Below are 121,089 nucleotides of genomic sequence, written 5' to 3'. Positions count from 1 at the left end.
TATCCAGTGAACGTTACTCTTGATATTCGTAAGCCACTGGTAATTTGTTACCCTCCACCATTCTATGGAGGGTATATAGCTTTATAATTCCGTTTGTAATTGCTCGAAATACTAATATAGGCTCTACAAAGTATAAATATTCTGGACCAGCCTAATCTTTGGAACGAATTGAAATAGAGGGCTAACATTTTGCTCACATTTGCATTTTTATAGTAGGAAGTTAAGTAAATTGGCCATGTCGATCCATGTTTTCGTACAGACCCCATGTAACGGTACCTCTAAGTATTCGGTATTTTGATGATCTTAATGATATTATATCGGAATTGTTTCAAATTTTGTATTCACTGGATAAGATAGTCTACAGTTTATGAAAAAAATTACTTATGCAGTTCCTCGTTTGTGTATAACAGTATTTAATTAAACGGTATTTTTCGACGGATTTTGTTTAATTTTCAAGTCTATTCAAATGGTGGAAGGTATTAAAAGTTCGTTTTTTTACTTGTTGATCATTGGTAGCAGGTGAACCAGTAAACTGGTGACAGGATATATATCAGTGCCGTTATTTTGAAACTCATCTTCTATCTTACGTTTTCATATAAGGAACAGACTTTTTCCCCTCCGATTACGATGTGCTTCCTCAGAGAGAACTGTAAGAATATGTATCCTCATATCTTGCAGAGTGAAGAAGGTACCTACCTATGAGGAAGTCCATCTCATTTTGGAGATATAAAAATCCCCGCTAGTCAAATTAACTTTCGACGAATACTTATCCTTAATGTCCATCCGCCTTTCTATTTGCCTGTTTCCTTCCTTTGAGTTTTTAATTATTTAATATTTTTTTTTTTTTTTTTTGAAGCGTCAAATTCGCCGAAACCCTCTCTTTTGGAGTTTGGCAATATGTCCCTATATTTTCTCCAAATCCTCAATTTTTGTGGTTGCTCTCACAGAATTGGCTTCGGTCGTAGCGTATTTCCAACTTCGACAATGGTGTATAGGTGGAATAGAAGCAGATTCACAATCTGTATCTTGGGGATCAATATAGTTCCTCAGAGGACATGCGTACCGACTTGAGATATACATCAGCACTGCCCACCTTTTTAATAAATGTCGATACTATCTCATACTGTTTGCTAATCTGACTTTATACCTCGTTGTCAAATCCCTTTTTCACTTTTTATACCCTACATGGAGGGTATATTAGCTTTGTCATTCTGTTTGTAACTCCTCGAAATATTCATAAAAGACCCTACAAAATATATATATTCTGAATCAGCGTAATATTCTAAGACGATCTATTGATGTCCGTCTGTCTGTTGGAATCAGGCTATCTTTCGAACTAATTGAGAAAGAAGGCTAAAATTTTGAATAAATGCATAGTTAAGTTTGTAAATGGGCCATGTCGGTTCACGTTTTCGTATAGCCCCCATATAACGGTACCTCCGGATATTCGGTATTTTCATGATTTTAGCGACATTATTCATCGGAATTGTTTCACATTTGGTATTTGAAGTTCGTAATGGATACTACAGCCTAAGACAGAAAATTGTCTGTGCGGGTCCATGCCTTCGTATAGCCCCCATATAACGGTACCTCCCGATATTCGGTATTTTGATGGTTTTTTGCTACATTAGTCACTGGAATTGTTTCAAGTTTTGCATTTGAAGTTCATCGTGGATACTACAGTCTATTACAGAAAATTGTCAGTTCAGGTCCACGTATTGGTATATCCCACATATATAGTACCTATCTGTATTCAGTATTTTGATGATTTTAGCGACATTGTTCACCGGAATTGTTTCAAATTTTGTATTTGGAGTTCGTAATGGATACTACAGCCTACTCAAACAATTGCCTGCGCAGGTCTGCGTTTTGGTATAGACCTTGTAATAGTACCTCTCTATATCGGTATTTTTATATTTTAGCTACATTATTCACCGATTTTTTTCAAATTTCGCATTTGAATATTTTATGGCTTATGACAAAATTGCCTATGCCAGGTCCACGTCGTATAGACCCTAATGTAACGGCTACACCCTGTATTTTAATTTTTTTTATTTTATTTTTGAAATTTCCAAATTCGTTCTAAATGGGTATTTAAATTTCGGCCGGCCGAACTTAAAGCATTTTTACTTGTTCAATGCAATGTGCAATTTGCTGCAGTCTGCTCAACAAATATTCTCAACCAGGTTTGCCAATCCACCTTCCTACTAAATGGCTCCCGCTGTTAATCATTTTGAATAATTTTATGTTATAGGTATTGGTGGTGATATCTGGACTCCTTCACGCTATTGCCGGACGTTCCCCGTAATAGTGTGTTGAACAGAAATCTTCATCAGATAGGAGCGCTTAGACATCTTTTTAAATGCATCCGATCAGGACAAATCAAACACGGACGATCACTGTTTCGTATAACAGCCCAGTTTCTAGGTTTGAGGTTAAAGTCCAATACCGCAGCAATAGGTTATTTCCTGTTTTAGACTGTTTTATTATTTCCTGTTTTTCGACAACCTTCATAACAATTGTTATAAACGGTCCATAATTATATATACATGATCTCTCACAGCACATTAATTTTCAAATTTCTGACCGGAGTTTCTTATTCTCTGACCAGAGTTTCTTGTGCTGTGTGGAATCACATAAAAGGCGGTACAATAAAATAAAATCTTTCAAATATATACCATTAAATAATTTCATTATTAAGGAAACAGGTTAAATGTGATCACATGATAAAAATAATATGAAAATTCTCATTTTACCACCATTCATTATCACCGGTTTTGTCGTTTTCATAAAAAATAAGGAAATGCATGAAAATCCATTTCCACATACATGTCAGTTTCGGTTTAAAGCTTGGAAATAAAGCTGTTTTTATCGACATTGAATCATTTCGAATTTCACATCATGTTTTTTTTGGGTATTACTAATTCACAAATGGCATTTTTCCATCACCTTCGTTTTTTACAAATATGTTATGCATCGAATGACAACTCAATAAAACAAACAATCGATAAATCCCCGTTTTGAAATTGAAAAATCATTACCCTCAAAATAATCCACCAATTTACCACCAAAACGCTTAAATTTGTTCGAATTTAGAAAAAAATCCTTGAAATTTTAAACTAAAACGGACCTTCGTTTATGGGTCCAAGCAGTAATGTTATTTATTTATTTTTTAATCAAGAAATGGAAAACCAACAGAAACCAACACTATTTTTCTTTCTTTCTCTCCTCTTTTTTCATATTTTTTTCTTATGTGTGTTTGTGTGCGTGTGTGTATGTGTGTAAATGTTGATGATAATCCCAAAATGAATAAATAATTAAATAAAATACCAACTTCAAATACAACCAACAATACTCAATATAAAATGTTGCAAAAAAAAAAAAAAATGAACAATTCAAACTTTTCGAATATATCCCTATTTGGCCAAACAAAAAAATGCAAACACTCAAAATTCCAAAATTACAAAACATACACACAAATTCCATCTGTAATTTTACGATATCTAGAAAAAGACTGCCGTCAATTTTCAGAAAACGTTCCGATAAACTGAAACGTGAACTCGAAGACGCTGTCCGTGAACCCAATTCATCATTTACCCATCATCGTAACTCATCGGGCTCCTCAATACACGGCGGTGCGGGTGGAGACGCATACGACGATAGTGATCGTGACACGCTTAGTGGTGATCATAACATTGAGACCGGCTGTGATGCTGAGATGTATGGTTCACCGCAAGATCCCTTCCATACTGGCGGCATGGGTAGCTATATGAAGAGTGCGAATCCTACCAATATCTATATGAAGTTTGAGGCCACGAAACTGAATCGCATGCGGTACGTTGGAGTCCGATTGAACGTGTCATTGCAACCGGTGGGGCCGATCGTAAAGTCAAGCTGTGGGACGTGGGGAAAGGTAAGTTCTACAGATAAAGTAAACAAATTAGCCCTCGGCCTATGACCATTCATTTGTGGGTATATCTTATGTAGGTTCACTTAATTGATATTAGATCTAATTAGAGTTAGTAGATATACATGGCAAGATAAAAAACCTGCAACAAAGTCAAACGCCATAATTTTTACATTTTTTGTTTTAAATTTTATTGAATAAAATCAAAAAATGTAGGAAATAGTATCACATTTTTGAATAAGTTTAGATTTGTTCGAATTGGTCACCTTTGACACGAATTATGGCCTTCAAACGGCCAATGAAACCGTCACACGCTGCCCGAATGTTGCTCTGCAGTATTTTGGCCCATTACGGGCGAAGGTGATCGACACTTTGGTATTTTTTAGTGCCAACCTTGCTTTCCAAAATACTCCAGACGCAATAGTCCAACGGATTGGTATTCGGAGATTGTGGTGGCCATTATGCGCTGGAAATGAAGCGAGGAACCTTATTTTGAACGCATTCTTGGTTGGCGCGTGCTGCGTGCGATGGTGCTGAGCCCTGTTGGAATGTCCAAGGTCTGCGGCCAAAATGTTTGTGTGGCCAAGGCTTTAATACACCCTACAGAATATTTTCGCGATAATATTCGGCATTTATTCTGATGACACGGTCGATTAATACGAGCGGAGAACGACCATCGGCTGTTATGACGGCCCACAACATCACAATGGCCGAACCTTGGGTTCGGGTGGCCAACCGAAGGTGCACATTTTCAGCTGACCTCTTTAGCAAGTAAACACGATCACTTTGATTTTTTTACAAACTGATGGACAAGGAATGTTTTCTCATCGGAGAAAACCAAATTCGGTAGTTCACCACTTTCGGCCAAGGGAAGTTCTTTTGAGACTATTTTCTTTCTGTTGCGGTGTAAGCTCTTGCACTCTTTGGAATTTCAATAGCTTTACCCCGAGCTAATTTTTCAATATTTGCCGAATGGAGCCATTTTTCGGCCACTGCGACGCGGGTTTTGATCAAGTAGCATCTTCTTTTCTTTTCGAACCATTTCTGCTGATGTTGCTGTTTTCTTCCGTCCACTTCCTTGACGTCGGGCTACGCTACCAGTATCACGGTAACGAGCGATGGTACGAGACACAGAATATGTATTCACATTTAAATGCTGAAGTGCTATAACGATAGCCATGCTTGAATTCCATCATGAACAATTTTTTTTTTCGGAAAATTCTCACCAAAATGCTTTTGTACGCTTGTAAACAATATACTGAGCTATCACTGGAATAATTTTAACAGCTGTCGGACGAGTGGCTTTGAAATGACAGTCTTATGTTGCAGTTTTTTCATCTCACCCTGTATATATATCTGCAAGTAGAGTTTCTCATAATAAGAATTCAAAATACAAATATTTGACGAAATTAAATGGAAAATATTGTTAGAACGTAAAAAATGCTTAAAATCGTTACCCTTATGTACCAAGAAGAGATCGACATGATTTTTTTAATTAATGATTTTTTAAATAATCTATACCCAAACGTGGTGCATATGCAAGTAGAGTTTAAACATATTCAGGTAATAACTAAAACATAAACATATTTGAAATCGGGGTTCGCCCTTCTATGAGGTTTATAGCGAATAGTGGAACGATAAAACCAATGTTTCTAGACAAAGAAAACCAAAGCTCTTAAGCAAATTTGAAAAAATCTACCTTAAATTTTCAAAGTATTGCTCAAAGGTTATACATCAAAAACCTTTTTGTGGGTTTGATCTACTTACTGACCGGTTTGTGCTTTAGATCTACTAACTGAATTAGAATTACCGTATTAATTATTCGCTGACAGGCTGGATTTCAAAATAGTATAATTTGGTACAAAAAGGACAGATTTCTAATACGTACTATTTTCACCAAAAAAAAAAAAAAAAAAAAAAAAAATAGTATTACAAATTTTTTCGAAATTGTTTTAAATAGCACCTTCCAAATTCCTCTGTTTACGGAAATGCTATTGAATGTGAACACATATTTTTATAATTAATTCAATACTAAATCATATTCTATATTTAATTCTCAGGCTCATCGGAACCACGTTCCGTTCTGGGTGGCAGCAGTGCTGGTATTAATTCCGTCGATTTTGATTCCACCGGCACCTACATTATAGGCACATCAAATGATTACGGAGCACGAGTGTGGACAGTTGGTGATAATAGATTAAGGGTAAGTGATGAGTTTACGAACAATAAATAGTAATTTTTTAAATTAATATTAGAAATATTATATAATTTTAATATAATATATAATAATATAATAATTTACTAAAAACTAGGTTGAAAAATGCATTATTATGTATCGAAACGAAATAAGTACTTCAAAATAAAATGTAAAACGAAACATTTACCCTGATATGAGATTATGTTACCTAACATTTTCATGTACTCGAGTCGTTTTTTTTGGATTTATGAATAAGCAAAAAAAAAAAAAAACAATAATTTTTAAATCAGAAATGTTCTGGAAATACAAAACTATGATTATCTTTTAGATATTCTGGTACGAATTAAAACTTTTCCATATAACGAAGAATTTAGTACTGCAAAATTTTGGTAAATTGAAAGATTAGAAAATATTAGACGGTGTGCCAACATATATAAAACATTAGCCTATCTTCATTTATTTGAATGTTTGATAATTCGATGCTTACGAGGGCGGCTCGGAAACTTCTTAGCCTATCAATGAAAGATAATATAATAATAATATAAATAATATAAACTCCTGAAACTTTAATTATATCCCTTTATTAAAATAGTTTTCCTCAAGGTCTTCAAAATTGTGGATTACAACTGTAATTGAATTTTCATTTGAGGTAAAACGCTTGCCAGCAAGGATTTTTTTAGATTTGGGAACAAGTAAAAGTCGCTGGGAGCTAAATCAGGAGAATAAGGTGGGTGATCAAGCAACTCGTACTTTAATTCGTTGATTTTAGCCATTATAAAAACAATCTTGCGCTGATGCGTTGTCGTCATGAAAAATTATTTTTTTTTGTTTTGTAATCCAGGACGTTTTTTTCGAAATTGTACATTTAATTAATCCAAAAGATTGTAATTGTACTCTGAATTTCTTGTTTTACTCTTTTGCTGATATTCAATCAACAAAAATACCTTTGAAGTCCCAAAATACCGTTGCCATAACCCTACCAGCCGATGGAATTGTTTTTGCCTTCTTTGGGGCACTTCCTCCTGCTTCAGTCCCATGTTTGGATTGTTCTTTTTTTGTCTCTGGAGTATAGTGGTGGATCTATGTCTCATCAACAGTTATGAGACGTCGCCTATAATCCATTTTATTTCGCTGAAAGCGATCCAAACAAGCTTGAGAAATGTTCATTCTTATGCGTTTTTGATGGACTGTTAACAATCGTGGCACCCATCTTGCCGATTATTTTATACCATATCATGCACTTTGGCTACAATTTCTGTCGTTGTTTTTGGACGTCCACTACGTGGTCCATCTTCAATGCTTGTACGACCACGTTTAAATTCAGCAAACCAATTTTCTACTATTGCACATTCACCATATTATGAATTTCTTGTCCCGACAAACCTTTTTTACACCCTCCGCCATATGGCTAGTTATACCCAGAGAGGTTATATATCATTTGATACGTTCAAAACGTGCCTATTCAAAATAAGGGTTTTAGACCCTAGGTGTCTTTGGACCAAATCCGTTTCAGGACATTTGAAGTCGATCTATCTACGTCCTATTTGGTCCAAACTTGGCACATCGTAATATTTTTGTCAAACTTGATCGAGTTCGGAGATGGGCGATATCGGTCCACTCCTTCTGCACAGAAAGAGTAACGATAATCCGATTTTGCTTCAACTTTGCAAATCCTAATATTTGCGTCAGTTCTATGTCAGGTGCGAAAATGGACAATATCGGTCCACTCCATCAAGCACCTCCTCCAAAAAAGGGTCACAATTATGAATAATTACAACTCTTATAACATGTAATGCAAGAGTCAGATTGTCTTCAAAATTCACACACCACAATATTTTTATTAAGACGGAATATATTGGTCCACTCCTTCTGGTACCTCCCACACAAAAGGTCGAAATATAGGACATGTTATAAAAACAGTAGAGATCGGACCATTCCTTCTGGTACCTCCCGAACAAAGGTTCAACATTTTGAATATCCATGAAGGTCATAAACTGCGAAAAGCATCGGGTTATCTATATTTCACACATACCGTTATTTCTACTTACACAAGGTCTGTTGCCCACAAACAACCGATTCCATTCCAGTCTTGGTACATCTCAATATTTCCATCAAGATAAGATAGTAGAGATCGGACCATTTCTTTTGCTACCTGCCCCACATAGGGTTCAAGATTTTGAAAAACAAAACTCTCAAGGAAAGCGAAATACTCTCAAACTCAACTCAAACTCTCATCAAATATCACACACACAAATTTTTTACTAATACAAGATCTGTTGTGAAGATGATATATATCTGCGAATCCCTTTTGGTACCTTACCCACAAAGGATCACAATTTTCAATAGTTTGATCTGTCATAAATTGCGAAACAAGTCAGCGATTCTTTACAACTTTCTATATCTAAATGTGTCCCTCAACCCGAAACTTGAGATGCAAATGGATTTTATGATTTCTCATAAAATTTAATATAAATGTTCTATTTTTGTAGTATTGACTTAATATTTTTATTAGTATGAAAATGGAAAACTTCAGTCGACTATATTTGATACCTCACGCACATTTAACACCATCTGAAAATTATCACATATTTCATACAAACTGAAGGAAGTAACCAATAGAGTCGAAACCTGACACGTCGCAATATTTATATCATATTTTTTTAGGACCGATATAAAATGGACAATATTGATTCATTCCTTCGAAACCTTCCCAATATAGGGTCAACAATTTGAATAATCATAACACAAGTCAAATATATTTAAATAATCAAACATTGCCTGAGGGTATACATCTGTCGGCTAAACTTACTGATACTTTTTTACTTGTTATTTAAATATTTAATGACAGCACGTATTTCAAAATTTTCCAATGTAGAAAAATATGGCGATGCGTCCTTTTCGAACACCTGTTCTATATAAAGGAGTTGCCAGATCGAACCAAAATTTAACATCTGTTCATAACAGAGGTAAAAGTTTCCTAAACACTTATCTTTTTTCTGTTTATACCGCGTTTTTTTGTGCTAGGTTAAGAAGTTTCTGAAATGCCATCGTATATAGGTCCAACATTTGGGGAAAGTATATATGGATCTTCCTATCTCACCGAACTGAGTCGATCTAGCTATATATGTCCGTCCGTCCGTCCGTCTGTCCATGTTAATTTGTAATCACTCTACAGGTCACAATTATGGCCCGAAATTTAGAATGGAGGTGGGGCTAGGGTCAGAATAGAACCCTATTTCTTTTGGAGATGATCGCATAATATTTAGGGGTTGAAATGGACCAAAAACTGAAAAAATTCCTGATTTTGCAGTTGCTCTACAGGTCACAATCATAGACTAATAGAAACATACGTTAGCATGGGGCTAGAGCTTAGGGTTGGCAGAAGCCTTCCAATTTTGATGGTCATCGGTTATTATTTAGTGGGTGAAATAGGCCACAACATTTGTGCTAAATAAAAGTCAAATTTTCCATTAAACCGCTAATATTTTAATCTCGGCGAAATCACAAATAGACGAACAGGTCAATTCTGACCGTTACGTAGATGTCGATAGTAAATATATCGGTTATATATAGCGAAATATATACAATGTGTAAATATAAAAGAAGGGGATGTTAGTTAAAATGATTATATCTCAAGAATGGCTGGACCGATTTTGACAAATTTTGTCGATTCAGAATGCCCTTTTGACATAAAAGTATAAAATCTAAAAATAAAAATCGCAGAAAAATATGCCAATAATGATGTTAATATAGATTTTGTAGTATTTTGTGACATATTTTTATTTTTTCATATTTTTTATCGCATGCGATTTTTTCAAATTGACTTATAATATTTTTTCACCTTACAACACGGGTTGGGGATTTTATATAGGTATTGCAAATATCGTCCGATCCTCACTAAAATTTTTCACAAGAGTAGGGTTGGGCTCAGAAGGGCTAGGCCTACTGTTTTCAAAGATGTCCGCAATATATTAGGAGTTGAAATTGACCAACAACTAAAAATGTTCCTGATTTTGCAGCCGTTACAAAGGTCACAAATAGAAACCAAAGGACACGAAATCTCGCATAAAGTTAGAGTTTAGGACAGCGGGTACAATTTACCACTAATTTTGTGTGAAAAAATACCACATTATTTACAGGCGATATCTGAAATACACAAAAGCGAACTTCTGGCTTTTTATGCTGATTTCGTTGACGATCATAGCCAAATATCGTAGACAAGCAAATCATATAGATGAGTTAAAGTTTGGAGATACAGAGGGGCTTCTTGCTTTTAGAGATGATCGCAATATATTTAGGGGTTCAAATTAACCAAAAACAGAAATGTCCCTAGTCAAAATCCTTATTTCAGAAGAGAAATCTTCCAATATGGATTTGGACATAAGGGGACTTTTAACATATGTAGTGTTGTAGGGCATAACATAGTCAGCCCCGCACGACTATAGCCTTTGCTTACTTGTTTAAGTTGCAACAGCGCTTCCATCGCAGGTCCTAATAACAGATTTAACAATTTGGTTAACATTTGCTGTAAATCTAATTTAGCTGTAATTCGATATTGGTTTAATCTCTCTATCAAAAAAAAAAAAAAAAAAATTCCAGTGAATTCCAACTTTTCCAAGACTATACCACTAAATAGTCCGCATTTTTTATAAGTTTTTGGGACTTTCAAAGTGACCCTATTTCAAGTTTCCTCCTCATTGTCAAAGGTGTAAAAATTACCGGCTAAAACTCACGCTGCCTTTGCTAGTTTTATGTCATAGAAATGAAACAACTTATTTTTATATTTATTATAATATTTATTAAATAAGTAAAAATTATTAGAGTATAAAACATGGTTTCCGCTAGTTATGGTTGTTTCTGTTCTTTTTTTTTTCATAATTATACGGATGGATTTCTTTATTACTTAATAAGACTAAAATTTCATTATGCTATGAAAAGAAAATTACAGAATTAAGAAGGGAACTTATATAAATACAATTTTTTGTTTTTAATAAAGAATTTCATTCCAAAATATTTTTTTTTTAATTTTCCATATAAAGTACACAATGAAAACTTAGAAAAAAGGACAAGCGAAGGACGTTTGGTGGCTAATAAGGCAAGAATACTATTATCATATAATATTATTTTTTTTTTTTAATATTATTGGTTTACTATATCATAAGCAAAACTAATAATTATATTGCAAATGTTATGGATGTCTTTAAATATTTTAAATTAATTACAAACCTACTATATTTAAGTGAAAAATTGCAAAATAAAATCAAATGGAAGCAAATGGAAGCTAGTCGGATTCTTTTTCAAAATAGGAAAAAATTGCAACCGGTCCAAAACAATGAGATTGCTAAAACTTTTAAATACGATTTTTTGACTTTTTGTTTAATTTTAATTTTAAAATTTTCAAGGGACGAAAACTTAAAACCTAACTACGTTTTATCTAGACTATTGTTGTTCTTCTTCACTATAATTATCCTTTCTTAATCAGTCGTCCTTTTTTCCACAAAAAAAAAAAAAATTATTATTGTTATTATTATTGTCTCATTACGAAGTCTTCTCTTTTAAATAATTCCGCAAAATCTGTTCTTATACTTCTATAAAGTTTCTTTTTAAAGCAATTTTCTAAATATGCTCTCTTGCGTTTATAAACTAAAAACTTACATATAAATAATATTTGATTTTAGTTAATTATTTTTCTTTCTGCAAATAAAAGGTGTTGCATTAAAAGGGAATGACAACCGTTTGTCCGTGTCCCTTGGGATTTTCCCTAACAATGCTACTCCCTTTATTAGGTCCATAATACGTGTTAAATATAGTTATTCCTAGCAATTACTCATAGATGTCTATAAAAATAAATATTGCCCTCGAGTTTTTACTTTATCCGGCACCATTAAGTATGTTTTCTTTTTCATTTTTTTTGTTCGCTTGCGTTTTGAATTTTTCTAAAAAAAATATATATTTTTTTAAATTGCTTTGTTCTTTTTTCTCTCTTAAATGGCATTATCTTTTTATAGCATTTTTTTTTCTTGTATTTTTTCAATTAAATTAACTCGATTTTTTCTCATGTTTCGAAATACTTTAACCTCTTGTTTTTGAGTCAATTGAAAATTGTCTTTTTATCTACGAATTGCCTCAAAATTGACGTCCATGCCTTGATCCAAAGCCACCTTCATATAGTTTACACAACGACTCTGATCTCGCATTGGGTACATTACCCACAATAGTTGAGGCACTGGAACCAGCACTGTGTGATCCATAACTGGAGGCATTGCTCATGCCCTCATTGCTGTAGGGTTGCAATTTCCGACGTCTTTGATACAAGTAGGTCCAAATAGCTATAACGGCCAGCTGGGCCAACAGGAAAACAGTGGCAGCCACAATGAGTCCTATAAGAAAGGGAAGCATAAATAAATATTTAAATAATTGCATAAATACTTGAGAAAATAAATATACAGGGTGAGATGAAAAAACTGCAACCAACTTCAGATTGCTGTCATTTGTAAGCCACTCGTCCGACTGCTGTTAAAATTATTCCAGTGACAGCTCATTATATTGTTTACAAGCGTACAAAAGTTTTTTGGTGAGAATTTTCCAGAAAAAAAGTTATTCGTGATGGAATTCAAGCGTGATAGTGTGATTTCTTTACATCTGGTTGGAAAACCACAATTGGCTATCGCTAGAACACTACAGCATTTAAATGTGAATAAATCTTTTGTGTCTCGTACCATCGTTCGTTACCGTGATACTGGTAGCGTAGCCCCACATCAAGGAAGTGGACGGAAGAAAACTGCAACATCAGCAGAAATGGTTCGAAAATAAAGAAGCGACTTGATCGAGCTGAACATATCGCAATATTCCATTCGGCAAAAATTGAAAAATGAGATCGGGGTAAAGCCATTGAAATTCCAAAAAGTGCAAGAACTTACACCGCAACAGAAAGAAAATAGACTCAAAAGAGCTAAAGAATTGCTTGCGAAAGTGGTGAACTGGCGAATTTGATTTTCTCCGATGATTCGACATTCGTTGTCTAGCAGTTTGTAAACAAACGAAGTGATCGTGTTTACTTGCCAAAGAGGTCAGCTGAAAATGTGCCCCTTCGGTTGTCCACCAAAACTCAAGCGCCAGCCATGGTGATGGTGTGGATCACCATAACAGCCGATGGTCGCTCTCCGCTCGTATTAATCGACCGTGGCATCAGAATAAATGTCGAATATTATCGCGAAAATATTCTGGAGGGTGTTTTAAAGTCTTGATGAATGATTACAAAATGAGGTTCCTCGTTTCATTTCCAGCGCACAATGGCTACTAAAATCTCCGGATACCAATCAGTTGGACTATTGTGTTTGGAGTGTTTTGGAAAGCAAGGTTGGCACTAAAAAATACCAAAGTGTAGATCATTTCTAGCTTTGCCGGGAATTGGCTAAAATACCGCAGAGCAACATTCGGGCAGCGTGTGACGGTTTCATTGGCCGTGTGAAGGTCATAATTCGTGCCAAAGGTGACCAATTCGAACAAATATAAACTTATTCTAAAATTTGATGCTATTTCCGACACTTTTTGCTTTCATTCAATAAAATTTAAAAAAATGTAAAAATTATGGCATTTGACTTTGTTGCAGTTTTTTTTATCTCACCCTTCAGCCCGTCTGTAAAGACTTTCTTCATTTCTGCAATTAAAGGCATTCTATTTGATTTAATTGAAAAGAAATCCCGTTATGAAAAAATTACAAAAAGTCGCCCCGGGGGCGCAGCAACATAATTCAATACCAATAGAGCTCCATTAGGCGCTGCCGTTTTTCCACTTTGTCTTTCCACCCACCCAGCAAAATCAATGGCAAATTAAATCAATCTTAGATATTCTCACATAAATTTTCATGGGTGTTAAGACCCCACAACCTTCCAGCATTTTGAGGAAGTTTCACTCGAAGAGCAAAGCAAATGGAAACAGAACAACACTTGTCCTTCATGACAACGATGATGATGATGATTGCAATCGCAGTTGGAAAATCAACCTGTGTTCTTGTTTTGCCTGTTTTCCTGGATGACTACACTGTTTCATTGCTCAAAGTTTTTTTTTCAAAGAAATAGATTTCCTTGCAATTGTACTCCTTAGTCTACAAGTACGAGTATTTCCCGTTTTGCCGTCCTCCCGGTAATGGTGGCTCCTTTGAAGTCATTAAATCTTGCAACAATCATAGATCAAATGTACACTTAAATTATAACAAAAACAATTACGTCAAAGCTTAACGCCTGATTGCACACCTTTCTCTCTGTCTCTCCGGTGTGTGTGTTATGTAATAGCAAAGTTGCAACAACAGCAATGATCTGTATGTGATCGAGACCACAACAGACATAGAAAATCTAATAGGGCTAATCCCAAGATTTCCCATATCTTACCGTCAGCAATTGGATTCCTACGCTTGCCTTACTTCTTCGATAGAGCTGCAATAGCCTTTGGCATGTACAATTTCACCATTTACTTTGTTTGGCTTTGTCCCAAAACTCCACTAAACAACAGCAGCCTTAATCGTCTGGCCACGTTTAATCAAAAACAAAGTATAAAGACCAAGAGCAGAACCACAACATTGTTTGAACATGCTGATCATCGTCACCAGTTTTATCATCATTCTCAGTGTCCATGATGAGGATGATGATGAATCTGACGATGATCGTTGCTTTTTTTTCTAATTTCATTTCAGGTGATTCGTTGATGAGAAAGACGATTCCATCTTGGGGTTGGCTGAAGTTAACCTTTCTGACGTAGTTCGAGTTTCATTGAATTTTGTATTGAGTCCTTTTCTTCTTCAGTTTTTCACCTGGCATTTGTATTTGATTTTAGCCATTATTTAGCCGATTTATTGACACAAGGTTGTTGCCAAAACAGTACATGGCACTAGAATTAGAACGCAAGTAGCTCCTTTTTTCGACAATAAAAAAGAGCTCTTGTTACTTTAAACCCCTTAAACCCCCTACTTGTTTAAAAAGTCTCTTCTCAGCACCATAAGTTCATTTAGATAGACTGCACTTAGCTCGTTTGTAGATACCACACCTAGCTTGTGTTCCCTTACGCTCGTCTTTAAAGATTATCTTCATCACGTCTATTGAGACTTTCTCAAGCTCGTTTATGGAGGAGACTCCATTCGGCGCGTCTATGGAAACTTCCTTCAGTTCGTATATGGAGATTTCCTTCCGCTCATGTGTGAGGACTCCCTTCCGTCTTGTCTATTGAGATTTCCTTCCTAGGGAAAAACTCTTATGCTCCGCCATGGAGTAACCCTTAAGCTCTTGGCACTATCTTCTACTGGTCTATGGAGACTCCCTTCAGCTCTTCCATATAGACTTCCTTCAGCTCGTTCATAAGGACTCCCTTCAGCTCGTCCATAAAGACTCCCTTCAGCTTGTCCATAAAGACTCCCTTTAGCTCGTCCATAAAGACTGTACACAGCTCTTCCATAAAGACTCGCTTTAGGAAGAGGAATCCCTTAGGTTTATCTATAACGATTTCCTTGAGCAGAGTTATTTCCTTATCTCGTTTATATGGAATCCCCTCAGCTCGTCTGTATAAAATCCATTCAGGTCGTCTATGGAGTATATATTCATCTAGTCGTATGAAGACTCTCTCCAGTTCGCCGATGGAAACTACTTAAGCGGGTTTATGAAGACTCCTTTCAGCTCGTTTATAGAAACTCCTTTCAGCTCGTCGATAGAAACTTTGTTCAGCTCGTAGATAGAAACTCCCTTGACCAAGTTTAGAGAGACTACCTTCAGCTCGTCTATATAGAGTCTCCTTAGCTGATCCAAGGATACCCCCTTCTTCAAAGAATCGCTTGGGTTCGTCTATAAATAATCTTAACTTCGTCTTTGGGTGGTCTCTCCAGCTCGTCTATGGGGACTCCTTTCAGGGCGTCTATGGGGTTACCTTCCGAAGACTTGCGACCTGTCTATAAATACTCCATGGAGGTCTTTTATAAGCAATCCTTTGAAATCCTCCCTCTCGCTCGCCTTCTCTTTCTCTCTCGCTAACTTTCACTATCTTTCTCTTTCGCTCAATTTCACTCTCTCGAGAGTGATAGCGACTCTCTCTTTCGTTCGTTTTCTCTCTCACATAGCTTGTAAAAATGGTATATCTTTTCTATGGCTTCTCTGTTAAAATTCTGACTTGCATGATATATTATGGTAGCTGTGTTCCATAATATCATATCCGGTCACTGTATTTATCATTATCTAAGTAAGAAAAACACTCACCAATGGCATTAACACAGAATCCTTGAGATGCTGCTTCGCTGGAAATGAAGACAGTCTCATTGGCATCGTAGCCCATGTGGTTGCTGTTAGATTTCGATTGTTGTTGTTTATCGAAGCCAAATTTGTCAGTGATCTGAATTGATTGCACCAAAAGCAAATCTTCTTGACTAGGTTTCTTGGTAGTTTCACGACGTTGTCTAAGATGATTACCACCAAAGGAAGCTGGAAGGGAAGAAAAAGGCAAAAAATATATATAAATTAACAAACAAAAAGTATGGGGCTAAACAAAAAGTAAAGGCTAAGTGAAGAAGCTCCAAATGAAGCGATAAAATGTTATCATTAGGCAGTTGATGAGGCAAGAAAGATACTATTGATAAAGTCATGTTGCTATGTGATAAGCAAAATGGTGACAATTTGGACAAGGGGAATCACAAGGAAATTGATAGGGAAATATGTGAATATTGATCACCCTCCTGATACTCACCTGTGACATTAACTGAACGACGTCTCCGACCATAGGACAGCAGGGATTTAAATTCACCACTAATATCTTCCTGGTCACACTGGACAGGTTCACATGTGGGCATACAGGGTGTTACCAAGGCGCGGAACTGCACCACCTCCGATGATGGGAATTTGAAAGCATCGAAATGTGACAACAAAATCTTGCCCGACAAACTGCTCTTGTAAATGGGTCCCATAATGAAATGATCTGTGGGGCAACCATTCGAATCGATCAAGGTAATCTCAGCATTATCACCACCATCCATGGCAACCAATTCACGAACAAAGATTTCATAAGGACTCGATTCATCCAAAATTTCGAATTTCAGTGCCAAAGGATCACCCACTTCGGCGGAACGCATAACATCCGAACCATCACGGGCGGTAATCTTCATAATTACATTAGGTGAATCAACAATAACCTCTTCGGACAGGGCCGGTTCAATGTCACCCTTAACACCCAAATCAACTTCATTTGACACCGATTTATTGGTCAAATCATACTGACATGTCACGGCCAATCCCAAATCTGAAGATGTAACAATTGTGTCATGATGTTGAATGACCACATCATTCATATACCGGCCGGATCCTTGTTGACGCACGTTGCATTCCAAATCTTGATAACCCATTTTCAATTCAAATTCCAAAGAGTTTTTAACATCGACCGAGCAGGATTTGGGCGATCCCTTGGCATACACCTTGCCATCGAATAATTTTGAAGTGCGTATACGGGCAACCATATCACCAGCTCCACATTCAATCGTTACATTGTAGCAAGACGACAATTCATAGGTGGCAGCTTCGGGTACTTCCAAATAGGGATCTTGTACATCGGATAATGTGGCACGGCTGTGATGGGACAAACGGCAGACCATATCACCGGTATCACCAAAATCATAGGAGTGGCATCTGACGGGAGAGAGAAATTAAAGTAAATGTTCGGGCAATGCAAAATTAGTCAGCGTTATAAAAAAGTCGAGAAACTGTCAGACGCCTGTAAATATCTCTAGTCATTTATGACGATTTTTGATATATAATAAGCTGATTTTCATGTGCCTGGAAAGACTCGTCCCTTCTAGTTTACCAACAACTTCGTCTATAAAGACTCCCTTCAACTCGTCTATATTGGCTCCCTTCAACTCGTCTACGTCGACTCCCTTCAACTCGTCTATATCGATTCCCTTCAACACGTCTATATCGATTCCCTTCAATTCGTCTATATCGACACCCTTCAACTCGTCTATAGAGATTCCCTTTAACTCGTCTATATCGACTCCCTTTAACTCGTCTATATCGACTCCCTTTAACTCGTCTATATCGATTCTCTTCAAATCGTCTATATCGACTCCCTTCAACTCGTCTATACCGACTCCTTTCAACTCGTCTATATCGACTCCCTTCAACTAGCCCCCCTTCAACTCGCCTCCCTTCAACTCGTCTCGCTTTAACTCGCTTCCCTTTGTCGACTCCCTTCAACTCGTCTATATCGATTCCCTTCAACTCGTCTATAGAGATTCCCTTTAACTCGTCTATATTGGCTCCCTTCAACTCGTCTATATCGATTCCCTTCAACACGTCTATATCGATTCCCTTCAACTCGTCTATAGAAATTCCCTTTAACTCGTCTATATCGACCCCCTTTAACTCGTCTATATCGACTCCCTTTTACTCGTCTATATCGACCCCCTTCAACTCGTCTATACCGACTCCTTTCAACTCGTCTATATCGACTCCCTTCAACTAGCCCCCCTTCAACTCGCCTCCCTTCAACTCGTCTCGCTTTAACTCGCTTCCCTTTAACTCGCTTCCCTTTGTCGACTCCCTTCAACTCGTCTATATCGATTCCCTTTAACTCGTCTATATTGGCTCCCTTCAACTCGTCTATATCGATTCCCTTCAACACGTCTATATCGATTCCCTTCAACTCGTCTATAGAGATTCCCTTTAACTCGTCTATATCGACCCCCTTTAACTCGTCTATATCGACTCCCTTTTATTCGTCTATATCGACTCCCTTAAACTCTATATCGACTTTCTTCAAATCGTCTATATCGACTCCCTTCAACTCGTCTATACCGACACCTTCAACTCAGCCCGCCTTCAACTCGCCTCCCTTCAACTCGTCTCGCTTTAACTAGCTTCCCTTTATCGACTCCCTTCAACTCGTCTATATCGACTCGAGTCTAGGCTTAAAATCGTCTATAAAGAATCAGTTCAAATCGTCTACAAAGATTCACTTCAACTCGTCTTCATTTAGCTCATCTACAGAGACTTTTCTTTGCTTGTCCTTAGTAATCCTTTGCATACTTTTATTCTTCACTGAATTTTTACAACTCATATTATCGCAATTTATGAATCACTCAAGCCTTTGCTAAATTTTGCCAAAACATGAAAGCTCACATTACAACTCAAACCCCTAGGTCGTCTCTCCATTTCTTCTTCGGTTGTTTCCTTATAGCATATCATGTATATCCCGTCAATTCCGTTAAGCCATAAAACAAGTTCGCATTAATCTTTGATCGAATGAAAGAATTTAGCGTTTTTCAATGTTTGTATCATAAATTTAGATTTTCCGAAAATCATCGCCGTTTTTAGCTCATAAAAAATGAGAACACCTTAGAGCATAATAAATTTTATGAGCATCACGAGTCTCCCAAAACATTAAACGTAGATGGTGGAGAGTGGTTTCGTTTTTTTTTTTTGTGCAACTGCAGCCTGTTTGTGCGTGGTGGGCCGGTTGGCCATAGAAAAGATGATCATAAATAACCTTGCAACAATTTGGTCATAATATATTTGTGGCTAAGAAACTAATAGAGCTGGGTCATAACTTAGACCTGTAACTAACTTACTGCTGAATCAACCTGTTCTCAAAAAGCTGTTCGAACCAAGTGCTGCAACTAGGCACTTGTTGCATTAAAGTTTTTCACTGCTACTTGACTTGGCTTATTCTACTCTTAGCCATTGAAAATCACCGAGCACCATATTAACGATATCGCCTAATATTGCTTCTAATCACATTAAATGCGTTCTGTTTTGCGATGGTTTTTACTATGTTACAACCTCCACATCACTGTCGTCGATGAGCACATCAAACATTGGCAATGTCATGAAAATACTTTGACCATGATCAGCCTGCTTGCCAGTGTCATCATTATCTTTGCCGTTTAAAGTTCGTCCTCCATTGCATCACTTTTGTGTTGGCGTTTTTCGCTTCTACTGTTCTCTTCTCTTTTGTCTTGTCTTACACACAACACCACTTACCTGTATGGCGAATTTATACATAAATCACGGCACTCATCAATGCTGCCAACATCCTGATATACGGAATCGACCGTTTTCAATATTCTGCCCGATAAACGCTTGAATTCGCATAATTTATTTGGTTCTTCGGCACAATTGTTCTCCAGATAATCGATGCCATCTTGACTTTGGAATGCACTGGTGCCAGCCAATGTAATACGATCCATTTCAGATAATTCACAAATATTTGTGGCACGATAATAGTTGGCCGATCTGTAATGAGGTAGAAGATGGGAGAAGAAGAAACATTAAATTGGTGTTAGAGAACATGTTTGAATGTTGTGTTACTATAATTATTGTCATTTAAAGGGATAACTATGTATTGATTTGGCCTGTTTTAATAGTCGATATGATCAGGGAACAAATAGTTCAGCACAAGTAAATGTAATGGATTCGAGATGTACAATTAATGACAGGGTGAAAAAACTGCAACCAACTTCACTCTGCTGTCATTTCTAAGACACTAAGACAGCTGTCAAAATTATTCTAGTAACAGCTCATTATATTGTTTACAAGGGAACAAAAGCATTTCGGTGAGAATTTTAAAGAAAAAAAGTTATTCGTGATGGAATTCAAGCGTGATAGTGTGATTTCTTTATATTTGGCTGGAAAACCACAAGTGGCTATCGTTAGAGCACTCCAGCATTTAAATGTGAATACATATTTTGTGTCTCGTACCATCGCTCGTTACCGCGATATGGGTAGCGTAGCCCGGCGTCAAGAAAGTGGAGGGAAGAAAACAGCAATATCAACAGGAATGGTTCGAAAAGTAAAGAAGCGACTAGATCGAAACCCCCGTCGCAGTGGCCGAAAAATGGCTCGTGAGCTGAACATATCACAATATTCCATTCGGCAAATATTGAAAAATTAGCTCGGGGTAAAGCCATTGAAATTCCAAAAAGTGCAAAAACTTACACCACAACAGAAAGAAAATAGACTCAAAGGAGCTAAAGAGTTGCTTCGCTTGGCCGAAAATGGTGAACTACCGAATTTGGTTTGCTCCGATGAGAAAACATTCGTTGTCCAGCAGTTTGTAAACAAACAAAATTATCGTGTTCACTTGCCAAAGAGGTCAGTTGAAAATGTGCACCTTCGGTTGGCCACTAGAACTCAAGCGCCGGCCATGGTGAGGGTGTGGGCCACCATAACTGCCGATGGTCGCTCTCCGCCCGTATTTATCGACCGTGGCATCAGAATAAATGCCGAATATTATCGAACTCAGCACGCGACACCCAAGAAAGTTACAAAATGAGGTTCCTCGCTTCATTTCCAGCTCACAATGGCCACCAAAATCTCCGTATACCAATCCGTTGAACTATTGTGGCTGGAGTATTTTAGAAAGCAAGGTTGCGCTAAAAAATACCAAATGTCGATCACCTAAAGCAAGCGCTTCGCCTGGAATGGGCCAAAATACCGTAGGGCAACATTCGGGCAGCATGTGACGGTTTCATTGGCCGTTTGAAGGTCATAATTCGTGCCAAAGGTGACCCATTCGAACAAATATAAATTTATTCTAAAATTTGATGCTATTTCCGACATTTTTTGCCTTCATTCAATAAAATTAATAATTATGGAGTTTGACTTTGCTGAAGTTTTTTATTTCACCCTGTATTCATAATTTAGCTACAAACAAATTGACGAAATGCAGTCCCCCTTCTGATTCATTTTGATTATATTACGTTACCCTCCTTTAAATAAACCATTCATCTACAGCTTCATAAATTATGAATATCACTGATCATAGTTTGACTTATGACACACCTACAAATTATAGCCAAATATACTGACTGTAATAACCCTGACTTTCTCGCCAGACAGTAATTGTAGGACTTTTGCAACATTGTTGCAAGAAAATAATAAAACATCTTGGTTTTCGAAACCAAGAGCGCACCCATTTAACTAGGACCAAACGGATGGCCTATTTATTGCCAGCAGACATTTATATCTGTACTGTAGTCAATAAAATCAACCCCTCAAGACATGAAATGAAATAATAAAATACATTTTTAAAAGCTGTTTATTATTTAACCTCTGTGTGTGTGCAATGGCAGTTATAACAGACTCCAGCAGCAACAACAATAATATACATAAAAACAGCTTATTAACAAATGTAAGCTCTAGTTCCCATTGCAATAAAGAACAGAAATAACAAACAAGTTGCAAAAAAAAAAAAATCCCAGTTGCACATAAGCATATGCCATATGGTGGAAATATGTTGACTCCATGTGCAGGGGACGGGAAAAGGTTCTCTGGATAAGATCTCCAAAGATTTCAACAATTTTTTTTGCAAAATGTGCACCGACACGTTTTCAGCTAGGGTAATTTAGCAAACGCATTTTTCTTAGCCGTAATGAACAGTGGGATAGAGTTGGCAAAAAAAGAAATATTTTTGAATAAATAAATTTCCATTTCTTAACAAATACAGGGTGAGATAAAAAAAAACTGCAACAAAGTCAAAAGCCATAATTTTTACTTTTTTTTAATTTTATTGAATGAAAGCAAAAATGTCGGAAATAGCATCAAATTTTAGTATAAGTTTAGATTTGTTCGAATTGGTCACATTTGACACGAATTATGGCCTTCAAACTGCCAATGACACGCTGTCCGAATGTTGCTCTGCGGTATTTTGTCCCATTCCCGGCGAAGCGCTTGCTTGAGGTGATCGACACTTTGGTATTTTTTAGTGCCAACCTTGCTTTCCAAAATACTCCAGACACAATAGTCCAACGGTATGGTATCCGGAGATTTTGGTGGCCATTGTGCGCTGGAAATAAAATAAGGAACCTCATTTTGTAACCATTCTTGGATGGCTCGTGCTGTGTGACATGGTGCTGAGTCCTGTTGGAATGTCCAAGACCTGCGGCCAAAAAGTTTGCGTGCCTAAGGCTTTAATAATATTTCGCGATAATATTCGGCATTTATTTTGATGCCACGATCGATTAATTCGAGCGGAGAGCGACCATCGTCTGTTATGGCGGCCAACATTATCACCATGACCGGCGCTTGAGTTCTGGTGGCCTTCAGTTGGCCTCTGTGGCAAGTAAACACTATAATTTTGTTTGCGTACAAACTGCTGGACAACGAATGTTTTCTGATCGGAGAAAACCAAATTCGGCAGTTCACCACTTTTGGCCAAGCGAAGCAACTCTTTAGCTCGTTTTCTTTCAGTTGCGGTGTAAGTCTTGGCACTTTTTGGAATTTTAATGTCTTTACCCCGAGCTCATTTTTCAATATTTGCCGAATGGTATATTGCGATATGTTTAGCTCATGAGCAATTTTCGGCCACTGCGAGGGTTTCGATCAAGTCGCTTCTTCACTTTTCGAACCATTTCTGCTGATGTTGCTGTTTTCTTCCGTCCGCTTCCTTAATGTCGCTGTTTCCAGTATCACGGTAACGAGCGATGGTACGAGACACAAACGATTTGTTCACATTTAAATGATGGAGTTCTCTAACGATAGCCACTTGTGGTTTTCCAGCCAAATATAAAGAAAGCACACTATCACGCTTGAATTCCATCACGAATAACTTTTTTCTGGAAAATTCTCACCAAAATGCTTTTGTACGCTTGTAAACAATATAATGGGCTGTCACTGGAATAATTTTAACAGCAATCGGACTAGTGGCTTAGAAATCACAGCAGTCTGAAGTTGGTTGTAGTTTCTCATCTCACCCTGTATTTAAACAGATCTCTACGAAATTTGAATAACTGAATTGCTTTCTCCTTTAAAACGAAAAATTTTAGGAACTAAAGATGTTGCTTTCCTTGGATGGAAGCCCTTCACAGTTGATTGATGTCCAGCATAACTGAAAAGAAATTTTAGACTCCGAAGCCAGACAATCGATCAATTCGAATTCATTAAAGAATGTTTCTAAAAATTACCCAATAATTTCTGTGATCTTTGCTATATTTTATTCCTTACTAAAATTTAAAAAAAAAAAACTTCCACTGTGCCAAAAAATTCCTGCCACACGCTCTCCAGCAGATACATCCCTTGAAACATTTCAACTTAAATTGGCCAATTGCAAGTGGCAACTTCAATGAATCAATTCAACAAATGCCGCCAACTTGCAACTGTTTCTTAACTTAGGCATTCGTGAAGAAAAAATAAGCATCTGGTGTTGAAATGATTTATTTAATAAATAAAAAGAAAACTCACACACCAGTACCACCGAGAGATCTTCCACAACAAGATGAAGAAGGTCCCTAAGGTACTTATTATATGTCTGAATGCATGTATGTGGAGTAGAGTAGTACGACATGCCGTTGCAGCAACAGCGTCAGTTGAAAAGAAAATTACAGGTTAAATGTGGCACGAATATTTATGTGAATCGAACTTTAATGAATTTAATTAATTTTCATTATAAGTCACGGTGATTTATAATATTTATGTGCGTGTGTGAGCTATTTAAAATTGTGTTATTGCGAAAAAAATGGGACGACGATGTGCCCGATAATAATGGTAAAAAATCTGCAGATGAACGTGACCTGTATAGGAATTGTTTTTTCGTTATTAGCTATATTTAATATTACATTAAAAGATAATTTTAAAATTGCTATAAATAGCGTGTGTGTATGTGATTTGATATTGGCTGGCACAATCTTTAATTAGGGTCGTCTATGCAATGAATATCTACAGGGTGAGATGAAAAAACTGCAACCAATTTTAGACTGCTGTCATTTCTAAGCTACTCGTCCGACAGCTGTTAAAATTATTCCAGTGACAGCCCATTATATTGTTTAAAAGCGTACCAAGGCATTTTGGTGAGAATTTTCTAGAAAAAAAGTTATTCGTGATGGAATTCAAGCGTGATAGTGTGCTTTCTTTATATTTGGCTGGAAACCACAAGTGGCTATCGTTAGAGCTCTCCACCATTTAAATATAAATCTTTCGTGTCTCGTACCATTGCTCGTTACCGTGATACTGGTAGCGTAGCCCGACGTCAAGGAAGTGGACGGAAGAAAACAGCAACATCAGCAGAAATGGTTCGAAAAGTAAAGAAGCGACTTGATCGAAACTCGCGTTGCAGTGGCCGAAAAATGGCTCGTGAGCTGAACATATCGCAATATTCAATTTGGCAAATATTGACAAATGAGATCGGTGTAAATCCATTGAAATTCCAAAAAGTACAAGAACTTACACCGGAACAGAAAGAAAATTGACTCAAAAGAGCTGAAGAGATGCTTCGCTGGGCCAAAGTGGTGAACTGGTTTTATCGGATGAGAAAACATTCGTTGTCCAGCAGTTTGTAAACAAACAAAATGATCGTGTTTACTTGCCAAAGAGGTCAGCTGAAAATGTGCACCTTCGGTTGGCCACCAGAGCTCATGCGCCGGCCACGGTGATGGTGTGGGCCGCCATAACAGCCGATGGTCACTCTCCACCCGTGGCACTAGAATAAATGCCGAATATTATCGCGAAAATATTCTGGAGGGTGTATTAAAGTCTTGGCCGCAGACCTTGGACATTCTAACAGGACTCAGCACCATCGCATTCAGCACGCGCCACCCAAGAATGGTTACAAAATGAGGTTCCTCGCTTCATTACCAGCGCACAATGGCCACCAAAATCTCCGTATACCAATCCGTTGGACTATTGTGTCTGGAGTATTTTGGAAAGCAAAGTTGGCACCAAAAATACCAAAGTGTCGATCACCTCAAGCAAGCGCTTCGCGAAAATATTCTGGAGGGTGTATTAAAGTCTTGGCCGCAGACTTTGGACATTCTAACAGGACTCAGCACCATCGCATTCAGCACGCGCCACCCAAGAATGGTTACAAAATGAGGTTCCTCTCTTCATTACCAGCGTACAATGGACACCAAAATCTCCGGATACCAATCCGTTGGACTATTGTGTCTGGAGTATTTTGGAAAGCAAAGTTGGCACCAAAAAATACCAAAGTGTCGATCACCTCAAGCAAGCGCTTCGCCGGGAATGGGCCAAAATACCACAGAGCAACATTCGGGCAGTTTGTGATGGTTTCATTGGTCGTTTAAAGGCCATAATTCGTTCTAAAAGTGACCAATTCGAACAAATCTAAACTTATTCTAAAATTTGATGCTATTTCCGATTTTTTTGCTTTCATTCAATTAAATAAAAAAAAATTTAAAAATTATGGCTTTTGACTTTGTTTCAGTTTAATATATATTTTATTTATAAGGATATACGAAAATGTCATAGGATGGAGTAGCCATGTCGAACTCCAAACTAAATATATCCACCAAAGTATAGTTGAGGTTTAATAATTAATTAAACAAATATTTTATAGTTTGTGAAACAAAAAATTGTAAAAGTTTGCGAAAGTTGAGATATTTATTGGATCTAGCTGACGCAGATTTTCAAATCAGGGCAAAATATATATATTTGTAATATATAGTAATTATAATAATTATTTTCATTTTTCTCTTTTCAGGTATGTTGACATTTCTTTTTTACATTTTAAGTAAGTTGAAAGTAATTAATTTTTTCTTAATCCCAAAATTATATTTTCTATTTATTCATTGTAATATACCGCCACACATCGTGAAAAAATGATTATGAATAGCCTTAGGCTATAACCATGCATACTATATAGGAGGGTGTGGTTCTCAAGGAATTTTACCTTTTTTACTGTATTTTAATTTTTTAAGGTGTTCTTCACCAACCCTAAAAGTTCCTTGCATACTTTTAGGCTACACAAAATAAATTCTTTGAAGAATACATACACCTAACCTACCCAAACGTTAATTCCCCACACCATCTAACTTCCAAAACAAACATTAATTGAATTTAGTAGCTCTCCAGTGAAAAACTGTAACACCAGAGATGATTATCAAAACAACTTCCTGGATTACATGTGGGCGTTGTGGTGCATAAGCATATCATCATTGTCGTTGCTTTGTTGTATATATTTCCATCTCCCAGTCTTTTTTTAATGTTGGATGTTGTTTGCTCGTTACCTCCGAAAAAATACATTTCTTTGGCTGCTACACAATAGCAAAATGTCCCGTAAGACTCTAAATAAAAATTGAACATTTGTTGTTTGCCATGCTAAAAGAAAAACACAGCAACAACAACAATCTGTGATAATATCACAAATTTCTTTAAATATAAATTGTGGAAAAATATTTTCCATGTGCAATGGTTGGAGGAGACGAATAACTGGACAAATAAGACCACACAGAAAGTTTTATATGGGGAGCTAATAAAATATGCCGAGGTGATTTGACAATTTTGGGAAAAGGTATTGGAAATTTAGGCAAGGATCATATAATTCCTTCAGTATTTGAAAGGCTACTAAAGAGGATTATGTGGCTACTACTACTACTAAAGAGGGCATGTTACGTATCGAGTCAATTCTCTCATACGTTCGGTTTTATGGCATATTAATATACAGGAAAGTTGACGTATTTTTAAAATTAATTTTTAAATACTTGTAGATTTTCCGTTGAAAGCAGAGGCTGGTGAAGGCTAGGGTACTTGAAGTCATAAGTATTTCAGTTGCTAAAGTAATTTTCTACGCTAGTTTTAAGTAGAAGGGCAAGTCTCTTATACGCTACATGTATTCTTGTGAACAAACGCATTTATTATCCGATTGAGATTCACATTTATTATTCGATTGAGATGAAATTTTGCAAACAATATTTATTTGGCCCAAGGACGAACCCTATTGAAATTGATGACAGTCGTCTCAGATTTAGATATAGCTCTCATATATCTTCAACCTATTTCGGGTTAATTGTGCATCAAATGGTTAATAAAAGTCCAAATGACCTGTATTTTGGTTCACACCGAATTCAGTCTAGAAGCAAGTAATAGATATAGTTATAGCTCTCATATATATGTTTTATTCGATTTGGGGTTATAAGTCCCTCACATACGTAATATGCACTCCACAACAATGATATTTGGTACCGGACATCAGATAGTTCTCGAAATTACCTCTGTCAAATTTTATGGAAATCGGTTCCGATTATGATGTAACTCCCATATATATCTTTATCCGATGGACTGAATTTTGGCAATTACGACTGAATTCATCCTATGAACCAGTACTTCAAATTTGGTGTAAATCGGTCCATATATAGCTATGGCTCCCATATATGTTTCATCCGATTTGAGGTTTAAAGTCCTTCACAAGCGTAATATGCATTTCACAACAATGATCTTCGGTTTCAGATAGCAGATACAGCTCTGAAATAAGTATATTAGATCGGTTCAGATTTGGATATAGCTCCCATATATATCCTCAACCGATTTTGGGTCAATTGTGCACCAAATAGCCAATATCAGTATATATGACCTGAATTTTGGCATATCCGATCAAATGCAATCTAGAAGAAAGTACATTAAGTTTGGTGAAAATCGATTCAGATACAGATATAGCCCCCAAATATATTTTCCATCCGATTTGGTGTTTAAATGTCTCGAATTCGTAATATGCATTTGACAACAATGTTATTTGCTACCAGTTATCAGATACAGGCTAGAAATACCTGCCAAATTATATCAAGATCGGTTCAGATTTGGATAAGGCCCCATAAATATCTTCAACCGATTTCGGGTTAATTGTGCACCAAATGACCAATATACCAATTTTGGTATATCCGACCGAATTTAGTCTAGAAGCAAGTACATCGCATTCGGAGAAAATCTGTTCAGATATAGCTATAGCTCCTATATATATTTCATCCGATTTGGTGTTTAAGACCCTCAAATTCGGACTCCAAATGGAGTGAATATCGAGATGTACATTTCCATTTTGTGCAACTCGGCTCCGATATGCATTTGTTTAATATAATCCTTCTCGAAGTGATATCATGTACTCTATCGCAAGCTATAACTGCTTTAAAGCCAGATTTTGATAAATTTTTTTTGTTGTGGGAGCTCTACTAAATATGCATAGTGGTGTAGGGTATCATATAGTCGGTCCCGTCCGACTTTTTACTTTTCCTTACTGGTCTAGTGGATAGAATAGTAGACTGGTCGCCATATTTTACTGAAGATGTGTCTGACCCACGTTTCGTTTCGATGACTATTTCTAAATTTTAGCTGTCATATTGGTACACATAGTTGTGTGGGTCGTTGCTTGGAACATTTTACCACGAGTCAAGACCATCGTGAGTGAAATCACATAATTCCTATTTCCTATGAATTACATACCAACCGCCACTATCCAATAGTTTGCTCCAGTTCTAACAACAAAATCATTCAATCGATTTTTATTTGTTCAACAGACAGTTAGCTAGTTATATTTCGTTCAAATTGAAAAGATAGCTTCGAAAAAAAGGTACACAAAAGTAATAAAAATGAGAATTGGAATCCCGCTTTGCCATTTGATTAGCTAACAAACGCAAAGGAGATATGGCGGTGATGTTATAACACTCTAGGCCAAAAATATTATTTTACAACCCCATTGAAGCCAAACGATGATCGGCTTCGTCATTGATGCTGGTGACCGAAATTGCCAAAAGACACCTTCTGTCTTTGGAAAATGTAAAATAAGTCGAACAACAAAAATCAATGGCCATGCAAAATGATCGAACAACAACCATTTGATATTGATACGCTTTAGTTTCGTTGCGTTTTTAGCTGTTATACTTTTTTCAGCTTTTAATTGACAGAAATAAATGTTATTGACAATCGTTCATTGGCATAAGAATGCTATTTAAGGCGTTCTTTTTGGTCGTTCTCTCGCTCCTTACTCGCTGTGTGCGTGTGTCTGTACTGTGGCTGTTTACAGTTGTCATGATATTGCAACATTGATAGGCATATTTTGTTCTTTCACTGTTGTTTCCTTGGCTTTTGAACATTTCCTTATCGCCATCTACGACCATTCTTCAATGGATGGTAGGAAGAAAGGTAAGCAGGCAAACCTGGCCTGCTTGACCATCATCATCAATGCCGCAAACTGTAGCAAGGTCTTCGGCCAGCCATGCCATGAAGTTGCTTTGGAGCACCGAATAAAATTGTTACAATTTTATGTACAAGGACGTTAAGAACCGTTTTATGGCCATATCGCTCGAAATGTGTTTTGTGCTTGTTTTTTTTTTTTTTTGTCGAAGAGAAATGCATTCAATGCGAAAAAGAAGAAATTTCATTGAACGTTATATTGACTTGTGCTCTTCTTTGCAAGATACATTCAATCGATTATGTTTATGGTTTATGTTTTTGGTGTATTGGAAAACGTAACGATTTGAGGTGATGTTCTTTGTTAGGTTTAATAAAAAGCATTGGTTTATGCATTACTTATATGGGGGTCTAACATTGGTTTTCTACCCCACAATCAAATATATAGAATATTGATTACATAAGACCCATTCCATCACATTCATGATTCCATATTAATTTTGTCATCAGAACTGTTGGCGTTCAAAGTACAGTCACTGGCACTTTGTCCATATGCGTTGTGTCAGACTGTCACTACTTGGTACTGCTTCAGTATTAACCCAATCGCCGCGGTAGGATCTCAAGACGTTTAAGGAATCAGCAGGCCAAAATTGATGAGCGTAAAATGTTTAATAAAATATCGAAACTGCCTTTGCAACGAATTGCTTAGTAATTTCCAGTTTTAATTACTCAGCATATCAGCAATTCAAACTGTCTGAGTTCAGAAAGAAATCAGTGTTTTTTGGAGGTGAGTTCTTGTAGAGTGCCCGACATATTTTCTAAACGAAATTTCCAATGCAATATACTTATTCTTTGTTCCAACGAAATAAAAAAGAAATCAACAACATGAACCATAAAGTATTTTTACTTGACTATACTCCTAGTGACCTAGAACATCGGATGTATTATCATAATAGAATTATGCATATATTCCATATTTCCAAGGAAAAAATCGTTATTCCAAATAGGTCAGATATTTCTAGGTGTCGCGGATTTTAAGATCATATTTCCAAAGATTCTAAAAATTATTTTTCAAGGAAATTGTAGATTGGAATAAAAAAAATATTTTGGTCCTTGTGGCCCGGTTGGCTTGTAATATTAACACCTTCCAAGGATATTGTGCTTCGCAGATTTTTTCCCAGTTCCCCAGTATTTTTGCTTTTTTGTCGATTTTTTATATATATATACAGGGTGAGATGAAAAAACTGCAGCCAACTTCAGACTGCTGTCATTTCTAAGCCACTTGTCCGACAGCTGTTAAAATTATTCCAGTGACAGCTGATTATATTGTTTACAAGCGTACAAAAGCATTTTGGTGAGAATTTTTCAGAAAAAAAGTTATTCGTGATGGAATTCAAGTGTGACAGTGTGATTTCTTTATATTTGGCTGAAAAAACCACAAGAGGCTATCGTTAGAGCACTCCAGCATTTAAATGTGAATGAATCTTTTGTGTCTCGTACCATAGCCCGATATCAAGGAAGTGGACGGAAGAAAACAGCAACATCAGCAGAAATAGTTCGAAAAGTAAAGAAGGGACTTGATCGAAACCCGCGTCGCAGTGGCCGAAAAATGGCTCGTAAGCTGAACATATCGCAATATTCCATTCGGCAAATATTGAAAAATGGGCTCGGGGTAAAGCCATTGAAATTCCAAAAAGTGGAAGAACTTACACCGCAACAGAAAGAAAAAAGACTCAAAAGAGTGCTTGGCTGAAGGTGGTGAAATGCTGAATTTGGTTTTCTCCGATGAGAAATCATTCGTTGTTTACTTTCGAAAGAGGAAAATGTGCACCTTTGGTTGACCACCAGAACTCAAGCGCCGGCCATTGTGATGGTGTGGGCCGCCATAACAGCCGATGGTCGCTCTCTGCTCGTATTAATCGACTATGGCATCAGAATAAATGCAGAATATTATCGCGTGTGACGGTTTCATTGGCCGTTTGAAGGTCATAATGTGCGCCAAAGGTGGCCAATTTGCACAAATCTAAATTTATTCTAAAAAAATTGATGCTATATCCGACATTTTTTGCTTTCATTCAATAACATTTAAAAAAAATGTTAACATTATGGCGTTTGACTTTGTTGTACTTTATTTTCTCATTCCGTATTTTTATAGGGCTTTTAGACTTACGGATTTTCTAAGATACATTTTCAATTGTCTAAAGGCCTTTCGCATTTTTGAAAATGTCGTTTCAAAGGTCTTTTGGACTTCGCGTATTTTTAAATATTTTTTTAAAGACTTATCTATTACTTTTGGATCTCATGATTTTCTTTCAGAAATATTTCTTCGCCAAAGTGGTTATGAGTCTTCTGGATTTTTAAAAATATTATTTTCAAAAACTTCTACATTTCGTGCGTTTTTATAAATATTTATTTCAAATACTTTTAGATACGGTGGTTACTTGAAATCATTTTTCGAAAAACTTAAAAATCATGGATTTTGTAAATATTTATTTCAAATAACTTTCAAAAAATTTTGATTTTTTTTTTTTTTCAAAAAATGTACAACTCGTGGATTTAAAAAATCAAATACTTGTAGGTACCGTGGATTTTTAGAGCATATTTCCAAAGATTCTAAAAATTGTTTACGTTTTAAAAATATTTTTGCAGAAACTTGTAGACCGGAATAAAAAAATATTTTGGTCCTCGTGGATATTTTTAGCCCTGGTGGCTTTTAATATTAAAACTTTCCAAAGATTTTATGCTTCGCAGATTATTTTCCCAGTTCCCCAGTAAAAATATAAAGACATTCTGTGTTAGAATTTTTAAAATATAATAATAACACCTGTGAAATATGTTTTTTTTTGTATTTAACACGCAGAGATTAACTTACCGAAATACATTATTTTATTTCCATTTTTTGTTTAATTCCAAATGTGTTCTTATTTCCTACACAACTGCTTTCATTATTAATTTATTCCACAAAGTACGTGTAAAACAACGCCCTCAACAGCTGCAATAGATGAAAACAAGATAACCTGTATATTTCGTGATTTCCCTCTTTACATCTCATTCGTTTTAAGTAGGTTCTTCTAATTGGCATTGCATGGAATATATTTACAAAAATTAATCCACACAACACAGAACACGGACCTGTTTTTAGATTAATTTGATTATAAATTATAACAGTTCTTCAGCGAGAGATGTTCGCTTCTCAGCATTTCGCATTCAAACGCATGAGAACGTAGTAGATAAATAAATGGTCTTCTAACATAAATCACGACCCAAAAAATTCAGCAGCAGTAACAACAACAACAATGTAAACATCACAACTCAAGAACCTGTTAAAACATTAGCATTGCCGTGATCTATCTTCCTCCATACGTTTAGATCACTCCTCTTCCCTCAACTCGGTTCTACCCATACCCGCAATGCAAAGAAGTGTTAAAGCTAAGAAATGCTAATGCCCATTGAATGCGGTCAATTACAATGCGTTAAGATTGCAATGTTGTTATTGTTGCTGTTTTTTCTAAGGATATTTGCAACAAATGTTTGTTCGTGCAACAAACGCTACAACAGGTAGTTATAAAAACGCCTTCTCTTCGTCATCTTCAGCAGCCTCATCATTTTCTTCAAATGCGTGAATAGATCCAAACCAACGGTGTGTAGTGTTGAAATTCTGTTCTTGTTGCGTTTCGACTCTTTGATTATAGAGTGATTTAATGCATCAATTTGGCTATGGAGAAAGAGAGGCACAGGTGTTGGCCAAATAGACAGCTAAAAACAACTACACACACAACCAACCGACAACAAGAACAACACCAGCAACAAAAAATTAAGTAACATCATGCAACATGCATTGCTAATTCTAACGGATGTAGTTTGTAGGACGGCGAGAAATATTATAACGCATTGCATTTTTAAGCGGACCAGCATGAGGGACAGTGGTTCTAGTATAGAAAATTGAGAATTTCTCATCGCTCCAATTTAAATCTTTGAAATTCAAATTTGTTAAAAGATTTTTAAAAATACTTAAAAAGACCACCGACTTTTAATATAGCACAATTATTATTGACATTTTTACTATTTTAATTTTTTTCAACGATTTTCGGTGTTTCTTTTGTGAATTCCTCAGAATAGAACAGTGTGGCTTGTTTGTTCGGGATACCGTAGTATTTTGTTGTTGCAAAATGGTCAGGCTTTATCCCTTAATGTTGTTTTTATAAAAACAACATTTGTTTATTAGTGGAGAACGATGGTAATGTTTACCAGGGGGTAAGGCAGGGAATACCTAGGTTTCGGTTCCCTTGTTTTGTCTGGGATATTCTCCCCAGAAGTTATTTTAAAAATAACTTCTATGGCAAAAAACATTTTTTTTACCCAAGTGACGAGATCGTAAGCTCAATAGAAGAGGAACGAAAGAATTAAATAAAACTAAAATTCTTTTGGAAAATCTTCTAAATCTTACAACCGCACTTATAAACATTTACATCTTTCTCCACTTGTTATGCTTTCGTTCAAGCTGAACGAAGTAGCATAACCATGTAAGTTGGTTTTGTCTGTTACAACAAAAACACATTCGTCGACAAAAACCCCTTTCTCAAGAGGCTTGGGAATTTTTTTAAAATATACAGGTTGAGATAAAACAAAAAGCAGTAAGCTCGGCCGGGCCCAATTTTGAATACCCTCCACCATTTGGAACTAATTTGAAAATTTTCAAAAAATAAAATCCGTTAAAAATCTGTTAAAATCTTAAAAATACCGAATCTAGCCGTTATATTGGCGTTTGTTATAAGCCATTACCATATTATAAACGGTGAATAATGTAGCATCATCAAAATACCGTATATATAGGGTGGTACCGTTATATCGGAGCTATACGAAGACCGTTATATCGAATCTATACGAAGACCTGCATAGACAATTTTCTGTCACAGGCTGTAGCATCCATTACGAATTTCAAATACCAACTTTGTAACAATTCCGGAGAATAATGTCGCTAAAATCATAAAAATACCGAATATCGGGAGGTGCCGTTATATGCGGGCTTTACGAAGGCGTGAACCTGCACGAACAATTTTCTGTCATAGGCTGTAGCATCCATTAAAAACTTTAAATACCAAATTAAAAGCATTTCCGGTGAATAATGTCGCTAAAATAATCAAAATACCGAATATCGGGAGGTACCATTATATGGGGGCTATATGAAAGCGTATGAGTGGAAAGCGACCATCGGCTGTTACGGCGGCCCACACCATCACCATGGCTGGCGCTAGAGTTCTGGTGGCCATCTGAAGGTGCACATTTTCAGCCGACCTCTTTGGCAAGTAAACACGATAATTTTGTTTGTTTGCAAACTGCTGGACAACGAATGTTTTCCCATCCGGGAAAACCAAATTCGGTTTAGGTCAATTTTCTTTCTGTTTCGGTGTAAATTCTTGCACTTTTTGTAATTTCAATGACTTTACCCCGAGGTCATTTTTCAATATTTGCCGAATGGAATATTGCGATATATTGAGCTCAGTAGCTATTTTTCGGCCATTGCGACGCGGGTTTCGATTAATACGCCTCTTTTCTTTTCGAACCATTTCTGCTGATGTTGCTGTTTTCTTCCAACCACTTCCTTGACATCGGGCTACGCTATCAGTATCACGGTAACGAGCGATGGTACGAGACACAAAATATGTATTCACATTTAAATGCTGGAGTGCTCTAACGATAGCCACTTGTGGTTTTCCAGCCAAATATAAAGAAATCACACTATCACGCTTGAATTCTATCACGAATAATTTTTTTTCTTGAAAATTCTCACCAAATTGCTTTTGTACGCTTATAAAAAATATAATGAGCTGTCACTGGAATAATATTAACAGCTGTCGGACGAGGGACTTCGAAATGAAAGCAGTCTGAAGTTGGTTGCAGTTTTTTCATCTCACCCTGTATATGAGAGCTATATCTAAGTTTGGATCGATTCTCATCCATTTCAATAGGGTTCGTTCTTGGGCCAAACAAAAATTTTTTATTAATGGTTTTGTGATGTTTCTAAGTATTTTTACATATATTGCTCGACTGTCTCTTTTTTAAGATATTTTCATCGGACCTTTCTACTATGGACTTCTTCTTTTTTTAACAAATACTGCATTTTTACAACATTTTTGGTACGGATTGCTTATGTCGGGCTTTTTCCCCCATTGGCTTAACTTCATATTACTCTCTATTAAAGAGAGCAATAGTTTTCAAAACGAAACTGACAGCTTTGAATATTTCAAGTATTTTATGGCGATGACTTAAGGACCTCGTGGGTGTGAAGCAAACTTTTTATAGGACTATTAGACATAATGATGACTATTACAGAATGATGATGATTTCTGGATCTCTAGACCCAGGATTAAAAAAATCATTTTACAAATTTTTAAGCAATTGTAAATTTTTACATAAACTTTCCATGACTGAAACCTCGTGTATGTTGACATATATTTTTATAATGGAATTATAGAATATTTAAAATATAGTTTCAATATATTTTTTAGAACTCCTAGTTTTTTCAAATATTGGCCTCATGAATCGAAAAATTCTCTTAAATTACTGTTTAAAACGTAGAGCTTAAAAATATTTTTCTAAATTTTATTTTTTTTTATTTCTGGGTTGGGGCATAAAATTTTCACGATTTTTTTAAAAATATTCTTTCAAGTTCTTCAGAACAATATACGGGTTTTAACAATTCAAATACTATCGAAATAGCAGACTAAAAGAAATCTGTTTATTCTAAGAGGAAGCAGTTTGAATTTAAGAGGCTCGCTGAAGGAAACACCAACAATCTACTCATGAACGATGAAGGATAAAGCAAATTGCTTTAAATATATAGCAGCATCATAGAATGAATATTACACACAGTTTGTACATATTTACAGAAATTAAGTTTTCTTTGCTTTATTCGTTTTTACAAACAAACCAAAAAATAAAAACAGCGAACAGTGGCTAAAATCTTTCAGTTATGGTGAATATTACTTATAGGTCCCATTGCCTTTTCTGTTCTTTGCCAAACCAAATCTGCAGCTGATACAGATGCAGTTGTTGCTGCTGTTATGCATTTATTTCTTGTTTTTGTTGCTGTTATTTATGTGTCAACTTGTTGTGGCTGGATATTATCTACAGTTCGTTTTAATGTTGCTACTCGTCGGCAGCTGATTTTGAATCCACAAATTCTAGTTATCGCTTAAATAAAAATAAATATTAAACACTGCTGCGGTGCTTGATGTTGCTTCTGTTGTGCCGTCATTTTCAACTTTATTGTTGGCTTAGCTATGGCTGTTGTGTACCATCAATAAATATGTAAGTGGCGTTTTGTACATTTGCGTGATGCTTTCATACTTCGTAGCCAATCTGGAGATTAGATAGAAGAAGCGCACACGCATTTGATATCACAAATGTACAGTGAAATTCCTTTGAAAATACTCTTGAAAAATTACCGGTTCTTTGGTCTATCATCCCTTAGAAAAATCACATGTTCCTTAAAAAATATTTTAGAAAATCTGTTAGAATGATTATTTTGAAATTGAGATTATTCTCAAATTGTGATTGGTCTTAAATTGAGATTATTCTCATAAGCCCATAAAATATTCAATTACACCTTGAAAATATTACAACTGATCAGATGGCCTCCTGAAAATATTCTTGGCCAGTAGAGCCCTTGAAAATATTTAGAAAGGTCCATTGGTCCATTTGTATTCAAGCAAATCGATTGGCAAATACGACCAAAACCCTCGTAATAATTAAAATCAGGAGTTATAGAACTGTACTAATGGTTTAATTATAAGAACTAGGAATACGAAATTCAATGAAAAGTATGACTAAAACTTGTTGTGAAATTTGATGAAGAATAATTTTGTCTTTCACATCATCCTTCGAATTTATGCTTTGTAAAAGAATTTCGCATAAACTTACATGTAGTACGACTTTAACCCCAAAAATGTGTTTTTAATATTTATAAAATCCATGCGTTTTATGATAAGATTTTAGATTTTCGCCTATGGCCGAATTTTATGACACATAATTTTGTGGAATATTTTGTATGGGTAAAATCCCGTTTAAAGAATGTGCTAGATGGCGGATTTTATGCCTCTGTTTAGGTTACTTTGCGTTGTAAATTTTCAAACTATCGGTATACCTGACTTCTATTTTTAGCTCTTCTTTCATAACCTGCTGTAAGGGCCAAAACGTACCTCTTCGAAATAATGGTTTTAGACACTAGGTCTATTTGAACCAAATACGTTTCAGGACATTTGGAGTCGATCTAGCGATGTTCGTCCGCCCGTCTGTCCGTCTGTCTGTCTGGCTGGTGTGCACGATAACTCCGATTTGATCCAAACTTGGGTATATCGTAATATTATTGTCGAGTTCGGAGATGGGTAATATCGGTCCACTCCTTCTGGTACTTCCCTCATAAAACTTCATAATTTTCCAAGAAAAATTTTTAGTGCACAGAAAGAAAAAGAATAATCCGATTTTGCTCCAAATTTGCAAATCTCAATATTTGCATCAGTTCTAGGTCAGGTGCGAAAATGGACAATATTGGTCCACTCTATCCAGTACCTCCCCCACAAAGGGTCAACATTTCGAATAATTATAATTCTTATAAAATGTGATGTAAGAGACCGATTGTCTTCAAATTATACACATATCAATTTTTTTTATTAACCCAAGGTCTGGTGTGAATATGGAGTATATGGTTTCACTCCTTCTGGTACCTCCGCCAAAAATTGTCAAAATTTTGAATATTCATGAAGCTCATAAAACACGGAATTAACATCCGATTATATTCAGACTTGGCACATCTCAATATATCCATCAACACAAGATCTGTTATAAAGATGATAGAGATCGGACCATTTCTACTGGTGCCACACCCACAAAGGGTCAAAGTTTTGAATATGAAAACCGATCATAAAATTCAATTGTCTTCATATTACACACATCACAATAATTGTAATAATTGTAATTGGTGTGAAAATAGGATATATCGGTGCACCACTTCTGGTACCTTATCCACGAAGGGCCACAATTTCCAATACTTATATCTGTCGTAACTTGCGGAACAATTCGGCTATTCTTTACATTTTGCTATACCTAAATATTTCTCTTAACCAGAAATCTGATTGAATATGTAATTTATCGGAATTTATGATTTCGCATAAAATTGGATATAAACGTTCGATTTCCTTCAAATACCAATATTTATATCTGTATTAGATGGAGTATGGAAAAATGGAATACTTCGGTCCGCTATATCTGCCACCTCACGCATATTTCCACATTTCCAATAATTGGCACATATCTTATATAAAGTATGAAAAGTAGTCGATATATTCCAAATCTGGTCAATATTGGCCAACTATTTCGGAACCTCCCCCATAAAGTGTCAACAATTTGAATAATATAAGTCAAGGCTGGGGGTATACCGACTGATACTATTGTACTTGTTTGCTGTCATTTTAACCAAACGCCGTCTTGCATCAAAAATTGTTGATCTACTTTAAATCTACCCAACATTCCGAGATGAAGAAAATGCGTAAAACAGACTACAAATGAATTTTGTAATTCATGGAAAATGCTCACCTTTTAATTGGAGTTTAAAATATACTTGTAAATAAAGCAACTTACCTAAAAAGAAAGAAGAAATAATATTATATTAGCTATCATCAATTTAATTGCAATAATTTACTTATTATAATGATTAAGTTCCTTATAAAGATTTATAGGGGTGTCAGAGTCAACGTCGGGTCCACAAAATCAAAACCTATTATTTTGGTTATATATTTTCTAATGTTGAGTAACAAAATAATTTACTCATGTTTTCTCATAAGTGAATTCTCCTCCAAATTGGATGTGGCCAGAAATACATTTCGAAACATTTCGGAGGGTACCCACAGTCAAAAAATACTATTTTTCAAGCAAATTGTTCTGAAAATATCTTACAAAATACCATTTAGAAGGGGGTCCCCACCTCTACGACGAAGATTTTTTCGCAACACATTAATACACTCTGACCATCTCCCCTTTTGATTGCCCTGAATTTAAATGTCATTGCATATCTTTACAAGTTTGTGTTCAGCTACTGTTTTTCGTAGTTCAAATTTCCTGTACCTTTCCTCATGCGCTTAGCTTCCATTCTGAGTTGCCCTTTTTTGCTTTTCATGTCCTCAATATGGCTCATATACAACTTACTCATGTATGAATATGTTTTGATTTCATTTGCTCCGAACATTGCTACCAAATTGTTAACATGCTGTTGTTCATGGTAGTTGGAGAAATATGATTGCCCGCTCGTATGCCCTCTCGTATTTCTAATTAATAAACAACCAGATTGTCGGCATGTTGTATTTGTGTTGGGATTATTGCGACTAAGAGGAATGGATAGCGTTGAAATGACAACAGTGTTCGGTGGTATAGTACATTCATAAAGCTCGTTACATGTTGCAACAACAGGAGCAGATGTGTCAGATTACATTTTGTTTTACATGCTACAAATTTAATATGTGTTGTACCCCAGAGGGGAAGGGATGTACAAAGAAAAATGTTGGTGAACTAATTGCGAAGACGTAGTGTTCAGAAGGGATTAGATCAATAATAAAAATTAGAGCGTATAGGAATACACTGATTATGCTACATAGGTAGTTTTGTCATTTTAGAAAAATAATTGAGCGATTTTTATAAAATAAATGTTGCACATAAATTAACTCAATGTAGTATTTATAATTTTGGAATTTTAAAGAGCAATAATTTATAAAAAATTGGTACATGTTTTGTAATGGTATACAGGGTGAGATTCAAAAACTGCAACAAAGTCAACCGCCATAATTTTTAAATGTCCGAAATAGCACCAACTTTTAGACTAAGTTTAGATTTGTTCGAAATGGTCACCTTTGGTACGAATTATGGTCTTCAAACGGACAATGAAACCGTCACACGCTGCCCGAATGTTGATCTGCGGTATTTTGGCCCATTTCCCGGCCAAGCGCTTGTTTGAAGTGATCGGCACTTTGGTATTTTTTAGTGCCAACCTTGCTTTCCAAAATACTCCAGACACAATAGTCTGGAGATTTTGGTGGCCATTTTGTGCTGGAAATGAAGCGAGGAACCTCATTTTGTAACCATTCTTTGGAGGCGCGTGCTGAGTGCGATAGTGCTGTGTCCTGTTGGAATGTCCAAGGTCTGCGGCCAAAATGTTTGCGTGGCCTAGGCTTTAATACACCCTCCAGAATATTTTCGCGATACTATTCGGCACTTATTCTAATGCCACGGTCCATTAATACGAACGGAGAGCGACCATCGGCAGTTATGGCGGCCCACACCATCAACATGGCCGGAGCTTTAGTTCTGGCGGCCAAACGAAGGTGCACATTTTCAGTTGGCCTCTGTGGCAAGTAAACACGATCATTTTGTTTGTTTACAAGCTAATGGACAACGAATGTTTTCTCATCGGAGAAAACCAAATTCGGCAGTTCACCACTTTCGGCCAAGCGAAGCAACTCTTTAGCTCTTTTGAGTCTATTTTCTTCCTGTCGCTGTTTAAGTTCTTGTACTTTTTGGAATTTCAATGACCTTACCCCGAGCGCATTTTTCAATATTTGCCGGATGGAATATTGCGATATGTTCAGCCCACGATCCATTTTTCGGCCACTGCGACGCGGGTTTCGATCAAGTCGCTTCTTTACTTTTCGAACCATTTCTGCCTTGTCGTCGGACTACGCTACCAGTATCACGGTAACGAGCCATGGTACGAGACACAGAAGATTTATTCTTTGACTTCTTTTTATATAGCAACGCTAGTAGCAAAAAAAAAAAAAACATATTCGACGGACCCATCTGGCAACGCCATAACTTTTGACAGAGATGTCACATCGCTTAATGACATACCACGTTTGAAACGTCAGTCCAAGCAGATTTTTACCATGAACCAATACACCCCACACGAGCCCTCTGAAATAGTTGAAATTTACATTCAACAGAAGAAGTCAATTGTGAAAACTCAACGTGCTTTTAAAACATTAAAAAATATGAGAAGTGCGCCTTCTAAGAACACCATTAAGCGTTTATACGAAAAATATTCGTCTGGTAAGGCTCTTTCTAATCCGAAGAGGCCATATAAAAGTCGACCAAGGCGATCAGCCGAGAGGTCCCCAAGAACATCCCAAAAACGCCGTTCTCAGCAGTTGGGCATGGCTCGGTCCACTTTACAACGGATTATTCGCATTGATTTGCATTTGTTCCCGTACAAAATTCAATTGACGCAAAGAATGTTGCCTGCGGACAAGCCTCGTCGATTGGAATGGGCCCAAAGAGTCATAGAAATGGCCGAAGATGACGAGCAATTTTGGACTGTAAATAAGCAAAATTGCCGTTTTTACGCCACTGAAAATCCTCAGGAGATTCAAGAAGTGCCTCTTCATGACGAAAAAGTCACAGTTTGGTGCGGCGTTAGTGCGAAAACGGTCATTGGGCCGTTTTTCTTCCAAAATGAAAATGGCCATACTGTTACCATCAGGAGGTTTATCGCGACATGACCAATTTTGTGATGCCAATTATTCCTCGAAAGCGTATGAGGCAGTTCTGGTTTAAACCAGACGATTTTCTGAAGAATTTGTTTCCGGGCCGTTTGATGTCGAAAAGTGGCGCGTTCGCCCGATTTGACGCCGCCTGACTTCTTCTTGTGGGGATATTTGAAGTCAAAGGTTTACGTTAACAAGCCAAGGCCGTAGAAGAGCTCAAGAACAACATTCGTGAAGAAATAGCCGCTATTCCGGCCGAAATGTTGGCAAAAACGATGGAAAATGTAGCAAAAAGGGTACAATACGTCATCAACGCCAGAGGCGGCCATTTGAGAGATATAATATTCAAAAATTGATGTAAACAAGCCTACTTGGAACAAATTAAATGATTAACATTGCCAACCGCCAAATTTTAATTTTTTTCTTTTATTTTTTTAAAAAAAACATGGGTCCGTCGAATATGAGCAACCCTGTACAACCCGTGTGTAAAAATATCCCCTTGTTTTTAGTTATTTCGAGGTCATGGCCATTGAGCAGTTAATTTCTTCGTGGATAGAAAAACTTCCTTCGATATTTCTTTGATTCCTTTGAAACGAGGTTTAAGCTTGACATATTTAGATCTAAATTTGTTAAAATTCTTTTCAACGTATCCTTAGTCATCATCCTCATTCTACTCTGGCAATGGGATACATTCGCTTTTTGTGTGAAGTCCTTTGGCCAAAATCAATAACATATTTATTTATTATTCTCCGAACTTTCTAAATAATTCAATTCCCCCATTTGAGAATTCCACCAAGAAAAAAAAAAAATAATTTAAATCAAATCATCTTTATTACTCTTACATAACCTTAACCTGTTGTTGCTGTTGTTACCCATTAAGAGTTCCACCTTCTCACCTGCTGTTGCCTCTGCTGGTTAAAGAAATACAATTTCAAATAACATTTCTTTTTTTTAAGGAAAGGACAGATCGCTATGAGATATACCAAAACCAACAACAAGCCAGCCATCAATTCTATTCGTGCGAAAAAACGTGACTTTTGAGAAATTGACAGACAAGACAAGAAACAAACAAACGGACGGACGGGCAGACAGACAGACAAACAAACGAAGAACAACAAAATCATCTCATACAGCAGTCAAAGCTTATAAAATAAGCCATATCTTCATTACTTCATCTACTGATCAGGAAGTGTTTTTTGGTGGCAAAATGTTGCTGGTTGTTGATGTTGTTGCTATAGTTGTTGTTTCTAAAGGTGGTGGTATTGTTTGTGATTGTTTCGAGAGTTAGTTCTCAGGAGTGGCATGGCCAAAAATACAGGGCGTTGTATTAGTACCAGACAAACAACCAAACTGCTTACGTTAAAAACCATTTCAAATTTTCAATTGATTTCTTGTTAGTTCTGCCACTGCCACCATTCGTTTCAATCTTCTGTTGTTGCTTATTTTTTTCTGTAGCTGTTGTTGTTGCTGTTGCTGTAGGTTAGTTTAGCGGGAATTAAAGCAATACCATGTTGTTGTTGATTTAACTCGAACATAGGACTTGTACTTAATGGTGTTTTTTATTGGTCTTAAAATGTCTTGGGGTTTAGCAACTGTTGTCTGTTTGCCTCTCAAAAGGGGAGTGGTTAATAAGAGCCAACATTTTTAATATTTTATTTTGCTATGCCTATAACAAAAAATTTTGTAAACTAACCTCCTATTTTAAATTTCCGAAAAAAGGTTTGTAGTAAATAGAGTTGCTTCTGCTTAATGATTGTTTAGGTTTTCATGTTTATGGTGGTGGGTGGGGAAGCTACAACACAAAAACAACAACCCCAGCACAATGTTACATCAAAAAATACGTGCAACAAACATTCTTTAATTTTTGTTGTGGGTGGCTTAATGATGTCTTATAAAATTTTGATTGTTTTCTCTTTACTTTGTTGGCTGGTATCTTGTTTTTTTTTTGTCGGGCAGAATTTTCGTTGGTTCATTGTTCTTCATACTTTGTATTTTGTGATGCGTTTTATATTTTTTGGGGGGCCTTTCGCAAATTACCTAGATCAATGTCGTCATAAAGCATTTTTTGGTAAGACTTTAATTAAAAAGCCTAAGTAAGTAAGTTGGAAGATTACATAAACGTTTACGATAATCGTGAAGAATGAACCGTTGGTTTTTATTTGAGGATGGAAAATAAGTTGTTAAGCCATATGACCGTTATGTAATTATTTGATAATATTGGGTTAAAGAATCTGAAAGGGAAGGGAAATAACGAAGAACAAGAAGTGAGAAAACTTATGGAAGGACATTTCTGAAAAGGGTAATGATTATGGGATTTAAATATTTATCAGCAGCAAATTCTCTAAGTTATTGACCTTTAACGATAAAATCTGGAAAATGATTGACCAAAAAATGTAAGTGTTTATTTTTTCTGCTAATTTTCTCGACAATTTCGCCACTTACCGAATTATAAGTAGATTAAATATTAAAGTAATTATTTTTTAGCTTCTTTAAATATCGATTTCATTCATATACCAGCCTAAAAGTATGCCCATCAATTGCTTTTTCTCACACAACTAGATGTCACTGTCAAGATGGCGCTTGTCATAATATATTGTTCAACACATCGGAAATATTTGGAATATTCACACATCTTCATGAACGAAGTAAAAATTCCACCAAGTTTATTGTCTTCCCTAGAAGTTAGTGATTATATTGTCCGAACAGGCATCTCCTTATCGCTAAAGCATTATTGAATCACCAGTAAAGAATAGATGGCGTACATACAGGGTGAGATAAAAATTAAACTGCAATCAACTTCAGACTGCTGTCATTGTATCATAAGGATGATGGCCAAGGATACGTTGGAAAGAATTTTAACAAATTTAGATCTAAATATGTCAAGTTTAAACCTCGAAGGATGTTTTTCTATCCACGAAGAAATTAACTGCCTAATGGCCATGACCCTCGAAATAAATAAAAACAAGGGGATATTTTTACACAGGGCTTTACTGATATTTTTTATGCTACTAGCGTTGCTATATAGGAAGATCTCAAAGTACTAAATTTTTGCGAGAATATGAATTAAATGTAAAAATACTTGAACTTCTTGAAGTCCTTATATAGTGACTCTTTCAAAAAGTTCACCTACATGACAGATTTTTTAAAAACAATAATTTTTGCACTAATACAAACTCTTTTAATTTAAAATATTGGGGACCCTTGGTATATCAGGGTGAGATGAAAAAACTGCAATCAACTTCAGACTGCTGTCATTTCTAATCCATTCATCCGTGGCAGGTCATCATATTGTTTACAAGCGTACAAAAGCATTTTGTCAAAAATTTTCCAGAAAAAAAGTTATTCGTAATGGAATTTAACGGTAATAGTGTGATTTCTATTTGGCTAAAAAACGACAAGTGGCTATCGTTAGAGCATTCCAGCATTTAAATGTGAATAAATCTTTTGTGTCTCGTAACATCGCTCGTTAGTGTGATACTGGTAGCGTAGCCCGACGTCAGGGAAGTAGACGGATGAAAACAGCAACATCAGCAGAAATGTTTCGAAAAATAAAGAAGCGACTTGATCGAAACCTGCGTCGCAGTGGCCGAAAAATAGCTCGTGAGCTGAACATATCGAAATATTCCATTCGGCAAATATTAAAAAATGAGCTCGGGGTAAAGCCATTGAAATTCCAAAAAGTGCAAGAACTTACACCGCAACAGAAGGAAAATAGACTCAAAAAAAGGTAAAGAGTTGCTTCGCTTGGCCGTAAGTGGTGAACTGCCGAATTTGATTTTCTCCTATGAGAAAACATTCGTTATCCAGCAGTTTGTAAATAAACAAAATGATCGTGTTTACTTGCCAAAGAGGTCAGCTGAAAATGTGCACCTTCGGTTGGCCACCAGAACTCAAGCGCCGGCCATGGTTAGGTCGCTCTCCGCTCGTATTAATCGACCGTGGCATTAGAATAAATGCCGAATATTATCGCGAAAATATTTTGGAGGGTGTAATGAAGGCTTGGCACACAAACAATTTGGCCGCAGACCTTGGACATTCCAACAGGACTCAGCACCATCGCACTCAGCACGCGCCACCCAAGAATGGTTACAAAATGAGGTTCCTCGCTTCATTTCCAGCGCACAATGGTCACTAAAATCTCCGGATATCAATCCGTTGAACTGTTGTGTCTGGAGTATTTTGGAAAGCAAGGTTGGCACTATGAAATTCCAGAGTATCGATCACCTCAAGCAAGCGCTTGGCTTTATTCAATACAATTAAAAAAGTAAAATAGTTCAGTTTTTTTGTCTCATCCTGTACATATTTTGAGGATCCCATACCTATATTTTTCATTTTTTCCCGGTGATCCAAATATGAAATGATTTAAATTAGCAGTTTTCGCGAAGACCGAGGAAATACTTCACAGAAAGCTAGCTGCGATTGTCAATGTTATCAAATATGTACCGCCATTTTTTTTTTCTTTTTTTAATTTAATGAAACTACTCTTATTTCAACTTTTACTTACCAAACTATATTCAATTTTATATTAAGAATACATGCAGTTTGAACGAACTCCTTGATTAACATTAGGTACCCTTATCGACTGAGAACCATTTTTTTGAAACTTTTTATATAAATGTTTTATGTAGCACCATATATTAACACAACCAAAACTACAACCAAAAGAGTTCGGAAAACCTTTGATGCATTCCGGAACCCACTGGGTATCGAATCAATATACGAATAATCGTTTTTCGATATTTTCCAATTTCTTACCTTAGAGGAAGGAATTTTAACGACAACCCATACAAAATCTAATTATAAAAGATTATCTTAAATAAATAAACAAAAGACAACCAAAAATAACTAATTGTTCGTTAGATGGCTACCCCCAAAATGCTCCAGCCTTCAGTCAATTTACCGTGGTAGCCCACTGCCTGCTACACAAATAAATGATCTTAATTTGTGGCAAAGGCAAACAATAACTTTTAAAACAGATTCTTTCACTGGATAAAATGATGGGGGGTAATCAAGTGTAGCCGAACCCTGAAATCAAAATTAACCGAAACTAAACCTCAAACGTGAGCAAATTACCGACTGATGGTTGGCTACCAGCTACCTAACAAAATGTGGCAGCAACACCTATACTTGATAGAATAGAATTGATTGAACTTGTACAACAAAAACAGGTACCCAATATATTTTTATTACACATAATTATATGTGGCAGGCAAAAGTTTGAACATTTTTTTTTTTTTTGATATTTGTTTTCTTATTTCTTCCGTCCTTCTGATTCCAAAAGTTTTTTGTTCGAAAATTAATTTCATAGCACTTTGTTTGTTTAAAATGTGGTTTTTTGTAACATTTATTTTCTCCACCAAAATTAAGACATCGCCTTTGCCAAATCATGCCGTTTTCTGTATTTTGTGGGTATATTTTAAAGTAGGAGGTGATTCTCGAAACTTGTTGCCCAAATCTTTCAGAAGAATAATTTAATCAGCAGCTTTCATTTCTCTCTGTCTCTGAATTGCCAGTTAACAAATTTTAACTCGCAACTTAAGGCAAACCATCAATTATTTTTTTTTGTATGCCTGCGTTTTCGTTATTTGCCCCAACGATTTTTGAGAATCCGCAAAAGAAGTTTCGGAAAGAAATTATGCTCATTAATTTCTTTTTGTATTCCTTCTGCCTTACTTTCCAATCATTCAACATTACAACTTCTTCTTTTAGTTTTTGAAATGAATGCCTTTGTATCAGAATTTTTGCGTTTTTCGTTGATGTTATGTCATTGATGGTGCGCATAATGTTTGCCTCATTTTTTATTGCCGATTGGAAGGGGTGGAGAAAGCATTTATCTGCTGATTTCTTTTTAAGTATGTGATATAAGCTTCTGCGAAAAAAGAAACCTGACATACCATCCCACCGTATAACGGATGTTGTAATTGTTGTGTGATGTTTTATTGAAATTCTTCTTCTTCTTCTTCTGCGAATTCGTGTCTGCTTTTATTGGCAAAGGATGCTGCTGTCGGCACTTTATCACTTTACGTTAATGGTGCTTGTGTCTTAAGTCTTTCGTTTTTTGGTGGAATGTTTTTTTTTTCCACAACAGAGAAAGGGAAATGATTACAATGTATTTTTTCGTGTGGCAAAGGAGCAGTTATCCAAAATAAAGGTTCTAAAATAATTGGTGATTTATTTGCCAGTGGGGAAAGAAATGACCATGCCAGAACTTGTTAATGGAACAAAGTTTAATTTTGAAAATTTTCTCAAGAAAAATTTTAATTGGTGGTCTTTACCGGTTCGTTGGAATTACTGGGATTTTTTTCTATACTCTCAATTTTTTAGGGTTACAGATGCTATGTCTGTGCGTATCCCGATATGACTAATGAACGCAATAACTATCGAGAGGAATATCCAATTAGGTCCATGCTTGGCAATAAAATAAAGATAATAAAGGTTCGAAGATGAAAAATTCTTACAAAATCCTGGTATAATAATTTTTATGGCAGACTTGGGTTTATTTTCCTTATTCATAAGGGTCAAATACCCAGAGCAAAATACAGGGTGAGATGAAAAAACTGCAACCAACTTCAGACTGCATTTTGGTTAAAATTTTCCAGACAAATGTTGGAATTCAAGCGTGGTAGTATAATTTCTTTATATTTGGCTGGAAAAGCACAAGTGGTTATCGTTAGAGCACTCGAATCGAAATATACTAGAAAATATACTCAGAAGAGCTAAAAAGTTACTTTGCTTGGCCGAAAGTGGTGAACTACCGAATTCGGTTTTCTCCGATGAGAAAACATACGTTGTCCAGCAGTTTGTAAACAAACAAAATCATCGTGTTTACTTGCCAAAGAGGTCAGCTGAAAATGTGCACCTTCGGTTGGCCACCAGGACTCAAGCGCCCGCCATGGTGATGGTGTGGGCCGCCTTAACAGCCGATGGTCGCTCTCCGCTCGTATTAATCGATCGTGGCATGAGAATAAGTGAAAAATTTTATCGCGAAAATATTCTGGAGGATGTATTAAAGCCTTGGGCAAATATTTTGGCCGCAGACCTTGGACATTCCTACAGGACTCAGCACCATCGCACTCAGCACGCGCCACCCTATAATGGTTACGAAATGAGGTTAATCGCTTCATTTCCAGCGCAAAATGGCCACCACAATCTCCGGATTCCAATCCGTTGGGCTATTGTGTCTGGAGTATTTTGGAAAGCAAGGTTGGCACTAAAAAATACCAAAGTGTCGATCACCAAGCGCTTCTTGTGAACAAACGGGAATGGGGCAAAATTCCGCAGAGCAACATTCGGTCAGCGTGTGACGTTTTCATTAGCCGTTTGAAGGGCATAATTCGTGGCAAAGGTGACAAATTCGTACAAACCAAACTTATTTTATAATTTGACGCTACTTCCGACATTTGTTGCTTTCATTAAAAAAAATTATTTCTATCTCACCCTGAATGTCTATGCGTAAGTCCCAGTATCGCAATTTTCATGGCAGATTTCCGTTCATTTTCTCTATTCGTAAGTGTGAAAATTGAAAAAAAAATATATAATATATTCTGCAAATATAATGAAATCTCCCTAACTCCCAATATCATATTTCTGTTTACCTCGATAACACATCAAACGGAATTTTACACACATCCTCTTCGGGGGACAAGATGCCTTTAAGCAAATAGCTCAAAATGTCCATGGCAGCCGACATAACAAGAAAAGCTTGTTAGGCAGGCAACATAAACAACAACAACGCCGGCATCAAAATTGACAAATGACTTTAAAAACGTATGCATCACGCTGCGTCAGCTGTCATTTGTAAATGGCATTAGCATCAGAAATGCAAATTATTACAATGATGGAATAAATGGGCAACCACAACAACAACAGCATATCATCCAAAAGGAAACAATCAACGAGCAGAGGGAGAGAGATAGAGAAAAAAAAAGAATCCTTCAAAATATCTTTGGGTTAGTTATAACATTAAATCACAAGCTAGGTATGTGAAAATGGCCATTCCTGTTGTGGTTGATGATGATAAAATAATGACATTGAAGAGGTATGGTATGGTGGTGATGATGGGGCGCTTTGTTGCTGTTGTTGGTGCAGGTGGGTTTCCTCCAACAAATGGGGAGATCACCATCCCAGGCACTATTAATTCCAACTTCAATTAGAATTCAAGCACATTGTGCCCAGCATGTTGTGGCATGTTTATGAAATTTTTCTGTTATGCATCATCACCAGTATTTCCCCTCAAATGATGTTAACAAGGGGGAAGGGAGGGTCATCCTTTCTATATGCCTCAATCCCCAGCAAGTGCTTCATGAATGTAATAAACTTAATTAAATTTCCATATGTGATGCATGACATCAACCGTAGACGTAATGTTCAAACAACCGCAGATTAGTAATGTGATGAAAGGAGAAGAATGGGTTCAGCTTTTTGTTTTTTTTTTTTTTTTGTATTCTGACATAAATCGTGTGCCTTGTTTCCAATGCTGCCAATTTTCATGCTTTTATTTTTCTAATAAAACTAAATATGGCCTCTAGAGGTCATCTGAAGACCTAAAGATGTTCTACCATCCGTAGAAGACCTTAATAATGTGTTTTGTTATAGAAGGGTAGGAGCAGGTACTATGCACAGAAGACCTCTAGACCTCTGTCTACAGAAGGGTCGTGGAAGGTATTCTGTCTACAGATGAGCTGTAAAAGTTTTTCTGTCTACAGAAGAGCTGTGAAAGGTCAGCTGTCTACAGAAGAGCTTTAGAAGGTCTTCTGTCTACAGAAGGGCTGTAGAAGGTCTTCTGGCTGCAGAAGGCCTGTAGAAGGTATTCTGTCTCGCGAAGAGCTCTAGGAAGTCTTCTGTCTCCCGAAGAGCTGTAGGAGGTCTTATGTCTCCCGAAGAGCTGTAGGAGGTCTTCTGTTTCCAGAAGAGCTGAAGAAGGTTTCCTGCCCACAGAAGAGCTATAACAGGACTTCTTTCTCCAGAAGAGCTGTAGAAGGTTTTTGTCTACAGAAGTGCTGTAGAAGGTCTTCTGTCTACAGAAGAGCTAGAAAAGGTCTTATGTCTACAGAAGATGTATAGAAATTCTTCTGTCTATGGAAGAGGTATAGAAGCTCTTCTGTCTCCAGAACATGTATGAGGTTTCATGTCAACAGAAGAGCTGCAGAAGATTTCCTGTCTCCTCTACAAGATCTTTTGACTATATATGACCGCTGGAAAGTCTTATTTTATATAGAAGAGCTCTTTAATGTCTTCGCCTTATTTTTAACCTCCACACTACTGTCTATAGATGACCCCTACGATATATTCTCTAGTAGATCTACAAAGTCTTCTGCCCATAGACTACCTCCACAGGGTCTTCTCTAAAAGATCTACAATGACTTCTAGATATAGATGACATGCACAAGATCTTCTGTTTTTTCTTGTCTTTGTATGTCCTCTACAAGGACTTCACAAAATTAAATGGTTTTCTCAAAATTTTAGGTGAATATACCCGAACTTAAAATCATCTCCTACATTCCTTGACCAAAGCCTCAAATCAAAAAAAGGAGAAATCTACATCGCAAAAAAACTCCTCCATCTTCAGGTGGGCTCGTTAGTTTTCTCCCCTTTCGATTTTCTTATGACAACAACCAATTACGCCGAGTTTTTTCTTTGGTTATATTGTCATTATATCCGTTGTTTGGTGTAGTGTTTTTTGTTTTTTTATACAACGTATTACGATGACATGTAGCTGGATGATGTTCGTTTCAGGGTTTTTGTTTCTTGCTTGTCCTCCTCTCCTAATGGCAAAGCAATGTAATCGATCTTAAAAGAGATAGTGTTTGCAAAAAAAAGGATTGCTGCTGATGTCATGTTTGTCGTCTACCACCACCAGATGTTTGTTGTGTTCTATTAGACAAGCGGCTGCAACTGCAAGTGATTGCGGCTGCAGCCACCACCAACACCACAACAACATTCCAGCTATCTTGAGTAGACCATCATTGCTCTTGGCAAATAGGGTCTGAGTGGCTAGTTTCTGGTGTATGTCAGCTTTATTATTTATGTTTTAATTATTTTTTTATTTCCATATATACAAAGACACACATACACATACTTGTGAGGTATATATATAGTGAAGGTTAAACAGTAATAAGAAAAAGACCTATTGACTAGAAAGTGAATGAGTGAGTGAATAAGTGGCCACAATGGACATCGCTCGATTCTGGTTAAAATGCAATTTTTTGCGCAATTTTCATTCCAGCTTAAATTCTTATTCGTGTTTTTTGCTTTGCTTTCATTTTTATTCTGCCTCGGCGTGGCCAAGCACATAATTGCTTATCATGATTAGAAATTCCACTGAAGTTTTCCAATAGAGTAGCCAAAAGGACTAGCTGCAGCATCAAAAACTTGATGTGGTGTCATGTAATGTCACCCTATTTACAACTTGTAATTATGGATATGAATTTTGTCCGAAGGGATTTGTGAGGCCTATGGGTAGATATATATTTTTTTTTTGAATTCTAAGCAAAAACTATGAATTTTAAAAACAATTTAATGATATTTTTTGACAAAAATTACTTAAGTAATAATGACATTGCTTTTAAATAGCAGATGATTTCCTCTTTAATTTTTGGGAAACATTCAACTTCGAGTAATACTTAAATGCTGTTATAATGTGCTTTTACCGAGGATTATCTGAATCGTCTTATAATGGCAACTTGAATGAAGGATTCCATCCGATTTCTTTCACATTATCCCGACAGGGTGTACATACTAAATGTTCTTTTTTTGATTGTTGCTCTTTTTGTTGGATCAAATTCTTTTATAAATCTTACTTTATTTATGTTTGAGCTGACTTTTCTTTCCGTCTAATGACATATTCGCAGTATGAACTAGAAGTTTTTTGAAAAGAAAAAAATATAACAACAGTATTGGCTTGTTTTTTACCCAAGTGACGAAATCGTAAGCTCAATAGAAGAGGAACCTTCTTTGGGTGTAAGAATGGAAACTCGTCTTAAAACATCTGGGAGTAATCCACGGAGCCACTAATGATAGCGACACTATACCTTGTGCCTTGTGCCAGAGCACCAGATAATAAGGACTACAACATACCTTTGTCATTACCAGTAATCAAAAAATAAAATAACAAGCTAAAAGTATTAATCAGTTCTGCCGACAGACCTATACCCTTAGCCAATGTTCGATTATTTATATATATTTTGACTTCTGTTATGACTATTCAAACTGTTGACCCTCTATGGAGTGTGTTCTGAAGGAATATTGTCCATTTCGTTTCGGACTTAAATAAATACGATATAAATATGGTGACGTGCCAGTTTTGGACTATATTGGTAACTTCCCTCAATTTGCATGACGCATGTGATACTTTTTGGAAAATTTTAAAATGTGCGTGAGGGACCAGATAGAGTCGATCGAAGTATTCCATATTCGTGCTACGTCTAATACAGATAAAAAATTTGGTATGAGCAAAATTACAAGAAATATTTTGTTATAGCAAGTTGTAAAGAATCGCTGAATTGACTGAATATGACCCTTTGTAGGTGAGGTAGAAATAATGGGATGAGTGAAATATAAAGGGGACCTGATTAATGCATCTTCAAAATATCTACATTTTGTGGGGGAGGAGTGGACCGATGTATTCCACCTTAACACTAGACCTTGGGTTAATAAAATTATTGGGATGTGTGAAATGTGAAGAGGATCGGACTTTTACATCACAGTATATAAGATTGGTAATTAATAAAAATTTTGATACCTTGTGGGGAAGGTACTTGATGGAGTTGACCTATATTTTCCATTTTCGCGCCTGACCTAGCTCAGACGCAAGTATTAGGATTTGCAAAGTTGGAGCAAAGTCGGATTATGGTTTCTCTGTTTGTACAGAAAATATATTTTTTGAAAATTTCGACCTTTTGTGGGGAAGGTACCAGAAGGAGTGGACCGATGTATTCCACCTTAACACCAGACCTTGGGTTAATAAAAATATTGGGATGTGTGAAATTTGTAGACAATCAGACTCTTAGATGACATTTTATAAAAGTAGTAATTATTCAAAATTTTGAAACTTTGTGGTGGAGGTACTTGATGGAGTGGACCGATATTGTCCATTTTCGCACCTGACCTAATACTGCCGCAATTATTAGGATTTGCAAAATTGGAGGAAAATCGGATTATCTTTTCTCTTTCTGTGCAGAAAATATAATTTTTTTTGATACTCCCTTCGAAAGTTATCGTGCGCACCAGACAGACGGACGGACGGACATCGCTAGATCGACTCCAAATGTCCTTAAACGGATTTGGTCCAAAGAGACCTAGGGTCTAAAAACTTTATTTCGACTAGGCACCTTTTGACGGTATCAAATGATATATACCCTCTGTAGCCATATGGCTGAGGGTATAAAAAATGTGATAATATTAAAGTATAGATGGCGCTTTTAAAATTGTTAATATCAATTATCACAAATATTTTTTTTTTACCTCTTATATTTTGCTCTTTTACAACCAAACGGCACAGTTTCCTCATCCCATTTTACAGAAAGCAGTTTTTTAGGCCCTTGAAAAAGGTTTCCAACATGGAAACTTCAAATTTTTAATTCTCAGGCCTGTTGACACATTACCATTTTCTTAAGGTCTATGGAAATACATTTATTTTCTCTGAACCCACGATTTTTTACCATAAAAAATAATAGTTATCACAACTTCATTGCATGTCTAAACGCAATGACATGCCAAGCATGTATTATACGTACCGATTGATTGAATAACGTCACATTGTTATATAATAGACATTTTAACATAATAGTTTTATCTTCGTCATGATTTTGATCATCATTGCCCACAATACAGTAGATGTTCATTATTGTGCTGCAGAGAGAACAGAAATTCCCCCTACCGACTAAATACACAGTAAATAATGTTCCAACAGAATTATCAGCTCCCCATCAATCACCACGACCGGCATTCATAAATCAATTTTACAATATGCCGTTAAATTGATTGATGTTGAAGAGTTGGAAGAGAACAAACCAACAGAAAATAGCTGAAATGAAAAATTTGCATGAATCTGTATATGGCCGACCGCACGCATTACGGAATGGTGTGCCAGTTTTTTTATTTGCCAGACACTCGAATTAAGCCAGACATTGAAATATAAGCACCAGTCTCTGAACATCCATCCAACCAGCTGGTCGGTCATACATTCTGCATTCAACCATTCCAGTCATTCCATTCTACCCCATCCTATCTCATCCACCGACGACCATCTGCCCAGTCATTTCTCTGTATCTCTCTCTCTCTCCATTCTCAACGATCTGACCTATTATTTTCCGATGCCCATCACATAAAACGCATTTGTATTTCGCAGAGTTTTGGTCATTCATTTATTAAAATTATCCATACACAATAACATAGATCAATGTGTCTATTAAATTATGATGAAATGTTCCTCCATCCCCATTCAGTGTCCTCCTTATGCAATGTTCTTGGGGATACTTGTCAGACAATTTATGTTCAATCAATTGTTCAGGTGAGCGAGTCATTGATACATAATGTTGACTTGGCGGCTTATTGCAGAATCGTGTTCTGTTATAGCCGATATTCGTAGTAGTTGTTGTTATTCTTCTTCTTGATGATGTTGGTCTATAATTGACTAACTTTAGCCGATTGACTAGCGGTCATTTTTTAGCAGAACGCAAAGTTTACTGGCTATGCAGTTGTGTGGAATGATGGTAGCCATCAAACTGTTTATGCGCCACTGAGGTTGTTGTTGCTTTATCCTAGTTGCTGTTACAACTTCTTTATGATTATATGTCATTGGTTTAGTTGTTACTTTTAATAACATTAACCGTATTTTTGTGTGTGGCGACCCTGTTGCTCTCTTCTTGTTATGCACGACAAGTGATCTCTTATAACATTGGCAGGGGCGTTCAAATGTTTTTATACCCTCCACCATAGTATGTGGAAATTAGTCTGGGGCTAAAAAATCTAAACTTACTAATTCCTGTATTGAAGAGGAAACGTTTATGTTAAGAGTTTATGTCTAGAAAGATCTTACAATTCCAGTAAGCCGTTGTAAAATATTTTAATGAAGATTCGTGATTCTTTACCCAGAGGTTTTTTTAATCCCACAATTTTGAAAGTCAGAAGTTAGGCGTAATCTGGGACACATATTATAGGGTGAAAAACCTGCAACCAACTTCAGACTGATGTCATTTCTAAGAAACTCGGCCGACAGCTATTAAAATTATTCCAGTGACAGCTCATTATGAGAAGAGTGATAGTGTGATTTCTTTATACTTGGCTGGAAAACCACAAGTTACTATCGTTAGAGCACTCCAGCATTTAAATGTGAATAAATCTCGTACCATCGCTCGTTACCGTGATAGTGGTAACGTAGCCTGACGTCAAGGAAGTGGATGGAAGAAAACAGTAACATCAGCAGAAATGATTCGAAAAGTAAAGAAGTGACTTGATCGAAACCCGCGTCGCAGTGACCTAAAAATGGGTCGTATGCTGAACATATCGCAATATTCCGTTCTGAAAATATTAAAAAATGACTTCGGGGTAAAGCCATTCAAATTCCAAAAAGTTCACGAACTTACACCGCAACACAAAAAATAGCCTTAAAAGATCTAAAGAGTTGCTTTGCTTAGTGAAAATGGTGAACTGCCGAATTTGGTTTTCTCCAATGAGAAAACATTCATTGTCGAGCTGTTTGTAAACAAACAAAATGATTGTGTTTTCTTGCCAATGAGGTCAGCTGAAAATGGTCACCCTCGGTTGGCCACCAGAACTCAAGCGCCGGCCATGAAATGGTGTAGGCCGCCATAAGAGCCGATGATCGCTCTCCGCTCGTATTAATCGACCGTGGCATCAGAATAAATGCCGACTATTATCGCAAAAATATTCTGGAGGGTGTATTATAGCCTTGGTTGCGCAAACATTTTGGCCGAAGACCTTGAACATTCCAACAGGACTCAGCGCAACCCAAGAACGGTTACAGAAGGAGATTCCTCGCTTCATATCCAGCGCACAATGGCCACCAAAATCTCCGGATGCCAATCCGTTGGACTATTGTGTCTGGAGTATTTTGGAGAGCGAGGTTGGCACTAAAAAATACCAAAGTGACGATTACCTCAAGCAAGCGCTTCGGCGGGAATGAGCCAAAAAACCGCAAAACAACATTCGGGCAGCGTGTGACGGTTTCACTGGCATAATTGAAGGCCATAATTCGTGCCAAAGATGACCAGTTCGCACAAATCTAAACTTATTATAAAATTTGATGCTATTTCCGACATTTTTTGCTTTCATTCAATAAATTTAAAAAGAAAAAAATGTAAAAGTTATGGCGTTTAACTTTATTGCAGTTTTTTTATCTCAGCCTGTATAGTGTTTTCCTGCACCCAAAGAAAAGTTATTCTAAATAGCAACATAAAGATTTAATTCTCAAGTCAAACCAAATACTAAAATGTTTCGAGTAGCTTTGGAATTTTTAGCGCCATCTGCAGCTACCAACCAAAAATGTGAAATGTAGGTGGTGCAAAGCTGTGTTGAAACACACATCCTATATTTCAATTTCATTCACAAACTTAATCGGATATTATTTTCTCTTGCTAGCTCTTGTACATTTATCAGGATCAAAGCTAGAATCTGATTGATATTGCAGTATAGGTGGCGCTCAGCTGTACAAAAACAGAAGTTCTTCCTACAGCCCAATAAAGGTCTCCCAATTCCTACACCACGATTTCGATCGATATTATACAATCATTTTAGATCTGAATACTTAACACCCCTTTGTTTAAAACATCAACTTGCAAGAATTTCATCGAAAATGCAGTGTAGGTGGCGCTCATGTATACTGAAATAAAAGTTCTTCCTCTTTCTATGTTCCTAAAGTACAATTCGAATTACTAACCAAATACTAAAATTTTGGAAAAACATTTAACTCAACTCGTCTGTACAAGAATTTAAAGAATTTCAGACAGAAGTATATAAATGTGTGGTGTTCAAATTTTAGTTTCACACTGCTAGTCGCTCCTTGGTTTGTAGGACATGAGAATTTGGAACTAATTTCACTTTCTTAAATTGTCCAAATTAAAAATTTAAATGTTTATGCTTTTTCTAATATTATCTGTGAACAGTTGTGTAGAGGCTTTCTGGGAAACAATCTTAGATTTTTTGATATTTCTGGAACGTCTAGATCGAAAGTCTGATTTTTAAATAATACTTTACCATTGTATGTTTTATACAAACAATTTTCAAGAACATTCTGACCGGAATTTGTTTTCTAAAAATATTTTTTAACTTAACTGGAAATAATGATTTTTAAAAAGAGTTTTCAGTATTTTTTCTCAAGGCCACGACCCTTTACAAAAAACCAAATCTTCTAGGCCACGAGTCATAGGTTTCTTCAAGGACATCCCGACAGAAATCGTGGACAAAAAACGTTAATTTTTAAGAATGCTAACAAGGCCCTCCTGCCCAAAAATTGTGAATTTTCAAGGAAAACCTAGATGTTTTGCAGACTAAGGGGAATATCGTTTGAAAACTTTGCTCGCCAGAAATTTTCCGTATATGCTTAGTTTTTAAGCGATACCGTCCAATTGTTAGTATGTTACTCTTTTATAATATTTCCTTACTCCATGATATCGCCTATGTGTCATGATGATGATTCCTAATATGCGGAAAAGGAGGGAATATGTGTTAAAAAAGGGCTCCACTGAGTTAGAAACTAATATCTGGTGGCAATGAAATAGAAATGGGAAAATTAATGAACTTATTAAAATTCTTTGCTCAGCAGGTGTTATTGAAGGCTGCAAGGAAGTTTTTCTTGGAGAAAGCGTTTTAAGAATCTCAAGTTTTTCCCCATTAGATATATGGCTATAGAAGGTATATATCATTTGATATATCACAAGATCGGATTATGCTTTCTCTTTCTGTGCAGTAAACTATGTTTTTAAAAATTTCGACCTTCTGGTGTGGGAGATACCAGAAGGATTGGACCGATTTTGTCCATCTTCGAACTCAATCTAAGATTGACAATAATATTACGATGTTTCAAGTTTGGACCACATCCAACCAGCCAGACCGACAGACGGACAGACAACGCTGAATCGACTCCAAATGTCCTAAATATTTGCATCAGTGCTAGGTCAGATGAGAAAATGGACAATATCGGTCCACTCCTTCAAGTACCTCCTCCAAAAAGGATCAATGGTATGAGACCAATTGTCTTCTATATGAAGACCTCATGTCTTCTGTATGAAGAGCTCAGGTCACAATTTTCAATGCTTCAATAACATCTATCATAACTTGTGGAACAATTCAGAGATTCTCTACAACAAAATATTTCTATCAACCGGAAACCTGGGATGAATATGGAATTTTCGATTTCGCATAATATTGGATATAAATATTCGACTTTCTTGTAATTTTGCCCATACCAATATTTTTTTCTGTATTAGATGAAGTATGAAAATGTAATAATACCGTCCATATCTGGTACCTCAGCCACATTTTAACATCATCTAAAAATTTTCATATATTTGATACAAAGTTAAGGAAGTAACCAAATAGTCCAAAACTGGCACGTCGCAGTATTTATATATTTATTTAGGAGAGATACGAAATTGACAATATTGGCCCATTCCTTCGGAACCTACTCCATAGAGGGAAAACAATTTAAATAATCATAACACAATTCAAAATATATTTAAATAATCGAACATTGGGTGAGGTATACATCAGTCAGCTAAACAGACTCATAGTTTTTATTAAAGTTTTTTTTTTCGAACAATATTTTCATTTATTTTTTATTGACATCCGACGCCATCAATTTGCATTTTTCTGAAATTAATTTGTTCTTCAATCCATGCGGTCTTCCCTCTTTCCATTGATAGTAATATCATCAAACGAACACTAATTTGAAATAAATGTTTCAAATATTTATGACCCATAAAATTCAATTTCAATATTTAATGACTTAATTTTATGCTGCATTTTTCTAATGTTGGCTATGGCGGAGAAAAACGAAAGATTTAAGACACAAACTTGATTCTTTTAATAAAGCCATTTTTAAAAACTCCCTTTGGAACATGTTTCCCAACAAGTTTCCTAGTAGTACTTTTCCTCGTATCTCTTTCACATATGTCCAAATGAATTATGTAACATAATTTAAGGAAATTTTTACTGTCTAATACGCCATAAAACATGTGCGCTACGAACATTTTCATGGGACACAGCCATTACTTTTTATTTATGACCCTCACAGTAGGCTATTATGTCTTGGGGAAATATGTCGTCTTTAATAAAAAAATTAAGAATATTTTTACCAACTTTCTGCCTTTTTTCTGGAAGCTTGGAAGAAGAGAAGAAGGCGATACCCGCAATAGAAAATATGATTAGAAAATTTCTCCAAGCTTAAACTGCAAAATCAAAATTCAGCTCAAATCTTCTTATTTGAAATTTTCTACATCATCGACATCTATGTATGTGATGTTTGTCATGATGATGATCCACATCATTATCACAGTCGTAGAAGACAACGGCATATTTCTTGTTGTTGTTCGACCTCCCCTGTCATGGATGCTGTCTGACTGACTGCCTTCTCATTCCATTTGAATTGCAAACGCATTGCAGTTATTGCGGCCTACCGTTACCAAGGAAGGTCATATGGAATATTAAAAACAGACAGACAGACGGACGGACACACAGACAGATTGCCAAGATGTTTAAAACATCAATGTCAGTCAGTCAATCAGTTGGTTAGACGGCCAAGCATGGCCATTGTCCAAAGATCGTTTACAGTTTTATTGTTGCTGTTTCGTTTTTCATTTCTTCTTTGCTAATATGGCAGCTTCATGGTCGGCATACTTTGGCATTCAAATTAACTGTCGAACATTATTGGTATTAATTGTTAGGTGTCACTTCAATATGAGCGGGGAAATTTTTGATGAAAATTATATTTGGAATATCTTCTAGGCCCACGAAGCTGTTTATTTTATCAAAAAATTATCTGCCAATAAAGGACAAATAGGTGTCGCTCTATGAGTACATGACCCAAAAAAGGAAAAAGTGACAGGAAATCTACAGGGTGAGATGAGGATATCTACAGGGTGAGATGGAAAAACTGCAACCAAGTTCAGACTGCTGTCATTTCTAAGCTCATTATATTGTTTACAAGCGGACAAAAGCATTTTAGTAAGAATTTCCAGAAAAAAATCATTCGTGATGGAGTTCAAGCGTAATTTTTTTATATTTGGCAGGATTGATTTTTTTTATTAGAGCACTCCAGCATTAAAATGTGAATAAATGTTTTGTTTCTCTTACCATCGCTCGTCACCGTGATACTAGTGGCGTAGCCCGACGTCAAGGAATAGAACGGAAGAAAAAAAAAGGTTCGAAAAGTAAAGAAGCGACTTGATCGAAACCCGCGTTGCAGTGGCCGAAAAAAGGCTCGTGAGCTGAACATATCGCAATGTTCCATTCTGCAATAATTGAAAAATCAGCTCGGGGTAAAGCAATTGAAATTCCAAAATGTCCAACAACTTACACCGCAACAGAAAGACTCAAAGGAGCTAAAGAGTAGATTCGCTTGGCCGAAAGTGGTGAACTGCCGAATTTATCTCCGGTGAGATAACATTCGTTGTCTGTAAAGAAATAAAATGATAGTGTTTACTTGCCAAAGAGGTCAGCTGAAAATGTGCATCTTCGGTTGGCCACCAGAGCTCAAGTGCTGGCCATGGTGATGGTGTGGGCCGCCATAACAGCCGGTGGTCGCTCTCCGCTCGTATCAATAGACCCTGTCGTTAATATTATTACGAAAATATTCTGGAGGGTGTATTAAAGTCTTGGGCAGACAAAGATTTTGGCCGCAGATCTTGGACATTCCAACAGCACTCAGCACGCGCCACAAATAATGAGGAAATGAGGTTCCTCGCTTCATTTCAAGCGCACAATGGCCACCAAAATCTCCGGTTTCCAATCCGTTGGACTATTGTGTCTGGAGTATTTTGGAAAACAAGTTTGGAACTAAAAAATACCAAAATGTCGATTATCTCAACCAAGCGTTTCGCCGGGAATAGGCCAAAATACCGCGGAGCAGCGTGTGACGGTTTCATTGGCCGTTTTAAGGCCATAATTCGTGCCAAAGTTGACCAATTCGAACAAATCTAAACTTATTCTGAAAGTTGGTGCTATTTCTGACATTTTGTGCTTTAACTTAATAAAATTAAAAAGAATGTAAAAATTATGGCATTTGACTTTGTAGCAGTATTTTTTATCTCACCCTGTACAGTATTTTCAGTGTCCATTTTTACCATGGAAAATTGATAGAATACCCTCACCCATAGAATATCTATAAACGTTTTTTCTTGCTGACCTCTAGAAAGATTTCTGCTCTAAAAGTTGCTTAACACCTTATTTCCTACCAAAAAAAAAAAAAAAAAAAAAAAAAAAAAAAAAAAAAAAACACTCCAAAAGTTTTGCCTTTCATAAAAATCTATCTATCAATGGAAGACAGACACTTCCTCTAGAATATCCCTTTGGAAAGACCCAGTTACAATGCTTAATTTGTTTTGCAATCAAGCATTAAATTTTAATTGTATCAAATAATCAAGAACCTATTTACCAATCCTACTCTTATCATTTCACATGTCCACCCATTTATGTCAGTTTTTTTGTCCCTCCTCGTCGATTACATTCACAAAAAAAAGAAGACAGGTTAATTATTTTCTCATAAAACTGTTGCTTCCCTCCGCAATCAAATTTAGTATTTAGAGTATAGTTAGTTATTTATAGTTCATATCTTCCCAAAAGTATCTCCCTGCTATGCTATTTATAGTCTCACATAGCACAACAAAAAGCAAAAATATCGTTTCGGTATTTAATTCTTACTCTTAATGAATTTCTTGTTTTTGTTGTGGAGTGAAGTTTCTTTTACTCACTCCTTACTTGTGTAGTTAAGCAGAAATAAGTTTTTGTTTCAATTTTCCTATCTCTGATAACTTCCTGTCTTGTCGCACGCAGTCACAGTGGTCATCAGCCCAGATTCCATAGCAAGAAAGAGCTGGAGAATAGAGGGAAAAATTACTACGGCTGTGTCCTCTTCCATTAGCCATGGCTGATGGAAGCAATGAAAAAGCACCTGTTGCCTGCCATTGCTTCGCAGATAATGTCAAAACATTCGATAATCAATTACAAAGTAGAAATAATAAATGGTTTTTCCCATACAAAGTCTGACACTCAAGAGAGCCTCGAAAATTACAACAGAGAATGGCCAGGAGAGCATTAATTAAAAATGAGAGGTGTTAGATTTGGCTACTTCTTGAAAGCATTTCAATTTGCTCTTTTAATAATCTGTCAAAATTTTGTTCACCTGCTACAGTAATTTGGCGTCTTAGAAAAGAGTGTGGAAGCCGTGAGGTTTATCAATAGAAAAACAAATTTCCGTTCGTAATAAATCATAAAAAATAATTTCCAAGCGGACTTACTGCTGCTTCCTGCTAGTTCATTATGAGATTTGTAAAAGGAAAAGATTTACATTTCGATGCGAGGTAATAATTAATCAGAATTTTCTGATTTTAACAAAATGATGTAGTTGGGAAAATGTAATTTGGAGGAAGGTGGAGGAAGGAAGACATTTTTTTATTGTTTCACTGGAGATAAGACCTTTGGCTTGTATGGAGAGAAGACCTAGCACCGGCGTCCTCTTTTACAAGCATTCTATTGGAAGAATACCCTTTAAAGGTCTGTAATGGAGATGAGACGTTTAATATATCATCTTAGAGAGAAGACATTCTAAAGAGAGCACAAGACTTCTATGAAAAAAAGAGAGAGGAATTTAGTATTCTGAGGCTAAGAGATTTTTCCCAAGGAAAATTGCGTTCTTTGAATTTCTTTTTTGGAAAGAAAAATTTAAATATGAAATGGACCAAAGGGTATATTGTCCTTAGGTGCAGAATAAATTTTTCTAAATGAAAATTTCGTTCTTTTAGACCGTGATTTTTTTCTTTCTAAGGAAGAAACTCCATTCCAAACGGCTTGAGAGTTTCTCTTTAACAGATGAGTTATATTCCTAAAACAGAAATATGCATGCCGAAGAAGACACTATATTATAAAAAAACTGTGTCCTAAAGAACGGCTAGTTTTCTTTTGTGCATCCCAAAGTGTTGGATAAAAGAATGTTCGGATGTTTTCTATAAAAAAACTGGTGACTGGTAATCATACTCAGAGGACAAGAAAAATGCTCCAGAAAAAAACTAAACTTTGGTAGTTTTTTTTATTTAAAATAACTTTATTCACGGAATAACAAATTGTTTCCATCTCAAAGACTAAGGATATTTGTTCATAAGAATCCCTCGAAGCTGAGATGGCATTTTTTTAAACCTCCAACTTTATTTCTGACATATTTTATTTGAAATGAACTTCCTTCCAGAGGGTAAGGATTTTTTCTCTTTTTCTTTCACTTTTTCAAAGGATGAAGGACTTGTTCTACTAAAAGACGACTTCATATAGCCCCCATATAACGGAACCTCCCGATAGTCGGTATTTTGATTATGTCAGCAACATTATTCACCGGAATCGTTTCAAATTTCGTATTGGAAGATCTTAATGTGTACTACAACCTATGGCAAAAAATTTCGTATGCAGGTCCACGACTTCGTATAGCCCTTTTGATGGTAAATCCTGATACTAGGTATTTTCATCATATTTGCGACATTATTCACCGGAATTGTAACAAATTTCGTATTTAAAGTTCGTAATGGATACTACAGCCTATGACAAAAATGTTCGTAAGCAGGTTCACGTTTTCGTATATCCCCCATATAACGATTTTCAATTAATTCAACTCCAAATGGTGGAGGATATTAAAAGTTCGGCCCGGCCGAACTTAGCTTCTCTTTTACTTTTTTTAATTCCCTTCGCAGGGGTTAAGGCCTTTTTAATTAAACAAATTAATAGAGTTTTTCTAAAACACCTCTGATGCTGAGGTCTTTATTCTTGGTTCTCAGGGACTGAGGATTAATTTTTATAATAGTCTTTCTTCTCTTATGCTGAAATTCACATCCATCATCATAAAGTTGTATTTTTCATCAAAAAATTGGTCCAAAGATTTCTGAAAAGTATATTCTATGCAAATATTCTGTCGATAGTGATTTTGGGAGCTGAAAATTATGGAAATCTAGGGCTAAAACGTAGCTGCTCTGGAGCGGAGATATTCCTTTTATAGAATACATTTCGTTGCAAGAACTTGAGGAATTCTTTTTGTGCAAAATAAATTCGGCAATGGTTAATTTGTGGACATTTTTATCGGGCAATAACGGTTGAAGAATATGAGCTTTTTATTATACCCTCAATCATATATTCTATGCAAATATTCTGTCGATAGTGATAATTTTTTTGGGAGCTGAAAATTATGGAAATCTAGGGCTAAAACCGTAGCTGCTCTGGAACGGAGATATTAATTTTATAGAATATATTTCGTTGCAAGAACTTGAGGAATTCTTTTTGTGCAAAATAAATTCGGCAATGGTTAATTTGTGGACATTTTTATCGGGCAATCACGGTTGAAGAAAATCAGTTTTTTATTATACCCTCAACCATATGGCTAGAGAGGGTATATATCATTTGATACGGTTAAAACGTGCCTAGTCGAAATATCGGTTTTAGACCCTAGGTCTCTTTGGACCAAATTCGTTTCAGAAAATTTGGAGACGATCTAGCGATGTTCGTCCGTCTGTCTGGATGTCTGGCGCGCACCATAACTCTCGAAGGAGTATCAAATTTGCTTCAAACTTGATACATCGTAATATTTTTGTTAATATTACATAGAGTCCGGGGATGGGCAATATCGGTCCACTCCTTCTGGTACTTCCCCCACAAAAGGTCGAAATTTAAAAAAAAAATATATTTTTTCTGCGCAGAAAGGGAAACGATAATCCGAATTTGCTTCAACTTTGAAATTCGTAATATTTGCGTCAGTGGTAGGTCAGGACAGGACGAAAATGGACAATATATGTCCACTCCACAAAGTACCTTACCCACAAAGGGTCAAAATGTTGAATATTTACTACTCCTATAAAATATAATGTAAGTGGCTGATTATCTTATAATTACACTCATCATAATCTTTTTTTTTAACCCAAGATCCTGTGTGAAGATAGAATATATCGGTCCACTCCTTCTTGTACTTGCCCCACAAAGGGTCAAAATTTTGAATATTCATTTAGCTCATACAACGAAATTCCATCCGATTTCATTCATTGGCACATCTCAATATTTCCATTAACAAAAGATCTGTTATAAAGATGGTAGAGATCCGACTATTCCTTCTTGTACCTCCCACACAAAGTGTCAAAGTTTTGAATAACCAAAACGGCTATAATAACCAAAATAAGCATCCGTTTCTTTTTAAATTGTACAAACCACAATGTTTTTTACTAACCAAAGGTCTGATGTGAAGATGGGATATATCGGTCCACTCCTTCTGATTCTCTGGTCTTAGGTCAGATGCGAATGCATCTGTTGGCAAAACCGACTGATACTATTTTACTCCTTAGAATGTGTGGAAGATGAGTGACGATCGAACACCTATAAGACTTTTTTCTAATATTAATTCTATAGAATAATGTTTCCTCTATTTCCAATCTAAAAACTTTTTAAAATCTATTTTAATTGCCTTCAATTGAAAATGTGGCAGACCCAATTAAAAAAAGTTCATAAATACCATAAAATCAACACAAGAAATACCTAAGGCTCCACGTTCCAGCAATGTCAGATTTACTTTAATTAGCTAAAAAAATGGCTGCATTGATTTCTAACTTGTTGTCTTTTTCCCCAAATGATATTTGTAACAATTTTAATCCGTTTCAATGCCAAAGTATTTTGCTAATTGTTGTCCACTCTCTGGTCGCCAGTGGAATTTTAAAGTAACAAAAAATGGCAAATATGGGAAGAAACTGATTTTAAAATTGTATCCCCCTCCACAACAATAAGGAAGCTGTTTGGCATTCTAATTTCTTTTTTTAGCTAATGGTGGTGGTCGTGGTTGTGGCAATATTCTGCTATTGATCGCTGCTGGTGCATTAGAGATGATAAGAAAACTTGGCTGTTTGCTAACCGCCATCATCATCTAATTTTCCATTTTTTTTGTTTGTTTGTTGTTTTCGTTATTCTCCTCAAGTGTGCCCTCCATGAAAACCCACATAATGTCCAAGTTGTGAATAAAATAAAAATGAAGCAGCCATCCAACCAACCATTGCCAGAGATAGTTGGCATTCTACACATGGGCCATGTTGTACATACTCCACATACATACATTTATAACAACTATTAGCCAACTATGTTGGGCGAATGATGTTGCTTGTCGAGAGGTTTCGACTTTTTTTTTTGCTCTGTTTCTTGTAAGTTTGTTGCCAGGCTGTAGTTGTTGTTGTTGCAGTGGCTGCCGCAGCGGCAGTTACTAATTACATGAAATTTAAAGAGTGCAAGATGTAGTAAAATGTAGGCGCTGTAGCAAATGAGCCAGAAAACGCGTTTGCTAAGACACCACCACCACACCAGAGCCATCATCATAGTCAGCAACAGCATGGCAACGTCACTTGCCAATATTGGCAAACATCAAATGATGGTGTTGGCACCACCACCACCATCCCTAGCCGCCAAGTCTAATGGTATATATAGAACCTGGAAGATCATTTTCTATTCTGCACTATGAATAAGCAACTAGATCACACACACACGGGGAGGTTTTAATGCAGAATGCATAGCATGAACTTTGTGTGATAATACTGAAGAAACAAAAACAAAAAAAAAACAACTATTGATGTAGAATGAAATTAGCAAACAACGTAAATAGTCAGGCCCATCCAAGCATACACCACTAGTGGAGCTACTAAAAAGTTTTTGTTATTGTTGTTGGAACAATTGTTGCATTCTTACATAATATCACACGTTCTACTGAAAAAAAAAGAAGCTATGAAGAGATGCCCTCCATTGCTCCACACATTTTGTGGCAAACTCCAAACATTAGCCTTTGAAAAACTGTTACCGCCTCTGTTGCCGCTGCTGGTGGTGGTGTTGGTACTGGCCACCATTAGCTGGAAAACATTTTAATTTAATAGATATCGCCACATAAGGAGGTACACTAAGCATTAAATTTACTTAACTTCGTCTATTTTGGTTCGAAGGAATGTGGCCTCTTCAGTGGTGTCGGGTGGAGAATAAAAATGAGGGAAGTTGGTAAAAGGGCAAAAAAAAAAAAAAAAAAACAATTATCTCAGTTTACAGGAAAAGTCGGCGTTCAAGGAAACCAAGGATATTTTCTTCATAATTTTTGTTTCATGTCTTCAAATCTTTGACTGAAGACAAGGACCCCAGAACGTGGCAAGCGAGGGTATGTATCATATAATACGGCCAAAACGTGCCTCATCGAAATAACGGTTTTAGATCTAAGGTCTCTTTGGACCAAATCCGTTTTAGGACATTTGGAGTCGATCTAGCGATGTCCGTCTGGCTGGTTGCGCACGATAGCTTTCGAAGGGAGTATCCGGAAAACTTGGCACATCGTAACATTATTATCAAACTTAGATCGAGTTTGGAGGTTGACAATATCGGTCCATTCCTTTTGGTACCTCCCCAATGAAAGGTGGAAATTTCCAAAAATAAATAAATAAATAAATAAAATAAACACATTTTACTGCACAGAAAGAGAAAGGATGATTCGATTTTTCTCCGACTTTGCATTGCCTAATATATGCGTCAGTGCTAGTTCACGTACGAAAATGGGCAATATCGGTCCCCTCCATCAAGTACCTCCCCCACAAATGGTCAAAATTTTGAATAATTATGGCTCTTATAAAATGTGATTTAAGTGTCCGATTGTCTTCAAATTACACACATTGTAATATTTTTATAAACTCAAGGTCTGGTGTGAAGAAGGAATATATCGGTCTACTCCTTCTGGTACCTCCCACACAAAGGGTCAAAATTTTGAATATCCACGAAGCTCATAAAACGCAAAATTAACATCCGATTCCATTCCGACCTGGCACATCTCAATATTTCTATCAACACGAAATCTGTTATAAAGATGGTAGAGATCGGACCATTCCTTCTGGAACCTGCCCCACAAAGGGTCAACGTTTTGAATAACAAAAACGATCATAAAATCCTAAATAAGTATCCGGTTCTCTTCATATTTCACACCACATTATTTGCACAAAAACAAGAATTATTGTGAATATGTGACATATTGGTACCCTCCCAGTGCTGAGATTTTATTATACAAAACATTCTCTAGATAATTTTCTATATAAAATTAACAATTTCCGGGGAATTTACAAGTTTTTCAATTTTCAAAACTCGCTTCACACTAGTGCATCAGGAATTTTTTTATACAGAAAATTGAGAATTTATGATATTAGAAATATTGGTTCTCAAGGATTGTGCAAGGAATTTTTTCTATGGTGATAATGTGGCCCTGGAAATTCCTTAGGAAAATGTTCAGTATGGAAAGGCATAGACAATTTTTATATGCAAACCTGGCCTGAGTAGGATTTCTGCTGTAGCAAAACTTCGTCCTTTGTCCTGTGAGGATGTAAGGATATTTTATAAGAAAAAAAGTCGTTTTCTGATTGCAAGTTGTTTTTTTTTTTTTTTTCTAAAAGCAACTGACCTTAAAAACACTTTGAAATTTTCCAAATGATAGAAGTCCCTCTTTAGACAAAAAAGTCTTCTTGGAAAATAGTTTTAAAAAATTAAACTGTAACTCTTTTTAGAGCAAATCAACGTCCTTAAAGGCTGGGTTATTTTTGATTCATTTCCTCATATTCTTTTCCTTCTGCAACATACCTCGTCGTTTTACTTAATGTTCAGTGCAATTTTCCATGCCATATTCTGGGCTACTTTAAACAAAACAGAAAAGCGCCGAGATTTCATAGAGATCAGTATTCTAATCTCAGTACAAAAAACTAAAGCATCTAATTAGAATTTCTTCTTCATCTTCTTATTTGTTCGCAACTTCCTACGAAGCATAACTAACACGCATTGATGCTACCGGGGTTAAACCAAAATCCAAACAACAACAAAAACCAACAGCAACAGCATAGATGAGAAAACGTAAAAAGTGAAAAACACTGGACAACAACATTGAAGTGAAGAAACAGAACAAAAAAAAAAAAAAAACGTTTCAGAAGCTCACATTTTGTACAACCGATAGTTGTTTGCCGCCGCTCTTCTAATTAGTGCCATGTTTTCTTTTCAAAGCAGGGGAAATGAATGAAAGAAAAAAAAAAAACAACAACACGGAAAATAACATATCCAACATCAAAGAAGATGAAACCCATTTTTAAGCAATTTCATTTTAGGCGTATTTGAAACGTTTTTCGCTCAAATCACTGGCCGTCCCCTCCCCTAAGGTTAAGATTTTTCTTTGGTTTGTAATTTAAGGTTTCATGTTGCTGTTGTTTCACTTTTTGTTTTGTTCTTAGGTTAGGTTTGTTCTTTTCCGTTTGGCAAACATGTCCTGTAACCATATTTGGGGGAAAAGTGTGTTGTTCCATGATGTGCTGCTGATCATTGAGTATTGAGAGATCTTGAGCCACATTCTTTGATTGATTTTGCGAAATTTAAAGGATTTTAATTAATTAACACTTATTCGGAGTTTTGAAAGGCTCTACTTTATGAATTGAATTATTAAAATTAGAAAAAAATGAAGTCTGTTTTTTTTTTTTTTTTTTTTTTATTTGCCGACAGTTGTATCCTTCAGCCAATGTTCGATTATTTAAATATATATTGACTTCTGTTATAAGATTAAGAAATGGGAGTTTTGTTTATCAAAATCTTGAACCCTATGTGGGAGAGGTACCAGAAGAAATGGTCCGATCTCTACCATCTCTATAAAAGATTTTGTGTTGATGAAAATATTGAGATATGCCAAGTCTGATTGGAATCGGATGTTAGTTTCGCGTTTAATGAGCTTCATGGGTATTCAAAATTTTAACCTCTGGGGGTAGGTAGACCGATATATCCCATCTTCACAACAGATCTTGTGTTAGTAGAAATAATGGGATGTGTGATGCTTATTTCGAATTTTATAAACGTTTTGTTTAGCTTTGACTCTTTGGAGGTACCATAAGGAATGGTCCAGTATCTACCGTTTTTATAACAGATCCTACGTTGATAGAAATATTCAGATGTGCAAAGTCTAAATGGAGTCGAATTTTAATTTATGACCTTAATGGATATTCAAAATTTCGACCTTTTGTGGGGGAGGTCCCAGAATGAGTGGACCGATATATTCCATCTTAACACCAGACCTTGGGTTAATAAAGTAATTGGGATGTGTGAAATTTGAAGACAATCGGACTATTAGATCACAGTTTATAAGAGTTGTAATTATTCAAAATTTTGACCTTTTGTGGGGGAGGTACCAGAAAGAATCGAGCGATATTGCCCATGTCCGAACTCGATCTAAGTACTGAAGTACGAAAAGTGCAAAGTCAGCCAGACAGACCGACGGACGGACATCGCTAGATCGACCCCAAATTTCCTGAAACGGATTTGGTCCAAAGAGACCTAAGGTCTAAAACCGTTATTTCGACTAGGCACGTTTTGACCGTATCAAATGATATATATAGCCTCTCTAGCTATGTGGCTGAGGGTATAATGAGTTAAGAATATTTGGGGTTCCTAGACACAAAGAATTGCTTTATAGAGGGACAAGTTTTCCCGGTAAAGAGTTTATATTTCTATAGTCAAACGGTCAAATGTTATATAAAGCCCTCAAATAACAGTTCCGCCAAAGGAAGCGTATAGGTTTCGCCCCGAGAAAAATCGTTGATATATATCCTTTAGTTTGTATGTTTTCCTATATAATCAAACCTCCCGATTTTTTGATGATGGAAACCTTTCGCCCGATATTTTCCATTAAAGGTTCACTGGCTGGTGTAGCCATCCTTCAACCGTACTTTTTGAGTTCCATCATTTCGTCATAAGTCATAATATTCCATAAAATTGGCTTTTACTTGGGATTCTTTATGGATTTATACCCTCCCAACTATCTCAATTCGTTCGTGATTACAACAGACAGACAGACGGACATCGTCTAGATCTAGAATTTTACGCTGATTCAGAATATATATATACTGTATATATGAATATTTCGAGGAATTACAAACGGAATGACAAAGCTAATATACCCTCCATAAAATGGCTAAATGGAGCTAAAGACCAATTAAATATTTTTGTTAAAATTCTGCTATTATCGACGAGCTTTCGGTAAGATATAAACGAGCTCGCTGAGTTTTAGGTGAGATATCGAGGAACTAACAAAGTCCAATCCATGAGCTTTCAGAGCAATCAACTTGCTATCGATAGGGTATCGAACTATCGATGAGTTATAAACCAGCTATCGTTTATATATCATCGAACCAACGATGGTCTATCGACGAGCTTTGAATGAACCAGCTATGTGCTCTCGAAGCTATCAATGAGTTATTGACTATCTATGTATAAGTTTTCCCCATGCTTTCGACGAGCTATCAACGAGGTATCAGTGAACTATCACCTAGCTCTGGATGTGTGGACAGTAAGCTTTTAACGAGATATCGATTATCTATAGACAAGCTATTTAAAAACAATCGACGAGCTTTCAACGATTTGTGAACGAGCCATTGACACGTTATCAAAATTAGTCGATGAACTCTCATGGGCATGAAGACCAGCCATCAACGAGTTATCGATGGCCTATCGACAATATATGTATGAGCTATGAATAAACTATCAACGCGGTATCGGTGGGCTGTGCATGAGCTATTATCGGGCCATCGATGAGCAGTCGACGAAATATCTGCTAGTTATCGGGAAACTTTCAAACATGCTATCGACAAATTACTATCGAATAACAATCGATGACATATCGATAAGTTATTTACACGTTATAAGTTGTCGGTGAGCTAGCGATATAATATAAATTGTAAAGTCATGTTCAATGGCCTGTTGAAGGCCTCTTGACATTCTATCCATAATATTCTATCGTAATGCATATATGATTTTATTGTTCGTAAACAAAGTCCATTGAGATCTACACCCGTTACATTAAAACAAGACTAGGCAAAGAGTATCCCTTGGAATATCTGTGTGTTCACCAACACAATTGTAAAAAATAAATTGTTTTGAATTTTCTGTCAAAATGGTTTTGGGAGAATATTTAGTTTTGTTCGAGCAGTCGTTGAGGAAGGTGCTGCCGGATATTGTTATGAATACAATATTGGAGCACAGATATATCTTACTAAATATTCGGAACTAATATTTCCGAATTTGTAAAAATTATAAATTTTAAGATTTATCTTTTTTGATTGAATTCCATTTGACAAAATTTGCATACGAATTCACATGTTAGGAATAGAAATTTATTTCAAATTGTTAGACAAATTTATTGTCCTTCCAAATTAATGGACATTTTCATATCCCTTGATTTTTCTGAAATTATATGTACGTTCTTAGTCAATATTAGGGAAAATAACAGGATGTGATGTTTGTCATTCATAGACATAATATTTTAGGCCCAACGCAGGATATGCGTTTCTGATCAGCATAAAATTCTACAACTATTTGCGTATGTCAGCCTGTGGTAATCGGTATTAATTTTTAAAGGATCAACTTAGATGGTTAGGATGTTAAGTCCGAAATTATTATTTGTGTTTAATAATTTTTTTTAATAAAAATTATATACAATTTTTGAAAATGTCAACTTATATATTTTTTTTAAATTCAAAATGAAACATAATTGAAATAACTGTGCAAATATATCTCCGAATTGTCTGATCAAAATATTAATTTTTAACAACGAAGCTGTTTTTAAAACAGAAAATTTTAAATTGAAAATTTAAAGAGAACCAATTATTTCTCACTCTGTAAAGAGAGGCAAAAGAACACTTGCAATATTTTGTTACTTCAAAACACATACAATCACAAAAAATTTTTAAGGCTCTCTGCCTTGCCCTGCATTAAAACATTATCCATATTAATCCCAAAAGCATATGAGTTTAGCATATGCAAGAAATATTGATTGCATATGCAACATTTATGCATTTTGCATATGTTTACAAGTACCCTTTTGCATTTGCATTTTGATTAGTGTAATAAATACAGCTTATCTTGAAATGTAAACTCATTCGGCTCAAAAATAAGTTGTTCATAAAATTCCGCAGTCAATGAGTACATATATATATATACTCTATTCACAACTAGAGTTATTTCTTTTGCCTAAAACATGTATTTCTATATACAGACTCCGTCAAAAAATATAGAGAACATTTTTCTTGGTAAATTAATTACCGTTTAATATTTTTTTAAGAAAACTGTCAATTCCTCTGGAATCTTCGCAAAGTGCAATGACACCAAGAGAGTGGCGACAATTCTTGTCCAGTTTTTAAATTATGAAACATTTCATAGAAAGCAAACTATCAAAGAAGAATTTATTATTGGTATTGATTTTTAATACCTTTTTATTTTTCACAGAAGTGGAAAATATCATAAATCTATCAATTGCAGTTCAATGAGAAAAAATCGATCGATGATTATCATCTTCATCGCTGCTGTGATACCAGCTATTCCCTCAAACCGAAGAGCGAGAAAAGAACCATAATCTTTGGAATAGCAACCACGTTACAAGCAACGCAAAAAGAAAAAAATACGAAAGCCCAGAAGATGCGTTAAAACCTTCCTAACCGGTAATGCTGATGCTGTGAGATTTTGTCGATTTATAATCTCGTGTGTGCAACACATGTATTTTATTGTGTTGAAGCATCCTCACTCACTTACCACTTGCAACTACTGTCTTCGTCAAATCATTCAACGCCTTGGTGGCGACTTTGTCGGTAGGCCAGAGCTGCAGCAACTGGTTTGCAATGGCTTCTTAAATACAATCACACTTGATGTTTTTGTTCTTTTTGTCACGCAATAAATTGCCGCACGTTCGTTCGTTCGTTCCAAGGGAGAGAGAGATGGAACTTAACTCAATTTTTGCACACACAGAGACCTTTTGGGCTTTCTGTCAAACGGAATTCTAAGGATTTTCTGGGCTACTGACTTGACTTTGAAACTATTTAATGATTACTATAATTGCTGTGCGAATGGTGGCATGCACCACTATGACTCTCGGTGATTAGTGGTGGGGTATCAAAACAAAAGACTTAAGACACATGCGTGATTTGTGGAAAAATCCAATAAAAGAAAGGCTGACAGGCTACACGCCATGCAGCTTTAGACGCCAGTGACGAGGTGGGGTCTTAAATGGGGTTTTTGTTAAGGGGAAGTTTTGGAAGGTTCTATAGGGTTTGGAGGTCCTCATATAGAAATCTGTTTATACCCTCCACCATACTAGGTATATTAAGTTTGTAATCCAGTTTGTAACACCTCGAATTATACACTTTAGATCCCACAAAGTATTTACATTCCTGATCAGCATAAAAATCTATGTTGATTTAGTAATGCCCGTCCTTCTGTCCGTATGGGAAATCACTCTAGCTTCCGAACGATAAAATTTTACTCAAATTATGTCTGCAGGACTTTTGGTATAGAAAATGTAGGTTCACGTTTTTGTATAGCTCCCATATAATGGTACCTCCCTATTTTCGGTATTTTGGTAATTTAAGCGGCATTATTCACCGAAAATGTTTCAAATTTTGTCTTTGAAGTTCGTAGTAGATACTACAGCCTATGACAGAAAATCGTCTGTGCAAGTCCACGACTTCATATAGCCCCCATATAACGGTACCTCCCGATATTCGGTATTTTGATGATTTTAGCGACATTATTCACCGGAATTGCTTCAAATTTGGTATTTGAAGTTCGTAATGAATACTACAGAATAAGACAGAAAATTGTCTATGCAGATCCACGTCTTCATGTAGCCCCCATAAAATGGTACCTTCCGATTTTCGGTACTTTGATGATTTTAGCGACATTATTCGCGGAAATTATTTCAAATTTGGTATTTTAAGTTCGTAATGGATACAAGAGCCTATGACGGAAAATTATCAGTGCACGTCCACGTCTTCTTATAGCTACCATGTGAGGGCACTTTCCGATTTTCGGTACTTTGATGATTTGAGCGACATTATTCGCGGAAATTGTTTCAAATTTGGTATTTTAAGTTCGTAATGGATACTACAGCTTATGAGAGAAAATTGTCTGTGCAGGTCTTCGTTTAGTCCTCATATAACGGTACCTCCCTATATTTGGTATTTTGATGGTTTTACCGATATTGGTATTTTGATTGTTTTAGCGACATTAATCACCGGAATTGCTTGGCATATCGTATTTGAAGTTCGTAATGGATACTACAACCGGAGACAGAAAAATGCAGGTCCACGTCTTCGTATAGCCCTCACATATATTCCCTATTTTCGGTATTTTCAGGATTTTAGCTACATTATTCACCAATTTTTTTTCAAGTTTCGCATTTGAATATTGAAATAGTTTATGGGAAAAGTTGCCTTTGCTGGTCCACGTCGTCATAGGGACGCTAACATAACGGCTACATTCAGTGTTTTTATCATTTTAACGGATTTTATTTTTCAGAATATGGCCAGCTTTTCTACTTTTTTGCATATGCAAAGTGTATGCATATATCATATTTTCTGCAAGTGTCATATATTTGCACTTTATTTTAATTGGAGTCAAAGAATGTATCTAAAATGATATTTTACGTACATATGCCAGATTTTTCAATGAATGTATAAAATTATAAATTAAAATTAAATTATAAAGTATACCTAAAATTCAAATATTACCCCACTTGAATCAAAAATAGGACGTTCCAAATATTTCACGGTCTACTTATTACACCAATCCTCGCTTCCATGCCATAAATAGTCTCAAACGTTTAAACGCAATATTAGAAAATGAAATTCTCAGAAAATTGATCATGTATTGAGCGGCTGTCTATGGCAATGACGTTTTAAGGATCACTTTCCATCCTTAGGCTTTTCTAAACATTATTGGATGTCTTAATCACAGGGGCCAGGCTGGTCGTATGGGCGAAAGTCATGTACTATCTGAATACTGTCATCGCTTGCCGCCACAGAGTTATGTTAATTTCCTTTTTAGCTGCAGGATATTAAAATCATATTTTATAAGCAGTCATCTGGTCGCGGTGCTGATGATGATGACGACAACAACAACAGCATCCTCTTCAAATGCCTAACGAATGCAGGCATGGCTAACAGCTTACTAACGCTTTGCAAAGTTTTTGTTCATTTTTCTCTCTCTCCCTCTCTCTCTTATGGAGATGACACCAAATTTATGTTACTTCTGCCTCGGCTGGCTTCTTTTCCTCCGGATGATATTCATAAGCATCATCAGCAGCCAGGAAGTTTTGTGAAAAATACTCAAGAAGGTGTCATGCTTTAAAAGCCATCAACACGATTTTTCTAAGAATTTTTCCTAAACTTTTTCCTGCTTTTGAGATTTTTATTTTCTATTTTCCATTCTTGTTTTTTTTTTTTGTATTTTGGCATAAAGCCGCCTGATGCCTGCTTCTAACTTCTACTTGCACTTTTTTCACTTTTTATTTATATACGTATATATTTCGTTTCGTTTCGGCTCATTCACTTACCGGCATGTAAATTCAGCTTCACCCAAACATAATTCGAAACAATCACGTCTCGATGTCACTGACACCGAACGTTTGGCATGGCCATTCAGTTTGTAGTTTTGCACACGATCAACACACCAGGCACGTGCACATGGCCGTACACCCAGACATGACTTTTGGGCATAAATGGTAAAGACAGGGAACTGTGATTTGGTTAAGGCACCTAGAAGAAAGAGAGAAAAAAGAGATAGAGGCGTAAAAAATGGATGCATAACAAATGAAATGAAATCAATATTAGTGTAAAGGAAAATGTTGAAAATGTGTTTAGAAATGAAAAGTTCTTGTAGAAAACAAATCTGGTCATACACTTTCACACAGACACACAATGCTTCGCGAAAACGACGACAGTCTGACAGTTTCAGTAAGTGAAATGTCTATAGCTGATTTGTCACACCTTTTTTATGGAAAGTTTGTTTATGTAAAAAACAAAGCTAATTTATTACATAAGCTCGGTCTTATAAAAATACTCAATTGCAAATGCCATTTTTTTGCAAAACCAACACAAAATTTGCACACACTACTACCTAAATAAATACCGTTCCATATATAAAATATATGCATTGCATAAGCTTTGGCTTGCATATAAAATTAAAGTTTATCCCAAAATGTAAACCACTTATGAACATATACCGGACCAAATTTGGAGGTGTCTTATTGTTACCTTTTTGAAAATGTCAAACTTTTCTGTGTAGAAGTTACCAAAAGAGGTCGAATGATATGATCTAAATTCGAATGTGTTCTACGTTGCTTTGAAATATGTGGAGTTTTATTCAAATCGCATGAAATTTTGTCATAGAGGCTTTTCTATTGACGAGCTGAAGCAAAAAGTTTTTTTTTTCTATAAACGAGTCTTTTTCTATAGACGAGCTGAAGCGCCGAGTCTTCTTGGTAGACTAGTTGAAACAGCAAATTTGCATAGACGTGCTGAAATGGCGAGTCTTTTTCCATACACGAGCTGAGGCTGGAAGTGTTTCTATAAACGAGCCGAAGGACGGAGACTTTTTCTCGAGTCGAGCTGAAGCGGCGAGTAGACTAGCTGAAACAGGATATTTTTTCTATAGCTGCGCTGAAGCTGAGTTTCTTTTCTATAAAGGAACACTGAAGCAGGGAGTCGTTTTTATAGACAAGCTAAAGAAGGGAGTTTCTTCTAAAGACGAGCTCTGAAGCAAGGAGTCGTTTTCTATATACGAGCTCTGAAGCAGGTAGTCTTTTTCTAAAGACGTGCTCTGAACAGGAAGTCTCTTCTAAAGACAACTGAAGCAGGTAATCTCTTCTAAAGACGAGCTCTGAAACAGGAAATCTCTTATTTTCTGAATGCGAACTCTAAAGCAAGGAGGCTTCTTTTTTGAAGACGGGTTCTAAAGTAGTTAGTCTTTTTTATAAAGCCGAGCTCTGAAGCTAACAGTCTTATCGATATATGAGCTTTGAAGACGGAAGTCTACTTTTCAACAGATGAGCACTGAAACAGAGAGTCTTCTTTTCTACAGATGAGCACTGAAACAGAGAGTCTTCTTTCTATAGGCGTGATCTGGGTCTGGAAGTATTTTCTGAAGGCGAGCTCTTAAGCAAGGAGTCTTTTTCTAAATACGAGCTCTGAAGCAGGGAATATTTTTCTAAAGACGTGCTCTGAACAGGAAGTCTCTTCTAAAAAAAACTGAAACAGGTAATTTCTTCTAAAGACGAGTTCTTCTTTTCTGAAAGCGAACTCTAAAGCAAGGTGGCTTCTTTTTTGAAGACGGGTTCTAAAGTAGTTAGTCTTTTTTATAAAGCCGAGCTCTGAAGCTGACAGTCTTATCGATATATGAACTCTGAAGACGGGAGTCTACTTTTCTTCAATTCTGAAGGCAAGCTCTAAAGTTAGGAGTCCTCATTTCTATAGGTAAACTCTTGAGATGAACGTTTTCGAAATAGTCCTTCTGGTTACTCCCACCATAAACGGCCAAAACTTCTAAAAGAGAATAGTTATGAAACTACCCCACTTCGACAGGGACATACAAAGAAATAAATTTCAAAATCATATCAGGAAATCTGAAAAATAACTTTTTCCAGTAAAATATACAAAAAATTGTAAAGGCAGCAAGTGTCCCTTCAGCAGCAGGTCTATGAAAATACGCCGAATTTTATATTCACTTTTTCTAACTGATTCATCTAAATATCTATGATGATCGAATACTGACTTCAACTGTTTTAATATCCAAATTTTGAACATAAAGTTGATCTTAATACACATTCTTGGCTGACATTAGATAGAAAACTTATCCTCAAAAAGTTTATTTCAATAGCCTCTAGTAACTCAATGAGATATTTTATCGTCCTAGGATTTTTACACAGTAAAATTGGCTATTTGGCACTTCAGTAACATCTCCAGTGGATGGAAATATCCAGCTTCATTATTGATATTTTGATGACCCTAAATATATATTTTTCTGTGGAATGGACTGAAGTTTTCAACAATGGATAGAATGGCCTTTGGGATATTACCCAAAAAAAAAAAAAAAAATAAAAAATTGGCTCCTTTGCTATTTCAGAAGGGAGGAAATATATATCTCAACTATTGGTTTTTAAAGACCTAAAAATATATATCTTTTTCGGAAGAATGGACTAAAGCTTGATGACTGAGTCTATTAAAGAGAAGACCTAAATACTAAATTTTTCATTTACTTGTTTCTATCGAATTGAAAAAGCTTGTCCTTACTGGCTACAATAGCAATATATTTTTTAATAGAATGGACCATAATATATTTTTTCGGGTTCAAACGAAAAAGTATGCTGATATTTTGGAGGTCCTAGCTGTGATTTGACATTTCGGATTAGTGGGCCAAATATGCTCCTAGCCACATTTTCCATGGCCTGTAATTCGGTATTGCAATGAACCAGGAAATGAAAATCTTGCTAAAATACAATATATGTATATGTTCCATTCGGTTTGGTGTTTAAGTCCCTCACATATATATCCTTAATCCGATTACAAGTTTATTGTGCAAATAATGGTTAATATCAGCCCCAATGAAGTGAATTTCGGGACGTAGGTTTCTATTTTGTGCAACTCGGCTCCGATATATATTTTTTTTTAATATTATTCTTCTCCAAGTAATATCATGCACTCTATAGCTAACTATAACTGATCTAAAGCCAAATGTTGATAGGTGGTATAATCTACTTGAAATAAAGTATTTTATTACTAAATATGTATAGTGGTGTAGGGGATCATATAGACGGCACTGCCCGAATTTTGACTTTTCCTTACTGGTTTTACAATTTATGTGAGGAAATTTATTATTCCGAGTCCACAGCAGGGTCTAATATCCATTCTCGAAAAAATAGGAGTCAGTTTCAGCATAACAACAGAAAATAACAAAAAATACACCACTTTTATTACTCATACCCTCTATTTCTCTCTACATTCAAATCCCAAGTGAAATGAATAAAAATGAACTCTGCTATCAAAATCTGATTATCCCATAAATATAAGTTAGCATTAATCGTGATGGGAAACTAATTCGCCAATTACATTAACGCACATATCAGCACTTTAACAGCATATGTAACAATTATATTCAATTATTGTTAAATGCGCAAGACCTCTTATTTTATGAGAACGCACAATCACTCACTCCTCACGATATGCTTGGCGCAATAAAAAAGCGTTTATTAATTGCAAACATCATAAAATATGAGCCCTCTAATGGGAGTATAGGATTTCAAGCCGTTAATCTTTGAATTGATTCATGTTCACACATAGAAGATAGGGATAGTATCTGCTACATCGTCTTAACTTAATTTTCAATTTTTTTTTCTATTTTTTTCTAATTATGCAAATCTTACCTGGTAATTGATCGGCATTAGCTGAAAATAGTACACAGAGACCAGTTTCATAATTAACGGCATGACAAGTTTCGTTTCCTTGACAGGCTTCCAAACAATCGGTTAACATTAATGTGCCCGGCAGCGAGTCCAGAAGTTTGCCAGGTGCCGAAAAGACATAACTGCAACAAATAGAGAGAAAGAAATGAATAAATGAATTTAACGATAAGCATTGATAAGTATTTTTTTTACTGCTGCTTGGAGATTTCCGGGATATTGTCGATGAGATAGCATTGATAAATTGTGTTGCGTAACTTGTTACTAAACTCCTATACGTGTTGATAATCTATAATCAATGAGGAATATTGTTTTCATTGACTTGGAGTTGGAGACAGAGGCAATAAGAAAGGCTATAAATAAATAATTTTATGATAAATATGGGGAGAGGACTGTTTATACTTTATAACACTATGTGTTGGGGTATAATAAGTTTGGACTAACATTTATTGACACCTCGAAATATTGATCCCTGACATAGGAAACTATACAGAATGAGATAAAAAACTGCAGCAAAGTCAAACGCCATAATTTTTACATTTTTTTCTCTAAATTTAATTGAGTGAAAGCAAAAAATGTCGGAAATAGCATCAAATTTTAGAATAGGTTTAAATTTGTCCGCACATATTTTTTCTTATTTTTTTAATTTTAGTTATATTTTTTATCGCTTGCGATTTTTTCAATTCGGAATTTTAATTTTTTTAAAGTTTTTCTACACCTTTGACACAAATTATGGCTTTCAAACGGCTAATGAAACCGTCTCACGCTGCCCTAATGTTGCTCTGCAGTGTTTTGGCCCATTCCCGGCGAAGCGTTTGCTTGAGGTGATCGACATTTTGGTATTTTTAAAGTGGTGCGTGCTAAGTCCGAGCGATAATATTCGGCATTTATTCTGATGTCACGGTCGATTAATACGAGCGGAGAGCGACCATCGAATGTTATGGCGGCCCACACCATCACCATGGCCGGCGCTTGAGTTCTGGTGGCCAACCGAAGGTGCACAGTTTCAGCTGACCTCTTTGGCAAGTAAACATGGGTCCATTTTCTTGCTGATCTTACACTTTTTGGAATTTCAATGGCTTTACCCCGAGTCCATTTTTCAAAATTTGCCGAACGGAATATTGTTCGGCCATTGAAACGCGGATTTCGATCATGTCGCTTTTTTACTTGTCGAACGATTTCTGCTGATATTGCTGTTTTCTTCCGTCCACTTCCTTGACGTCGCACTGTACGAGACACAAAATATTTATTCACATTTAAATGCTGGAGTGCTTTAACGATATCCACTTGTTGTTTTCCAGCCAAATATAAAGAAATCACACTATCACGCTTGTATTCCATCACGAATAACTTTTTTCGGGAAAATTCTCACCAAAATGCTTTTGTACGCTTGTAAACAATATAATGAGCTGTCACTGGAATAATTTTAACAGCTGTTGGACGAGTGGCTTAGAAATGACAGCAGTCTAAAGTTGACTGCAGTTTTTTCATCTCACCCTGTGTAGATCTTGGCTATTTTGCTCAAGATCCGCTGGTCAAATTTTCACAATTCTCAACAATTCGGAATGGTTTCTTGCCAGAAAAGGATAAAATTTAAGAAAATCGCTTGAAAATATGACGGCAAAAAAAGTAAATATTTTTTCTGCATTTTTTATTTTTTTTTTCATATTTTTTATCGCATGCGATTTTATCAATTTGACTTACTATTTTGAATTTAAAATTTTTAACGTTTTTCTACACCCCCAACACTATTATATGCAGGTCGTAATTATTGTCCGATCCTCATGAAATTTAGCATGGGGGTCAGAATTAAAGACCACTGCTTTTAAAGATGTAAATTTAGGGGTTTAAATGGATCAAAAAAAATTTTTTTTGATTTTGCAATCGCTCTACAGGTCGTAATTGAAAACCAATCGACGCGGAATTTTGTATGAGAACAGAGTTAAGGACAGAGAAGAACTCTAGCATTTTGGTTGACCATTAGATTATATTTAGCTGTAAAATAGACCACAACTTTCGTGTGAAATTGTTTTGAATATTCAAAAAGTTAAGTTAACGGTAATATCTGGGCAGGGCTCTATGACATAATTTCAAAAGCTTCCAAAAACGATTTTGAAATATGTGGGCTTTCAACATAGTTTAGTGTTGTATGATATCACATAGTCGGCCCCGCGCACTGCTATAGCATTTGCTTACTTGTTTTAGACTAAAGAATGTCTCGATTGTTGTCCGTGTTTTACTCTTATTTTGAAGACTTCAATGTTCCCCGATTTCATTAACGGAATCTTTCAATTTAAACAAACAGCACAACCTATGTATCTATTCTCCTAACATTTTCCACTGAAAATGTTTACCTCTTTTTGATTTGACCAAAATATAATTTCAATTTATTATTGCAAATCCGCTTAATATTATTGGGCCATAATTTCAAAGCAATGCAGTTACTTGTTGTATCCCATCTACTTGTTGCCAACGCTTTAAGATCGTATCCTTAAGCCAATAAATAGCTGTACTCTTGAAATCGCTTTCTGTCTAATTTGGCCAATAACAAAATAACAGTTACAACTTATTTTTGTACATTTGTTGTGGCCAAATGCGATGACTGAATGCCTTGCCGCCTGCCTGCCTGCCTATCTGCTTGCCTAAAACTATAACAAATTTTGTGTTAAAATGTCTGCAAGATAGAACGAAATGGCAAATTTGTGTTCTTTTGCGATACAATTTTGTGAAGAAACTGTAATTTCAAAGAGGGGTGGATGGTAGAGGAGGGCCCAAGCCAATTGAAGACCACCAATATTTATTTGATTGCAATTGCTGTTCTTGTTGTGGCTGATGATTGTTAAAACCCCTCAAACAAAGAAATATTATAGAACTGTTACATAAACTCAGCCAAAAATGCCCAATTGAGGTAAAAACAAAACAACGAAAAAATTCCAAAAACGAAAGACTTAGGCAACAAACTTGATTTTTTGGGGCACGCGTTTACCTTGCCACATTGTAAGGCTTCTCACAGCACTCAGTCATTCTTTTCCAAAGGAAATGCAATGTAATAATACCATAACAACAAACAATAATAAAAATCAATGCAATTTGAAGATTTGAACTACATATACACAACTGTTGCCAGATCCTTCCTCCTCTTCTCTCTCTCTCTTCTTTTTTCTTATTGATTGAATTTAAGTCAGACGATGACAGCATCAACTACCTCAACAATGACCATTCCTCCATTGTTGTTTTTGTTTCGACTTTTTCCATTTCCACTCGAATATTCGTAGACTATTTTTTGAACATAAAACCGCAATCAAATATAACGTTATTCTTTCTTCTAATCTTATCTATTTGGAAGACTTTTTTTTTTTTCTTGAGATATCCTTAAGAAGTTCGCGGAGAAGAAGAAAGATTGTTTATTAATTCGATTGTTTGAGAGACAGCGGGTAATGGTTATGATGATTATTTCGAGTTTGGCTTGCAGTAGATAATATTTTTGATACAAAATCTGGAAAAAATGAGTTGTTGTTCTTGAAAAGAGTTCGTTAGAACCTTGTCGAACTGTAGTTTTTAACCTGTTTTTCCTAACATTCTATTGATATTTTTTTTGTGTTCTTTGTTCTTTCATTGCAGGTAAGTAATCAAGATTTATATTGGATTTTCTGATTGTCTAGATTCTAATGAGTGTGATTTGGATTTAATGTTGAAGAAATGCAAAGAGATCCATCATTTTGGTATTTCTTAATGAAACTTTTTGATATTGGTGAGTAAAAGTTTGATAAGCTCTAATGCAGTTTACAACTAATGAAAGATAGCAACTATTTTGCTAGGCAAGAGATTCGAGTTGTGAAAGATATCAAAGACAAGAAATATAAGTTTTTATACCCTCAGTCATATGGCTAGAGAGGATACATATAATTTAATACGGCCAAAAGGTGCCTCATCGAAAAAACGGGTTTAGAGCCAAGCTTTCTTTGGACCACATTCGTTGCAGGACACTTGGAGTCGATCTAGCAATGTCCGTCCGTCTGCCTGTCTGTCTGTCTGTCCCTCTGTTTGCTGATTGGTGGGCACGATAACTCTCTAAGGGAGTCTCCGATTTGGTACATCGTAATATTATTAACAAACTTAGATCGAGTTCGGAGATAAGCAATATCGGTCCACACCTTCCGGTACCTCCCCCACAAAAAGTCAAAATTTTCCAAAAAAATATTTTACTGCATAGGAACAGAAAGGAAATAATCGGATTTGGCTCCGACTTTGCAAATCCTAATATTTTTTCTGATTTTTTTTATATTTTTTATCGCATGCGATTTTTTCAATTTGACTTACAATTTTGAATTTTAAATTTTTTAAAGTTTTTCTACACCCCTCACCTTCCGGTACCTCCCCCACAAAAAGTCAAAATTGTCCAAAAATAAATATTTTACTGCATAGGAACAGAAAGGATATAATCCGATTTGGCACCGACTTTGCAAATCCTAATATCTGCATCAATGCTAGGTCAGGTGTGAAAAAGGACAATATCTATTCACTCCATCAAATACCTCCTCCGCTGAGGGTCAACATTTTGAATAATTGTAACTTTTATAAAATGTGATGTAAGAGTCCGCTTGTCTTCAAATTACAAACCTCACAATATTTTTATTAACCCAAGGTCTGATGTCGTTACGGAATATATCGTTACGGTATCTGGTACATCCCCCACAAAGGGTCAAAACTCTGAATATCCATAATGCTGATAAAACGCAAAATTAACATCCGATTCCATTCAGACTTGGTACATCTCAATATTTCTATCAACACAATATAAAGATGGTGTAGATAGGATAATTTCTTCTAGTACCTCCCCCACAAAGGTTCAAAGTTTTGTATGAAGCTTGAAATAAACATCCAGTCCTCTTCGTAATTTCACACATTCCATTTTTTTACTAACACAAGATCTGCTGTGAAGATATGATGTATCGGTTCACCCCTTCCAGTACCTCCCCTACAAAGCGTCAAAATATTGAATATCTATGAAGCTCACACAACACGAAATTAAGATCCGATTCCATTCTGACTTAGTACGTCTCAATTTTTGCTTTAACACAAAATCAGTTATAAAGATGGTAGAGATAGGATTATTTCTTTTGGTACCTCCGCCACACAAGGTTCAAAACTTTTTAAAACAAATCACTCAAAGAAAGCGGAATGAGCATTCAACTCTCCGGTAACCGGAGATTTTGGTGGCCATTGTGCGCTGGAAATGAAGCGAGAACCTCATTTTCTAACCATTCTTGGGTGGCGCGCGCTGAGTGCGATGTTGCTGCTGAGTCCTGTTGGAATGTCCAAGGTGCGGCCAAAATGTTTCCTGCCCAAGGCTTTAATACACTCCCCAGAATATTTTCGTGATAATATTCGGCATTTATTCTGATGCCACGTTCGATTAATACGAGCGGAGAGCGACCATCGGCTGTTATGCCGGCCATACCATTACAATGGCCGACGCTTGAATTCTGGTGGCCAACTGAAGGTGCACATTTGCAGCTGACCTCCTTAGCAAGTAAACACGATAATCTTATTTGTTTACAAACTGCTGGACAATGAATGTTTTCTCATCGGAGAAAAGCAAATTCGTCAGTTCAACACTTTCGGCCAAGCGAAGCAACTATTTAGCTCTTTTGAGTCTATTTTCTTTCTTATGCGGTGTAAGTTCTTGCACTTTTTGGAATTTCAATGGTTTTACCCCGAGCTCATTTTTCAATATTTGCGGAATGGAATATTGCGATATGTTTAGCTCACGACTCATTTTTCGGCCACTGTTACGCGGGTTTATATTAAGTCTTAAGTCTTCTTCAAGCTTCTTTACTTTTCGAACCATTACTGCTGTTGTTGCTGTTTTCTTCCGTCCACTTCCTTGACGTCGGGCTACGCTACCTGTATCACGGTAACGAGCGATGGTACGAGATACAAAAGATTAATTCACATTTAAATGCTGGAGTGCTCTAATGATAGGCACTTGTGGTTTTCCAGCCAAATATTAAGAAATCACAATATCACTAACTAACCATTTTTCAGGAAAATTCTCACCAAAATGCTTTTGTACGCCTGTAAACAATATAACGAGCTGTCACTAGAATAATTTAGCAGCTGTCGGATGAGGGGCTTAGAAATGACAGCAGTCTGAAGTTGGTTGCAGTTTTTCATCTCACCCTGTTTATCTACGATTCCCTTCTGGTACCTCACCCACAAAAGCTCACAATTTTTAATCTGGCGAAACAAGTTAGCGATTCCTTACAACTTGCTATATCGAAATATTTTCTCAACCGGAAACCTGAGATGAATATGGAATATATGGTGTCGCATAAACGTTCGATTTTTATTTAATTTTGCCCATACCAATATTTTTATCAGTATTAGATGATAAAAATCTAAATCATCATCTAAATATCCATTTTTTTTTCGACTTCCCCTTAATGAGAGTTTAGCGAACTTCCCAATTTATGAGAAAGAGTAAAAATTTACTATTCAGCGTCATTACACACTTAGGGAGGGCTTGCAAATTCTTCTTGATAAAGTTCATTTCTCCAGAGTACGTATGATAACATTCATATGTTTATTTCACTTAATTCTCAAGTCAACTGACATTTATTTCCTTTTGCTTACCAGCTTAAACATGTTGTGGTGTACAACATTTAATGGCATCATTAAGAACTTTAATTACGGAAATATTGTATCAAATTTGTGGTTTGTTTGCTTTTGCTCTGGGCAGTTCTTATTTTCCCCCTTTTATTGGTTTCGGCTTCTTTTGCCAAAAAAAACAAAAACAAAAAACCAAACAGAATCCCATACTATCTCATTCCACAGCTTTTATGTCTTTCTTCTGACCGCCATCTCATACAAGTGATTAATGAACGGAAATGTTGACAATACATGCCATTTGATTACAACTCATACATGTGGTTTCTGCTGGCCATACATTGCCATATATGAATTGACAATTTGTAATTAGATACAGTGATTGGATAACTTAATTTGTTTGATGTTCTCTTTTAAAGTTGATATTTTCTTTGGCTTGATGGGAAAAAGTTAAAAATCGAAATTTTAAATTGAGAGATTTTGCTATATGAATGATAAATGCTATCAGAAATGCCAGGAAATGGCGGTGTAATCTTCACAAGAAATTGTAATTTTTGTAAGAATTGTGGAAACGAAAATTTTAATTGGTAATCTGAATTTGCTATGAGAATTTTTTTTCTTATTCCTTTTCCACCTAAAAATAACATTAAAGAGGTTGTAGCAGGCTATTTTCTCCTTAGGTAGATAAAATGTCTAAACCTATATCCAAACATACGGTTTTTGGTCTTTTATCGCTTTGGACGAAATACGTCCATTTCTGGGCATCTGGACTGGTTCCAGTGGTGTCTGTTGGCCTTAACGAGATATTTTAGATAGACTTCTGATATTTTTCTCTCAGGGGATTCTAAAATATTCGAAAGTCGCAAAATTAGTCCTTGATTTTTTAACTTTGCACATCAGAATATTTTCGTAAATTTTTTTTATCAGAAAAACATTTTCATAGCTTTTCCGATTAAAGATCTTGATGTCTCCAACAAATCAACGCCTGTTTTTTTTTTTTTTGAAAATTTTTTTGAAGGACCAGTCGTACGACAACTTTTAAAATTATTCCAGCGACACCTTATTATTTACTAGCGCACAAAACATTTTGGTGAGAATTTTCCAGAAAAAAGTTATTCGTGATGGAATTCAAGCGTGATAGTGTGATTTCTTTATATTTGCCTGGAAAACCACAAGTGGCTATCGTTAGAGAATTCCACCATTTGAATGTGAATTAATCTTTTGTGTCTCGTACCATCGCTCGTTACCGTGATACAGGTAACGTAGCCCGACGTCAAGGAAGTGGACGGAAGAAAACAGCAACATCAGCAGAAATGGTTCGAAAAGTAAAGAGGTGACTTGGTCAAAAACCGCGTCGCCGTGGCCGAAAAATGGGTCGTGAGCTGAACATATCGCAATATTCCATTCCATTCCGGCAAATATTGAAACATGAGCTCGGGGTAAAGCCATTGAATTTCCAAAAAGTTCAAGAACTTACACCGCAACAGAAAGAAAATAGACTCAAAAGAGCTAAAGATTTGCTTCGCTTGGCCGAAAGTGGTGAACTGCCGAATTTGGTTTTCTCCGATGTGGGAACATCCGCTGTCCAGCACTTTGTAAACAAACAAAATGATCGTGTTTACTCGCCAAAGAGGTCAGCTGAAAATGTGCACCTTCGGTTGGCCACCAAAACTCAAGCCTCAAGCTGGCCATGCTGATGGTGTGGGCCGCCATAACAGCCGATGATCGCTCTCCGTTCGTATTTATCTACCGTGGCATCAGAATAATTGCCGAAGCCTTGTGCACACAAACATTTTGACCGCAGACCTTGGACATTCCAACAGGACTCAGCATGCGCCACCCAAAAATTGGTACATAATGAGGTTTCTCCGGATACCGATCCGTTGGACTTTTGTGTCTGGAGAATTTTGGAAAAATATCAAAGCCAAGACATTGTAGAAATTTCATGTATATTTCAAGAATTCGAAGAATTTTTTTTAATAATTTTTTGGGGTCTTCATACCAAGAAATGAATGATTATATTTTTAAATATTTCCTGCCAAGATATCGAGGATTTTTAATGAATATTTTTAAGGTCTTCATGCCAAGATGTCAAGAATGTTTCAAGAAATTTGTTAAGGTCATCATGCTAGCGAGTCGAATATTTTTCAAGAGAATCTTCTACGATATTCATGCCAAAAAATCGAGGATTTTTCACGAATTTTTTAATGATCTCATGCAAATAAATCACAATTTTTACATCACTATTACTATTATTTAAGGACTTCGTTTCAATAAATAATAAATGTTTAATGAATTAAATGAATGAAATTTTTTTTTTTAATGGCTCCATGCCAAGAATTCGCACTTTGTAGGAACTTCCTAACAGAAATGTGAGTTTGATTTGTTTCAAAAAAATAAACGAAAAAAAAAATTGAGAATATCGTTTTAAGGACTTTATGTAAAAAAATGGTGAATCTCTTTTTCTGACAAATTTTGCGCATTTGACATTCAAAAGTATTTTTTTTCAAATTTAATCGACGCTTTCTTTTTGTAAAAATTTAAAAAAGCGGTAATTTTTAGAATTAAAGATGAAAAGCAACTGGAAAATATTTTGTCCCATTTTTAATCCCTCCCTTTAATTAGGAACCAAATTGTTGTTACAAAAATATTAAACTTACCCAGTCACAATTTCAAAACCCAACATTTCCGAGTCGCATTCCTCAAAACTATTGCCACCAGAATTGCCTGCTGGACTGGCTCCAGCTCCTGATCCATACGAACCAAATTGAGTGGCACTTTCAACAATTTCAGCATCTTCAAAACTGGCGGTGGGGATTTCTTTCAATTCTTTTGGCGAATCGTCACTTTGATCTTTATCATCATCATTCAAAATAGATTCTTCAGGCAAATGGGCAGCAGCTGAGTTTGTGTTAGAGGCTGGTTTAGTATCATTGCCATCATTTAAATCATCATCATCATCATTGTTTGTCGCCATTGACAGTTGGGTATCATCTTTTGTGTCGGAGGCAGTTTTCGATAGATCATTGCCAGCCGATGATGCTGATGATTGATCACTTTTTAAAGGTAATGCCTGAGAATCGGATTCTAATGTTGCCTTTGCCGGCTCGGAGCCAGACGCCTCTGACGCAACATTATTTGTTGTACTAGTGGCGGTGGATGTTAAGTCCAGCCGTGATCTTCTGACTGCCTCTGTTAAGTGTGGACTTAAAATCACTGCACACAGCAATGAAATATAGACAAAACTTAGACTGGCTGATGACATTGTCATCTGGTGTTTGTTATTATTGGAATTGTGAAATCTAAGTCGCATTATTCTTTTATTGTTTTTTTGTCGCGTTTGTTTTTCTTCCTCTTTTCTTTCTTTCTTTACGAAATGAGCTTTTCTGCTTTATGTTTTGTTACAAAACTTTTGGTTTCTTTGGAATTTGTTTTGTTGAATGCTTTAATTTCTAATTGTTGGAATGTTGCCAATTTTTTCCAGTTTTAATTTCTGAAAAGAGTTTAAAAAGCAAATAAATGGGAGTTTAGTAATTTATTTTGAAAATATTGCAAGTCATTTTCGGTAATTGTGTATTATTATGATATCTTAGTCTTTACCAATTTGTTTTGATTTCTAGTGAATTTTTGTTGTTCACATGATTTGTATGCCTTAATTTTCTTGTTAATTATAATTTGTGTTTTTTAATTCTGAGTTAGTTACGCTTCTTTGGTCATTACGTACGCCTTTTTAAATTTGTTTCCCAAACATAAATTATATGATTAATGATTTTTTACATTAGCCTATTGAAGCTCTGCCACCGAACGCTTATCAGCTGTATCTAATAATAAACAATTGTGGTTCTAAATATAATTTGGGAAGTATAATTATTACAGCGTACTTCAAGAACATACTTTCCCAAATGCTAGAAAGAGGAAAACCACAGAAAAGGAATATAAGCTATTAAATAATAAACTAAATCAATCAAATTTGGTGAAATCAAGGAAACTCACATTGAAAGTTCTTATAGTCTTTCAATACATTATTTAGAAATCAATAATTGTTGCGCCAAAATCACAAATTAAATCCATTCAAAATCTTATAAAAAATTGTTACTTTAAAATGTTCTTCTGATTATAACCCATATGATAAATTGCGTTAATAGCTTTGAGCTTTTAAATCCTTTCTTTTCGAGAGTATGTTTAAGTTAGAGGATTTTTATGAATATTTTTTAAGGACTTCATGCCAAGAATTAGATGTTTCTTTTGGGCATAGCTTTGATTAATCTTCACAAATTACTCCGAAAACCCAACGAGACTGAAAAATCGAGATTTTTGAAGATTCTAATGCCAAGAAATCGTAGATGTTTCCTGTTTCTTTCTTTTTTTGTTTTCATGCCAAGGAATCGAGTCTTATTTAAGAATATGTTTTAAAAACTACATGTCAAAAATAGAGGATTTTTTCATGTCAAAGCTGTAATTAATTATTACAAATTATTCTCAAAAAACAAATGAGAATGACTGAATGATTATCTTAAGAATATATTTTGGGAGAAATCCACAACAATAACACGAGTAGTTCTTACACATCCTTAAAAAAAAGTTTTGTAAAAAATTCACATTTATGGCTTCAAAGAGATTTAAACATTGAAACAACTGTGCTTGAAAAATCCTAGATTGTTCTTAGTTTGGGTAGTAATTCTGATAATTCTCGCAAATTTTGTGGAAAATACAAGATTGTGGTTCTGATAGTCATTGAAAAATATTTCAATCAATTCGCAATTGTGAAAAAAATCTTAAAAAATTCTCGATGGTTCTTTAAAATTTTTAAGGCAAAAAAAAAAATGGTAGCCCACCGTCGCTTGCAATTAATTGTTTCTGAAAATGTTTATAACTCCATACAATACAGTTGGAATATAAAAATATTCTTAAAAAATCCAAGAGTCTAGCCCTTAGGTCGCTCAGAAAACTCTTCAATTGTAGTCCTTATCGTCTTTTAGGAAATACAGAGTGAGAATAAAAAAAAAACTGCAACAAAATCAGGGTGAGAATAAAAAAAACTGCAAAAAAAAACTGTGCAAATGTTGCTCTGCGGTATTTTGGCCCATTCCCAAAGCCTTAATACACCCTCAAGAATATTTTCGCGATAATATTCGGTATTTATTCTAATGCCACGGTCGAGCAGAGAGCGACCATCTGCTGTTATGGCGGCCCACACCATCACCATGGCCGGGGCTTGAGTTCTGGTGGCCAACCGAAGGAGTACATTTTCAACTAACCTCTTTGGCAAGTAAACACGAGAATTTTGTTTGTTTACAAACTGCTGGACTACTGGACAACGAATGTTTTCTCATCGGAGAAAACCAAATTCGGTAGTTCACCACTTTCAGTCAAGGGAAGCAACTCTTTAGCTCTTTTGAGTCCATTTTCTTTCTGTTGCGGTCTAAGTTCTTACACTTTTTGGAATTTTAAAGGCTTTACCCCGAGCTCATTTTTAAATATTTGCCGAATGGAATATTGCGATATTTTCAGCTCTCGAGCCATTTTCACACGTGTGTGTGTCCGATGGTCCTTTGAAATTTTTTCTCTTAAAAATTTACGTTTGTAAGTCTGATGGTCATTTGAAATTTTTTTTCTTAAAAATTTAAGTTGGTAAGTCTGATGGTCCTTTGAAAAATATTCTTTAAAAATCCACGTTTGTAAGTCTGATGGTCCTTTGAAAAATATTCTTTAAAAATCCACGTTTGCAGCACTGATGGTACTCTGAAATTCTTTCTTTTAAAAATCCACATTTGTGTCAGGGCAAAAGAAATGGATTTATAAAAATTATTCTTAAAATTCTTCTCTAAGATTCCTGATTTATATCACTGATTAGCCTTTGAAAAATATTCTTAAAATTCAATTTTTTAATCCCTAAAAAAAATTAAAAATTTTAAAATCTAATTTTTTGAAAGTATTTTTTAATGGATCATCAGGGTTATAATCATAGCTTTTAAAAGAATATCTTTCAAGGGGCGTCTGGGTTATAAACGAAATTATTTTTAAAAAATGTTTTAAGGTACCATCTGGCATCATCAAGACTAAAAATGTATTTTTAAAGATATTTTTCAAAAATATTAAAAAAATATTGTAAATATTCATTTAAAATTAATTTTAAAAAATCCTTGTTTCCCTGATAGTCTTTTTTCTTTAAAATCCACAAATATAACCCTAATAGGAGTTTAAAAAATGTTTTTTAATATACATGTGTAACCCTAATTGTCCATTGAAAATTATTTTTAAATTTTTTGTATTATTTAGAAGAAGTCCACTAGGGTGTTAGAAAAATATTTTTTAAAAATCCACTGTCCAGTTCTTAATTTCACCATCTTCCTATCATTCATAGAAAATATTTTTTTCCTCAGGAAAACAGTCTTCAATAACACCTTCTTCAAATTTTGTATAACTTTTCTACCCACTTCTAATTCATGAAGTAATTTTACGAAGAATTTCCATGTGCGAACTTTTTTACTTCCTTAATTGCATTATTATCAACATTATAAAGTGCCCCAACCTTTACGAACCCTAGCAGGCTTCTCTTCTTCAAATTTACCTCCAGATGAGGGTACTTATCTTTTCTGCCATGCCAAAGAGAAAAATACAACAAACACGCATGGTTTTGACTCATTTATCTTTTCTTCGCGCATAAAATACCGTTAATGAATATAATTATTTTCTCAAAACAGCTGAAATACATATCTCCATTTCCCTTTGGCGGGCGAACATTTTAAAAAGCGTTTTAAAAATTACTTATTATGTTTATTACCAAACAACAACACCACTACTGTTTTGCGTGAGCGTTGGAATATTTCTTCTTTTTTAGCCCAGGCCCAGCAGTCATTTTCGCACAACAACTTAATTTAAAACAATTTTCTAGATTATGACTTTGTTAGGCTACCACCTCCAGGCTGTTGATAATTGTTTTTCTCTGCGTGTGCAAGACTTAAATGTTGCCAACGAAAAATTACTTTGCAAATATTATCTTCTGCTAACTCTGAAGTTGTGGATTTGTTGCCATTTCACAGCCATTAGACCATTTTTTGTTGCTGCTGTTGCGGCTTAAAAGGTTGTTAATGTTCATTTGCCATCAGTTCGATTTGTAAGAAAGAAGAACCCTTGAAAACTGATGGTAGAAGCTGTGGTAACAACAAAATTGCTGTCACCGCTGTCATTGTTGGCTGTTCTGCTGCCTTGTCTCCCTTTCGGGTGTCATGTTACGAGTGTGTGGGCGTTTTCAATTCTTTTCTGCTTGGCTGGATAGTTGATTTCGCTTTCGCGAAAACATAACCATTAAACATGTTAGTTTGTCGCAGACAAGCCATTTATATCGTTGTCGCATAGGTTTCATTTATTCCACACACAGAGGCTCCCTACCTCTACCCCTTTGCCTTAGTAATTTTTCATTTGGAAGCTTTTCACTTTCCACTCGAGGTTATTTTACTGTAATCATTGTGGCCCCTGCTGCTGAGATTACCGGGACAGTGTAGAAGCTCTTTCGATTTTTTTTAGTTGTCTCGTTCCTTCTTTTTTTCTTAAGAAGTGACTGGCGGCTTACTTAAGATAGTGTTAAGAAAGCACTTTGTTATTACCAAGTGAATGACAGTACTGTAAATGTAGTTACACTCATGCAAAAAAAAAAAAAAAAACTACAGGAAGAGATAAAAAAACTGTAACACAGTCAAACGCCATAATTTAATTTTTTTTTTTTTTAAATTCGGAAACTGTCGGAAAAAGCATCAAATTTTAGAATAAGTTGAAACCGTCACACGCTGCCCGAATGTTGCTCATCGGTGTATTGGCCCATTCCCGGCGAAGCGCTTGCTTGAGGTGATCGACACTTTGGTATTTTTTGCTTTCCAAATTCTCCAGACACAATAGTCCAACGGATTGTTATCCGGAGATTTTGGTGGCCATTGTGCGCTGGAAATGGAGCGAGTAACCTCATTTTGTAACCGTTCTTGGGTGGCGCGTGCTGAGTGCGATGGTGATGAGTACTGTTGGATTGTCCGAGGTCTGCGGCCAAACTGTTTGCGTGCCCAAGTCTTTAATACACCCCCCAGTATATTTTCGCGATAATATTCGCCATTTATTCTGATGCCACGGTCGATTAATACGAGCGAAGAGCGACCATCGGCTGTTATGGCGGCCCTCACCATCACCATGGCCGGAGCTTGAGTTCTGTTGGCCAACCGAAGGTGCACACTTTCAGCTGACCTCTTTGGCAAGTAAACACGATCATTTTGTTTGTTTACAAACAGCTCATCGCAGAAAACCAAATTGGGCAGTTCACCACTTTCGGCCAAGCGAAGCAACTCTTTAGCTCTTTTGAGTTTATTTTCTTTCCGTTGCGGTGTAAGTTCTTGCACTTTTTGGAATTTCAATGGCTTTACGCCGAGCACATTTCTCAATATTTGCCGGAATGGAATGGAATATGGTGATACGTTCAGCTCACGAGCCATTTTTCGGCCACTGCGACGCATGTTTCGACCAAGTCGCTTCTTTACTTTTCGAACCATTTCTGCTGATGTTCATGTTTTTTTTTTGCTGTTTTTTTTTTCGTGCACTTCCTTGACGTCGGACTACGCTACCAGTATCACGGTAACGAGCGATGGTACGAGACACAAAAGATTTATTCACACTTAAATGCTGGAGTGCTCTAACGATAGCCACTTGTGGTTTTCCAGCCAAATATAAAGAAATCACACTATCACGCTTGAATTCCATCACGAATAACTTTTTTTCGGGAAAATTCTCACCAAAACGCTTTTGCACGCTTGTAAACAATATAATGAGGTGTCACTGGAACAATTTTAACATCTGTGGGACGAGTGACTTAGAAATGACAGCAGTTTGATCTTGGTTGCAGTTTTTTCATCTCAACCTCCTCGAGGTGTTGCCAACGGAATGATAAACTTTATATACCCTCCATACTATGGTGGAGAGTTTAAAAATCTCATTATAGTCTTCAATATACTCTTCAAATAAATTTTTTTAACGAGTCTGCGATTGCTTTTAACGCTTGACAGGCTTCGAAAAATTCTGATTCTGAAAGTCCTTAAGGTTTTATAGTTAAAAAAATCGTAAACTATCTTTGGGTATGGCTTCATAAGGTACATATTTCTTGGAGTGTACTTAACCCATTAAACTAAGTCCATGAAGCTATTGATACATTATTTGCTGGAAAATTTAAACGCAGTTGTGTAAGAGATCACTTAAATTACATTAACACAGTTGGTTTGCGTGAAGGGTTAGGCTGGAATAATAGTTTTTTTTTTTTTTTTTTAATTGCGAGCCAGGGAACAAGTAGACGGGGACGTTAGCCTACAACATGATCAGATGACACATACACACATACATACAAAATAATCTAAGCATTTTCCTATAGCAAAAAATGGGAAGATAAGTAACTAAACAAACATCTCTGGACATCTTCGGAAGGTTTGTTGGTAGGTAGGAAGATTTCTCATAATTTAGAAATTGAAAGTTTTTTAATCCATGGTTTCCCCTCAGCAATGGACGCGAATCTTCTTTATCTTCCTAAGGCAAATATCTGTGTGTGATAAAATGCGTGTTAAAATTTTGCGTAGGTTTGCATAATATCTTGCAAAGATATTGGGATACATGTTAATGTATCTAGTCGTTTAATAGATATTGCCACATCGGCTGATACAAGCGGTAAGGGGGTTACTTTGTTTTATCATTAAAATTCTCCGCGACTTTGCTATATTTGTTGTAATGCACTTGTTTTATACATTCAAATACCTTAACAATTCTAGAAATTTAAATTTTTATTATGTGTCTTGTTATTTAACCTTAACTAGTTGGCTTGGCTTTATTATAATGCAGTCGTTTGCCATTATTATATCCATTCGTTTGCTTTTGGAAAACTCATTCACAAGAAGAGGCCACCAACCACCGTATTGCAGCTTACATAATTTGCTATTGCTAAAAATCACGAAACTAAAGCAAAGATTCTGGCGGTATTGGTTGCATTTTGGCTCTTAAACAATGAGCCATGAATAACTTGTTTATTTGTTGATTGGATTCTTTGAGCGGCGCGACATTCTGCCCATAACAAATGAGAAAAAAATCCTGGCACTTTGCATAATTTAAAGGCAGCAATTTAACAATACGATTTTGCATTTTTGTGCGGAGACAGAATGGAGAGGGATTTTTTTTTTTTTTTTTTTTGGCTATGTGGTCCAAAGTTTTAGGAACGGCATAGTTTATATAATTTTGTCAGGGGCAGTTTTACGAAGATTTTCTGTATTGGAAAAATAGTTATATATTTTGTATGGAAGAAATTATTTTAAAGAACTCGTGAATGTCCCAATTTTTTAGGAATCAATGGTAACAAAAAACATATTTTTTCAATCTTTAGCAAAGGTCTTCCAAAACTGGAATCGAGTTTTTATACCCTACAACACTATGTGTTGGGGGTATTATAAGTTTGATTGGGCCAAAAATTATTGTTAATTTGTAATCACTCTACAGGTCGCAATTATGGTTCGATCTTCACGAAATTGAAAATGGAGGTGGGGTTAGGGTCAGAATAGAACCCTATTTGGAGATGATCGCATAATATTTAGGGGTTGAAATGGACCAAAATCTGAAAAATTCCTGATTTTACAGTTGCTCTACAGGTCACAATTATAGACCAATCGAAGCGGAAGTTAGCATGGGCCTAAAGCTTAGGGCTGGCCAGAAGCCTTCCAATTTTGATGGTCATCGGGTAATATTTAGTGGGTGAAATAAACCATAACATTTGTGTTAAATGAATGTCAAATGTTCTATTAAACCGCGAATATTTTTAATCCCGGCGAAATCACAAATAAAAGAACAGGTCAATTCTGACCATTACGTAGATGCCGATAGTAAATATATCGGATACATATAGCGAAATATATACAATGTATATATTCAAAGGAAGGGGATGTTAGCTAGAATGCATACATCTCATGAATGGCTGGACCGTTTTTGATAAATTTTGTCAATTTAGAATGCCCTGTTGGCATAAAAGTATAAAATCTAAAAAAATCGCACAACAATGTGCGAATAATGATGTTAATATAAATTTTGTAGTAATTTGTGACATGTTTTTTTTTTCATATTTTTTATCGCATGCGATTTTTTCAGTTTGACTTATAATATTGAAATATACATTTTGTAATATTTGTTCACCTTACAACACGGGTCGGGATAATGTATACAGAATGCAAGTATCGTCTGATCCTCACAAAAAATTTCACAAGGATAGGGTTAGGCTCACAAGGGTTAGGCCTATTGCTTCCTAAGATGTCCGCAAGAGGTTGAAATGGACCAACAACTAAAAATTTTCCTGTTTTTGTAGCCATTATAAGGTCACAAATATAAAGCAAAGGACACGAACTCTCGCATGAAGTTATAGTTTAAGACAGCGGGTAAATGGACCACAACTTTTGTGGGAAGAAGCCAATCGACACGCCTGAGAAGAGAGTTAATTACAGGGAAAAGTTCTAGCATTTTGGACCATTAGATTATATTTAGCTGTAAAATGGAGGGCAACGACTAACAGCACGACGGAGTGCGTAAATATTGGGCAAATATCCCTAGTCAAAATGCTAAGGGTAATATCTGGGCAGTGTTCCGTGACGTAATTTCAAAAGCGAAATCTTCCAAAATGGATTTGGACATAAGGGTGCTTCTAACATATTATAGTGATGTAGAGTATCACATGGTCGGCCCCGCGCGACTATAGCCTTTGCTTACTTGTTTGATAATAAATCTCAAAGAAAAATTTTTCAATCTGAAGTTTTCTCATTCATTTTTGAAAATATTTAAATCACAATGCTTTTGAAATATTGCCTCAGCCCCTGATGCTTGGAGGAGGTCTACTGAAGTGTAAATGGACCCGAGGACGTTTTTTGTACAGTAGGTGGATCCGGGGGCCTATGAATATTTTTAAAGGAATGTGTGAGCAAAAAGTTTTTTTTTTGAATTTCTGAAAGAATGTTTGGTCCAAAATCTGATATTTTATATATTATGTTCATCCATAGTCGAACATGTTTAAGTCGTATTTTATAAGTCACTTCCAGATTTATAATCGTGGATACCACGGGTGTTTTTTTAATGTCTATCAGAGTCATTATTAAACAAGGATTTGCTGATTTTCAAGTTCCGTCAACACCACATAGTGGTTAGGGTATTATGTCTTTGTGCATTTCTTTGTAACAGGGAGAAGGAAGTGAGATAGAAAAATTTTTCAATCTGAAGTTTTCTCATTCATTTTTGAAAATATTTAAATCACAATGCTTTTGAAATATTGCCTCAGCCCCTGATGCTTGGAGGAGGTCTACTGAAGTGTAAATGGACCCGAGGACGTTTTTTGTACAGTAGGTGGATCCGGGGGCCTATGAATATTTTTAAAGGAATGTGTGAGCAAAAAGTTTTTTTTTTTGAATTTCTGAAAGAATGTTTGGTCCAAAATCTGATATTTTATATATTATGTTCATCCATAGTCGAACATGTTTAAGTCGTATTTTATAAGTCACTTCCAGATTTATAATCGTGGATACCACGGGTGTTTTTTAATGTCTATCAGAGTCATTATTAAACAAGGATTTGCTGATTTTCAAGTTCCGTCAACACCACATAGTGGTTAGGGTATTATGTCTTTGTGCATTTCTTTGTAACAGGGAGAAGGAAGTGAGATAGAAAAATTTTTCAATCTGAAGTTTTCTCATTCATTTTTGAAAATATTTAAATCACAATGCTTTTGAAATATTGCCTCAGCCCCTGATGCTTGGAGGAGGTCTACTGAAGTGTAAATGGACCCGAGGACGTTTTTTGTACAGTAGGTGGATCCGGGGGCCTATGAATATTTTTAAAGGAATGTGTGAGCAAAAAGTTTTTTTTTTTTTGAATTTCTGAAAGAATGTTTGGTCCAAAATCTGATATTTTATATATTATGTTCATCCATAGTCGAACATGTTTAAGTCGTATTTTATAAGTCACTTCCAGATTTATAATCGTGGATACCACGGGTGTTTTTTAATGTCTATCAGAGTCATTATTAAACAAGGATGTGCTGATTTTCAAGTTCCGTCAACACCACATAGTGGTTAGGGTATTATGTCTTTGTGCATTTCTTTGTAACAGGGAGAAGGAAGTGAGATAGACTCATAGTTACTTTTGAGAATATTCATAGAATCACTTTCTGAGTCGATTTATGTATGTCAGTCCGTCTGACCGTCCGTCTGTCCATGTGAGTCGGTGAACAAAATGGAGGTCGCATTTATTTATTATAGAAATTTATTTATTTATTATAGAAATGAAATTTTCCAAACAATATTTGTTTGGGCCAAGGACGAACCCTATTAGTGATAATCGGATCAGATTAAGATATAGCTCCCATATATCTGCAACCGATTTCGGGTTAATTGTGCACAAATGACCTGAATTTTGGCCCATCCAACGAAATTTAGTATAGAAACAAAAACATCAAACTTGAAATCGGTTCAGATATAGTTACAGCTCCCACATATAGGTTTAATCCGATTTGGTTTTTAAGTCCCCCACATTCGTAATATGCACCACACAAGAATGATATTTAGTACCAGATATCTGTCAAATTGTATCAAGATTGGTTCAGAATTGGATATAGCTCCCATATATATCTTCAACCGATTTGAAGTTAATTGTGCACCAAATGACCAATAAATGTCCAAAAGTCCTGAATTTTGGTACATCCGACCGAATTCAGTCTAGAAGCAGATTCATCCAATTTTGGAAAAAATCGGTTCGGATATAGCTACAGTTCCCATATATAGATTTAATCCGATTTGGTTTCTAAGTTCCCCACATTCGTAATATGCACCGCACAAGAATGATATTTAGTACCAGATATAAGATGCAGACCAGAAATACGACTGCCACATTTTTCAAGATCGGTTCAGATTTGGATATAGCTCCCATATATATATTTTCAACCGATTTCGGGTTAATTGTGCACCAAGTGGCAAATATCAGTACAAATTACCCATATTTTTGGCACATCCAACCGTCTAGACCTTCAGTCTAGAAACAAGTATATCAAATTTGGTGAAAATCGGTTCATTTATAGCTATACCTCCCATATATATAAATATTTCATCCGATATGGTCGACAATGATATTTGTACCAGGTATCTTATAGGGCTCGGAAATAGCTCTGCAACATTTTATCAAGATCAGTTCCGATTTGGATATAGCTCCCATATATATCTTTAACCGATTTGGGGTTAATTATGCACCAAAATGACCAATAAGTGTCCAAGAGTCCTGAATTTTAATTTTGGAAATTTTGGAAAACTCGGTTCGGATATAGTCATAGCTCCCATATATATGTTTCAGCCGATTTGGTGTTTAAGTCCTTCAAGTTTGTAATATCCATTCGACAACAATTATATTTGGTACCAGATATCTTATAACTCTGAAATACCTTTGCCAAATGTTATCGAGATCGGCTAAGATTTATATATAGCTCCTAAATATCCTTAATCCGATTTCAGGTTTTTTGTGCAAACAATGGCTTATATTAGCCCAAATGGAGTGAATTTCGAGACGTACATTTCCATTTTGTGGAGCTCGGCTCAAATATATATTTTTTTAAATCTATAATTAATAATTCTTCTCATGCACTCTATAACAATGTTATTTGGTATAAAAGATAATTTAGAGAAAATCGATTCAGAAATGGATTTGCCTCCTATTTATAAGTTCTCTCTGAAACCAAACTATACGGCTCTAAAGCCAAATGTTGATAGGTGGTATGATCTACTTCAAATAAATTATTTTGCCAAAAGGGGCTCTACTAAATATGTATAGCGGTGTAGGGTATCATATAGTCGGACCCGCCCCACTTTAGATTTTCCCTTACTGTTTTTTTTTTTTTTTTTTTTTTTTTTTTTGTAAGGAAACAGGCCTATAATCGTGGATTTCTAATAATATTTATCAAGAGACAAACAAAACACATTGAACACAAACTTTTAAAGGACTACTACAACGAAAATAGTTGAGTTTGGAAAATTACTTTTTTTAAGTAATTATTGAGCCACAATCGTTTTTTAAGGAAGGAAATACTCTCAACGTGTGGACATGGGAAAAAGTTCTCAACGTGGAGTCATTGGAAAAACTTTTTAAGTATCTTCAATCCCAAATAATATACGTAGAATTTTTAAGAAAAGGTTATGTATTATTATTAATATTAGGAGAATTAAGGACAGGAGTGGTTAGAAGGCCTTCTTACAGTGAATTTACAATAAAAGGAAGAAATAAAAAGGCCCCTCTTTTGTGGATTTCTAATGAAAAGTTTAAAGAGCTTGGAAGTATTCTCATAATTCTGGATATTTTAAGAAGAGTTTTTAGAACTTGAAGTCTTAAAAGGAATTTATTATACCATGTTTACGTTAGAACTTTTTGCAGGGTTAAAATATTTCAAGAGGATTTATTTGACGTGTTATTAATGGGTATGACAATTTTAATCTAAATCCAGTGGGTTAACCCATTTATAAGTAAACGTACTGTTAGGCTTCTTACTAGAAGTTTAAATAGCCTTACCATCGATTTTGTGTTAAAATATTAGGAACTCTCTCAATCTTAGTTTTTGTAGCAAAACTATTGAAGAAAATCCTCAATCCTAGGCTCGCTAACTCACTCGTAAGTAAAAAAACCTAATATATAAGGAAATTCAATCTCGAAATTCTTCCCATTGAGTTCAGAAGCTCTCTCAGTTGCGGATCGAATCACTGACTTTAAAATATAAGAACTCCAACTAAATCAACCACCACCCAACCAACCATCATCATCAACAAATAAACATTCCATAAAAAGTCATAAATTTTAAGGTTTATTGTTGTATGCAACAGAAAAACAAACAACATGTTGCATGCATGTAATTTGCCAAAGTAAATATTAAAGAACGGGCAAACAATCGGAACGAAAAAAAGACAGACCTACAATTCACCGTCTGCGACTTTGTGATAGCGATAGCAGGGCAAACATTGATCCACAAAGCAAGTGGTATTATAAAAAAAAAACAAAGGCAAGCTCAAGGAAGAAAAAGAAAACAAACAATACAATCCTAAAGGACAAAAAAACTTTGGGTCCATGCCGCCATGGATGACGACGATGTCGATGATGAGGAGAGCCATAGAATGACGCTCAAAATTGTTGTTCCACAATGGCCAGCGGTCTGCTTAGAATATTTTTTTGTGTGGCTTCCCTTAGAAAACCCAGTTGGTGTTACTGTCTGCTATGTAAAATATTTCAGTGATGGTTGTGCGCACAGGAAATTTACATGTTTTATTTACACAATGCCAATGGAAATTATCATTTGACGACTACAGCCAAGCTCTAAGGATATTGCAGGGGGAAATATGATGACTAATAAAATTTAATAATACATCTTTGTTATTGTTTATGAAGATCATTTGTATTTACCTCCAGCAGAGTTTGTGTGTGATTTGTTTTTCTTTTTTTTTTTTTTTTGTTTTATCATTGACTTGTGTGAAATCGTTTAGATAATAAGAACAAATGAATGGTTAAAGGAAATACATTAAATGTCGGAGGAATGCTGTATTCATTATTGAATGGGAGTTTTGGAGACTTTTCCTCGTGGGGAAAATCGAATATTCATCCATAGGTAATCAGTGTTACTGCCACAACGTCAGCGTGCAAATAAAATACACATAATTTTAAAATTAAGATACTATAACTAGTTGGAAAAAAGTCAAATTAGATCAGAATTTTTTGAATTCGTATTTTAAGGAAGTCAAAAATACTTTAAGCTACTTAAGTTCGTATCATTGGTTGAAGAAAGACAAATGGTTCGGCCTGGACGAACTTAAGTTAATTTCCAGTAATATTGACAGTTTTACACAAAGTATAAATATCAACCCTCGTATAGAAATATTTGAGGCTGGGTATTTCACACAATAGGAAATCATTTCTATGTCACTCATTCGACAGCTGATAAAATTATTCCAGTGACAGCTCATTATATTGTTTACAAGCGTACAAAAGCATTTTGGTGAGAATTTTCCAGAAAAAAAAAAAAAAATATTCGTGATAGAACTCAAGCGTGATAGTGTGATTTCTTTATATTTGGTTGGAAAACCACATTTAAATGTGAATACATTTTTTGTGTCTCGTACCATCGCTCGTTACCATGATACTGGTACCGTAGCCCGTTGTCAAGGAAGTGGACGGAAGGAAAGAGCAAAATCAGCAAAAAGGGTTCGAAAAGTAAAGAAGCGACTTGATCGAAACCCGCATCGCAGTGGCCGAAAAATGGCTCGTGAGCTAAACATATCGCAATATTCCATTCGGTAAATTTTGAAAAAAAAAACTCGGCGTAAAGTCATTGAAATTCCAACAGATAAAAAACTGTAAGTTCGGGCGGACCGATCTTTAAATATCCTCCACCATTTGGAACGATTGCGGCAATTTTCAAAACAAAAAAAAAAAAAAAATAATAATAAAATCCATTTAAATTTAAAATCTTAAAAATACCGAATGTAGCCGTTATATTAGGGTCTATATGAAGACGTGGACCTGCATAGGCAACTTTTGTCATAAACCATTACAATATTCAAATGCAAACCTTGAAAAAAAAATCGGCTAATAATGTAGCTAAATTCATCAAAATTCCGAATATAGGGGGGTACCGTTATATTGGTGGGGCTATACAAAGACTTGGACCTGCACAGAAAATTTTCTGTCATAGGCTGTAGTATACATTACGAACTTCAAATACAAATTTGAAACAATTCCGATGAATAATGTCGCTAATATCCCGAATATCGGGAGGTACTGTTATATGGGGGCCATACGAAGACGTGGACCTGCACAGACAATTTTCTGTAATAGGCAGTAGTAACAATTACGAACTTCATATACCGAATTTGAAACAAATAGACTCAAAAGAGATAAAGAGTTGCTTCGGTTGGTCGAAAGTGGTGAACTGCCGAATTCTGTCTTCTCCGATGAGAAAACATTCTTTGTCCAGCAGTTCGTAAACAAACAAAATTATCGTGTTTACTTGCCAAAGAGGTCAGCTGAAAATGTGTTATTTCGGTTGGCCACCAGAACTCAAGCGCCGGCCATTGCGTCATAACAGCCCATGGTCGCTTTCCGCTCGTATTAATCGACCGTGGCATCAGAATAAACTACGAATATTATCGCGAACATATTCTGGAGGGTTTATTAAAGCCTTGCGCACGCAAACATTTTGGCCGCAGACCTTGGACATTCAAACAGGACTCAGCACAATCACACCCAGCACGCGCCACCAAAGAATGGTTACAAAATGAGGTTCCTCGCTTCATTTACAGCGGACAATGGCCACCAAAATCTCCGGATACCAATCCGTTGAACTATTGTGTATGGAGTATTTTGGAAAGCAAGGTTGAAACTAAAAACTACCAAAGTGTCTATCACCTCAAGCAAGAGCTTCGCCGGGAAATGGGCCAAAATACCGCAGAACAACATTTGGGCAGCGTGTGACGGTTTCATTGGCCGTTTGAAAGCCATAATTCGTGCCAAAGGTGACCAATTCGAACAAATCTAAACTTGATCTAAAATTTGATTCTACTTCCGACGTTTTTGCTTTCATTCAATAAAATTAAAAACTATGGCGTTTGACTTTGTTGCAGTCTTTTTTTTTTCAAACTATATTTGAGGCGGGATATTTCGCACTTTAGTAAATTAAAAAAAAATGTAACAAAACTTATCCTGAGAAGCAATTATTATAGAAAATCTGTTCTAGAATCCAACAACCTTTTCAACACGTCGAATGCTTAAATTTTTGTTTACTTTCAAAGTAATAAGTTTGTCTTTTTGGTTTAGGCTACTTATATCCTCAAGACTACTTCACACATCAATGTAATTCTTTGGAAAATTACCTCACAACAAAAGTAAATCTTAAGCTTTAATTTCATTTGGACAGCTGAACTTGAAAAAAATAAAAAAACAATGCAAGGGAAACGAGAAAAATACCGTTGGTGTGGTAATTTGATACTCAAGTCTCGATGCTGCTATTGGTTGGTGATGATGTTGGCAGTAAAAGTGGCACCAATCTTCGTTCGTAAGAGACCATAACACCCGCCTCAGTTGGTGTAGTTATATGTTGGCTGCACGATGCAAATGAGAAGAAACCACAAACGGACAATTGAAAGTACCAAGTGCATTTGCAAATGATGCATGCTGCTGCGTCGTGGTGCTGGTCTGCAACGCCATCTAATTTTAACAACAATTTGCAACTGCTCATGATTTTCAACCGTTATAATTGTTGCTAACAATTGTTGGTTGTTGTTGTTGTTTGTTTTCTAGTTCTTGATACCTTTTGGGTGCAAAATCATGAAAATATTTCAAATATTTTGCAATGGTAACAACTATACCGGCACCACAACCACCTAGGCCGCCTTCTTCTGGCCCCAACTAACTGAGGCATGGTAATTTTCTCTTCTTACTCATCATATTGTTGTTTTAATGTTGCATCATCTAACTAACTACAGTAAGAACAAAAAAAAAAAAAAAAAAAACACACAACACAACGAAAAGTAAACATTAGCCTTAACACTGATGGGCGATCGTCGCTTAGTCGCTGGTCTATCCTTCATGGTGGTGTTATATCTTTCATTTATGTTTAACTTTCGTTTATATGGCCACAAGTAGGAAAAGTGATATCATGCTGGGTAATGTTGCTGTTGTTCTTTCGTTTTTTTTAAGTTTCCCTCGAGAGCATAGAGGAAGGAACAACAACTAACATCAAAGTTGGTTTGTTTGTTTACTCGCCATGTTATGCTGACTAGAAAACACACAGCAACCACTCTCTTATGTCACACTCCTCATGTAAGTATTAAATTTAAGGTTTCACCACCACCATGGCCGCATGGCTGCAGGAGGAAGACTTTCAGATCTCTGTAATAGTTCACTTTCAACTATTCTTTCCTGGTTTCCATTTTGCAATGATGCCTTAGGGTAGTGCAGAAAATTACATTATACATGGCTGAGATTTAATAAAATTTAATAGGGAAGGATGCCTGAGGAAATTGCTGGAACTTGGTTAATTTTTTTTATTTATTTTAAAAATTTCAATATTTTGAGATTTTTCCTATTAAAGGATCAGAGGAATAGTATTATTCAAAAATTACGAAAGTCAATGAATATAATCTCTCGACTTTTTTACAAGGTGGCCGATCAAAATTGTTTTGACAGCATTGGAAAATTATGGGTATGAAGTCCTTAAAGAAACTCCCTGTAAATTCGCGATGTTTTGTTAGGACATCCTTGATAAGGTATTCTTAAAAAATCCATGATTTTTACTAGGAAGGATTTTTTATTTAAACATTATTATTCGGTTATTAAAAATATTCATAATTTTTGGTCAGATGTGTTCGCAGTTTTTTTTTTAATCCACGATTTTAGTCCAAGAAGAACCTGTAAAATATTTTTCAAAAATTCATAATTCTTAAAGAATGTTCTTTAAAATCCACGATTTTTCCAAGGAATTCAATATGTTCAATATGTTCCTAAAAAAATCCATGATTTTTCCCAGAAAGATCTTAAAATAAGTCTTCAATATCAATGATTTTTACCATGAGTGCTATTTTGTTAAGAACATTTTCAGTCATAGGCTGTAGTATCTATTACGAACTTCACATATCAAATTTGAAATAATTTCGGTGAATAGAGTCGAAAAAATCTCAAAATACCGAATATCGGGAGGTACCTTTATATGGCGGCTACATAAAGACGTGGACCTGCAGAGACAATTTTCTATCATAGGTTGTAATATCCATTACGAACTTCAAATACCAAATTTGAAACAATTTCGGTGAATAATGTCGCTAAATTCATGAAAATGCCGACTATCGGGAAGTACCATTATATGGGGGGGAAGTACCATTATAACGTTGACCTTCACAGACAATTTTCTGTCATAGGCTGTAGTATCCATTACGAACTTCAAATACCAAAGTTGAAACAATTCAAGTGCATAATGTTGCTAAAATCATGACAACACTGAATATCGGGAGGTACCGTTATAGGAGGCCAATAGAAAAACACGGACCATCACAGACAATTGTCTGTCGTGGACTGTAGCATCCATAACGAACTTGAAGGACCAAATTTGAAACAATTCCGGTGAATAAAGTCGTTTAAATCACCAAAGTACCGTAAATAGGGAGGTACCGTTATGGGAGTGCTATACGAAGACGTGGACCTGCACAGACAATTTTCTGTCATAGACAGAAATTTCAAGTAACAAATTTGAAACAATTCCGGCGAATAAATCACCAAAATACCGAAAATGGGGATGTAACATTATATGGGGGCTATACCAAAACGTGGACCTACATGACCCATTTTCGATACCAAAAGACTGCAGGACTATATACATTTGAGTAAAATTTTATCAACCCACCTCATTCCGTTCGGAAGCTAGAGTGATTTCCACAGACGGACGGACATCGCCTTAAATCGACATAGAATTTTATGCTGATCTAGAATATATATCTATCTAAAATGTATATTTCGAGGTGTTACCAACGAAATGACAAACTCTGGTGGAGGGTATAAAAACGTAACAACTGATGTCCTTCGAAAAAAACATTATTTCTATGAGACATATTTTTTAAGCTTTTAAATGATATGCGCCCTAAAACCCAATGTCTGGGGGTTATTCTAACACGCAATCTCCTCTTCTTATTAGAATTTCTACTATTACATGAAAGTCCTGCTTTTTGGTATACATCCCCTTTCAGAATATTTCAAGCAACCTAGAACAAATTCTCTAACATGTTGATGGCGCCACAAAAAGTTTGCTTTTATTTTCTTTTTATTACTCTCTTCCTATGGTTTCATTGCTGTTTGTTCTTATAGCGAATATCCTCTGGCAGAAAGTTCAAAGTTTTCCAAAAAAAAAAAAAAAAAAAAAAAAAAAAAAAAAACTGTAACAAATCAACGTGAAATTTTTACATCGAATGCCAGACTGAAACGGCTAATAAATTTGGCTTGTAAGCAGTGAACAGTACTTTCTCTGGAATAAACACGGAAAACAGTTTCATGAAAAAGGAAATTCTGGAAACCTTAGGAAAGGCTTATTAGTTGGGAAAGTTTATTTTCAAAATATCTGAATTTGTTTTCTTTTTTTTTTTTTTTGGACAGAATTTTTATTTTTCTTTCTTTCCTAAACTTCAGATGGATAAATTTAGTTTGAGAATAATCCCATTCAAATTCAATAACATTGGCCGATTAATATTATATACGAGTGTTTTTAACATTCAAGAAAAGCATGGCTAGATCATGTTATTTGTCGAATTCAAAATGTACCTATATTAAAAATAGACCTATATGGGTCATATACTATCTGCCAATTGTTTGGGCAAATCAATGAATATTACGAAAAAATTGTTAGGTATTGATTGTTTGAGGGTAATAACAAAACGTGGACCAATATCATTCAGCAATTATAGATGTACTCTAAATGTTTCCGCCAAATTTATAACTCTCTCTCTCTCTTCTCTAAATTTGGTTGCACAACGTATAACCATCTGGAAATTTCTACAACCATCACCAAAATTGTCAGAGAGAAATGATAAATAATTTGAAAAATATCAGTCGAACCAAATACCATTTTAATACTCTGGCGCTCTTGTCAAATTTGGAGCCTTTATCATCGGTAGAGTTTATTAATATATAAAGAATTTAAAAAAAAATGGACGAGAAATCAAAGCCAAATTGCATATTCTCTCTGTTGCAATGTAGCTTTCAGAAATTTAATCGATTTTTCGCACTTACCACCACAATAAACTATTGTCTATATTGAACAAAGTATTGACGTACCTGAAAAGAAAATGAGAAACAAGTGAAAAACAATAATTAATAATTAAAAAAAGAAAAGTTAAGAACACTGCTAAAATTTTAAAAATGCTGAATATAGAGAGCTACCGGTACATTGGGGCCTCTGCGAAGCCGTGGAACTGTATATGCAATTTTTGTCATAGAGTCATATTTTATTTCCCACTACTGTATACGATCACTATTCTTTACCAACAACACTTCTCAAACATCTTCAACTTCTTTAGTATTGCTCTCTGAGAGGTTCTCAGAGAGCAATATATTTCCACTCTCTCTTGATATTATTTTAACTATTTACTCCCATATTATTATAACCAGTAAAGAAAGTCTTAAAGTCGGGCGGGGCCGACTTTATGATACCCTACACCACTTTGCTAATTTAGTAGAGCTCCACATAACAATTAAAAGTTTTTATGGGAGAATTCAATCATACAAGCTATGGTTAAACTTATAATTTAAAGTGCAAAGGACTAAATATGCCGAAGCATTTGTATCTTTTAATTTCGGTCTTGTATAACCCATTTGGTGCACAAATAATTTAAAATCGGATAATAATATATATGAGAGCTATATCCTAATCTGAACCGATCTCGATATAATTTGGCAAAGATATTTCTGAGCTGTATTTGATATATTTCCCCAAATATTTTTGTTACAGAGTGTACATTACGGCTGCGGAGGACTAAAATAACAAATCGGATGAACAATATATATTGGAGCTATAGCTATATCTGAACCGATGTCTATCAAATTTTGCATACTTATTTTCAGGCCTAATTTGATTGTATGTGCAAAATTCCATACTATTCGGGCTGATATTACACGTTTAGTGCACAATAGAAGGCAAATCGGACGAAGATATATATGGGAGCTATATCTAAGTTTTGACCGATTATCTCCAATTTCAATAGGGTTCGTCCCGCGAATAAAGTCGCCAAAATTATCAAAATACTGAATATGGGAAAGCACCGTTTTATAGGAGCTATACGAAGACGTGGACATATTTGAGGAATTTTCGTAGCATGTGAAGGGAGCATCATATCCATAACTCTCATCAAACCCGAAATAATTAACTGTTTTTCTTTAAACTTCATATATCTCAGACAAATCCAGCGATCCACATACATCTTTTACAATGCGGATTGATTTTCTCCAGAATATAACTGTTTCATCACGATTACGTCCGTGGAAAATAAAAAAGAAGATACCAACCTCCTACTATTTTGAATAATTATAGACCAATTTATTCAAACATTCGACATCCCGCTTTGCTTAATCGCCTTCGAATTTTACCCTAATCAAGAATTTATAATATATTTCTTTAATTTAATTTTATTGATATTTTTCCCTTGTTGATATAATTCCCTTGGGTTATTTTGGTATGACCTAGTCCATGAGCCCGTTTTTTTGTAAACAGAATTACTTTCACTCAAATCGTGCGTATTCAAACGTATTCGTTTCAATTTAGGTCTTTATGAAAATATTGAAAGCTCTAGTCAATTTCAGAAAAACAACAAAATATGAAATAGAGGGTGAGATTAAAAAATTGCAACAAAGTCAAAAGGCCTTTATTTTACTTTTTTTTTTAAATTTTATCGAATGAAAGCAAAAAAATGTCGGAAACAGCAACAAATTTTAGTATAAGTTTAGATTTGTTCGAATTGGTCACCTTTGGCACGAATTATAGCCTTAAAACGGCCAATGAAACCGTCACACGCTGCCGAATGTTGTTTTGCGGTATTTTGGCCCATTCTCTTGAGCTGATCGACACTTTGGTATTTTTCAGTGCCAACCTAGCTTTTCAAAATACTACAGACACAATAGTCCCAACGGATTGGTATTCGGAGATTTTGGTGGCCATTGTGCGCTGCAAATTAAGCAAGGAACCTCATTTTGTAACCATTCTTGGGTAACGCGTGCTGAGTGCGATGGTGCTGAGTCCTGTTGGAATGTCCAAGGTCTGCGGCTAAAATGTTTGCGTGTCCAAGGCTTCAATACACCCTCCAGAATATTTTCGCGATAATATTCGGTATTTATTCTGATGCCACGGTCAATTAATACGAGCGGAGAGCGAAAATCGGTGCAATGTTTCGTTCTATTCTATTTACTAATGAGTATTAAAAGTATACTAAAGATTTATCTAAAATTATAATTTTTTTTATGTACTACAACCAAAAATGTCCACACAGTTTGAGACAAAGTAATTACACAGAAATATGATTTTTTATATCACAACTTGAGACCACCAGGTTTCCAATTATTATATTGGCGACTGAAAGTCAACCACTCACAACCCTCATCAAAGCAAGCCAATGATGGAGTATAAATACAAAAATATGTCCCCCGCTTGACCATAAATAAATCGAAGTTGCTGGTAAATGAATTTGCACTGATGTAGCAAGTCATACTGCAACTCACACACTACACTTGATTTGATGTACTTGCATGCTCCGCTTTCAACTTGTACAACTAGCATGTAGAACTAGTATAAAATGATGTACCGTCATCATGCAACGCGTGTGTGGATTGGCTAGTTGGTGATATGCTTTATGTATCCTGTCATATTTGTTTGAGCAATTTTTTTCTATCTATTCGTTTTCTTTTAAATTGTTTTCTATTTGCAACAAGCGTGGTTGCAGCTTTGCTTCATATACTACACATAACTTAGCAAGCTATGGAAACCTTGAGGTTTTGATTTAGAAACCTTAAAGAAACTGTCATCAGCTGCCGTTCTTCGGTGAAGGTATTTTGTTCGGCTTTGTTTTTGCTTGGGTTGCTCGCAATGGACTAGCAGGATGCAACAAGACAATGTAATAAATTGTTGTAACTCCTGTTGCCTCTGATGTGTTCATACCAGTGTTTACACTTGTACTCTCTGGAGTGCGTGGAACAAAGCTTGGATGCGTTTTTTTTTTTTTTTTTTTTTTGTTTAGATTTTTCTTTAATTACCAAATATGTCATAACTCAAAAAGGATTGTCGTTCAGTCAATGTTTGTTTTTTTTTTCGTCTAAATGCAAGTGGCTTAAGTTGTCGAGAATGGACACATAAGAATGGTGCTGAAAAAGATGATTTTCACACACGCATAGTTCGCTCTAAATGCAGTGCAGAAAATAAGGCAATATTAGAAAAACCATAACAAATTAATTAGGAATTGATGTGGAAATCTCAGAGGGATCGAAGAAAGGCTAGAGTAAGGTAGGACAGCAACACGAAAAAAAAAAACTGGGTTATGTTAAGCACTCTAATGAAGGTACTATAGTTCCAATTAATTGTTTTATTATAGCAAATAGTTTTTCCGTCAGACTCAACATGTTATAGCCTGAAATGGTAGTGTCAAGTTTTTTCGTTCCATCTTCTGTGCTATGTGGTTGGGATTATTTAAATTGTTTTTAATTGTAATTGGCACATCAGGGAATGAAATGTTATGGAAAAGCAAATAGGAATACAAATAGAAATATTGTTCTAACCTTCACTCTGAGGAAAATTTTAAAATTGAAAAAAAATGTGGCTAGCGTATATGAAGATCCGTTTTATAGGAAAATAGACTCCAGAACTAACATTATTCTCCTAAGAGAGTATCATCTGGTCATCTAGGAGAAGACATCTTACTTCCCTAGAAGAAGACCTTCCGGTTTTTTAGGAGAAGAACTTTCTTTGGTCTTCTAGGAGAAGACCTGTGTTTGGTCTTTTAGTAGAAGACTTTACTCACCTCCTAGTGAAGATATTTTGCTCTTTTAAGAGAAAACCTTTTGCTCTTCGAGAAGAAGACCTCTAGGAGAAGATGTTTTGGTCTTCTAGGGGATGATATTCTAGTCTTTTATGAAAAGACCTTCTGGTCTTCTATGAGAACACCAGAATCCCTTTCGTTTTCTAGAAGAATTCCTTTACTCTTCTAGGAGGAGACCTTTTGGTTTTCTAGGAGAAAACCCTCTGACCTTTTAAATACCGACCAGTTCACCTTCCAAAAGAAGTCCTTGTGGCCGTCCAAAAGAAATTCTTATGACATTCTATGAGAAGAACTAGTGGTCTTCTATAAGAAAACCTTGTGGCCTTCTATGAGAAGACCTGGGTGCCTTCTATGAGAAGACCTTCTATGAGAAGATCTTCTGGTTTTCTAGAAGAAGAGACGACATTCTAGTCTTTTATGAAAAGACCTTCTGGTCCTCTATCAGAATCCCTTTCGTTTTCTAAAAAAATTCCTTTACTCTTCTAGGAGGAGACCTTTTGGTTTTCTAGGAGAAAACCCTGTAACCTTCTAAATAGCGACCATTTCACCTTCCAAAAGAAGTCCTTGTGGCCGTCCAAAAGAAATTCTTATGGCATTCTATGAGAAGTCCTTGTGGTCTTCTATGAGAAGACCTTGTGGTCTTCTAGGAGAAGATCTTTTTGGTTTTCTAGAAGAAGTTTTTTGGCTCTTCTATGAGAGAAGACCTTCTGCTCTTCTATGAGAGAAGACCTTCTGCTCTTCTATGAGAGAAGACCTTCTGCTCTTCTATGAGAACACCTTGTGCTCTTCTATGAGAAGACCTTGTGCTATTCTATGAGAAGACCTTGTGCTCTTCTATGAGAAGACCTTGTGCTCTTCTATGAGAAGACTTTGTGCTCTTCTATGAGAAGACCTTCTGCTCTTCTATGAGAAGATCTTGTGCTCTTCTATGAGAAGACCTTCTGCTCTTCAATGAGAAGACCTTCTGCTCCTTTATGAGAAGACCTTCTGCTCCTTTATGAGAAGACCTTCTGCTCCTTTATGAGAAGACCTTCTGCTCCTTTATGAGAAGACCTTCTGCTCTTCTATGAGAAGACCTTCTGCTCTTCTATGAGAAGACCTTCTGCTCTTCTATGAGAAGACCTTCTGCTTTTCTATGAGAAGACCTTCTGCTCTTCTATGAGAAGACCTTCTGCTCTTCTATGAGAAGACCTTCTGCTCTTCTATGAGAAGACCTTCTGCTCTTCTATGAGAAGACCTTCTGCTCTTCTATGAGAAGACCTTCTGCTCTTCTATGAGAAGACCTTCTGCTCTTCTATGAGAAGTCCTTCTGCTCTTCTATGAGAAGACCTTCTGCTCTTCTATGAGAAGACCTTCTGCGCTTCTATCAGAATTCCTTTGGTCTTCTATGAGAAGACCTTCTACTCTCCTATCAGAATTCCTTTGGTCTTCTAGGGGAAACCCTTTTGACCTTCTAAATAGCGGTCCTTTCGAATTTTATGAGAAGAACCTATAGTCTCATTTGTCTTCTGTGAGAAGACTTTCTGGTCTTCTAAGAGAAGATCTTTTTGTTTTCTAGAAGAAGTTTTTTCGGTTTTCCGGAGGAAAATTCTTTGATCCATTCACCTTCTATGAGAAGACCCCTTCGTCTTTTTGGAGAAGACCTTCTGGACTTCGAGGAGTAAACCATTTGGTCTTCTATGAGACGAACTTGTTGTCTACAATGAGAAGACCTTCTGATCTTCTATGAGAATCCCGTTGCTCTTCTATCAGAATCCCTTTGGTCTTCTAGGGGAGGCCTTTAGATCTTCCTAATACCGGGTTTTTCACCTTTTATGAGAAGAACCTTTGGTCCTTTTGGCCTTCTGAGAGTACACTTTTTGGTCTTCTAGGAAAATAGCTTTTGGTCATCAATTAGAAAACCGACTTGTCTTCAATGAGAAGACGCTCGGGTCTTCTATGAAAAACCTCGCTTCTACTATCTTCTGAGAGAAAACTGTTGGTTCTGGGAGGGCATCCTCCCACCCATATGAAAGCTGGAAATGCGCGTCTCAAGTTAAGTCGACTGCAAAGGGTATATGTACCTGCAGCTTCGATTGCCGTGCGTCCCTGACACCTATCTTAATTTCACACGACATTATTTTACATTATTATTTAATTTTTATTATCTATTGAATAACTTTTTTATTTTCGTTTCAGGTATGTTGAATATCTCCTATTGCCCTATTAAGTAAGTCTTATATATATATTATTTTAATTTTATATATTTAATTTTTTGTTGAGGTACCTAATCGACAGAATTTTATTTCGGGTGGCCAGGGCCAGTGGTCTCTCGGATAACAGGGTGGTATTCTATATATAAATACCTTTTCTATTTCTATCATTATTTAGAGAGGCAGAAATTTAAATTCAAAAGTATTTTTTTATAAATTGGACAAATGATGGCCATCCCTTGTCTTAATTCATCACATTTTCCAACTATACTCCCAATTTGCATAATGTACCACCATAAAAACAGTTCTTCTACATCCATAAATACCAAAATAAATAGTTTCCTCCATTCCATTTTTCACAACAAAAAAAAAGGAAATTCAACATTATTCTCACATCAAACAATAACAATAAATCACTTCACATAAAAAATTCAATTTAACACGTTTATAAACAATAAATAAACAATATCCTGTTTCTTTTATATATAACGATTTCAAAACACTTGCCCTTCGACGGCACTAACAATCAATTGAATATCTAAATAAATTGATTTCAGAATTACGACGCATTCGAAGCTGTAAAAAAAACTAGAGCAACAACTTTTACACCTTTTCCCAATGACTTCAAAAAGGAAACAAGGAGGAGACCACATCTTTAGGCTACAAATATCTAACAAAGTAGCAAACTTATGTTGCATTTTTTATGGCATTCCGCGAGACAGCTGCAAACGATGAATGCAATAAAATAATTTAATTTTTTGCTCCTTCCCTCTGTAGCGGAGGAAATTTAAACGTGTTGTATTTTTATTCCACAATTCTACAACGCCTTGTTAAAAATAGAATATTATTGCTGATGTTTTTGAACAAAACATGAAATAGGCCCCTAAATGCAGAAGAACCTGCCTCTAAATGAAAGACACACGACGTCATATATCAATGTATTTTGTGTTTTTTACACATTTTAATTGAGTTGTAAGCTAAAAATACTATGTACGAATATTTCAGCCTAACTGGTATATTTTGGAATAAGAAAGATAACTTACACAAATTAAATGAACACAAAAGATTAATATGTCAGTCAATAAGACAGGATTTTAAAAATCGTAGCTTTTGTTTGTAGAATTGCAAAAAAATCCGGTTTATTGCCAAAACAGAGATTTATTTTATGGCAACTAAACATAAAAGCAGTCTTGAGACTTTGAATGTAACTTCCCAACGCTGTTATTCTGAAGACCAAAGTTGTATGATCAGGTGAGAAGCAAATAGTTAAAAGCAGTTCTATCTGAAATTCGTATGTAAAACGTTTTTCGGATCAGATCGTCTCTAAAGTCTGTTTGAAAGTCGTTACATAGAACAACTTAAAGCCGTCTGTTTAGATGACCTTATAGTCGTCTCAATTTTCATCTCAAAGTCCTATAATAGACGACCTCAAAGTCTTCTCCGTAGGCGCCCCTAAAGTCGTCTCTGTTGACGACATAAGTAGTCTCTGTTGACGTCGTATTTGGAAGATGATCTTATGACCGTCTATGGAAGACGACCTTAAAGTCGTCTATGGAAGCCGACCTTAAAGTCGTCTATGAAGACAACACCTCTATAGATTTGAAAGATTTTCCTTGTAACTTCATTATTTTATTAAATTTTAATTAACTTCATAACCCTCCCTCCTTTCTTAAACTTGTCTTTCTTCGGTTTTTGGTCATCTTCCTTATCCGCATCGCATTGTCTTCAATAAATATAGCTTCTTAACATGAGGGTCATTTCGATGGATTTCTCATGCTTAAAAATAGTTGAGCCACAAAACGACAGTCACAATAATACCATAAAGTCCAGGCGGATTGGCAGTCAATTCAAGTCACTCAACTCGGAGAGGGATGTGCCCTTCTTCCTGGCCATTCCATTCATCTTCTGTAAATTAACATCAACAACTTCTTCACAGTTGCACCTAGGCCTTCGACAATATTAACTTAATTTTGCGATTGCATGTTCTGACCACATTTCGGTTGGTCGTCATATTACCGGGTTGCATGTTTTAACTGGATTTAGAGGTTTTATTCGAAATGCATGTGGGGTGCTGTAACGAAAAGTTATGAGACAAAATTAAGAGGCTTGCCTACTGCTGCTACTACTGTATGCGCTTGGGATAAATGTAAATTTGATTAGCAATAGACCTTAGTTCTTCTCCGGTTATTGGCCAATAAAAAAAAAAGAAAATGCTGGCCATAGACCATCACCCTAGGCCTCCTGTTTATCGCGAGAGTGTGAAATTTATGTTGATCATGCTGTGCTGTTCCCTTTTTCGCTAGATTTCCATAGCTTCTTGTTAATTTTTTGAAGAGAAATGCTCGTGTTTCTTTGATATTTGTATGGCATTGATTCGATACAATAATGCTTTTCAGTTAAATTCGTGACAAGGTTCTATTAAATCCTGTTGATATTTGTACTTAAAGGTGATGTATTTATAATATACATAAATAGAGAATATGTATGGTCTAGTTCAAAGCTCGGCGGGTGACAATCAGGTCTTGTTAACCATGATATCATGCAGCTTGTTAAAATTCCATAACAAAAGGGCGAAACATGTTTTCCCCATTTCAGGGCGTATAACTTATTTATAAAGTTTATTATAATTTAATAAGTTTTCAATTGATTTTAATTTTAGTTTTTTTGTAGAATGTAGAAAACACCTGGCATTTATTTGGTTAAACTGGTTAGAATGGGATGATGGTAAAGATGCTGGTGAAAAACTGGGCAGATTGAGCTTAGAATGCAATGATGGGTATTTTCATATTAAATCCAAGTAGGAATCTTCTTAATAAAAAGAGGTGTTTAAGTTAAAAAGGCATTTTGGCAAAGGATCCAGATAGTCAATACTGGGTGAGATGAAAATACTGCAACCAACTTCAGACTGCTATCATTTCTAAGCCACTCGTCCGACAGCTATTAAAAGCCGGCCAAATATAAAGAAATCACACTATCTCGCTTGAATTCCATCACGAATAACTCTTTTTCTGCAAAATGCTCACCAAAATGCTTTTGTACTTTTTGGTTTTCTCCGATGATTCGACATTCGTGGTCCAGCAGTTTTAAAAACAACAAATGATCGTGTTTACTTGCCAAAGAGGTCAGCTGAAATGTGCACCTTCGGTTGACCACCAGAACTCAAGCCCCGGCCATGGTGGTGGTATTGACCGCCATAACAGCCGATGGTCGCTCTCCGCTCGTATTAATCAAATAATGCCGAATATTATCGCAAAATATTCTGGAGGGTGTATTAAAGCCCTGGGCACGCAAACATTTTGGCCGCAGACCTTGAACATTCAAACAGGACCCAGCACCATCGCACTCAGCACACACCACCCAAGAATGGTTACAAAATAAGGTTCCACGCTTCATTTCCAGCGCAAAATGGCCACAAAAATCTCAGGATACAAAAATCGCCGGGAATGGACCAGAATGCCGCAGCATAATTCATGCCAAAGGCGACCAATTCGAACAAATCTAAACCTATTCTAAAATTTGATGCAATTTCCGACATTTTTTGCTTTAATTTAATAAATTTAAAAAAGAGATGTAAAAATTATGGCGTTTGACTTGTTGTAGTTTTTCTTATCTCACCCTGTCAATAGACGTTTCTTGTGGTCTTTTATATAGG

The 121,089-nt window shown here is 35.8% G+C and overlaps 2 protein-coding genes across 2 annotated transcripts; one reads left to right on the top strand and one right to left on the bottom strand.

Annotated features, from left to right (window-relative positions):
• Positions 1 to 3,431: 3,431 nt before the first annotated feature.
• LOC131805424 (uncharacterized) lies at positions 3,432 to 6,122 on the top strand. The gene is made up of 2 exons (XM_059128566.1): positions 3,432 to 3,913; positions 5,968 to 6,122. The coding sequence occupies exons 1-2, from the start codon at positions 3,437 to 3,439 to the stop codon at positions 6,052 to 6,054; spliced, it is 564 nt and encodes a 187-aa protein (XP_058984549.1). The 5' UTR covers positions 3,432 to 3,436; the 3' UTR covers positions 6,055 to 6,122.
• A 5,493-nt stretch (positions 6,123 to 11,615) lies between these two features.
• On the bottom strand, positions 11,616 to 92,108 carry LOC101887535 (uncharacterized). Its single transcript, XM_059128682.1, has 7 exons — positions 91,279 to 92,108; positions 81,974 to 82,134; positions 78,110 to 78,311; positions 20,111 to 20,362; positions 16,827 to 17,758; positions 16,343 to 16,564; positions 11,616 to 12,484 (listed from the first exon to the last, which is right to left on the bottom strand). Exons 1-7 carry the CDS (start codon positions 91,929 to 91,931, stop codon positions 12,231 to 12,233), a joined length of 2,676 nt encoding a protein of 891 aa, XP_058984665.1. The 5' UTR covers positions 91,932 to 92,108; the 3' UTR covers positions 11,616 to 12,230.
• Between the last annotated feature and the right edge of the window lie 28,981 nt (positions 92,109 to 121,089).

Source organism: Musca domestica, unplaced genomic scaffold (assembly GCF_030504385.1).
Source record: "Musca domestica strain aabys unplaced genomic scaffold, Musca_domestica.polishedcontigs.V.1.1 106, whole genome shotgun sequence".
Lineage (NCBI taxonomy): Eukaryota > Metazoa > Arthropoda > Insecta > Diptera > Muscidae > Musca > Musca domestica.
The sequence above is the reverse complement of the archived record's forward strand: the minus strand, read 5'-3'. Positions and strand labels throughout refer to the sequence as shown.

What these genes read in the sequence shown, in the direction of transcription:
- LOC131805424 (XM_059128566.1), top strand. Translation starts at nt 3,437, where the DNA reads ATGCAAACACTCAAAATTCCAAAATTACAAAACATACACACAAATTCC. An exon ending in GCTGTGGGACGTGGGGAAAG is followed by an intron (nt 3,914 to 5,967) that starts GTAAGTTCTACA and finishes TTTAATTCTCAG; the next exon opens with GCTCATCGGAACCACGTTCC.
- LOC101887535 (XM_059128682.1), bottom strand. Translation starts at nt 91,931, where the DNA reads ATGCGACTTAGATTTCACAATTCCAATAATAACAAACACCAGATGACA. An exon ending in TAATGCCGATCAATTACCAG is followed by an intron (nt 78,312 to 81,973) that starts GTAAGATTTGCA and finishes TCTTTCTTCTAG; the next exon opens with GTGCCTTAACCAAATCACAG. An exon ending in TCGTTCAGTTAATGTCACAG is followed by an intron (nt 16,565 to 16,826) that starts GTGAGTATCAGG and finishes CTTCCCTTCCAG; the next exon opens with CTTCCTTTGGTGGTAATCAT.